Source organism: Anastrepha obliqua, chromosome 2 (assembly GCF_027943255.1).
Source record: "Anastrepha obliqua isolate idAnaObli1 chromosome 2, idAnaObli1_1.0, whole genome shotgun sequence".
NCBI classification, from domain to species: domain Eukaryota; kingdom Metazoa; phylum Arthropoda; class Insecta; order Diptera; family Tephritidae; genus Anastrepha; species Anastrepha obliqua.
In genome coordinates, this window is record NC_072893.1 from 125,388,938 (window position 1) to 125,533,116 (window position 144,179).

The window sequence follows — 144,179 nt, forward strand, 5'->3', positions numbered from 1 at the left end:
AAAAAATCGCGTTTGAAGAAGTCAAAAATCAAGTCGATGCTCATTTGTTTTTACGATTCCAAGGGAATTGTGCCAACTGGCCAAACCGACAATGCAATTTTCTATCTTGGCGGTTTGAAGCGTTTGTTGCATCGCATTCGTCAAATTCGCCCTAAATACCGCGAAGCAGGTAGCTAGCGCTTATTGCACCCTCTCATTGATCCGTTTTGTGATTGATTATTGACTAGAAATCGCAATTTAACCGTCAACCACTCATTGTATTCGCCTGATATGGCTTCCTGAGACTTTTTTGTGATTGCATTTGGCTATGAAAGGAAAACGTTTTACGTCCGTAAAGGTCATCCCAAAGGCTTGTACCGACATCCTGAAAATATTTCGATCAATGACCTGAAACACTCTTTCCAAAAGCTTTTAGATCGCGCAAAATAGTGTATCGAGGCCAGAGGAGCCTATTTTGATTAAATAAACTCGATGTTATCAGAGCAAAGCTTCTGTCGTTTCTATTTTAACTGAGTCTTGTTTATTTCAGACTTCACCTTGTATAGGATAATCAAAACTATATAAAATTCACTGTCGAAATGAAGCGAACAAATTTTCAGAACTTTTTACTTCATCTAATATTAAAATAGCCAACATTGTTTGTCGCCAGTCAAATAACTTTTTACAAATCAACGAGTTCTGCTATTTTCGAAAAAACGTTCATGCTCTATTGGGTGAAAACACCCTCTAAACACCAAACTACGCTCAGGTATGTGATGGCAACACACGATAACCACTCTTAACGCGAGTTCACAGTTCAAAAGCACACTGAGGCGTAAAGCTACAAATCTATCGGCGGCCAACCATCAGCCACATGGGTGGGAAAGGAAGTAAGGTGGAGTGCCCAAAAGAGTATTTCTCATGTCTACTCAACACTTCAGCGCAGCTAAACACAAAGTGAGTCAATTATGTGCCCACCAATTTGCATACAAAAGACATTAAAAAAAAGCAAAAATAAAAAAAAGAACCTAGTCATTTGTAGTTAGTTGGCGAAAAAATGCCAATCGATCGACGGCGATCGCGTTCGAGCAATCGATTTTGTGTGAAATGTGCGATCAACTGTATACAATATCCGGAGTTTGGAAAAAACAACGCCACACAAACACCACCAGCCTGTCAGGCGATCGGGCGCTGCCAGCATAGGTGTGACAATAACAAGAGTTGTGAAAAAATAAAGCATGAAATTAATGGAGGTGAGCGTTGCTAGACCGAAACCGCTAACTTATGATTCGATTTGTATTAGATTCGAGCGAAGACGAGGTAAGCTCGCAAGCACCTAACTATTTCGGTTATTAGATGATTTTAGTAGACAGTCAGGCAGTCTAGAATCTTTACAATTGAGTAAGTGTGCGTATGGGCAGTCCAGTTGATCGGTAGTACTCTTCGTTACCTCAAAACCTTTACTACCTAATTTTTTATTTATTTTTGTGCTTAGGCACCTCCTCTTACCCAGTCAACCGTTTGATCTGCTTGTTAGCGTAAACCACTGCAGTAAACAATGGCAATTAATTTAAATAAATTGGTCGCATATACAGCAGTCGCTGCCAAATTCAAAAGTGATCAGCGGTGGACTCAAGCAAGCGCTTGCATTCCAAAGTCAAGGCAGCAGAACATAAATGCCAGTGAACAATTGACCGACACAATGGGTTGGACTGCCAGCGAAAGGGCTGTGGAGCGTACGAGTAGACGTGTCGCTGTGATCAAAGTGCGCTGGCGATCTTATTGGGGTGTCGATTGGAATTTTAAACGGTAATCTTTTTTTTTTTTGTTTTTGCGCAGTTTTCGTGGTTTATTTATGGTTTGTATGTACGCAATGCGGCTGAGAATGAACGAAAAATTGAGATTTCACTTTTGGGGTTTTATTAAGCTGATTTTGATTTTTTTCTTAGTTCTTTAAAACAACAGAGATTTCAAGATGAATGAGAGCTTAAGATGAGGACGATCTATTCTACGTTATCGGAACGAACCCGGTTTATATACGGCCAAGAGCTGACACTCCAGCAGCATTTTTTGTATATATAAGAAAAATTTTTAGTACTACAAAAACAACAACAATGGGACATCGTTCAGTTAAAACATGAAATATCAAAGGCAGAGAATCCGGCTTGGAAATCCCCAGTATCTAAGTGGCTGAGATAAGGCGCGCATGGTTTTTCCCTCCCTCCCTGTAAACGACCTTTTTTAAGGTGTTGGAACTTCATACGCAAATAATACTGCTGCTGCTGTTTCTTTTTTGTTGTTGTTATAATAGCATAAAGCAATGAGAGCTCGTCTCGTCTCCCTCTTTCGTCTTGATCTTCATAGAAGGCGCACGGCATCAGCGACTGTTGAGAAACTTTGACCTCGAACTGTAGTAGCTCTTCACTTAAATTCACAATAAAGAGGCGTTTAAATTCAAGTGTAAAGAGGCCTTATAGCTTTTCTTAATCAAATCGGCTCAGATATTCATTTAATGGAGCCCAAGAGCATCTGTTTGATCCAGAGCCGTTTTGCGGCACACCCAATGGGAATATGAAAACATTAATAAGAAAAGGCTACCCCCTAATTCTACGTCTTCATCTCCTGATACCAATTGCTGTTCCCAAAGAGGGCGTTACAGATACAACAACCTGAAATAAGCAGCTACATTTTAGTTGTAAAGAAAATAAAGTTTTCCCATCAAAGAGCTCAAGAGCTTGGGATTATTTCCCATACTAAGGCTCACTACCTTAAATTGGGATGTGCTCGAACTAAAGTTGCTGTGACTTACTCTTCTTCAGAAAGGAACGCTCTCTGATTTGCTTAAGTGGCCACCTCGTTGCAGGAATGCGGGGATGGCGAGCAATCCGAGTAAGATCTATCGGGAGCTGCTTTCTGTGGTTATTCAAAAGAGCTCTCTCTGCCTTACTTTACCAGCCTCTATTTGGTTGTGAATCACAGCAGCCGCAAATTTGAGGCTCATTACCAGAAATTGAGATGTGGTCGTCCTGAAGCTGTGGTGGTGTTTTTAGCCGAGCTCCTTCTCCTATTTGTGGTGTGCGTATCGATGTGATTAATGCAAGGACCTACAGTTTTAAGCAGGGTCCAAACGGTAGATGGTTTTTATGAGGAGCTTTTTCATGGCAGAAATACACTCGGAGGTTTGTCATTGCCTGCCGAGGAGCATAACTTTTTCTATCATTTGGTGTTTCATGAACGGATACTCGAAACTACGCACTTCCGAATGATAGTCACGCACCAACCCATTCGGCTAGAGCTTCCGAACGTCTTACAATTCTTCAAAAAGCGGCAGCATTCAGTAATAGCAAACACTTTTGTCAGGAAAACACACGCAAAATCAGGCAAAAGAATATATCTTCTTAGCATCAGTTAGAAGGCTGAGAAAACGTCAACCTCAACCACCCCACCTATCTTGAAGTCATCGATGTGGAAGTGTTGGTTGCGGGAAAGATATCTGTACGAGCCTGATCTCGATGGAAGCAGATCTCGAAGGGGTTCGCAGATTTTTGGGTTATACAAAATACTTGTATACTCAGTATCCAGCCTGATAATGGCATGTAAAAGAGCAAGAAATCAAATCAAAAATAGTGGACAACGAAACCCAACTGTTCCGATTTGCATTCGATTCCAACTAGTTTTTAGTTGTATAGTACGAAACCAATTTTTCGTAGACCGTGCAATTTTTATTTTTTATTTTTTTTTTTTTGTAATGAGGTTTCTCAAATTACAATTACTTCTTCATGTATGCTTACCCACAGGCAAACTTATAGGCACGCATAGCCAACTGCATTTGAGTGTGTTTTACATGCCCCCAGAACTAAGTAGTCATTGCCATTAATCGCCTCCAAATACTAAAATTAACTCCAATTTTGCATTTTGCTTTTTTTTGTTCTGATTTTGGTTACCATATTGGTAGAAATTGTTGTTCTTGTTGTTGCTTTTGTTACTGCAAATAAAAATTATTTGTGTCGCCTAGATAATTTGCATTACCTTCACTTCATTGCTATTTTCGCCAACTGCAGATATTTGCATTTTGCCCGTCCACGTCTGCTTCTTTTTATTGTTGTCGAAATAAATAATTCAATTTTCAATTGCAATCACAATTTCAACGTCGAATGACAAAATTGTTAAATGAAATTGAGAAACGAGAATTGTAAATGCAGGATTGCCTAACAGAAGCGCGCGCAAGCAGGCTCTGGTTAATAAACACACACACACACACATGTTCATATGTATGTACATATGCACATATACGCATACAAGTTCACCATGCGCCACAAAGTTGACCGATCATCAATTTGGCGACATTTTAATGTCACCGTTTATGATAATCGCCACAAAATGTTGCAACTTGCAATTGCCACCAAAACCTATGGAATTACTTTGGATGGGTGACTGACTGACTGAGTTGGCGAGCGACAGCCGGTCTGTCATGTGTCCGATATGTGAAATGTGTTGGAATGACTGCACTTGAATTGTTCAATTGCAAATAGTTGACAGTCAGCACTGAGACAACAACTAAGTGCAGGGACGCGGAGTCGTTGAGGGGCGAGCGCGATATAAATGGAAAGGTGGCTGAAGAAAAAATAAAATAATTGTGCGTAAACGGGTGCTTAAGGATAATTTGACAATTGCGCAAGTAAGACCAACGCAGACCATTTGAAAATTCAAAACAATAACAAATACAACGAAAATGAGGAAAATTGTTGAGTAATTCAAGGAAATCGATAAAAGCAGACATTGGCTGGCGAGAGAAAATGCAGGAGTTTAGGAAAGCACGGGTTTGAGTGTGTAAAGGCAAATGCCGCTAAATACGGCAGGTCGATTATACCAAATAAGAAATGCATGAGTTGGTATTTCAGCGTCTATCGCCGACAGATTAGTCCTGCATGGCTATTTTCTCAGTTAATCAGGGAGCTATTCTCACACTGGCGTCTTTTGCAACCAAATCCAGGCTAGTTAACCAATACTGAACTCGGGTAATTTTTTTTTTGTTTTTTGTTTTTTTTTACCCCCATTTATTTTATACATCTGTCCTTTGACATTAAGTATGTTGTTTAACAATTTGGTCAGGATTTATATACATTGCTTAATGGCCAGTGTCAAAAGCGATAAAATTAAAATAAACGAAATAATATATTATACAATTAAATAATATACAATAATACAATACAAGTTTCACTTTACATGATTACATTTTACAACTATTTTTAATTATTTTTTTTACGTATTTATGGTTTTTTAGCATTTATCATACTAGGTTGCTCGGTCGGGTTCTCTTTAAACGCCTTTTCCCATTTCTTTCCCTTTCAAGAAGTTTGTTGATTTCTGCATTACTGTGTGTGTGTATTTTTTCAAAGTGCCTTGCTGTTATCTTTTTGATTTCTTCGTCTACTCTTGCTATATTAAAACTCCTGTGGATGTCATCATTTTTCGTGTACCTGTCAGACATGGTCAAAATTCGAAGAATCTTAGATTGCTGACGTTGGATTTTTTCTATATGAGTTTTTTTAGGCGTTCCCCACACCTGTAATCCATATAGCCAGATTGGTTTAATCATAGTTTTGTACACTAACAGCTTGTTCTGTATAGTGAGTCTGGATTTGGAACAGACTAACCAATGAAGTTGTCGAAGTTTTTCTTTTATTTGTTTGACCTTTTGCTTTATGTGGTGATTCCAATTTAGTTTGGAGTCCAAGTGAATTCCCAGATATTTAGTAGTTGATTCTATTGTAATTGCTTTATCATTTATTTTAATTGGAACTGCGGTAAATTTTGTTTTGTTAGTAAATATAACCTGTACGGTTTTGTCTTCATTTATTTTTAGGCACCAGTTATCAAACCATTCCTTAACTGCGTTGGGGTATCGCTGCAGTGTTTTAGTAGCGATAATTAAGCTTTTGTCTGATGCTAATAGTATTGTATCGCCTGCGAACGTAGCAATTGAAGAATTAGTTTCGTCAGGAGGTGGTATATCCGCGGTGAATAAAACATATAGTAGAGGGCCAACAACGCTTCCTTGCGGAACTCCAGCAGTTATTTGATGAATACCTGAACATTGATTGTCATATTTAATATAGAAGCTTCGGTCGCTTAGATAGCTTTTTATGATGAGATAGTAGTCAAAAGGTAGCATTCTTTTTATTCTGTGGAGTAAGCCTTCATGCCACACTTTGTCAAACGCTTTAGCTACGTCCAAAAAAATACTGCGGCACAGTATCGATTGTTTTCAAGGTCTGATTGGATTTTATTTGTAATTCTATGCATCTGTTGAATAGTCGAATGCTTTTTTTCTAAATCCAAATTGATGATCCGGTATTATACGTTTTTGGTCTAGAAGTTGGCTTATCCGATCATGCAGTAATTTTTCAGCAATTTTAGATATTGTCGGTAATAAGCTTATTGGTCTATATGATGACACGGTAGTTGGATCTTTACCCGGTTTTGGCAATGCAATAATCTCTGCCTCTTTCCAGAGCTTCGGAAAGTATTGTAAGCGAAACATTGCATTAAAAACGTTTCGCAAGTATATATAGGGTTTTTTAATAGGTGCGCTTCAACTTTTTGCCGATAGGGAGGGCGAACGACGCAATATTTTTTATTTTTCGCTTGTCATTTGTAAACTTCATTAGTATACATTTCATCATGGAACGCTACACACTTGAGCAACGATTGCAAATCGTGCAAATTTTTTATGAAAATAATTGTTCGAAATTGCTGGAAGTTCGTCCGATTTATGCAAAAGAGTGGTCGAAAATTGGGTTCAAGGATTGGACTTCGTAAAACGTGCACGCGGTGGTCATGCAAAAGAAATCGAATTTCATACTTAAATGTATATATTCAAACTCGATAATAAAAAAAAATTAGTTAAAAAAGTCAAACCGTTTGTGTTTTATTCAAAAAAGTTCAAAAGTTGAAGCGCTCTTACTGAAAAACCCTATATATGCCTTGGTTAGTAGCTCCGCTAATGCTTTTCCTGTTATCATGTCCTATTCGGGAGCTTTTTTATGTTTTATTCCTTTTTTGATGCAAGCTATTATTTCGTGTGTATTCGTCCTTTTTATTTTTGTAAAATCATAGTGGAAGTTGTTTTGGTTGTTGATTTTCTTTTCTTCGCCATTTGATAGAACGTTTTCGAAGTAATTTGCCAATGTTTTCGCTTTTTCCTCTTTTGTAACAGCCCATGAATTGTCATCTTTTTTTAGTGGTGGTTGATGTTTTATTTGAGTTTTTAATTTTTTAGTACAATTCCATAAAAGTAGTTTGTATATTGATAGGGAATCAGATTCTTCAAATAGTTTTCGATTTCTTTGTTATTTCTCTTATTTAAGGTATCCTTAAGAATTTTTGTAGCTAAGTTTAGTTTTCTCTTGTCGTCAGGTGATCTAGTTTTTTGCCATCTTTTTCTTAACTTTCTTTTTTCTATAATTTGCTTTTTAATAGTAATGTCAGTTGTTGGTGCCGATCTGATCCCTGCTTCTAGTACTACGTCATTAAAATGGATAATGGCATGTTCAATATCAAGTTGCGTTTTTAATATCACATTTGGTATAAGTTGATCGTCAATATGGTGGCGAAATTTTTCCCAATTGGTTCTGTCATTAAGTAATTAATGTCCATAATGTCGAGAGGTCCCAGTTTATTTAATTTGTGTAACTGCGCTTCAAAATATTTAAGGAATTGAAATTATGAAATTACTAGATTTAACCCGTGGCCCCGGTCGCATAGGAGTAGTTTTGAGGGATTTAGGATATGTATATAAAAGAATTACAAACAATAATTTCATAGAAAATAATTTTTTATTAATAACCATAATATTACAATACCCGGCATCCGTTGCTATGCCTCGTTGAACAAAATCAAAACAACCAATCAGAAAAATATCAAGCAAATTATTTTTATTAATTTTCTATCTCAACCCGTTTTTGAACTTTGCATTTGGGTCATAGTTGAACAGCTTATGTGGATTATGAAGTCTAGAGTGTGCTATAAATAGTGGGAAATAGGAAAAACTAAGATTTTTTAAATTAAATTTAAGCAAATATTCGATTATTAGTGACGAATGAGAGTGGTGACGTGGCCTGTGGGCTGTGGGCTGTGGGAAGGGAGTTCCATCATAAAAACAAGCCTATAACCTTCATTGGGTGAAAATATGAATGTGTTATATAAAAATTTGGACGTCATTTGGTGTTGTCGTTTCGTAGTGATGCGCGGACAAAGTACAGACATTCACCTTTATAGTATAGATTTATGAGTTAGGCAGTTAGGGTTCTTTCATAATTCCATGTGAGGAGCGGGTCACGCTTCGAAGAGGAAGTATGTATATCTGAGCGATCATTCTAGCACTGCTGATTTTTGCAACCAAGTCGAAATTGATTAAACTCTAATGACTAACAGCTGCAATAGAGTGGTTCGAAAAAAATGCGAAAAATCGCTACTGAAAAGCAAATGTTGGGTCACCAAACAAACAAAAAAAATTAGATAAGAAATTTTAGTTTTTTTTCCTAGTTCCCTAAGGCCTATTTTGCCTTAGCGGTAATAGAGTGGTTGGAAATTCACATATTTTATTGAAAAGCACACGTAGAAAGTATTAAAAAACAAACACACAATAGAAACAAAATTATTAAAACATAATCATTTTTTTAAATCCACCAAAACGGTTTTTTTTAAATGAAGGGTAATAGAGCGGTTCGCAAAATATAATAATAAAACTGTGTGAAAGGCAAATATTGAGAGTATATAAAAAAACCGAATATTAGCAAACAACAATATTAAAAGAAAAATTTATTGAAATCCTATAATGAAATTTTTATCTTATGGTAATAGAGTGGTTCGAAAATCCGCGAAAAATCCTGTTCCAAAGCAAAGTAGAGTATCTCAAAAAAAATATTATAAATACTAATTTTTTTTTTTAAATCTCCTAATGAATTTTTCGTCTTAAGGGTAATAGAGTGGTTCGAAAAAAAGAAGAAAAAACCCCGTATGAAAATCAAATGTTGAGGTTATCTAAACAAAAAAGAAAACTAGAAAAAGAATGTATTACAAACACTTTTTTAAGCCCCCTGATGAATATTTTGTTAGGTTAATAGAAAAGCAAATGTAGAGAGTATTTAAAAAAAAACAAAAAAAAGGAAAAATATTACTAAAACAACTTTTTTTTGAAATACGCCAAATGGAATTTTTATCTTAAAGGTAAGGAAAGGTAAGAAAAGGAAAAAAGTGTAATAAGCAAATATAGACACTACCTCAAAAAAAACTAATATACATTTGAAAAACATGTTTGAAAAAATGCGAAAACCCCTTAGTAGAGAATATCTAAAAAGCAGAAAATAGAAAAAAATATTAAACTAAAATAAATTTATTATAAAAAAATATATTAAACATTTTTTTTCTCAAATCGGCTAAAATTATTTTTATGTCTTAAGGAGCAGGACCTCTTTTACGTCATGAAAATTAGACCGATATAAAAACAATGTGTTCGTAAATTTTTTTTTTTTTTTGCATTTGAGCTTGAAAACACATATAGGTGTATTATAAAAGAAGTAAATGGCTGCGCATGAAGCTGGAAAAGTTAGTATCCAGAATTTACAAAAAACTTGTAAATTAACCAATCGAAAAAGTTCAAAGTGTAGAATGCATTTGTACCGCGGTGCTTAAATTTTTACGTCAATCAGTTGAAAACTTTTTGCGATGTCATGATCAATGTTTTGAAAAAAAAACACGTGGTATTGAAAAATCGCAAAAGTATATAACAACAGAAGGTTTTCTGCGTTCTCCTCCAGTGTTGTCTTAAAATAACATAATCATATAAATATAGAGATATTTTTATCGGAAATATCTTAAAATATTTCTAAAACTTTAATTTAAGTTAGAACTAAGTGTAAACACCAACAAATTTTTTTAAATTTTTTTAATTTTTTTTTATTTTTTTTAAATTTTTTTTTTATTTAAAATTTTTTTTTTTTAATAATCAAAAAACTTTCACCACTACACGATTACTTTCGACATTCACGAAAGAATGCCCTGCTAACTCACTATCGGTTAATTACGTCATTATGGGTTACAATCAGGTGTGAAGGTTAGGTTAGTTTATTGTGGTATTCGGTCTGTACGACAAACTCTCTTAGACCCTACAGATCCGTTGTGATACCACTTTGCGACAGGGGAACCTCATTTATTTTTCTGCGTGTAACCATTTGCGGCTCTTCTGAAACGCAGGATTGAATCCATTCCCATGCCAGACAGTTCCGTAAAAGAATTTAGAAAATATTCACCTAGAAAACCTGCTCTGACTTAAGTTAAAGCTGGACAATAGCAAAGGAAGTGAACTGTTTCTTCCTCTTCCTCATCTCTGCAACTTCTACAATATTCATGGGAGATAACTGTTAGTTTCAAGGAATACCCGCCAAATAGCTAATGATCGTTTTTTCAAGCCACGGCCTTCAAGATATCCGCTCTTGAAAATCTAATCTAATTTGCGGCCGGTTACTATGGCTGTAGCTGTTACGCATGTTATTCTTAATTTGCTCAGGGCCATAGGTATCCGAATGGTACTTCTATCACTAAGCTGTTGAAGAGTTGGACCTTTCCTGGCTAGCTCATCGGCTTTACAATTTCCTCAATATCTTTGTGCCTAGGAACCCAAATAAGGCTGACCTTGCAGACGGTGCTAATATCATTTAGAGCTGTCCGGCATTCCTGTGCAACCTTTGATCTTTGTATAGCCGCATTCATTGATTTAATAGCCGCCTGGCTATCCGAGAATATATTTACGGTAATGGCAGTAGTAATAGGGGTGAAACGAACAAATGATTTCATTACCGTTACGAGTACAAACAATTTTTCCCAAAAGTTCGGTAGTTTTCCTCCAAAACCCGCTCTACCCTACCTTGGATGCGCTGTAGGTATAAGGGAGTGGTGCCTCTTCTTTGTATTGTTGTGCTATAGTAGCCTGATTCGGCCAGCAGTCTGCTTCTTCAACTTCATAATTGGAACCTACGCAAAAGTGCTAACCAAGCGATGTATTTAACACACATTTTTGGGTTTAATTTTAATTAGATTTCACTTAAAAAAAAAAATGGATTGCATTGCTATGTATATATTTATATATACATATGTACATATGTATGTGTGTCCATATATACTATTTAGTACGAATTTATTCTTATTCTTAAACACATAGCGCTTTACTGAAAATAAAATTCTACCGAACTCATTTACATTTATGATTTGTATTTGGAATAAACAAAAAAATGTTTGTCGCATTATTATGCTGCTGGCGTTGCCATATCTTTGTGTCAAACAACCATTTACAATTATTACTTCCGTTCGCAGTTGAGGTGAGGCAAAGCAGGCATTATCATAATAATAAAGATAATAGGTTACGCAGGCAAAAGAGATATCCTAGATAAGGTGGTACGTGCCACAAATACTCGAAAAGCAGTAGGCAAAGGAAAAAAACTATACCCACGCAGCTGTAAATGGAGCTACACTGCCACTACCATCCTAAAGCATACAATAAAAAAACACTCTCACGTGCTTCTTTAAACCTTCTGATTGTATCTGAGATGTGGTTTACTATTGTTCTGCTCACTATTTTTTTATTGCATGCAGTTTGGCGCTTAAAATTTTGAAATTTTATTTACCTTACACACTGCATTTTTTATTTTGATTTTTCTTCAGTTTAATTTTTTGATGTCATTGTGCTACTTCTACGAACCCACACAATTGTCAAGTCGTGTCAATTACACCACTTATTCTTCACCTTTTTCTCAATGACTTGACTTGACTCAGGTAGTTTTATTATAGCAGTAATTTAGAGATCGACCTTTTGCCATAAGAAACGGCGCATGCGCCACTTGTTGTAATAAAAGTACTTCTGTCAATTTGTTTTTTGTTCCTACAAAATGTTTTGTTCTAATTTCATTCATGGCTACAGCATTAATTTAAGAGTGAAGTGGTCACGTGTGTGTTACCTTTCATAGCTCAAATAAATGTTGACAAAGTAAAAGTTGGATCGCAACCCATTAAAGGAGCCAAGGAACTGTTGGGAATTGAAGCCAGAAAAGGCCAAGATGGATGTGAGCGCCCAAAAGGGTCATGGCGACAGTTTCTTAGGATGTGTGCGGTGCCATTGGCATCGATCAAAAAGGTAGTTTCGCAGTTTTTTTCTCACATTTTTTTGATATTTAAAAAAAAAAAACATGATTAAAAGTTTTCATTTCCCTCGTACTTTCCTTCGTTTTCCCATATTTCAGAGGAAAACTGTTATAGAACTTCGACTGAAGGAACTTAGCCAGGCAGGTTGGCACTACTGTGGGTGAGGCTTTACGCTCATTTAACTTTTTTTTTTTGCAACTGACTTTTGTGCTTTTCACATCTTTAAAAAGGTTAACGCTTCCGTAATTTTGTGTAAAAGTCGGAAACCTCCGAGTGTATTTCTACCATGAAAACGCTCCTCATAAAAATCCATCCTCTGTTCGAAGATGGCGTAAAACCTTACATCAACGTACGAGAACACCTAAAGAGATTTTTGAGAACAAAAAAAAAGTAGTTTCAGCGCAACTTTGACCGTTGAGGACGCATATTGTTGGAAAAGCAGCAATAAAGCTTTGACGAGGAAAGATGGTTAGAGGGATACGAAAGTCCTTTGAAAAACCCGTGCAAAGTCAGAGAGATGGGCTACTTGCGCGTGTCGAGTCTATGTTTAGTTAGTAGCATCTCTTGGAAGAACACACACCAAGTTTCAGAAAGACAGGTTTGGCATTCGTTTGAATCGAGAAAATCGAGTGATTCTCCTTTTCCATCTCGACAACGCACCAGCTCACGCCTCAGCCGTTGTGGTCGCAAAATTAATGCAAATAGGGCTCCGTCCGTTTCACATCGCCCCTATTCTACAGACTTGGATCCTTCGCATCCTTCGCATCCCTCGGACTGCCATTTGTACCCCAATTTGAAGAAATGGCTGTCGGGGAAAAAAATTTTATTCAAACGAAGAGGTGATTGCAGAAACGAATGACTATTTTTCAGACTTGGACAAATCCTATCACTCGGAAGGGATCAACGAACTTCCGAAAGGGTTTTCACACAAAGTGTATAAGCCTAAAGGGAGACTATGTCGAATATATAAATAAGGAAAGCTTATCCCAAACACTTAAGTAGTTTTTATTTTTGCACGGAACTTTCAAACGACCCTCGTAAAAAATTGTATGCACTAAAAAATAGATGTTAGATTTCATCGTATCGTATATGGGCTTAGTCCCCAAATAGAACGGATGATTTGAGTATGTCTCTGTAGTACGTTTTGTGGCAAGCCCAAACAGGAAACTGTCGAACTTTCTTCTAAAATTTGGTGGAAAAGGCGTTCGGTTGATGGTCGGTATTATTACAGGACACAACCCATGGGGTCAGCATATGAACACCATTGGAATAATTGAGGACCCGATGTACCTGTCTTGCTTGGAGGAGGTTGATAGCACTGAGTAATTTCGCTGTGAGTGTCCTGATTTTGCAGACCAAGGCTACGAATTTTGGGTTCCCATGTGACGAGAACGAGTGATATTAGTATTTTCAGATTTGCCAAAGCACCTGGAAAACTCTCACAAGACTAGCTATGTCTATCTGTGCCTCTATCTCTATTCTATCCTATCTCTTTCTTTCTGGTCTCTATCTCTGTCTCCTATTCTCCTTGACTATCTACTTTTACTGACCAAAGCTTTGAATACAATGAGCTGTTTAGCCTGAGTGTTTTAGGAGTTTCCAATATCTTGGTGCTCCTTGGCTCGAGTTTTTTTTTCAAATAAAAAATAATAATAAAAAAATGTCTCTTTAGACAATTTCAACCAGTTAGACAATCAGTGAGGAAACTTATGTCAATCCTATCCAGCGATAAGAATTTACGATTAATAGTAGATATGGAAGAAGACCAGCAAAACTCACTGAATGGTTCGAGCTCCATACAACCTTTTGCAGCTTCTCCATTTAGATTAAGATCTAGATTAAAGATCTACTCATTACAGTACCTCAATCAGGCCTAGTTACCATACTAAATTTCAGATAGCGCTGGGTTGGACTGAGCATACATATGTGCCTTTCTGAAAATGACTGAGATGTCCCAATTTTTCCCGCGCTATAACGCTGCATTCAAGAAGAAGGTGTATTGGAGTCTCCGGGGATTGGTCGCAGAAAGGGCAAGAGTCAGTGAACCCCATCCCAATCCAAAGCAGATAACTGCGCAGTCCGCAGTCTCAATTTATCCTTGGGAAGAGTTTTGAGATATGAAAATCCTCCACTCGCCAACTCTTCAGCGACCTTATTTCCATACATAACGCAGTGGCCAGATACCCTATGTAACGTAATTGATATTTTCAGCCCGACGAGAGGGTAATTCCGAATTATAAGAAGTAGACATAATTGGAAAGGGCCCGCATTTGCAATTTTCCCCCGGGGCCCGGATATGCTCTCTACGGCCCTGGATATTTTGTATCCAAGTTCTTCTCTCGACGAAGAAAACTAACACTTAATGAGGCTCTCATCATGCCCATCCTAACGTATGGCGCAGAAGCGTGGACGATGAGAACATCCGATGAGGCGTCACTTGGAGTGTTTGAGAAAAAGATTCTGCGAAAGATTTTTGGACCTTGCAGGTGGTGATGGCGAGTATCGCAGATGATGAAACAATATGTTGTATGAACTTTACAATGATGCAGGGAATACCCCAGCTAGCAAATCGATATCAAGCAACGATATTGCAACTCTCCGATGCGCCATTGGCCTCAATTCCAGGATGGAATCAACCGAGAGGGAGGAATGTTATAGTGTTAGTGATTGCATGCCACAGATCCCACTGGAGTGGCAGTACCTTTGATGATGTTCCTGACATTTTCGATTTGAATTTCCTATGAAAAAAAAACACTAAAGATATTCTTCGAGTTTCGATATTTTTCCCCCCTTCATGACCGAAAATGATTTCATCTGTAGTTGGTGATGCAAGATGGCGAACTCTCGAGAGACGAACTTCGGCAAGGGGGTGGGCTTTCATGTCTCCTCTTTAATATTGCCCTTGAAAAAGTTATGAGGGACTCTGCCGTAAACACAATTCGGTTCAATTGCTGGCTTCCGCGGACGACATATACATAATCGCATCCTCGCTGCCGCGTTTGAAATACGCCTTCACCAACCGGTGCTATTTTTCGCTGGGTCAACACCTAGAGAGTCGTATCCAGACAAAAAAACAAAAATTCCACTATATTGCTGAATTATAATTTCCATCTTGCTATACGATAGTGAAACGTGGACACTCAGAGATGCAGAAAAACAGAAGCTGCTGATTTTCGAGAGAAGAGTTCTGCGAAAAAATTTTGGCGCGATATGCGATTAAGACGAATGGCGAAAACGCTACAATCATGAACTCGGAAAACTATATACACACCCATCTGTGATAGCCACAATAATGGAACAACAGATTGAGATGGGCAGGTCATATATTGCGGGCTAGCACGGATTACCCACCTCAACAAATACTCTTCAGTAAATGCCACAGACAGAGAAGAAGGGGCCGCCCGCCACTTAGATGGATTGATGATGCAGAAGAAGACGCAGGCGTATTGGGATTTCGGGCATGGAAAACACAGGCCCGAAACCGAGACAATTGGAGGTATATGCTACAGCAGGCGAAGGCCCGACTAGGGTTGTCCAGCCAACAATGATGATGATAGTCAGTCATTGAACACCCGTAAGTTCAATCACCTGTAATTTAAACGCTGCGCTCACAAGCCGAGAAGGCGATTTACTGACCGTGACAATAAATGTACACTCTTTTATGCCATGATTTCCACACAAAATATGACAAAATTTGCTAGTGAAATGGGAAATTCTTTCCTTTTTTTTAAATTATTAAAAATATAGTCCGAAATTTTCACACACAAATCAAGCATACATAGCTGCATAAGTAGCAAGCTGATGTGTTGCAGATAAACATAAGCATGTGTGTATGTGTATGTGTGTGTATAAATATTCTATATATTCACATATTTTTATCTCTCCTTATTTATTACAGTTATAGTCTATGTCAAAGGACACTTACATTCTGTGTGCCTGTGTGTGTGTGAGTGCGTACAAGTATAAGATATGCATGGCTATGCTTACAAAGCTGCACTACAACTCACACACACACGTTGCAAGCAAATAGTGGCACATCCTACGCAACAAGCTTCTCAATAGATGCGCACTAAACCAGAATATTATTATCATTATGCAAACGTACTTGTGTGGAAATCTACATACGCAAATGTACATAATGTAATGTTATTAGTATTAGTGGTGGTACGAGTAGTAGCCGGCCAGTGCGCCCAAAGGCAAGCTAATATACAAACACACAGGTTGGCACAGCTCCGCACTCGTCCTGCCAATATTTTGCATAATAATAATGACTGTGCATGCAGTCAAGTCCAGTCGAGTCAGAATTTAATGGACTGGAAAACTGTCCAGTGCGAAGGAGCAAAGATTTAACATTACAACAATACCAGCAGCCAGAAATTACAACAACTACAATAGCCGAGGAGCAACAATACAAACGTGCAATAATAATTCCAACACAGCAGCAGTCAAATTTTTTACGGTACATTCGTGTGTTTCCTAGTGTGTGTGGGATGTCCAAGCAAGGCACATAAAGTTTATTGTAGCATGAAGCGTGGGCATCAAGCTGGTTTACATGTATGTGTGTTTATGCTCTGTGGTAGTGGTACGAGTCTATGACGCAGGCATGCATACAAATTACTCGATGATCGCATCGAGCCACACCAAGCAACTCTGTGTAGCTAATGGAGCCAAAATTTTGTCCACAAACATTGTGAGTGGCCTGTGGACGTTAAATCACGCACCCACACATATAGGGCAGCATAAATATGTGCAAATGTGCATACAAATACATGCATACCACAGATGAGTATATTTTCCTAGGTCTATGATTTATTATAGGAAGATGTGCGTACGTAAATGTTTTGCTCTAACTGCACGAAACTGTTGTGGATATGAGCAGGTGTGCGCAACCCAGCAGCGCTGCGTAAGATTGCAAGCAGTTGGGAATTAAAGTCATTCAGCAGCCATTAGTTTGAGCGTGCCTGTTCAAAATATCCATTCAGCATTTATTCATCATCATTGTTGGCGTGATGGTCCGTGTTGAACCTTGGCCTCCCTCAAAATCTTCGACCGAGAATCTCGATCGCGATCCAGATATTCTCCAGTTTTTCAGTTCAAAGATCTTTGCGTCGTCATTAACTGCATCAATGCAGGTTTTCCTTGAGAGACCTATTTTATAAGGTACCTACAACTTAGCATTATAGATCCTTTTTGCAATATCGTTAGGATCCATCCCCAAAACATATCCAGCCCACTTAGGATGCTGAAGCTTGATGTAGTCGGCGATTTAGAAGTCATTTAGCTCAGCTAGGCAATCATCGTTGTAACGTAGGCGATAATTGATGTGATTTATTCGCGCCAGCACAAGAATTCGGCGTACAATTTTTCGCTCAAATGTGTTAAGATTTTCTTCATCCATCTTAGGCGTCTCCCTGGTTTCAGATACTTAAGTAACACAAGGCCTAAATACTATTTTATAGAGTGTCAGCTTCGTTCGCTTAGAAAGAAACGAAGAATCTAGAGCCGTGTACAGCGAAAAGAAGACCACGCCTGGAACCTCGCAATCACTTCTTGTTTGGCGTCCGTAGAGATGAAAGATCCAAGATATTTGAACATTGTCAGCTCCTCAAAAGTGTAACTGTCGTTCAATATCGCAGATTACATTCATTTGGAACTTTCCCAGTGCACAAAAATTTAATTTTGATACTTTTATGCAAATGCCTGCGCTCTCAAGTTTTAGAAATCCGTTTTCAAAGCTGCTGTACTCCAGCATGTTGATGTCATCCGAATTTGCGAGGATTTTACCATAAAAGTGCCCTTCAGGCATATACGAGGCATCCGCGTATCTTCTCCAGAGCAAACACAGAAGGAGAAGAATAGAAACCAGACAGATGGAAAAGAGGAATAAGGGGCTTTGGATTAGAGGTAGTAGCTATTTGCGTCCGTATTAACCGCTTCAAGGTACTAATGAGATATCACCAGATGTGTGATATTTAAACTCGCAGTATCCGCAGGTGTAACGAAAAAAAGGAGAGCCCAGATGTCTAAATCTTGGAACCGCCTGCACACCTAATACTAAAGATACCTATCAAACTCGAAAGCTGCGGCTTTATTAGCCTTGGTAGTTCTCTCGAGCGAAACCGATCTATCCGTGCTCCGCAGGATCTCGTGACTTTGCACGTTTTCGCACTAGGCCAGCGCCCGCGGGCCACAGGTTCCCAAAGAAGCCCCAATACTCGCATTTTGTGATGAAACCGTCTCTAGGGTACCCTGGGTTGCAAGCTGATCAGCCTAGCAGTTTTCCTCTATGCCGCTAAGACCGGGAGCCCAAATGCGCCTAATATCGAAGCACTCGGCTGAAATCGAGAGAGAAATCAAACATTCCCTGACTAATTTCGAACGCACACACAACGATCCCAAGGCCCCAATTACCGCTTGTCTGTCGGAGTAGATGTTTACATCCTTTACAGTAATTGCAGAAGTAAGCAACCAATCCACTGCTTCCTTAATTGAGGCCACCTAAGCTTGGAAAACACTACAGTGGTCCGGAAACTTAAATTTGGTTTTGATGGTGGAATTCCTCGCAGAATACTCCCACACCAACTCTTCGAGTCCTCCGTAAACATATTTGCCATGCCCTGCCTCTAAATGTTGCACACCGCTCACTCCTCCCTTGAGGGAATATGAATGGAAAAAGTTCCGCTCGGACTTAGCCAGGGTGTACAACTATCCAGCAAAATGGGGATGAACTTAAAGTTTTTAATAATAATACTGTATCCGCAGCTTAAGTCTAGCTGATGGCCTGAACATCCCCGGCAGTTTTTCCTGCAAGGTCCACGGGTGCCACATTCAGCATAGCGTTGAGCGCTAGAATAGGAGTCTGCCAAGGCGCTCACTAATTCCAATGAGGGCAGACCTTCGGGCCCACTCTAGCTTCTTAACTGATGTTATCCTTTCCCGCGAAGTCACCCAGACAAGGACTCCGTACACCAAATTGGTTTTATAACACAATTAATATAAAGCCAAGACATAACTTTAGGCGAGAGGTTCCATCTTTTGCCGGTAGTGGATCTATAACCATACAAGGTGACTGTTGCCTTCCTAATTCTCTCCTCAATGTTAGGTTTCCATGTTAGCTCTCTGTCAAGGATAAGTCCCACGTATTTCATCCTGCCAGAGAGCAGCAACGGAGCGCCCGCTATTGAGAGGAGAAAGACTCCAAGTATTTTATATTTCCTCATAAATAAGACGAGCTCCATCTTCAGAGAATTTATCGAGGGACCGCAATTTGCGATGAGTGTATTTCTGTATTAAAAACCTCCTTATCAAAAAACCACCTGTCTTGGAGCCGAATTTTTATTACAATTTCGAACTTATTAATCAGAATTTTTAGGGAAATTACGAGGATGCAGTTTTGTAGTCCATTGAACTTTGTTAAAATAGAATGCAAGTTTCAAGTTACTCAAAAATTCCTTTGATTTTTGGCATTTTTTTCTGCTGGCGGTATTGGCTGGGGGCAACCTATTCATAAAAAACAAATTTCGAGCATTTGTTGCGCGAGACTACAAAACTGCATACTCGAAATGTGTCCAGAAATTCTGATTAAAAAGTTTGAAGCTCTGACGAAAACTCGCCGATTTTTCATAAATTTTGTAGAAAGTTTCAAACTTTGCGTTATATGGTTTTTGTTGTAGTATAAAACATAGCTTTATAAAAAACATAGTTTTATAAAAACATAGTTTTCATCTCGTTTCAGATTTCCAATAGTCACTTCGATTTTCTTAGGTTTTCTTAGATTTAATCGCATAAAGCTGATCTTAGATAGTATATTTTAGACAGATTAAGTTCCTTAAGCCTTAAAACATATGAGCTTCAAACTCAATTGGACAAAACACATCTCTAATGGGTAGCAGCACTCGCCAAACCTTTACACATCGCCGAGCAACCGCATAGCTTTGGTTAATTTTGAGTTGCTTGTATTGGTTGTGAGAATGACCATCAGCCGGCAGGAATAGCAAATGACTGGGAAGGCTATGCGGGATGAAAACAAGCACATGCCTCATTACACATACACACATACATACATACATATATAAATATAGACCAACATGAAGTCGAGCTTTCGTTGCGGGCGAGAAAATTAAATTGGCCAAAAACTGTATCCATAACTTTTGGCTATAACCATTGGACGTGTGGTGTCCCACGGAATATCGTATGTGTATAAATGGGGGGAGACAAGAGCGCATAATACAAGGAGGGCGGGGTAAGTATGTGGCAGTGCATAAGCCAGAGCGCAGTGAATGAAGCGTACGCAGAGGCATGAATAAGCGGCGAAACAATAGCTTTCGGGGACGTTGTGAATGTGGGCACTATCAGGTTGTAAAAGGCTCTAGCACCAGCAGGCCACTTAAATAAGGCGCACAATATATTCATATACATACATACGCACACATGCACCGCATACACATGAATTTTAATATGCGTTTGTATATACAGTTACGGAGTTGGGCATGCATACCGCTTGGTTTGGCAGCTACAAGGGCCAACACAAAATTTCATGCCACGCAAACAGCTAAAACACATTGTCGAGTCGAGTTTATAGTGGAATCAAAAAGCAACGGCATAGGTACACGCCTGTTACTTGGAAGCTGCAGTTGCGATTTTAAATGTGTTGTTGTTGTGTGTATGGCTGTAAACACAGAATGCTGTGGGTGTATATGTAGATAGTCGCTATTATCCTGCCGCACTGGTGCAGGTATGTGCGGCACCAAATGTGGCCAATATTGGTTGGCTTATTTCACTATTTTACACAAACGCACACGGCAAGTGGGGAAAAAGCTTAGATAGCAGCTTTGTGCTTGCACTAAATGTTATTTCTGTGCGCCCTGTTGTTGTTGCTGTTGTGATATTTGCTCGAAAATCAACTACCTTAGGGCATATTGGTCTATTGCTTGTTACCGCCAACTACTTCCTCTCTTATGATCCACTTAGAAATAAAAATCAAGTTGCCGCCTATTGTCGCTCTTTGTTTCCGTTGCTCGGTGAACTACACGAACACCAATGCAATCACCTTCAAATGCTATTAATTTGCTGCTGAAAACATTTTTTTGTTAGTTTCACGTATTCACTCCAACATCAGAGGCATCATCTTTGTAAGGAGATCACTAAGTTCAGTGCCGTGCTAAGCCTTTCAATAGGAATATCAGATGACAATCGAGTTGTTGGCATATGCAAGTAGTTTTTCCTTTGAGTGGGTGAGGTAGGATTCAAAATGCCTTCGCACTTACAGCGACCTTCGTCTACTGCGTTGAGTGGTGTGACCCTCCTCTCTTTCTGGGGAGGCATCATTCGAGGGACTAGTTTCTGCATTACTTCGGGAGGGCCCAGAACGGCATCCATAACGGACCAGTTCTATTCATTTACGTCTCAGTCCACAATAGCCAGCTTCAAGTCATAGGCTCGTCTTCTTGTGACTCTGTCAGTGAGGTTTTGCTTCGTTTCACTGTGTCGAGGCCTAGCTTTTTTCCATAGTACGTCTTCGAAGCCTGGCAGCCGAGAATGGCAAGCCGTCCTGAATCGCTTAACGCCAGAGCATCGGCTCCAAATTGTGTAAATATACTTCAGTTCATGGAGCACTGACAGCATCATTGAGCCTTATTTGTTTCGAAATGAAGAACGAGCTGGGGTTACGCTGAATGGCGAGCGCTATCGATCCATACTGACTGCACTGAATTTTTGTTTCCCAAAATTAATCAGCTAAACATCGAGTCAACATGTGGTTCCTACAAAATAGCGCAAATTGCCATACAGCTCACTTAGCAATCGATTTATTGCAATTTTCAAGAACAGACCACAATTGAACAGACTCGCGGCGTCTAGAGCCGTGGTGGCCATATGCCGGATATCTTATTCACAAAACAAATGTCATGAAATTATCTGCCAGAATATTTCTATTTTGTGTTATCACTTTAAGTTCTCAAGCTTTCAAAAAACGCCCGATAATTGGAAAGGAGCTGCTAATGTGTGAATTTCGCCGGTTAGTGCCATAGTTCAGACAGTTCAGACAATAAAAAATACATACAGAATTCAAATCGTTAGCCGGCTTTCAGCGGATTGAAGGCTGGATGACGTAAGCGGGTTCATGGCAGAGGTTCGTTTACCGAAAAAATGAGATTGTGTTGGTGATATAAGAAAAAAGACAACGCAGCCTTCACTCATATTACTACGTTGCCGTTTGATCAACGAATGATTGGTCGACGTGTGTCAAGTGAGTGGGAATAATTCTGTTGCAGAAACCCCGGTAACAAGACAGCCGATGTTACTCTCACAATTTTTGCTTCGAATGGCCAAACGTGGTTATTATTATCCTTTGTCAGAAAAGTGAAATGTTTAATCGTCGATATCAATACTCCTCAACCATTTTCTGAAAATATGAAACGGAAAAGAAATCAGCTATTCAAGAGGGCAAATTCTCAATATACGTGGTGTTGCTATTAAATAGTGACACTTTTAAAATTGCACACCCGTGTCAAACGCCAGCGACCGTCAGCTGTTTAACGCGTTCCTCCTATTTCGAATGCAGCATTTCTCTAAGTATTCAAATAAGTAAAGCGGAAGCCTTTTTCGCTAGGTTGATTTGCCGTAAAAATGTTACGAGCCACGACTTGTATGGAAATTTTACGTGTAACTTGATAAAAGGACAACTAGAATCACATACACTGGACAAACTATACTAACCGAATAAATAAATATATGGGACACTGAAGAAAAGATTCTTTTTGAAGTGAAACTTCTTAGGCGTCGATGGACGACGGAGAATGGAGAGTGAAATTTCAAGGCCATACAACGTTTTGGGCATTTTCGTTCTGCGAGAGAGAAAAAATATATACGTAGAGGAAAAGGGGAGAGAGAGCTATACCTTATATACATATATCTTAGATACACACGCGTGCCTGTATGAAGACATTCTCTGGCACATAGCTCTAAGGCGTGGACCTCCGCCTGAAAAATGAAAGTCGTTTTCCCCATTGCAATTGCCTTCTTGAAATGTAGTCGGACAATTCCAAGGACGGCACTGACGTCTTCCCTTTTTGGGATATTTCATTATTTTTCCACGCTGAACTACCACTGGGGATCACCTTGAAATTCTTGGAGCAGTCTAGTTTTCTTTCTATCTTGTCATAGACCGTCAGGCACGGAGAGTTCAGGATTGAATTCTTGCAGACCCTATAAGATTACCTTCTTTAAGGCGCTCGCCTCATTTGGAATGGTATTTTTTGGGTGTTTATTTAAAAACGTGTAAAACGGAAATGAAAAAAATTTTATTTTTGTTTTCAGTATTTTATTTTTTTGGGGGTGAAGTGTGCGTTGCTTCTTGGGGGAATGCACACAGAGTGCCCCTGCTTTTTAACCAAAAATGGCGGATCTAGAGAGGCATAACTCGAAAAAACCCGTAATCCTAGGTGTAATTCGAACCGTGCCTATAGGATGAATGGCACTACGTAAGTGTGTCTTATAACGGTGACCTCCAGATATCGGGCGCCCTCTGGTTGTAATTAGCCTTACCGCGGCACCGGGGCACTGTCGTGGCTCGACCATCCTTTCCCCTTCACTCGTGGGACCATATGGCAGAGTTAAATAGTTCTTTAATAAAGGCAGGAGTGCCCAATATAAACCAGGTCGATAACGACCTTTCGGTAAATAGTGCCGAACTACCTTCAACATCGCAGGCAGCTAAGGGCAAACAATGCCCTCCAACTGTCAGCGAAATCACCGATATGGAAGTTGACGACGTGGCCCTGGGGCCAGATGGCAAAGCTACTATATCACCAGAGGAAGAGGAGAAACTATTATCTTCTCCCACTTGTGACACAGGAAGAAAGGACGAAGACAAGGTGCGGCTTTGCGGTGCCGCCAGAAAACGCCTGAAGTACTTCCTGAGAAAAGGTCACAGCATCGACGAGGCAAGAGAGCTGGCTCAAAAACCAGCTGATCTGAAGCGACAACGCTCCAGCAGCACCACGCCAAAGCAAAGCTCCCCTAAGCGTGCCAATTTACAGGGGAGCTCTAGCGTTGGAAAAAAGGCAGTAGAGACTACCGAAACGGAAGGACCAAAGGCAGCAGTGCCTAATCCAGAAGTCAAGGTAGACTCAACAAAAATGTCTTACAAAGACGCGGCGTGCAGCACGAAGTTGGGAATAGTTCCTCACGATTATCCAACTACGATATGGTCGACGGAGAGACTAACGGCCATACAACATGCTATCCTGAAGGCGATAAGGAAAAAGCAGACTGGGGCTGCAAAGCCCAAATTTAATAGCTGCACCTTTCGCCCAGGATATATAGTTATATCATGTGGCTGCGATGAAACGGCTAGTTGGCTAAAGGAAGCAGTTCCTAAGCTGAAGCCGTGGAAAGATGCACAGCTGAAGATTGTGCAGGAAGCGGATATACCGCGCCCACAAATCTTCGTTGGTCACTTTCCAGAATTGGACAGCACCACAACTGAGGATATTATTAGCCTCCTCGACGGCCAAAACGAGGGCCTCAACACAAATGACTGGCGGGTGCTCAACAGAGTGCGCAAGGGTACTGTGGTAGAAATTACCATTGCTATCGACCCTATCTCCGCAGAAGTCATAAAGACTTTCAACAACTGGCTGAACTACGGGTTCGGTAAAACCCAACTTCGGCCAAAATCTAAAGGCCCGATTGATCCGCCTAAGGTTACCGAAAAGGACTCTGAACCCTCGGCGAAACAAAGCTCTGAGGAAGCAGGAACTTTGACTCCAACGGCTTCAATAGCCCAGGACGAAAAGGCCAGCTGCTCCAGACAAGAGGCAGGAAAGCCAACAACATCCGGCACATGGTGCCATAACGTGGCCGAGGGTATTCGCATGCGACCCCCGCTGCAGGCTGATAAAAAAGCCCACAGCCACAGCCACAACAAGGATCGAAGAGGGGATCAGATGTCCGCTGAGGAAGCAGTCCTGCTGAAAAGCAACCGAGGCAAAAAAAAGGCAGCCATTGCCAAACGAAGGTTCACTAGATGACCTGGCCTAAGCGTAATTCTTACAACACCAGAAGGCAACTCGGATGCCTTCAAATAAATCTCCATCACGCAAAAGCAGCCTCGGACGTGCTTACGAAGAGATTTAACCAAGAACTCTTGGATGTAGCTTTCATTCAAGAACCATGGGTACGTAAAGGAGTCGTTCTGGGACTCCAGAGCGTAAACGGTAAGTTGATATATGCTGCCAACAAAGACCGTCCCAGAGCGGCGCTGATAATAAATAATCAACTAACCTTTATCCCAATATCACAGTTCATTACAGAAGACCTGGTGGCGATTTGGGTAAAAGTGCCAACGAGCAAAGGTGAGCATGAGGTAGTACTTGCCTCCGCCTACCTTCCAGGAGATGAGGTCACTGCTCCAACAAGGGAGGTTATAGCCCTGGTGGAATATTGCCAGCAAAAACGTCTCCGGTGGATCCTCTGCTGTGATGCAAATGCGCACCACACAGCGTGGGGAAGCACAAACATCAATCCAAGAGGTGAGTACCTTATTGAATTTCTACTTAGGTATAATATATCAATCCTAAACCGAGGCAACGAACCTACATTCATTAATGCAATCAGAGGTGAAGTCCTTGACATCACTCTCTCTAGCCATAATGTTTTGTCCGAAATCTCAAATTGGCATGTGTCAGAGGAAACATCTATGTCGGATCACAGACATATTAGATTCGATATAGGTGCAACCAAACCACAAACGACAATTTACAGAAACCCCAGAAAAACTAACTGGGACTACTTTCACTTCTATCTAGAACAAAGTGTTAACTGCTCTAAGCGTCACATTCAGCTTATATCTGAGCTTGAGTTCGAATCGAACGAACTACATTCAAACCTAATATCTGCGTTTCAGGAAAGTTGCCCAGTAAAAGTGAAAAAGCCACAAAGAAATGTTCCTTGGTGGAACAGTACACTTTCCAACCTCCGTAAAGAAACAAGAACCCTATGGAATAGAGCTAAAGCAATGGGGGACTGGTCCTCCTACTCAACAGCCCTAACCAACTACAATAAAGAATTGAGGAAATCTAAAAGGGCTACTTGGAGGAATCACTGTGAAAAGATTTGTAGTCTTCCGGATGCTATTCGAATCCAAAAAGCCCTACTAAAAGATCACTCAAACGGCATTAGTACCCTGAAAAAGCCAGATGGAAGCTACACAAGGAATCCAGAGGAAACCAGTCAACTTCTGCTGGACACTCACTTCCCTGGATCACTTGTGCTAGACGAGATCTCTGTACCGGCAGAAACTACTACATCTGCGGGTGCTGAGAACTTAAAACTAGCAAACAAGCTATTCCATGAAAAGCGGGTACAATGGGCGATATCAACATTCAGTCCATACAAATCTCCTGGTCCTGATGGGATATTCCCCTGTCTCTTACAGCAGGGTGCACACCATATTATCCCTAATTTGACCAGGCTATACAAAGCAAGCTTACTGCTAGGATATTTGCCTACAAAATGGGCTGAGGTTAAGGTCGTATTTATTCCAAAGGTAGGGAAAAAACCCGAACAATTGCCTAAATCATACAGGCCAATTAGTCTCAGCTCATTTTTCCTCAAAACAATGGAAAAGATAGTCGATCAGTATATTAGGGAATACAATCTAGCTAAATTCCCACTGCATCGACTTCAATTTGCCTATCAACAGGGAAAATCCACTGAGACTGCAATACACAGCCTGGTAACAGTTATAGAAAAGGCTATTGAGTCCAAACAGATAGCTCTATGTGCATTTATTGACATATCAGGAGCTTTTGATAACACCTCCTATGAGGCAATCTATAATGCCCTATATCTAAAGGAGGTACCTGAACCCATCACTAGATGGATAATATTCATGCTGAAATCTAGGACGATCAGCACTGAACTAGGAGGAACATTCAAATCGATTAAAGCCACAAGAGGTTGCCCTCAAGGTGGCGTACTCTCACCTCTTCTGTGGACTCTAGTCATAGATGAACTTCTCCACAAACTGAATAACCTAGGATTTCACACTCAGGGTTACGCTGATGACCTAGTAGTTTATGTATTAGGCTGGCATGAGGAAACCATTTCGGATCGCATGCAGCAAGCCCTTACAATAATAAACAAATGGTGCACGGAAAAAGGGCTCTCCATCAACCCATCCAAAACAACTCTTGTACCGTTTACTAGGAGAAGGAACATAAATCTCAAATGTCCGACCCTTAATAGAACAACACTTGAACTCTCGACAGAAGCGAACTATCTTGGCGTTAGTCTTGACAAAACGCTTACGTGGAACTCCCATATTGAGAGAGTTACTTCAAAAGCCACAAGGGCATTCTTTGCCTGTACAAGGCTTTTCGGCAAGACATGGGGACTAAGCCCTAGAATGACCTTCTGGACATTCACCACAGTTGTAAAACCCATAGTCACCTATGCATCTTTAGCATGGTGGCCCAAGGTCAAGCAAAGAAAGGCGGCAAACGAATTAAGCAAACTGCATCGCCTGGTATGTGTTGGCATTACAGGGGCTATGAAAACGTGTCCCACGGATGCATTGGGTGTGCTCCTGAACATACCACCGCTTCCAATTCTAATTGAAAGGGAAGCTCGCTCGAGTGCCTTAAGACTAAAAGGTATATCTGAACTTAAAAGTGGGAATATGAAAGGACATTTAAAGATCTTAGAAGACTTCCTACACAGTCCCATTCTTCATAGGGATGATATACTATCACCCAAACCAATACTCTTCAGGAACTTCCAAGTTATAATCAATGAACGAACAGACTGGAGAACTAACTCTATCACTTTCAGACCTGGCTCCCAGCTATGGTTTACTGATGGGTCCAAATTGGAAAATGGTAGAACAGGGGCAGGAATCAATGGGCCCAAATTCAGAAAATCGATTCCGATGGGATCCTACCCAACTATATTCCAGGCAGAAATACATGCCATCGAAATATGTGTGAGAGAATGCCTTAGAAGGAAAATGAGAGGTACTCACATCTACATACTTTCAGATAGCCAAGCGGCTCTAAAAGCCCTTCTATCAACAACTATCACCTCTAAATTGGTAAATGATTGCCTAAACCTTCTAAATACGTTAGGAAACCTCAACACAGTAACACTATGTTGGATTCCGGGACATGAAGGACATGTGGGAAATGAAATGGCTGATGACCTTGCAAAACAAGGAGCAAATATGCAACTTACTGGTCCTGAGCCTTTCTGTGGACTAACAAAAGGCCACATAAATGAATTCCTTAGGAAATGGGAAGAAAGGAAACTTGCCGCACACTGGCTAAACTGTGCCGGTCAGCGTCAAGCTAAACTATTCATAAGCCCCAACAAAGGAATATCTGACAAACTTCTCTCACTAAACAGAGTAGATCTGCGTCTTTTAACTGGATACCTTACAGGTCACTGCAGCCTGAGGTACCATCTAAATAAGATTGGTCTATCCGAGACCAATGTCTGCCGCTTTTGCGAAATGGACATAGAAAGCTCAGAACATGTGCTTTGTGAATGTCCTGCGTTGGGCAGACAAAGACTTCACCACCTTGGTGGTACCGTAGTATCTCGATGCAATCTTTGGAACAACAAACCCAAAACTGTGCTAAAATTTCTAAAAAGCCTAAAACTCTAGGGTTACAAAATAGGCCTTCACAATAGATCAACTCTGGTCGCAGTGCGTAATGGCCTTCTAATAATAATAATAATAATTTTATTTTTTGATTCATTGCTAAACAATAAGACAAAAACAATAACAGATATGTCGCTGCCGACACGGATTCCGGCAACGCATAGCTGTCTGAAATCATAAGGATAAAAAGGTTCTTGTTCAGTATGAATGTCGTTAGCGTGTGAACTACGATTTAAAAAAATTGACGAAATGCGGACGTTCAAAGATGAAAACCGGTTTTCTTACCTCTTTTTTCACATTAAAGCTCTGAAAAAATTGCTAAAATTTTTTTTTCCAAATGATCGTAGCTCGTACGATAACGACATCAATCTTGCGTCATTTAAATTTTATTTCATCAAAATCGGTTTAGTAGAACCGGATATGTCTGTGTTCATTGTCCATGTAAAGACTATTTTTAAAGGCTGACAACTTTTTGAACGAACCTCGTATGGCCATACAAAATTTCTATTTTTTAACAATGGATCAAAAAATGAAATACGAAAAACAAAAATAAAAAATCTTTTTTCGTTTCCATTTTACACGTTTTTAAAGAAACACCCAAAAAACACCATTTCAAATGAGGATGAAATAGATTAGAAATCCTTAGGACTGCACTGGTTGCCTACTGTTTGGCTGCAAGGTGGAGTGGAATGAGTCCAGCGACCATTACTAAAGCCGTTGTGGGCGCAAGTTCGCATTGCTCCCATTACGCCCAGACAGGCTATTCTGTATACTGGTTAAGTGTCATCTGAGTCTTAATTTGGTCTACTTTTGGCCACTATGCCAACGAAGCGTAGGTGATCAGTGGAACTATTATTGTCTTATTTTTTATATTGGTTTGTACCCTATAGCTATTTCGCTTAGTGTAGTTGCTAAAGTGAAAGGATTCTGTAAACGCAAAATTGAAAAATATTGTGCCGGCCATACAATCATAGCTTCAGCTCTACCCGAATTTCGTCTACTCTATACTCGACCGCTCTAACTTCTATCGTTTATTTATTAAACTCACTCCATCTCTTTCTTACCTTCTTGCACTCGAATTTTCCTTTAAAGTGCACTTTGGGCCCCACAAAAAAAGCTGGCCGGCAAAACTTCAAAGCCTTTATAAATTGTCTTAAGATTTTGAGTGGCATTTCTGCATAAGTGAAGCTACACAAACACTTATTTATATACGCCTATTTATACATACACACACATAAATGCCTAGGTAAATATATACATGCCTATATCTGCGGCTTGTCTCTCATGGCAGCTCCTTAAGTGTTGCTTAATTGTGTTGTTAAGCTGCTTGTTGCACATTTTAGCGCTGTTGTGGTATATTAAATAAATAAGGGCACTCAAGGATATGTGAGCAGTAAGTTATAAGTTCATGCATATCCACACACACACACGCCAACAAAAGCAAATACTCTGCACACAGTTGTATAGGAACAAGAGTACATCTGTGTGTGTGTGTGCATTTGCTTACTAGCCACAAAAAGGATATGCAGCAAATGCCATCTTCCTTGCACCAAAGCTGCCATATGCTAGCGCCAGTGTTGTCAGTGTTGGCGGCTTTCTTTTGAAAATCCTTTTTTGGTGTGAATGAAGTGGCACTCGAGCAGTGGAAATAGAAGCAAAGGCGAAATGCAAGTACACCAGATTATCACCAAATAGCTAAGCGTGGAAAAGTGCAAAAGTACTGAAGCTCTAAACTTCCGCATATATGTACATACATATACACCCTCCCCCACACGCACACACATACGTTTTGGAATGATTTTCCTTGCAACGCCTTCAAGGCGGCGAATGGTAGCTCATCAAAGCGCATAATTTCAAGTAACCTCTCACTTCAAAGGTACTCACTTATGAGTATATCTGTGTGGGTGTGTAGTTCAAGTTGCAGTTATGCATACAGTGTCCGTGTGTACTTAGCGTGCTTTTAAGTATGCCATGTGTTGTTGGGGTCTTCCAAGCTGTATTCGTTGCGTGGGGTATAAGACACTTGGAGTGAAATTTAAAGGAGGAAAATTTAAAAGCAGCGAAGAGTAGCGAAAAAAAAATTGGTAAGAAAGAAATTTAGGTTTATAGTCAATGGCATTAATATTTAAATCAAGGAAGTGCAAAATATCCAAAGATTTATAGGCACAAAGTGTGTGTGCGAGAACTCAGCCTTGCGGGTATGCAACGCCGAAAGGATAATAAAAATTGTTGCTACGGGTTGCAGGCATTGAAAGACGACCAAGCATATTTCTTGTCGTAACTCACTAACTATGACTTATGCAAAATCGCATGTATAAAAAAATACAGAAAAATATTGGAAAACACAACATTAAAATATTCTTTCTCAAATCTATATATATAAAAATGAAATGATGTTCGTTTGTCCGCATTTTTTTGGGCCGATACGAGGCCAATTTTATTCGTTCTTTTTTCATATTATAGGGATCCACTAGGGGAAGGTTTTTAGCAAAAAAAAATTTCTTTTAAATATTTTCTTCATATAAAAAAAAAGAAAAAATCAAAATATTGTCCAAAACAAAACTTGCTGGATTGTTAGATTAAAGTAAGTTTCGAATCGACATTCATTTTATGTGTAATTTTATGTGTACAACTTTTTTTGAATTTTTTGTATTTGTATTGTGATACAGAAATGTATTGTATACAGAAATTTCAAATGATTCGAATGAAAATTTTTTTTTTTTTTTTATTTCTTCCATAAAATATTACACCTGTCGTTAGACAATAAGTAATTTGATTTACAAAAAGATGGAATGAGAATGATATTGAAGGGCCAATGCCCCCAAGCTCATTTAGAAGAAATATATACATATTATTTAAAAACAAGTGGTTAACAAACAATGATATATACGATTAGTTGACAATTGATTACAAGAATTTTGCAAGATCTGTTGGTGTTTGACGGTTAAGCCGACTTTGGGTAGATTTTTCTTTATTTGGTAGTCTTCTCATCATAGGATTTGTATGCGTTAATAGTATATTTATGTATCTTCTGCTAGCGCTTTGTATTGTTTCATCAATAGTATCGATGTCAAGGTCGCGATGAATATCTGCGTTAGGTATGTACCAAGGTGCATTAGTTAAGGTCCTAAGTATTTATGAAAATAATGTTTCAATTCAATTGAGCAATGCTTTCTTTGACCAATTCTATATGGAAATGAATGCGTTCGCAAACGATGTTTTCGGCTATGAACAAATGTTGGAATCGAATGAAAAAGGAAAGAAACGCGAAATGATAAAAAAAATTCTTGAAAAATTTAAAATGAATGGTGCTTCATTCGAAAAATTCAAAGGTAATAAGAACATACACAAGATAAAGTTAGAATTCGAATTTTTAGATTTATTTTGTTTATTTCTCAATTTTTCAGAAGTACACCACACAACAACTAATTCCAACTCTGATTTTGAAATCCTGTTGGTGATCGATAATTTTGTCACTATAATGGTCAATGGAAATTTGTGTGTATCAGACCCTGCATATTATTTACCATATCAACTTTTTATGGAACATATGGACCAAATGAACACAAAAAAATAATTTAGTTTTGTTTTGATTTTTTGCAACATTTTGGTTTTCAGTTAATACAATAAAAAAATACTGTTTTTTCGTGAACACAAAATTCTAAATTTATTACGTTGTTTGTTTAGAATTTTTTTAGAAAAAAAGTAAATTTTTTGGTTTTGAGGAAATTTGTTTATTGTTGCTATTTGTGAAAGCGTAGATATTTGTAAGTATTTGACTATAATCCTAAAAGTTAATGGAATACCACTATGACACATAGAAAACATTTTTTCAAAGGGGTGTTTTTCGAAAATTATAAAAAAAATTGTTTTTAAAAATTTTGAAGAAATAAAGTAAAATAAAAAAATTTCGAAAGCATGAAATTTTTTCAAAACCAAATTTTCCTCAAAAAGATAAAAGAAATTTCTTCGAAGAGGTGTTTTTCTAAAATTACAAAAAAAAAACATTTCAAAAATTTTAAACAAATAAAATAAAATAAAACTTTTTCAAGGGTATGAAATTTTTTCAAAACAAAATTTTCTGAAAACCAAACAAAATTTAAAAAAAAAAGGTGTTTTCAAAGCATTTCATATTCCACTATTAATAGAGAATACATTTTTTCGAGGGGGTGTTTTTCAAAGCGGAAAAAAATCTTTTTTAACAAATCAATTTAAACTTTTACAAAAGTATGAAATTTTTTCAAGAACAAAATTTTCTCAAAAACGTTAAATTAAAAAAAAAATAGTTTTTTCAAAATATTTATTTTTCAGCAATTAACTGAGAAGAAATTTGTTAGAGCGAAGTGTTTTTCAAAACTTCAAAAAACACTTTTTAACCAAAAAAAATAAACCTTTTTTCAAAAACAACAGGAATGATAACATTGCCTAACAATTTCTGCACTTTGTACAGTCTAAAGAGGCATTGATACAGAGTGTATTTCCAAACATAGTTCAACATTACAAAAACCATGATTGACTCAGCGAAAGAGCAATTTTAGCTGGGAAAAATAAGGACGTCAATGATATAAATTCAGCTATTTTAGATCAAATACCTGGTGACAAAGTTGCGTATAAGTCAATGGACACTATTACTGATCAAGATGAGGTCGTAAATTATCCAACTGAATTCTTAAACTCACCACCTCATAATTTACGATTAAAAATTGGAGCACCGATTATTATGCTGCGCAATAGTAATGTGCCCCGACTTTGCAACGGTACTAGACTCGCTGTGAAGAAGCTAATGGGTAACGTTATCGAAGCAACAATTTTGAAAGGGAAGTACAAAGGAGAAGACATTTTGATACCCTGAATTCCACTGATTCCGGCGGATTTACCATTCGATTTCAAACGTTTGGAGTTCCCTATTCGCCTTGCCTTCGCTATGAGAATTAATAAGGCGCAAGGACAGTCTCTACAAATGTGCGGTATTAATTTAGAATACCCAATTTTTTCTCATGGACAATTGTATGTAGCTTGCTCACGAGTTGGCAAACCATCGTCATTATTCACGCGAAAGATGAAAAAACCAAAACGTTGTCTACCAAAAAGTGTTACAATAAAGTTCGAATGAAATTGTATCAAAGAATTTGCTTTGTTTCGTATTAATTTTATTCTCTTTCAGCAAATCATTGAATTTATCGTCTAGCGAAGCGGGCGAGGGTACGCTAGTATAGGTATAAAACTACATTCAGAAATTTTTTGTTCAAAAATGTAAAAAATTATAAAAAAGCGTGTTTGCCAATTTCTTTTAAATATTTCTTAATTTATACTTTGAAATAGTGCTCTTAACAAATTTTTTTTATTGCTTTATTATTCTACTTAAGACCATAGGGCTTCAACGAAGCATTTAAATCTTATTCTGTTAACCGCTGTTCTCTTTACGACATCCCACGTTTGGTAAACTGTTTCTAGTTCATACAGGTTAGAACGCCTTCAAGTAGTTCGAGGACGACCGGGTCGTCAGTTCTGCTAATGCTTTCCCAGTCCATTCCATCGCCATTTGCATATATTAATTATATTAAAATTTGTTAAAATTTTAATTAATATGTTAAAATTTTATTTAATATTCTTTTTTAATTTTTGTTATTTTTTTTCATTTCAATGTTAAAATATATATTGACGTAAAATTTTAATTAATATTTTTTGTTTTAATTTTTTTATTATTATTTGTTTTTTTTTTAATTAAAAATTGGAAAAGTAATGAATTACAATCACAATGAATTAAAAAAGCATTAGCGGCTAGGCCATCAGCTTTTTTATTATTATTATTTTTTCATTAAAATTAAAATACTTATTGATGGAATAAAAAGTCAGTACTAATAAGTTTTTTATCCTACCCCACATTTGTTAATACTTAAAATAACTATGGACGGTAAGTAACTAATATGATTTATGCAAAAATATACAACTTTATGTTTTTTAATAACAGTTTTTTTTAATTTTTTTTTAAACTAAATGAATTTTCTAATTTTTATTGAAAGTTTGTAAAACTTTATTGAGAAATATATTAATATTAGTTATTTAAGCATAAATTTCATTAAAATGCATTATAAATTTTTTAATTCAATTTTTTCTGAGTAATATTTTAAACTTTTTTCAAACTTATTGCCCAATTTTCCATTAAAATGTTAAATAAATTCTTTAATGAAATTTTTTAAATTTAAATTAAATTTTTTTTTCTATAAATTCATTTCCATTTAATGTTCAATTTCGCCACAAAATAAAATATAGATTTTTAGATACATTTTTTTATTAAATTTTCCATATTTTTGGAAATTTATTTCAATTCTACATTTAAATGTAACATAAATTTTTTTAATTAAAGTTCTTTAAATATTTTTTTTTAACTAACTTCCATTTAGAGCTGAAACTTGCATTAAAATGTAATATTAATTTTTTAATTAAAAATTTTTGTATTGTAATATTTTTTAATTTTTCAATTTTGCATTAAAATGCAACATAAATTTTATAATTAAATTTATTTAAATATTTTTTTTTAATTAATTTCCATTTAGTGCTCAATTTTTTTTTTTTAAATGCAACATAAATTTTTTAATTAAACTCATTTAAATTTTTGTTTTGTAAATTAATTTCCATTTTGTGCTCAATTTCGCCCCAAAATGTAATATAGATTTTTCGATTACTTTTTTTATCAAATTTTAATAGATTTTTGAAAATTTATTGCCATTTAGTGCGCAATTTTGCATTAAAATGTAATATAAATTCTTTAACTACATTTTTTTTTAATATTTTAAGTTTATTTGCATTTAGTGCTACATTTTTTTCTTAAATTTATTTCCATTTAGTGTTTTTTCTCAATTTTGCCAATCCCCTTTTCTTCAATAAATACTCTCATATGCAAGCATTCACATATATACGTATGGTTGGAAGTAAATATGTATGTAATTCCCATCACTTTCTTACCAACTCCTTCAATGCAGTCGCCTAACGGCAGCCCAGGGCGCCCTCTATGCTCAATCCGCAGCATTATTTGTTAACTTTGCACTTCTACACCGTCTTAGCAGCTGTAGCCCCATCTAGCGTCGAAATTTGATAAAGAAAGCAACAGACGCGTAGATGTGTATGTCGTCGAGTTGAGTAGTGAAGTGGTGGAGAAGTGAGTGAGAAAGAAAAGCACCAAGCAGCGACCTACAAAAGAAGCAGTGGGGAAGAAGCAGCATAGCTGAAATATTAATTCTCTGGTATTATTTTGAGTCACCTAACCGTTCACCAAGGAACTTCACTCCTATTGAAAGCGCATTTTGAGTGAGTGAGTGAAGTGAATGGGTGCCGTAGTATGAGCCGGTGGGTACTGGTTTCGCTGATGCAATGTACGTATATATGCATATAAGTACATTGCGGTCTTGACATTTGGAGAAGCGCGAGAAATTGGTAAGAAATAAATTTACACACACGCTTTAGAAATATAAAATTCTTACAGCAATTAAAACAAATTATATTAAGAAAGAAATTGCATAAAAAATTATAAAAAATAAAAAAAATATTTTCGAAAGTTAAACATTTTTTTTTTTTTGTTAATTTTCAAAGCTTAAAAATTTTTTTAAAATATTAAATTCGAAAACAAAAATTAAAAAAAAATTACCCATATCACAAAACTTACGGATGCGTACAGTATTAGATGGCATGCATGTTTGTGGCTATAACTTCTTAAAACCAATATCTTTCTTTTTGCTCTTTTTCTGAAGGACTACAACTTAACTCATGAAATGAAAAGACGTTGAAAGGCAGTTATCATGCCTCAAATCACAACGATCTACAAATCTCTAACTCTCTTAAGTGCCCCCGTTCATTCGTTCGTTCGTCAGGCGTCGATGCAGAATCTGTTGCAAAATGCAAAAAACACGAGAAGCGTTCTGAGACTGCCCGATCTGCAGAATTTTTTCAACAAGTGCAAGCGATCATTGACGAGGTTCCTTCAAAATCAATGAAGACCCTTGCGAGGGAGCTTAATGCTTCTGAAGATCCTATTCATCGAGTTGTTTATAAAGATCTGCGGTATAAATCCTACGTTATTTTGCAGAAGCCAGTTTATATCGAAGCTAAGATGAGAACAGCGAGTTCTCCCATCTAAACGCCTTCTGATCAAGAGATGTTATGGTTTTTATGACGAAACAAATTTAGACCAAGAATTAAAAAAAAACCAACCACAGAAATGACCGGATTGATAGATGGCTATGTTCCAATCCTACAGAGGTTCCAGTTATCATGCACATGAAGTTTCCAGCCACTGCTGTGGTTTTAGGTATTGTGAGCAACAAAGGACCACCATACTTCTATACTTAAGGATTTCGAGTGAATTCTGCTGCATATAACGAGGTTCTAGAGACAGTAGTGAAACCCTAGATTGATAGTATACGCAGTGGCAGCCCATACATTTTTCAGTAAGACTCTGCTCCTTCACACAAGGCGATGGCCATACAGGTTTGGATGGCTGAAAATTTCCATGACCGCATAACACCGAACTTATGGCTGCCCAACTCGCCAGACCTTAGGTTCGGCGTGAAACCAATAAGCATTCTCATAACACCATTTTTTCTCTGAAGGCTGAAATTATTACTGTTATGGTCAATATGGATAAAAAGCATTTGATTGGGCACGCAAACGTTTTCGGACCCAGATTGCGGAGGTTCTTGCAGGTAATGGAAATCTCATAAATAAAAACTAAATAATTGGCGCGTGCACTTCTGTTAGGTGTTCGGGAAAGCTTATCCTCTTATTTGTGGCGTGCGTCTTGTTGTTGTTCTACCAATGGAGGGACCTAAAGTTTCAAGCCAACTCCACAGGGCAGTTAATTTTTATGAGGATGTTTTTCATGGCAGAAATACACTCGGAGGTTTGGCATTGCCTGTCGAAGGCAAAAATGTCAAAATGCGCTCTAAGATATTTTACAAATTTCTAATCGAATGCCGAAATTACTAAGGTCACATTTGACCTTAGGCTGAGAGAATACAGAAAGTCAGACATAACGCGTTACCATTACTCGGTTTTCAGGCAATTTGACAGCAATAGTTAAAGAGCTATCGGGGGGGTTTATTTGCATTTTCAGAAATAACTATTTTCGTTTTAGTCCCATTCAAATCCACCTACCACCCATTTATCTTACAATTATCTTACTTACACAATTTATCTTACTAATTTAATTCAATTTCACTTCAATCCGCGAATTTTGTATTCTATCCATTTTAACCTCCAGTGATAGAAAGGAAGTGGGAAGGTTCCACCTAAATGGCTACAGAAATAAGCTGAAATACCTCAGGAGCCATAGGACAATACATTGAGCTGATTTATTTTTGACGTGATAACGTCTTATAATTCGATTTAGCCGGCTGCACGCACGAAAAAATGTGTCGTTACCTTGCTCATTAGTGTTACCTTGCTTATTTATCGTTACCTTGCTCATTGCTGTTACCTTGAATGAACTGCAAGCGAATGCGCGGAACGAACGACAAAGCAAACGAACGGCAACGTTCGACATCTTGCTCTCTCCTACTTAAGTGAGCGTATATATGTATGTATATGCGCATATTTACATATATAAATTCACGTATTTGTATTTGCATATGCCTTCTTATTGATTATTATTAATTTGATTTACTTGAAGAATTTAAAATAAAACCAAGTTTGTAATTTGTATACCTGTTGTTTTAATGTTATTATTATTAATTTTTTTATTATATATGAAGGAAAAAATGTATGGTAATATTTACCATATACCTTATAAGATATGTTGTATACTAATATATGTACATATACAATTTCGCGCAATTTTCAAAAAGAACAAATCTATATATAAAGATGCATACATATCAAATATACGAATCTATTCCGTACGCAAGCAAATGTAAGCTAATGTGCTTGAACTGCAAGCGAGAGCGCCGAACGAACGACAAAGAGCACAATCGGCCCCCGCGTTCGGCAACGTTTGACATCTGGCTCTGTCCTACTTGAGTGAGCATATATATGTATGTATATGTATGTATATGCGCATTTGTATATAAATTCACATACTTGTGTTCTCATATGCCTTCTTGCTGTGTGCATGGTAATGAACCATTTCTCTGTTGAGAATAGGACGATGGTAGAAAAAGTAGGAAATGAAAGGGAGTGTTTCGAGTGTAAAGTGTCTTGAAAAAGGTAAATCGATGATGGTGCCTCTTAGTGTTGTTGACTTATTAACGTCTGATGCACAATCGAAATTGAAGATATCTTTCATGAATTTGATAAATGTTTCGTCATTTTTCACGTTTGTGTAAATGTAACTTGACCTATTCCATTGCAATTCCATTTACCTCCTCCTCTATATCCATACAAAATATCTATCAAACAAATAAAATTAAAATTTTGTTTTGAAAATTGCAACCATTCCATCAATATTTTCGTATGACGTTGTCACGTTAAACTATCGTCAGTAAACCGACTTTACAGACAACATCTTTTTTAATTATTTTTTAAATTTTATTCAGGGTTAAACTTGAAAGAGTTGCGAGTAATTTTCGAAAATTGCACAGAGACAAAGAGACACACAAACCAAATTTTTGTTTACGTACTTCCGCTCAGTTGGTTGGGGTCGCGTGATTTTAAAGACTCGATAAATCTGCGCTACGACCTCACGGTGATTTCCCGTGGCACTAATACTTATTTATGTATGCGTACTTTGATTATTGCGCCTCTTATAAAATCATGAATTTTGAAGCAAAATGTTCGAGTTTTAAAATATTTATAGACCAGCAGGCCAATAAACAATAATTTCGTATTAAAAAAAACAGCCGCTAAACGGTTATCTACATTTGACTAAGTGTTGAACACAATTTAATTGTTACATACGGAGCTATAAATACAGGGTGGCTAACGAACAGTATAACAAAAATAAAATTTAATAACTTTTTTCTAAGAGGATAGGTTTAAAAAATTTTAATATAATATTTAAGAAAAAAATGAGATTTAAGAAAATGGCAGTGATTTTGGCAGTTCACCAATAACTCATACCGTCGTCGGTATTTATTTGTTCAGAGGAAGTTTCGACGCGCTTTTACCTTCACGCCTCCGAGCAGATGAACTTCGTTTAATGAGGTGGGTAAATTCTCGTTGCTCGGGAATCGGGCCACCTAAATCGCACCGCTGTACTTCATAATAGTAATAGTAATAATTTAGTATCTGTAGTGAGCTCAATGACAGACACTTCGACTCAAAAGGTCTTCTTTGCACTTCTATATGTGTTAGAAGCAGTTAATACTAGTACTATTGAGAGGTCCTACTATCATTGAATGCATTACATCATTGGGGGAGCCCAACGTGCAAGGAGGATGCTTCTATCTACTGTGATAAACCCTATCCTCCTATAGGGCGCTCCCATTTGGTCCCAAGCCCAAGAAACACACCTACGAGAGGCCAGGTAGGTTTATAGGGTAAGTGCTTTGTGAGTAGCCTGTGCTTACCGGATAGTATCCGATGATGCAATTTGTGTGGTTGCGGGAAAAATTCCACTGGATATCCGAGCATTTGAGCCAAACCGTCTCTATCCAAGGTAAGGTGCCGACCCCACAAGGGACCAAGAGTTGAAACAGCGAATTGCCGCTGGACATACAAACTCATCCCTAGCCTTGCCTGCATTATGACATTACCGCACATTTTCGAAGTTCCATCTACTTCATAACGAAAGAATGTATAATCTATATAATTATATAATCTCCATACGTCATAGGTAGAGAGCCCGGACGTAGGTTTCTTTGTCGTTGATATCCACAATTACGGCTCCACCTTCGATATAGTGCAAATGCCCAAATCCCGGCTGGAAGTCAGCTGAATAAGGGAGGTCTGTTTTAGTGGGAGCATACCCCACATATCATTGGCGAGACGGATTCACCCGAATGTTTCTGACATTTTTACCCTCCTCTTATCAAAAAAACAAAAAATTACATCAAGTTCTATTTAACCTAGATGTTCCCGACCGCAGGCTAGAAAATATGTGAAAATATGTTAAAAAACCAAAATTGTGTAATCTCTCAAATGAAATTTAAAGCAAAATTATTATTAATTGCTATCGCGCCGACTTTGGGCGTATAGTGGAAATGCCCGAGTTCAATTCCATTTTATTTTATTTGATTCGGTTCCAGTAACAGATAAATTTAGGAGCAATAGGTTGGGGCCCCACGACGTCATCTTAGATTTTGCTGATGGGATCAGCATTGCGTTTTTCAGGCGCTTGCTACAAGACCGACGCTCTTTTGTGTTAAGTGCTTATTTAATGGCGCCACTTCCTCGCCTTGTCGGTTATGGTTTTGACCTTTAAGCTTTTTCTAAGATTGTACAAAGCCCACTATTCACCCTACGTCTGTATCTACCATCCGCTACTTGTCCGGGACTGCTTATTTGTTAAGAACAACTTAACCGCAGCTTATTTCCATATCTGAAGGCAGTTCACTATCCGCAACCTGTGACCCGTCCGATAGTCTGCAGCTTGGCAACGGAGTAAAATAATCAACTTAAAAAAATTTGCATTTTTTAATGTCGCAAACATCATGAGCCCCCTGTATGCAGGGCGACCAAGCGGAATTCGCTTATCGAATTTGCCAAAACACCAATACATACATGACGTAATCAAATGACAGTACTTTACTCTTTTATGAGCATTTCCGACTAATAATAAAAATATCAGTTTGACACATCGTGAAGAATCATACATACATATGCACTTGGAACTAGACCCTTAACAGGTTTGGGCCCACTTTTGGTAATTTAAGATGTCTCTTGGAGCTTTCATATAAACAGAAGATTTTAAAGTCTGCTTTTTGATAGCAAAAACATGGTGAGCGTACGGAAGGTGCTGTCCAATAAAGACCGCTCATAGGCGTAGCCTTTTATTTGCAATATTTGCTCCGCAGATAATCCAAAGTACCCGCACTACTAAAATAAGACTTTCACTATAACCTTGGAAACGAACCCTATATCTGCCTCTTAACAGCTGTTAAGCCACGTACAAGCACACTCAGCTGCTATTGTGAATTCTTGTTGACACCTTTATCAATTTAGCGCGCCCTCCAGACATACGCACATATCTGTATGTTCATGCATACATACGCACTCATTTAGAAGCGTTTGATATTTTACTAATTCATTTAACTACCAGTACGAGCTCTTATCTGGAGTACTAAGACTTATCGCGGTGAGTACAAAAAAACCACCTAAGCTTCACCTGCATTGTGTTGATGCGTTGGACAATCAGTGCAATAATAGGTGCGAAAGGTGCAGTGTGAATGGAAGAAAATATTTCAAGTTTAATTTTATTAAGAAAAAATTTGACTAAAACGCGAAAAATATCTCACAGATTCTGTCATTCATTTAAATAAAAAAACTCGTTTGAATATAACTTCCACTCTGATACTCAAGTACATAATGGGCAGTTCTTGCTCACGCAATAAGGAAATCCCAACTGTGAATGAAAGTTCCGGTAACGGCAATGTTAAGCACACATACAACGACAGTAACAGCTGTTTATTGGCAGTGCAATTCGATAATGAGGTATTTATAGATACTAGACATTATTTGACTCCCAATAATACCTTGTAGAACCTTGATTGAAACCATCGCCTCTGTGATAAAGAAACTGCAAAGGAGAAGTAGTACAAGGCAAAACTTTAGCTGTTACTCTCAAAGCTATATTGAACCTACTGGGCTTTAGAATTAAGGATCCTCATAACAATGAAGTGAGGCAACCAAGAATCATTTAGCCTTCTTTAGGCCGTCTGAATATGACTTGGGTACGGGGGTTTTTTTTTTTGCGTATCAGGGGGTTTAGAACGCCTAATACGCCATGAAATCCGCCGTCGCAGCAATGGTACACATAGTAGAAAAAGTCTGCGTTCACCTATGGAAATATTCCTTCCATTAGAAAAAGTTCAAAACAATAAATATTTCAGAAATTTTTTTTAATGAGTTTTATTTAGTTCACTTAAACGTAACTATCACACATATTTCGCTACCAATAACAAAATCACATTTAAAATGAGAACACATAAAATTAAAAAGGCCATTCAAACTAAACGGAAAAAGTTTGCGTTCACTTCAATAATAATAAAATAAAAGGCTTAAGATCATAGAAATGTTTTAAAATTAATAGCTAGTTGGATATCCACGCCTTTTTATGACTTCTAGAAGGCGTCTTTTCATTGATCCAACTAGTTTGGCTGTTATTTCTGGACTTATGGCTTCCCATTCCTCTTTAAGCGCGTTCTTAAGCATTTCCTTGCTAGTTATTGTACGCTCTCGTATTTTTTTCTAGAACGTCCCATAAGTGCTCAATCGGGTTAAGGTCAAGTGATTGTGGGGTGTGCGAAGTTGCTTTGGAACATTATACAACAACCACAACCTAACAATCTCTGCCGTGTGTTTCGGGTCTTTGTCTTGTTGGAAAACAAATCTTTCACCGAGTCCCAGTTTGATTGCACTTTCTCTCAAATTCGTTTTTAAAATATCGAGATTATCGACTCAATAAACTGTATATTTCCAACGCCCGAACTAGCCATACACTCCCATATCATGGCACCTCCTCCCCCATGCTTTACCGTAGGTACCTGATTTTGCTTTCCAAGTGCCGTTCCGTTTTTCCTCCAAATAATTTTACGACCTTTTATCCCGAAAATGCAAAACTTGCTCTCATCTGAAAAAATCACACTATTCCAAAACTCAGGTCGCTTGTTTACGTATTCCTTGGCGAAAGCCATCCGCTTAAGTCGATTTACTCGCGATATGAAGGGTTTTCTTTTTAGAATTTTTCTTACTGTATCTGGATGTACTTTCTTTTGGTATTTTACTTCTATGTCTTTTGAAATTTAGCTTGCTGTTAGTCGTGGATTAGATTTCACAAGAATAGTTATGTTGCGTTCTTCTCTTTCCGTCAGTTTTTTTGGACGCCTAGAACGAGGCTTAGACTCCAAACAATTCGTTTGCTTGAAGTTGTTTATCACTCTTTGGACCGATGAGTATTGCCTCCCAACAATTTTCGCGATTTCCCGATAGCTCTTACTATTTTGCCACAAACTTACAATGATTTTCCTTTCACCAATATCTATTTATTTTCGCCTTTGGTCCATAGTAACAAAAAATGTATTTCTAATATCAATTTTTCCCTCTTTAGATTTGTTCTTAACCGCATCAACTACATGAATGATTTAAAATTAAATTTAACTTAATTGCCATGCAAATAATCGTCACTATTCGAAATGAACGCACACTTTTTCTGCTCAGTCTATTTAAGTAACTGTACTACAATCCCGTTATCTGAACACGACGCAGCTCAAACTCCAAAAAATTTTGTTCATATTCTACGAATAATTTTCTTTGAAATAAGTGAAAAGAAATAACTGAGAGTTTTAAGATAAACACGTTAAATTATTTTAATACTTTATAACAGTGGGTGAACGCAGACTTTTTCTACCATGTATGTCCGGAGACTATAAACCTCCCCCTCGTTTGGTACCGTCGTCCACCCTGGAACCGCATTCCATCGCATTACTTCAGAGTGGCGTTCCATCTTCCTCATTATAGGGTTTATACCTATGTGCCTGCATCCAGGTCCCGCTTTTTTATCGGGAGAATTTTTTCCGCGAAACCTCTGATGATCTACCACGTTTCCTCGCTGCTTAGCATCTTGTCGACGACATTTTCAGTAGTAACGTAATCGACTGCATTATGCAGCGTTGCCTGCTAGGTCATCTACGGCAGCATCCCGTATATGCCTATACCCCACACGCGTTTCCTTATTTTGAACAGGTAACTGTTACTAACTATAGATCACCGCATATTTTTAAACCAAATACAGTTAGCCTGTCTATAAAAAAAATTCATAATTACAGAAAAACTGCTAGTTGACAGCTAGCGAAAACTTTCAGATCCTTCTATGCTTTCTTTAGTCAGGCTTAGTAAGGCGGAATGGATAGTAATGAAAGAAGGTGTAGTAGATATTGAAAACTATGGCACTATAGTACCTTACCAGCTGACTAATTGGGAGCAAGAGCACCGGAATCTGCTACGAGTCCAAGCTTGATGGAAATATTCAGTTAAGTCCAGGATATTCTGAAAGAAATTCAAGTGGAATGGTGCTACAATTCAGACAACTGCTAAAAATACTAGAAGAGAGAAGTAGAAGAAGCGAGGAGCAAATAAAAAGCAAAGAGCTGCGATCCTTGTAGAACTGACCGAAAGATCACAATTTCAATTCGAGTGCACATAAAACCATCCCAGTGCACCCAATGGAAAAAGAGTGAAAGAAAAGTATGAATCTCGAAGGCAGCAACCGAAATGCAAATAACGACGATCCTAGGTGGGACTCATTTCAAGTGCACAATCCGTAGGCCGAGAGCACTAAATAAGACCAACCTAGGTATGATGGTTGGTGGTACTTATAAGTATAATATCTCACCTGGAGAAAATTGACAATGCAGAACACTTTCTCGGCGCATGCGATGGCTATTCCTCTAATTCAAATGTCGGCTTCAGGGAGCAGACATAAAGCGGAGGTAGCAGTTACGATTCATACGCTTCTGGTAGATGTTTGGCCGGGCTCCGCCTCCTATTTGTCGCGGGTCTCTTAATGTTGTTCCACAGATGGAGGGACCTACAGCTTTAAGCCGACTTCAAACGGAAAATTGTTTTTATGAGGAGCTTCCTCATGGCTCAAATACACTCGAAGGTTTGACATTACCTATCGAGGCACGACCGCTATTAGGAAAAACGTTTTCTCGTTTGTTAATTCATGCACGGATATTCGAACCTACGCACTCCCGAATGGTAGTCACGCACCAACTAGTTCGGCTATGAGGCGTGAGATTACTTATACAGATATCAGCAACAGTCTACCATGTTTCCCGTGCCGAGAAGTTAAGTCGATCTCTGCAGAAAATGTATGCCAGGTTTTGGGGCGTGGAGGTAAACTGCACGAAGGGTGAAAAATAGAAGCCGAAAATTGCTATTTAAAGATTTTATCTTTAGGCGAGCTAGCGAAGGATGGAACTAAAACACGACTTGCCAGAATTAAAGAAAAACATGGTCGAAATATGAACGGGCACGTACGTGAAATATGTACTACCAGAAGGTGGCAGGTACATTCACTACGACTGGAGTTTTTGCAGGGCACTTCTCAATAGGGAAACAGGCAGGGATGCAGGGTATGACTTTTCGTGCTACAGAAGCTGCGTGAACGATGAGGAAGAAGAAACAGTTTCTGATCTTGTCTGTTACTGCCTTGCACTGTGTAGAAACAGGCTGTGATATTTGGCAGCAGCTTTCTCAAATGCAGGTGGCAGATAGCAGATAATGTTGCGTGGGGTCTGATACAAATTTTCAGAAATATCGGTTGGTGCTATAAGAAGAAGCAGTAGTTCAAACCAAAGTAGTAGTTCGTAGCACCCAATTCGGACTACATATTTCACCCAAGTGTGCCGTTGTCTATGGCGGAAGTCACTGCTATTTAATCTAACCTAAGTGCTTTGGAAGCCGAACTCATTTACTGACTTATCACAAATTGAATTCATACCAAACTTTAGCACTTTAAAAACTTTTCACGCTTTGAGAGAAAGCAAAACTTGTCCTTCACATTAGTTTTTGAAAATTCGTTCAAAGTAACAAAAAACTGAAGGTCCAATCAACTTGTGCTTTTTTGAATTCATTCCATCCTAAGTGAGTAAAAAATTCACAGTCACTTGAACTCCAATTTAAGAAGTTGAGTGATAAGAATGAAGGATGGACCCTCCATGTATGAGGATTGAGCTGCACTACACTAACTGTGGCTCGGCTCAAATAAATGGACACTCGAATGCTTTATTTTTACCTCCTGAGCGAACTGTTTATCAACCAAACTCTCACCCCTCTGCTCTTTACAGAACTCCATAAGGGTCTTGAAATACAATAGCACCAAAGAAGATTGGACGATTTGTCACGAAATTCCCGTGAAGGGCCTGTATCGTACATCAATTGTGAAACAATATTTGCTCTTCCACGATTGGCATGATGGCCTACGGATATGCTGCTACGATACAACAACACGTGCCATACGCACATTGAAGCCGCTTAAAATAGAGCAGCCTCAGTGGCGTTGTTATTGCGCTGTCGAATTTCAGGAACGTCTGTACTTAATCGGGGCGGATAGTGATGACAATCGTAAAGTATATATGTAAGTTTGAATGCAACTTCGATTATCCTAAGCCGAAACAAGATTTAACTGTTCGCTCCTCACTTTTTAGCTGGGATCCGGAGAACGACCATTTGAGCGCTGCACCCAAACTGATAGTTGGACGCACAAGAGCCACGGCACTGAAGCATGAAGGCTATTTGTACTTGGCAGGCGGTATGGTCACCAATCTGGGCTATGATCACGATTCGAATGCTGTCGAGCGTTACAATCCACGTCGGCGTTGTTGGGAGCAATGCGCTTCGCTGCAGCAGGCGCGCGGCGTGCCGGGGGTAAGCCTTTTTGTAGTTTAAGCAAAAATGATTGCGCTACGAAGAATTGCAATCGTGGCAAAAGATTCAAAAATTTTAACAGCTAGCTAGCAGGCGAAAATCAAAAAAGTTAAAGCATGCAGTTGAGAGAGTAGATGGTAATTTTTGGCACGAGAGCGAATTTTTCTGCAATGCGTTCATTTCATTGAAAACACATGAAGGAAGAGTTACTATTTTTTTAGTCTTTTCACATCTTAAAATTTTTATTTATATTTTCCTCACAGATGGCCTCCGCTGGCGTTTATATTTACGCCATTGGTGGTGATTGCAATGATATACCTACAAATATGGTGGAGCGATACGACACGCGCATCAACAAGTGGACGCAGGTTGGTTAGAAATTTAGAAATTATAATATCTTTTTGTATTAAATTTAAAATAACATTTTCTCGCTTTATGAATTTGGTGTTTTCAAAGACAAAAAAAAAATATTTAGCTTTGCAAATTTATGATATTCTTTCTCATAATTTTTTTTGGTTGCAAATTCGTTTATTTGTTGGTTTTTTTTTTTGTTATTTGAAAAAATTTCGATTTCGACACTAATGCACTATGGGCTGGCATCAAGAAAGGTGGCCAAAAGTCGGTTTTGGAACTGGGACCAATGGAGTATATTTTTGATATCTATACACTTTAGAGCAGCTATGAGCAAAATTTCAGAGAATTTCGTTTAGTAGTTTTGCCATTAAAGGGCGATAACCATTCATACTTCGGCTTTTTTTGCACTTGGTCATATAGTTAAAAACAGTGCGAAATTCGAATATCGCTCAAAATATTTTTGGTAAATTTTACGTTTTTGTATTCAGTTAGAATATTCCAACACAGATTATACTGAAAAAGCTTTGAAATAAAGGAACTTGACGAAAAAAAATTAATTTTATTCTTAAAATGTTGTTTTTTACCAAAAAGTTTTAGCCGTCGAATGCTGGCAACTTTTGGCACTCCATGATATTAACAAAATTTCAATATGAAAATATTCTTTGAAGTATCTATTATTACCTATTAATGCGCAAATGTGCGCTTTTTAGTATTTTCAGAGATAACGGTAAAAACGTATGTGCGCTCTGAACAGCTTTTGTACTGTGTCTATGTTCAAATGCCCATAACGTTTTACTGAATTGACAGATTTGAGTCATTTTTGATATATTAAAAATATTTTTAAAAAATCGTTACACAGCCAATAGAAATGTTTTTTTGTTTACATTACAAAAGTAACAAAGTAGCCATGATAAATTAAAAAAATCGTTGGGAGAACGTAATTCTGATTGGGGGAAGGTTTTTTTAAATGTCTAGAATTTTGCTTCTAACAACATAGTAGGCATTAAATCAAAAATAAATTTCAGAAAATTCGAAACTTAGTTGGTCGGCTCATTGTTAAATGCAATTTAATCAAAGCTGTTTCATTATAATGGCGACATTCACGAAGAAGGAAATTTTAGATGCCAATGATGCTGAAAAAGGAAGCGGTGTAAAATATATTTTAAATAAATTACTAATTGAAGAAAATAAGGTACATTCTGAGGATCTTAAGCGTTTAGTTAAGATGGTTGCGTCTCTTATTTCTAAAAGAAAGGTTAAATACAAAAAAACCAAAAAAAAAATAATAAATCATTTACAGAGAAAAATGTCGAATGGATTAATTCACAGTTTCTCATTCCAGAATTAAGAATAAAGTCTAGTTCCGATTCTTCTTCCTTGAAACGTGGTCGCCCATGTGTTGAATTTGAAAAAATGTCAGATCGATCGAAGCGGCGGGCAATTGCAAAAATAAGCCAGCAATGTGAAAACGATCCTCTAAAAATATTATTGGCGGCACGACAAGCTGCAATAAAGTCTCAGGAGTGCGAATTAAGTTCGGTTTTGAAGAAAATCATAGAAAACCCAGAGTATTGCGTGAAAATAAAGCAATCCAGTAAAGCCACGCTTTCACTTATTGTGAAATCTCCTGAAGAAGCTCTGGCTTTTTTGATCGATAATGGGCTTTCAAAATCAGTTTATACAAATATAAGGTTAGCAACAAAATTAAGCGGAGCTGATGTTTGGCCTCCTTACGATCGATTAAAGGAAGCTAAAGAGCAATGTAGACCTCTAAAAGAATTCATTCAAATAAATGAGAATGAAGCTAAGTGCGATCTTCAAGCGCTTTTAAATCATACTGCCAGAAGAATTGCCGAGTTGCAGCAAGAAGTAGTACTTTTATATGCACAGAAGTCTAATTTTTGCGACATTGAAGCTGTTTTTATTTTTTCTTGGGGGTTTGATGGAACCAGTGGATTTCCATCATTCAAACAACCTTATTCTGAATCAAGTGTAGAAAAAGTTGATACAAATTTACTTGCTTGTACATGCATTCCTTTAAGATTAGTAACGTCAAATGGGACCATTTTGTGGAACAACGCTATTTCTCAATCTGAAAAATTTTGTCGCCCAATTTCACTTAAATGGATAAAAGAAACTACTGAAATTATTAAATCACAAAAGCAAATAATGGACGAACAAATTAATAAGCTCGAGTGCTTGGAAATTGAGGTACAACATTTTCGTATACGTTTACATTTTTCTTTGCATATGACTCTAATAGATGGTAAAGTTTTAAATGCACTTACTGACACAACATCATCACAGTCATGTCCAATTTGCCACGCGACACCAAAACAATTCAATGATCTTTCCAATATTGCGACAGATGTTTTCTTACCAATTACTGGCTCCCTGCAGCATGGCATAAGTCCATTGCACGCTTGGATTAAAATTTTGGAATGCTGTTTAAATATTTCATACAGGAAAAATATAAGAAAGTGGAGAGTCTCAAACGAAGTTGATAAAAAAGAATATTCGCGCAGAAAAGCAGAAATACAAGATATTTTGTGGAAGAAATTGGGATTGAAAGTGGACATGCCCAAGGATAGAGGTTGCGGAAACAGTAATGATGGCAATTCAGCTCGTCGGGCTTTTCAAAATTCAGAAGTCTTTGCAAATTGTTTAGAGTTGAATACAGAATTAGTAACCAACTTTTCAATAATATTAATGGCTTTATCCTGCCATCTGCCGATAGATCCTAATAAATTCAATATACTGTGCCATCAGACTGCAAGAATTTATGTTGCGAACTACAATTGGTATTTTATGCCTGCGACGGTTCATAAAATATTAATTCACGGCTCTGCGATTATAGAAAATAGTATTTTACCTGTAGGAATGTTTGCAGAAGAAGCTTCTGAAGCCCGCAATAAAAATTATAAGTGTTACCGTGAGCGGCACAGTCGGAAATGTAGTCGAGAAGCTACAATGCAAGATATGTTCTTGCGTTCTATGGATTCCTCAGATCCACTAATAGCGTCTCATAGCTTGAGTTCACGACTACAAAAACGAAAAAAATTGACTCTTCCATCAGCAGTAATTGCATTACTCGCATTACCAGAGGTTCCGCAAAGTGAAGAGTAACGGCCACTCCTCAAAAGAGATAAAAAAAAGTAAATCATAAAAAAAATATAAAAATATAAAAAAATTAAAAAAAAAAAATCTTAAAAAAGGAAAAAAAATATTTTCAGTTGAAATCAATTTTATTTTCCTAAAATATCTTTAATTTTCAAATTAAGAAAAATATAAAATAAAAAAATCTTAAAAAAAAATCGTTTTAATAAAAAAAAACCAAAAAACCGTAAAAAAAAATTTAAAAAATAAAGAAAAAAAAAAAAAAATAAAAAAAAAATTAAAAAAAATAAAAAAAAAATAAAAGTGGAGTCTTCTAAACCTGTAACCTCCTCGTTGTAGGCTCTGGAAACTGCAAATGTTCACCAAACTTTGCAGGCTAATAACAGGCTTATGAAAGTGCTGGAATTTTCAACTTAGGCGCTTGGTATAAAGATTTTTCAAATTCTGAGTCCAGATTCGAAATCAGCGACCTCGAAAACCCCTTTATGCAAATATTTGTATAAAAAATTGATTTTTTTTAATTTCGGCCGCCATATTAGATCCGCCATATTGAATTTTTAAATTCTGAGTCCAGATTCGAAATCAGCGACCTCGAAAACCCCTGTATGCAAATATTTGTATAAAAAAATTGATTTTTTAAAATTTCGGTCGCCATATTGGATCCGCCATATTGAATTTTTAAATCCTGAGTCCAGATTCGAAATCAGCGACCTCGAAAACCCATGTATGCAAATATTTGTATAAAAATATGGATTTTTTAAATTTTCGGTTGCCATATTGGATCCGCCATATTGAATTTCTAAAATCTGATTTCAGATTCGACATCAGCGACCCCAAAAACATTTATATACCAAGTTTCACGAAAAAATGTTTTGATTTCGATTTATGGCCGCTTTTCCTTGATGCCAGCCCATAGTGGAATGTTTGCCTTAAGCTGGTCAATAGTCTGCGTCTTGTTGGCGTAAACCTTACTTTTTAGATAACCCCACAAAAAGAAAAGAAGTCCGGGGTGGTTAAGTCAGGTGATCTGGGGGGCCAGTCGATGTCGCCTCTTTTTGACACTAGACGTCCTGGGAATTTTGCAGAAATTCAATTGTTGCATTCGCAGTGTGGCATGGCGCACCATCTTGTTGAAACCAGTAACCGTCTAAACCTTTCTCACGCATTTGCAGGCAGACATAATGAGCGAACATCGGTAAAAATGTGGCCCAATGATGATTTTGGCGCAAATGCCGGCCCAAACAGTTACTTTCCGGTCATGCAATGACGTTTCATGGATCTCGTGAGGATTCTCAGTTCCCCAAATGCGGCAGTTTTGTTTATTCACGCTGCCAGAGAAGTTAAAATGTGCCCCGTCAGTCAATGCAATTTTCTTCCAAAAACCGGGTTCAATGTCAACCATTCGAGCGACTGTTTGGCCGTATTCCAAGCGACGTGAAAGGTCTGTCGGCAATATTATTTGTGTCAATTACACTTTATACGGAAACAAATTTAAATCATCTTTTAAAATGCGGCGCATTGAGGTTTCACTGACGACAAAATGTTGAGCGCGACGACAACACGACACTGTTGGCTCCTGGACAACGCTCTCCCTCACTGCTTCAACAAGTTCATTGGAACGTCTTGGTCTTTGATGAACGGCATGTTGACGATCTCCTACTGCCTCGTGCTCAAAAAAATTCGACATCAAGTGACGATAAGTATTGTTGTTCCACAAATGGAGGGACCTACAGTTTCAAGCCGACTCCGAATGGCAGATATTTTTATGAGGAGCTTTTTCATGGCAGAAATACATTCGGAGGTTTGCCATTGCCAGCTGAGGGGCGATCGCTATTAGAAAAACGTTTTCTTCATTTTGGTGTTTCAACGAGATTCGAACCTACGTTCTCCCTGAATTTCGAATGGTAGTCACGCACCAACCCGTTCGGCTACGGCGGCCGCAATGTTATGATTAAAATTCTTGTATTTTATTTTGTTGTATATTCTTTAATTTTATTCATTTAATTTTGTCTTCTTTTTAATATTTTTTTCGGTAATTTCATTCTCTATAATACTTTTTTTATTTTAATTATTTTTATTTATTTTTCTTTAGCTTTTTATAAGTTTTTATATACATAATTTTTTTCGTTAATTTCATATGCGTGCATATTATTTTTAAATTTTTCTATAGATATAATTTTTTTCGTTAATTTCCTGTTTGTATTATTATATAATTTATTTTATTTTATTTTTTATTAATTTTTCTATATATAAATTTTTTCGTTAATTTTATGTTTTTATTATATTTTATTTTTTTTTTCGTTAATTTCATATACGATCTTAATATTTAAAATTTTTTTTTTATTGTATGATTTTTTCTTATTAATTTTTTTTTAATATAAAATTGTTAGTTAACTCTATTACCTGTGATATTATTATTTATTTTTTTTTTATTATATATATTTTTTTTATTTATCTCTGTTTTGTTATAAATTTTTTGTGCATAAATTCTTCGTTAATTTCTTCTCTGTTTTATTTTTTTATTTCATTTTTTCCATTAATTGTTTTTTATATAAATAAATTTTTTCACTAATTGCATTCACAAGAAATACTCATATTTTTTTCAACTTCTTTGCTTTGCCTCCAAAGATAATCGCCATGCAAGTGCCCAAAGTTTTCGCTGCCTGTGTTTACTACAATAATCGTCTCTTGGTCTGCGGCAATACGACAAATAAGCAGAATTGCTCATACGTCGAAGAATTTGATGAGGCGACCAAAAAATGGTGCCGAAAAAATGATATGCCCTTGGAAGGACCATTCTCGTATGTATTGGCGACGCCAGCGTGGACCATGCAGTTGGAATCGCTCAATTGAGAAAACGAAAAATAATAAAAAAATTAAGTTAGGAATGGAGGTGAGCAATTTTAGGGCACCGCTTAACAAATTTAATAGGCCACAAATTATGTGCCTAATCAAAAATAGTAACACTGGTGCAATATTTTAAGTGAAAATAAATGATAGTGAGTAAAGCAGAAAAAATATATAATTTTTCATATTATTGTTTAATTTTTTCTAAAAAAATATTTTCGAAAATTAACTAAAAAAACTGTAATGGCCTGTGTGATGATGCAAAAAGATTTTACGATTCCAGTTAATAATAGAAAAGTATTTGAAACAAAATTGAATTGATGTTAAAGCAATGTGAATATTTATTTAAAAAATTTCAAAACGCAAGGATCAGATCAAGGTGATAAAAATGTATATGAAACATAAAATATAAAAAAGGTATACCAAAACTATTTAGAAAATAAGTAATCAAATTAGTATTATTTACGATACATATATATATTTTTTTTATTAAAAATATGTAAAAAAATATGTAAAAACTGTATGTATAAAATAAATTTTATTTTACAATATTTCAATATTAATCAATGCGTTTTACTGAAAAAAGCTAAAATAAAACACTTTTTTTAATAAAAATAAATTATAACCCACTAAAATTTAATCTCGCGCTACTTGGATTTTAAGCTACAAAAATGCCACGTTGCACAATTTGTTTTTCTTGTTGTTGTTATTATTATTATTCGGTGCTATTATTCACCACATCGCTTGAATTTTTGCAAATTTTCGATTTCAAAATATTCCATAAAAAATTAAATCAGCTCAATGAACGCATGAACACTTCCAATGGCCAGCGATAACAATAATAAAAATAAAAATAACAACAAAATAAAGAAGTAAAGAAATAAAAGCTGCATTTGAAGCGCCAAAATGCCACAATGCAAAGCAGCATAGTGAATACGTACAATAACAACAATGCAGGCACACATTCATGAATTTTTGAAAGGGCACACGAAAGCGCAGCTAGTGGCCGAATATTTTAAATTAATAAAAAAGAAACTTATGAAAGACGGCAACAACAACAACCGAAGAGTTTACGGGCAAATTTAAATAAAGCTACCAAATAAATATATAGAAAAAATCTAGTTGTTGGAAACAAAAATTTGTTATTTTTTTATCAGAAATACTTTTCTAAAATTATCTTCCTTAAATTTATCTATTTATTTCGCTTGAATTTAATTTTCATCGAATTTAAAATAAATTTTTTTTTGCACTTTTTTATCTTTTATAACAAAATTTTCTAAATTTTATTTTCATCGAATTTCGAATTAATATTTTTTAGTTTCAATTTTTTTATCTTTTATACCAAAATTTTCCCACTTTTAATTTGGAAAATTTGTATTACAAAAAGTACTAGGTGAACGCAGCTACTGGAAATCGAAAGAATTGCATTTGGAGAGATTTTGGTGCCTAAGGGTAAGAGGCATTTTCTAATGAAAACATTTTAATGAAACGCAGCCGCTATTTTTTACCAGGAAATTTGTTTTTAGCACCTGCACTATTTTCTCTTTATCTTTCTCTAAATCTTTGCATACTTTGTCTAAGTTTACATACTCGTGACTCTCAGTCTCTTTCAAAATTAGTACGCAAACTAGTTACAAAACCCTTTCTTTATATGTGATACTGCGCTGAAATAAATTGAGTGTTAATTAAAAATTATTAAAACTATTTTTATTTTTTGAGCTCAATGTCGGTTTGACATTAAAACTACAAATTAAGGGGTTACATACTTCTAGAATTTTCAAAAAATCGATTTTTTTTTTACAAATTATTATTCTTTAAAGTTTTAGGCGTCTTCCTGTGGATTTTCACGTGATTTTTTTATATTAATTTTTTGAAGAAACATTAAAATATATATTTTATAAAGTTTAAGTGCTAATAAACAATGTATACATTTTTTTATATTCATTTTTATTGTTATCCCGTATGAACGTATGTAACCCTTTAAGTCATTAATGAAGGCTCCATCAAAAGAAGCGCCTCGATGTTGTTTTAAAACAAAATATGCACAAATTTTAATTATTTCAGGTCTCGCTGTTTTAATTTAAAACACAGCTCTTAAAAATTATACGAGTATATGAAAAATAAAATCCCTTAAATGTCCACCATGGGCACATCGTGAAATCCACCAAACAGTCGATTCATGAATGCTGAGAATTGCCTCATTATTAAGAGCGTCGATATATCGATGTTGAAGTCTGCTCAGACACACTTTGCGCTACAGCGGCAATATTCTCAAGCAAACGTCCAGTTTTTGGTCTGCTAGTCCTCTGCCAGTTTTCTATCCTCGACAGCATAATTTTTAAATTTGAAAGTTTTTCACCAACCTATGAATTGCCGACTCATTCGGATGATTATTTCCAACAAAAAAATCACGAATCTTGCGATATGTTGATTTTTTCAGGTTTGTTTATTTTTTATGCTGAAATAAAAGGGTGACCACCGCCCCAAAATGGGTTAGTGATAGAAAAAATGTTTACTAATAGCAATCCTCCCTGGCTCCTTGGCAGGCATAGGCAAACCTCCGGAGCATTTTTGCCATGGAAAAGCTTCTCATTAAAAACCATCAGCCGTTCAGAGACACTCGTGGAAAACAACAAGAAGCACTCCACAAATAAGAGGTCGAAATAAGATCGATCTCCTTGACCATGCACCTAAAAAAAAGTGTAAGTGACAATTATTTTTTTATTTTTATATATATAAGGGTCTTCACAGTAATGGATAGTTAATAGCTCGTTCCGACGACAGTCGGTTCTACGTACGGCACGTATTTATAAATATTTAGACATTCAACGTATATGCATGGGGAATTTTTATGCTGCTACAACAGCAATAAATGCAAAATCTACATAATTTATAACTCACTAAAAACAGAATTGAACGTTATTTATTGTCTTGTAATATTTTATATTTTTAAATTTAAAAGCTATTGAAAATGAAAAAAGGGCACAAATTTAAATTTTTCTCTACTTATTTTTCTCTTAGTGTTTCTTGCACGCAGTGCATTTAATGTTTTCGTATTTTTTTATATTTTTTTTTAATCTTCAGGTCTGCTATAGCCAGAGCAAATTATTAAAAAATAGCGACGGCAAAAAACTCACTTGGATTTCAGGTCATACAGCCATAAAAGGAAACAATCTAGTGGACGAACGGGATAAACTCGTTGCAAAAGAACTTTTGACTATATTTCGATCAAAGGCTTATACAAATTTATATCTCACAGACACTAAAATGCACAAATGGTCGCTTGGAGATCCCTTTCGTTTAAAATATCTTGAGATGAAAAGTGTGAGAACTTCGTAAAGTTCTCGCCGGAATAAGAAAGTGAATATGTCCAATGTGACCTTGAATTAAATTAAACAAAAAGGAAAGCCATAAAATCTACCTTCTGCACTCGAGCAATTTTAATCCAATTAATAACAAGCGGGACCTTAAAAATGGAATTGAGACAGAAACTTTTAAAAATTTCAGGGCATATTTAAGAAACATTTTTTGTGCCCGTTCTATTCTTGTGATGGCAAATTGTTGATCGAACAACCTAGATCAAACAAAGGCGGTAAGCAGTAATTTCTTCGTGTAGGGGTCTGAGAAGTCTGAACTGCTATGCCTAACAAAGCCCAAGATCGAGTATGATTTTGAGGCAATATAATTGATATGACTTGAGAATGAAAAATTAGAACAAAAAATTACTCCAAGGTCTTTGATATAATCCATAGATTGGAGGACATTATGAGAGATATAATTGTAGAATATCACGAGATTTAGAGTAAGAGACTTGAAACGAGTTCATTAAGGTCAGACTGAAACCTAAGGCCATCTTCCAATAGGGTGACTAATTTTGCGCCACCTTGTATATGTACCCAAATACTCAGAATGATAAGAAAAATGCATTTTCATGTTTATTCGGTTTGTCGCAGGATGATTTAAACAAATATTAATATATTTCACGGAAACTTGGTTCGAATGTGTATTGTTTTTTTTTTCAGTTTGGTGTTGAAACCGGGTTCGAACCAAATTTAACACTTTTTAATTTGTATAATTTTGAAAATATATGCGACGTAATTGTTTTGTGGAAAATTTTGTGAAAGTAGTATTCTTTTCAATACTTTTGCATTTTGGGAAATATTTTTAATAATTTTTTTTTTTTTAATCTTGTTTTATAAACATTTTTTCGTTTTTGTATTTAATTTTTTTCTTTTTGCTTTTGTATTCAATTTTTTTGTTTTTCTATTTAATTTGTTTTTTTGCTTTTATTAATTCCATTAAAAATATTTTCTTAAATAATAACTTTTCACTGTTGATGAAAAATATTTTTTTTCGATATTTTGTTCTTTGTGTTTAATTTCTATTTTGTTTTTTTTTTTTGCTTTTGTATTCAATTTTTTTCTATTTAATTTGCTTTTTTTTTTTGCTTTTTTTAATTTCATTAAAAATATGTTTTCAATTAATTTCACTACTTTTCACTGTTGATGAAATTTTTCTTCCTCCGACTTATTTTTTAATAAACCGACCCAAACATGTTTGGAAATTTTTTCCAGCTATCAAAATTTTTTTTTTAGTTTTTCAGTGCCACAAAAATGAATGTTACAAATATTTTGGAATTTTTACTTATTCAGCAAAATATTCACTCAAAATTTGTCTTTAAAAAACTTCTCAACCTCAATAATTAATTATTTGTATGAGTTCATAGAACCTCCTAATTTCTTGAATAAAGCAAATAAATGAAATGTAAATAAAATGAAAAAAAATGGTTTTAAATTGTCGGTTACTTTCCTAAAATTTAATTTGCCAACACTGCGAAGCGCAGCTTCAATTCCATTCCAAATTTCTATATATTAATTTAAATTTTTCTTTACAAACAATTTACTGTTACTTTTTATTTTTATTTTCCTCGCATTTTTTTAATTTTACATTTCCTTTCAACTCCACGAATTTTTGAGTAACCGAAAACTCGCAGCACCACCGCATTTGCCATAAGCTCGTACACCTTTAACTACAGCCCACATGTACACATGCCATCACACAAACACTCACACACACACATGAAATATGTATGTGTTTTACGATATTTTCAAACGGTGCTTTTGTTTTGTTGCCGCGTTGCCCGAAATAAAAACTTATAATATAAAAGGTTTGCGAAAAAAGCGTGGCGATCAGAAACAAAGCATCCGCTTACATACGCACACACACATACACAAACACACCTGCCCATAGTTGTGCATGCAAAATTGTTTTTGACCGATTAAAACGCTTCCAGGCAATTTGGCATTGAACAAAACCAATCGCTGGCAACATGAAAATGAAATATGAACAAAAATATTGTGGCGCAAGTAACGGTTTGGAGCGCTGGTTATGGTGGGCCTAAGTTTTGGTGGCAGTGTTGCCAGGGCGGAGAAGGAAACGAGTGCCGACACAAACTCTAAACAGGAAAAGAATACAACTTTCAAATCATTAGAGCTGCATTTTATGAAAAGATAAAAATTTGAATGGAGTGGATAGCTGAGTGAAGTACCCGAAAGAGCTGCGCTTAATGGAGACTAATCAACCTTCAAACTGCCTACTTTCAACGAGACGTTTTGCCTTTAAAGGTGAAGCCAAGTCCTCCGTTTTGAACCAAAAGAGTTACTGAAATGCTTAGATTTAGTCAAACGGAGTGTTTTGGAAAGAGGTCTTCCGGGTCTGCCGAGAAAGTATTACGCCTCACTCGCAATCATTATTCAGCTTCTCGTACCTGAGCCATGTTGATATTTTAACGAATTCAGTCAACTCTTCCAGCAGTGCATTAATACCCAGGTGCATTAATACCCAGCGCATAATCCCCAAGAGGATCTTCCAAATTTGTAGCAACTTACTCATCATGCTGGGTACTCGAACAAAAATTGTTTAAAGAGCTTCCGTACTTCACAAATTATCAAATAGAAGAAGTGCAGTACAGATGGGAGAAGAAGAACCACATACATCCTCGAATGTCTCCTCCTATTTTTAGTATGCGTCTTGGTGTTAAATGAAGGGACCTACGATTTTACGCCCCTTCCAAACGACAGATGGATTTTCATGAGGAGCTTTTTCATGGCAGAAATACTCGGAATTTGGCATTGCCTGCCAAGGGACGATTGCTATTAGAAAAAATTTTCTCAACCACTTATTATTTCTTGTCCGGAGCTTGGACACTACCGAGTGCTAGTCACGCACCGACCCATTCGGCTACGGCAGCCACAGCTGAAGGATAATAGAATCAATACTTTTCGAATTCCTGTTGTTTTGCGGTGATCTCTTTACCCGCGCAAGCACGTGCGCTCTAGCATTGAAGCTTAGAGCCGACATAGATGTCTAACCCGGAACTATCTGCAAAGATCACAAACATATCTGATCTGACAAATCAAAGCGCTGGACACAGTTATTTATGAAAATCTTTGGTTACTAAACCTAAACATTTTCCAAAGGACCCATAGGTCTACTTTGGTAAAAAAGAAAACTGCGAAACAATGTGGCATTAAAGCATAAGGTTCCAAAGGTTCACCTAAGGATACCAAGAGGGCTGGGAAATCAGATCTGCTTTTCCCTCTATCAAAATTCGATCATCTGAGATATTTTTTTGTGTGCGAGAAATTTTCACAGAAAACCCCTGATATCAAAGTTATAAATAGAAACTCGGCTGCCCATAGATCATGCAGTATCACTTTCAAGATGAGTACTGAGGCATTATCAGAACGTTTGAGAAGAGCCGCCATCTGGACAAAAGTATAAATACTCGTAGGGGCTCAGTTGGTAGTAAATTCTTTAGGCAAGTATTTAAAGGGGATTTTTTTTCCTTGTCCACTCCGCTGGTGGGCTGTTGCTTTTGTACCATTCCGTGTGATGTCGGTATCTACAAGGCCACGGAACATCGGCCTTCTCCAAGTATTCTTTGGCCTACCACGATCTCTGCTTCCTTGCGGGTTCCAGTCCAGTGCCTTTCTCGTCATTCTATCGTGCTGGCTATCTGATGGTTTTCTGAGCGTGTGTCCTACCCATCGCCACTTTCTGCGCTTTATTTGCCATAGAATGGGCTCCTCATTCGTTGATCTCCATGGCGCCTCCTTGCTGCTGGTGTTCGGCTAGAATATTCTACACATGGTGCGAAGGAATTTGCTAACGGAAATTGTAGCCTCTAAGTGATGGTGTTAAAGACCGAAATGTATATCTTGTGAAAAATTCATGTCGCAATACTCACCTTCAAATTCGATTCATTTATGAACAGGATCAGTGGCTCATAAATTCAGAGGTTCATAGGGTTCATGGGAATATAAAGAAAAGCTTTTACTTATTTTAAGATAATAAGAAAAAAAAACATGATTTTACTGTTTTTTAATAAAGAGAGAAGTTTGAGGCGCTAGGAGGTCATGACTTTCTTTAAATAAAGAAGAGAGCTTAGTAAAATGCCCAAATAACTAAAAGGCCTCACTCATTTTGAATGAAAAAGGTACTCACTCAGAAGCTCGAATAACGACGAGCTTTCACCTTCCCAAAAAATAAGCGAACTCACTTAGGTGCTTAAATTAAAAAAAATGCAATTTCATTATCTTTAATTATCTTTAAAAAAATACGGAGCTCAAGAGGAGCTTTCACATGATTTAAATAGAAATAGAAACTCACTTAGGTACTCAAATAACAAGCATGAAGCTTTCACTCTCATTAGATAAAGAAAGGAGCTGAAAAGTATAACAAGCTTTCATCCTCCTTAAACCAAGAAAGAATTTAACTCAGGTATTTGAATTGCTTTCATTTAATATAAAAAAGAAATAAAAAACATCGAGCTTTAATTTTTTTTAATTAAAAAGTAGCTCAAGAAAATTAAAAGCTATCACATGATTCAAAATGAGGAAAGAAACTTAATTAGGTACTCAAATCACAAGCATGGAGATTTCACTCTCTTTAGAAAAAGAAAAGGAGTAGAAGACTATAACAAGCTTTCATCCTGCTTAAGCTTATTCAGGTACTCGAATTCAATTCACATTCCCTCAAAACTAAAAAAAAAAAGCCGAAACAGTGAGCATCTATTCTCTTTAGGGAAAACAAGGAGCTCACGAAACTAAAAGGAAAAACCTGAACACACTAATGAGCTTTCAATTTCCTTAAATCAAGAAGCACTAAGGTGTTGAAATCCCTTAAATCGGCTTAAGAACCACTACTTCTCTTCACCTTGAGAAAAATTAATTAAAAAAATGTTGGACAATAATATTTCATCACATAAAAACGTAAAAGTCTGGCAACTCTACACAAGTGATGTACTTTTTTTTTAATTTTTTTCTATGCTCAACTTGTTTGCATTGGAACGTATGCGTTTTACTATGCAATTGTTTTCAGATTTATCTACAGAATATTAGAAAATCTGTATTTTAGAAATTTCACGGCATTTCTATACAATACATCTGCGTATTTTCGTTTCTTTTTTTCATAACTCCTTTACGAGCTATTTTGAGTGTATTTTTAATGCCTGCGCGCACGTCTTTTTTGCACGAATTCAATGCACGAATTTTGAATTCATGCACATCAACTGTAATAACCGTAACGTGTTGCATATTTTAGTTGGAGAAAGAATCGTTTAAAACAACCACGCATACAAATATACATACATACATGCATGTAACAACAACAACAACAACGACAACAAAATGGCGAAAAATATTCAATTTGAATTTCAAATGCAATTTGAAAGCGTGTTGAAGTGCAACAAATCCATTCACGGGGCATTTAGAAGTTATTTTAAGCGCCTACAAATATGCAAAGGTGTATGCGAAGCAATGAAGCTTGGCGAGCATTTATTACCGATTTATTGAAAAAGCAAACCTTTATTAGATGGATTAGAAATAGCTGGGCATTAAGAGTGTTAAAGTTTTTAAGCGGAAAAGCAAAATTTTGGGTAATTATTAAAGTTCATCTATATATATATATAATATATAAATGTGAAAATCTGTCCCTATGTTCGCTTATAACTCGAGAACGGCTGAACGGATTTATCTTATCTTGGTCTTGAATTATTCGTGGAGGTCTAGGGAAGGTTTAGAAGGTGAGAAAAATTCGAATAATTGCCGGGAAAATGGTCAAAACGTGGACCCGGGTAACCTTCGGATGTGTATATACAATATGGGTATCAAATGAAAGCTGTTGGTGAATGCTTTAGTTCAGAGTATTTTTCATGCCGCTCCGTGACTAGGGTCTCGAGATAGAGACCAAAACGTGGACCCTAGAATGTGTTTGTACAATATGAATATCAAATTGAAGCTGTTGGTGAATGCTTTAGTACAGAGTATTTTTCATGCCGCTCCGAGACTGGGGTCTCGAGATATAGGTCAAAACGTGGGCCCGGGTAACCTTCGGATGTGTATATACAATATGGGTATCAAATGGAAGCTGTTGCTGAATGCTTTAGTTCAGAGTATTTTTCATGCCGCTCCGTGACTAGGGTCCCGAGATAGAGACCAACACGTGGACCCTAGAATGTGTTTGTACAATATGGATATCAATTGGAAGCTGTTGGTGAATGCTTTAGTACAGAGTATTTCTCATGCCGCTCCGTGACTGGGGTCTCGAGATATAGGTCAAAATGTGGGCCCGGGTAACCTTCGGATGTGTATATACAATATGGGTACCAAATGAAAGCTGTTGGTGAATGCTTTAGTTCAGAGTATTTTTCATGCGGCTCCGTGACTAGGGTCCCGAGATAGAGACCAACACGTGGACCCTAGAATGTGTTTGTACAATATGGGTATCAAATGGAAGCTGTTGGTGAATGCTTTAGTTCAGAGTATTTTTCATGCCGCTCCGTGACTAGGGTCCCGAGATAGAGACCAACACGTGGACCCTAGAATGTGTTTGTACAATATGGATATCAATTGAAAGCTGTTGGTGAATGCTTTAGTACAGAGTATTTCTCATGCCGCTCCGTGACTGGGGTCTCGAGATATAGGTCAAAACGTGGGCCCGGGTAACCTTTGGTTGTGGATGTGCAATATGGGCATCAAATGAAAGCTGTCGATAAGTGCTTTAATGTGGGGTAATTTTCATACCTATTGATGACTAGGGTCTCGAAATATATGCCAAAACGTGGACCCACCATGTCTTTGCCCAACGAAGCGGGCCGGGTTTGCTAGTTGTACATATTTTTTAATAATTTTTGAGCTGCGTGTGTGCTTGGGAGCAAGTAATTAGTTGAACGAAGAAATTTATATACGAAAAGGTAGACGTGGATATTTTGCTGTTGTTGTAATATAATGTTAGTTTAGCAAGGTTGCTTGTCCAACACAAGACCCTCGGTGATCTTAAAGCCCATTGCGATACCTGCATTTGATTTCCATCCCCTAACCACCACTTGATCAAAAAGTTCCCGGAATATATTCGAAAACGTCAAAATAAAAGTCTATAAAAGTGATATTATCGTCTTCAATGTGACGCACTTATGCCGGCCTTTGATCCAGCTATCGAAACATTTTTGGAACTACTTATATTTTCGGTATAGCCATTAGACCCGTATTCGATTTTTCTATTACTTTCTTGCGGCTAGTAAAACACAACTCGATGGCTGTTGGATGGGATTCGTTTCGTTCTCTACAAAAATCGGAATCCATAAAATTCGTGAGCAGCGCTTTCTTTTTTGACTAAAACGACGTTTTTTTTTAGTCTTTGTTTATTCGGAACTCTCTACTCACTTGTCTGAGGGCTGGATTGCGTATCGTACTCATAAGCCTACGTCTTGTCTCCAGTGATGATGCGTTTGATGAATGTTGGGTTGGATTCAGCCTTAGAAATCATGTCTTTAGCGATATCAACGCCGTCCCTTTTTTGTATTAAATTCAGGTCCTTCGGGACCAACTTTGCAGCAACACAGCGCAAACCGAATATTTAATGCAATGTCCTGAACTGATCCGTAAGCAGTGTTCAAGTCCTCTGTCAGATCTCTGATGGTTAATTTGCGGTTATTGCTCAACTTTTCTTTCACCTTATAGATGTCTTCATCAAATGTCGTTGTCGACGGCTTGCCACTACGCAGGATGTTCCTCATCCTCGATAGACTCACGATCTTTTCTGGAGTGTTCATGCTAACTCGTTGTGGTAAATTCAAATCTATTTTTAAAGGCAAAACAGAACTCAAATCAGTTGACTTAGAGCAGAACCCTGCCGTTGTTCCCGAAACTTTTTGATCAATGTGGTACCTAAACTACGCAAGTAATTATAACCAGTAGTCAACACGACGATTGGGGAAAATTTCGAAGAAAGTTCTTAGCAAATGGGTTGAAAATTAACTGAAATTTAAAACGTGAAATCTGCTTTCAGGATTAGGTTAATTTTCACATGACTAAAAAACATGTAAATTATCAAAATACCACATTTGGAGCAAAAATAATGGTCAGATGACCTTAGTAATTCGGTGTTTAATCTATAATTCGAGCCCAGAAAATTCGCAACATGCGGCGCAAGCAACGATTAACGAACGTTTGGGGATCATTGCGCCTTGTGATCATTGCGGTGACCTTCCACGTTGTAGAGCCGGATAGAAGGACGGATTTGACGCATGTGTTGTAAATTCACACATGGGTGTGCGTAGTTATGTTACGATTTTGCCAGAGCGATGGAAGAGTGCAGGGCTTTGATAATTCTGCTTTCAACGTCAGTCTGACTTTCTCCATCTGAGGCGGTCAAACATTAAAAGTAGCAAAAATTAGTCACGCTTTTTTCAAAACTCATCGACATTTTCAAAAACCTACGCACCCACTTGTTGAACAAGTCTGATTACTAACACTCGTTAGGTACTTTTAAACAAATCTCCAATTTTTCCAATGTATGTTTATTTATGCCAGTTTCTTCATTTAACCGACACCCGCTAACGCATGGCGAATCGAAGATGGCTACTTTATGAAACAATTGCAAGTAATATCTAATATAATAATACATATATTGGGTATGGGAATAAGTTTGCGCCCTCGAAGAAGAGGTGTCGCTGCTGATAATATTTCTGTGCTCGCTCTAGTAATATACTGCTGATTTGAAGGTGTATATGTGATGTCTCGATCGCAGTAGTTGACATTCGTTTCAAGCGTAAAGGTCCTTTTTTATCTGATGTCAAAAATGTCTACGTTCGTCCCGAAAAAACAGCATTTGCGGGAAGTCATACTTCATTATTACCTTTTGAAGAAAAGGAGAGGGGTGTCGACGCTTCCAAAGTGCCGATTTCGTCGTGAGTGATAACGATTGCGAAGGGGCACAGAAAAAAATTGAAGATATTCAACTACAACAATTAATGGATGAAGGCGCATGTCAAACCCTTGATGATATGCCTAAAGAATTTGATTTTGACCGATCAACCGTCAGTAAACGTTTGCTCTCGGTGGGAATAGTCCAGAAAGCAGGTGACATTTGGTGACGTGTGAGATGCTTCTTGAATGGCAGAAATAAAAAGTTTTCTGCTTCGCATCGTCACTCACGATGAAAAATGGATGTATTATGATAACCCTAAGCTTCGGAAATGTTGGAGCCTGCCAGGTGAACCAGGTACGTCGACAGCGAAGAAAAATATTCATGCTTCAAAGGTTAAGTTGTGCATCTGATGGGATCGGAAGGGTCTCATCTATTATGGACTCCTTAAAACATCCGAAACCATCACTGGCGATCGTTACCGACTGCAGCTAATGCGTTTGAATCGAGCTCTCCAAGAAGAGCCGCCGCAGTATGACGGTAGACATGACAAACTAGTTTCGCTGCAGTCAACGCCAAGCCACATGTTGCTAAATCGGTCCACCCGCCGTATACCACAGACATTACACCTTCGGATTATCATCTGTTCCGATCAGTGCAGTCAGCCCTTATTGGAGATGCTTCTTACGAGATCATCGCAAACTGGCTCAATAAATGGATCACGTCAAAAGAACTCGAATTTCGCGTCAGAGAAACCCGTATGCTGCCTGAAAGATGGAGTAAAGTTGTAGCTTCTAATGTCACGTACTTCACATAATATTCCTGCATTATTAATTTGTTTAAGTAATTCGTAACTTTGGCTAAGCAAGGGCGGAAACTTCTTCCCATATCCAAAACATATCCACATTTTAATTTACGAGATGCGGCTACCAGTGGTATATGTACCAAATTCTGACTTAGATAATGGTTTTCAGATTTTTGTCTACCCTCAGTACCATCATTTTTGCACAGCCAGTAAATTCAAGTCGCAAGAAAACTGCCTCTTACTAAACAACCCAAACAACAGACAGGAATTGCAAATTCAGCCATATACAAGTATGTATGTATGTATGTATATATGTATGTGTGCAAGATTATATACTCACGCAACTTTCCCTTGCACAATAGCAGCGTTTGTGTATGTGTGTTTGCAACTAACCTTCTCGGCCTTTGTTGCGTCATTCTCAAATGTGTTTTCATTATTTTTCCGCTTGGCTCACTTGGCTTGTCTGTTTGATTTCCGTTAGTGCAGAGATGTGTGCGATAAGGTACATAAAAAGATGCGCATTTACACACACAAATACATATACATATATGTACAGTATATATACTTCTATGTGTATGTATGTACAGGCTGTCCTATAAGGGCGGAAAAGACCCTTTTCAAACATTTCAAAAACGTAAACGACTTTGGCAACCATTATTGTGTACAGTTAAATATTTGAGTCGCCCTAATCCGTAATAGACACCGTTAGGGCAGCGCTTGTTAGGCTATCGTTTACGCCTGCGACTGCCGCCAATAGCGCTGATGTTAAGCGGCGCTTCAGCAAATCCTTTGCAATTCATGCGTCGATTTGAATTGATTTTCGCAGGCATTTCTGAATAATTATTTAAATGCATACATACATACGAATATATATAAAGGTGTGTATGTGTATATGTGTGCATACCTATTAATTTTATTTATAGACATACGTGGGCATTAAGAGCTTAGCACCCCAAGTGCTATTCGAAACGCAAAATAAAGACATGGAAGGAAAACATGGCCGGCTTGTCAGTCTGCCACTCAGAATGCATGCAACCCTTCCTGCAGCGTTTTTTGCGTCTTCGTTAAGTCAGCACTATTTCTTGCTTTAATTCAGAATTCTATACTGCAAAATTCCGTCGGCATTGCAGGAGCTCATAATTGGATAAATTTTCTGTTTTTAATCTTTTCATTTTTAAACTACTCCTTGGAGATTTCTTTGAGCATTAAGCGAGCGAATTAAAATTGTACTGAACAATTAAAAATAGGCTGATTGCAGCAGTTCAGAGTTCCGAGCAGTCTAAATTACTGCCACTTCAAAATAGAGCTCAACTTCGAGTGTATAATCTCAGGATAATTGTTGTTATTGTTGTAAAGGCATAAAACATCGGCCTATATATTGTGGGAAATGCTGCTACAGTGACACTTCATGGCCGGATATAAATCCGAGTTGTTCTCTTAAGGCCCTCGCCTCATTTGAAATGGTTCTCTTTGGGTGTTTCTTTAAAATCGTCTAAAAGAAAAACGAAAAAAGATTTTTTATTTTTGTTTTGAGTATTTTATTTCTTGATCTATTGTTAAAAAATACATTTTTTTTTTGCCATACAAAGTTCGTTCAAAAAGTTGTCGCCTTCAAAAATAGTCTTCCGAAAACAAGTATGTTGCTGGCTTCTCGAGTTTCGAAAATTTTCAAAAAGTTTAATTTACTATGAGCCAATTTACACTTTTCACACTGGGTTTTTTGCACATTCTCTTGTAAAGAAGTCTCCGAAAATCTTCATGCATTTACAAGATGACCTTTTTGCTGGCTTTCCTTGCGTGTTTTTACCCACCCAGGGTGAAAGGTCATAGTGTAAATTGGCTCTAACTCTCATAACAATTTTTTTTATTTCTTCATTATTTTAACGCTCAATTTGATACACAGGCGGCTGCGCTAGTGGACTAAGCGTGGTGCGTAATTACTGTTCGAACTCGCCAAGGTTCAAATTACAGAAAGAGTTTTTTCTTATAGCGGTAGCACCTCAATTGTGACCACACAATGCCTTCCGCATAAAGAGGATTTCAACCTTTGTAAGAAAGCAGAGTGAAACTGAAAACGAAGATAATTTGTATCCTAAAATATTGTACGAGAGACTGCCGAAAGCTTTGGAAAAATCCGTGTAAATGCAGTTAACTTGCTGGCCTGCTACCCTGCTGAGAAGGCTCTAATTTCATATTCACTAAAAAATGGCGATGTAAGACACTTTGGACCGTTCAATGACGAATCCTGGTGACTGACCCAAATTAGGCTTTTAGTGACAAAGGACAACTTTTCCTTGACAATGGTTTGAAAAAATGTAGAAAATGACGAGAACTTTGAAATGGGTCGATAATTACTTACTTCACTCTTATTGTTCCATTTTTTCGTCAAACTGCGATCAAAGCTCTAACCCTGCAATATTGCTGATCCAAAGGAGACCAAATCTCTTGGGTGTGCAGGTAATATTTCTCTGATCTGGGCTCCAGGCCATAGCAATATAGAGGGAAATGAGATTTCTGATGAGCTTGCCAGGAAATGGTCGATTGAATTGGTCTCAGATACCTCCTACCCGGTCATCAGCAGCCCCTGACTCTTACTAAGGGGGAATTGCACAACTTATTTCTCAGAAAAGTCCAGCACAGATGGAGCTCCATTTCTTCGTGTGCTATTTTGAAAACCCTTTGGCCCCAATACAAAGATGAAAGGCGAAGAAAGCTCTTGGGACTGCACGCCATTCAATTTCCAAACTCTTAGCTGTGTTTACCGATCATTGGGCGATTGACGCACCCGCAGAAAAGCTGGGTTTTCCATTTAATCCCTCTTACAGAAGCTGTGCGGACCTTTCAGGGAAGGAGACTGTTGAGCATTTTCTTGTTAAATATCCTGGCTTCGCAGCTAGATGATTAAGGTCAATGGGAGCTCCTTTCTTTGACTACGACCTGCATCAATACTCCAATCTAAATCCCATCAATCTTCTCCACTACATCAACAGCTCTGGTTGGCTGTGTGCTTGTTGGAGGTCTCAAAATGGTATCAAAATGGCGCTTTAGTGCTACTTAGGGAGTGCCAGAGTTTTACTTCAACGTGCCTATGTATTGCCGCTTTTAAAAATTGGGAATATATTTGCTAGTTTCCAAGTCATAGAAGGAAATTCCAGAAGACTTTTTTAAAATTATTTTTAGAGGTGAAATAACTGTCGAGCATTTCTTTAGAAAGATTACAGAAAGCTCATCGATATCAGTCCCGGAGGAGGGTTTTAAGCTTAACATTCTAGGTTCGACAACATCATCTGAAAGATTAAAAAAAATAAATAAAATAGAAAGAATTAGGTGTTCAAAATTCAGAGTTAAAGGCTGATTTAAAGACCGATCTAAAATCAATCTGAATCGCTTCCGAACTTCAGATTCACTGCCAAAACAAATAGCAGATGGAACACTACTACAAGATTTCTTAGATTTATTGTTGTGCCAAAAAGTCTTTGAACTTTGGACTCTTCAATACCTAAAATGTAATTATTGCAAAGAGATTCTATCATCTAAAATTTAATAACATCGTTAAGCGCCTAAGCTTTAAATTACTATTTCTTTAATATAACTACATATATTATATTTGGCAAAAAGTTCTATGCATACAAACACTCATACATTTGCCATGGTATATACATACACAATAATATATGTATATACAACATTAAATTTCGAACCATTTCCTCCAGAATCAATATAAATATCGCTTCTCTCATTCTACTCGCCTAATCACATATCAAGCATGGCGGCGACATTTTTTTCCACACTGTTGACAAAGTGCATACGTACATTGGCATACACACACACATATGTATGTATTTGCACGCGTTTCTCAATGTGTTTTGAGGGTTGCTTAGGTTGACTAATCTGCTAGACTTCCTGGCTGCCGGCTTGTCACGCTAGCCTCAATGTTGGTTGGTGGTCGAAGTGTCTTGTTTGTCGATTGGTTGGTTGACAATGGGCGATATGGCGACACAAGGCGGCTTGTACTAGCGTGACACTGTGTGGCAAAAAATTGAAAAAGTGGAACAAAAAAAAAACCTGAAAAATTTAACAAAAAAAAACACAAAATTGAAAAGTAAGGCAAATTAAGTTATTGGAGAAAATTTGAAGAGTTGCAAGAATCCATCTAGGGAAAGCTCCATAAAAAAATTTCGTGATAAAATTTAAGATACTAGAAGATAATTTTAAGGCAATTTTATTTCATGTTGGCATATTTTTAAATGCGTTCGAATGGCCTAGCGCTTACTAAAGGGATCAGTAAGTCAAAGCTCTCAATTTTATGTATTTCTTGAGCAGGAGATCATGAGCGTGCAGCCAGATATACCTCGAACAGAATCAGAAAATTCAGTACAAGATGGGAGAGCTTGTGCACCTGCAGGAATGCTAAGACGAACAGGACGATTACAGTCGAGCTCGATTTGTGCATGCGAACTGTGATAGGCATGCGACGAGACATAGCCCAGTTGCAGCGTATGCTCATAAGGTAGGAATCTCGGGCAGCGGGGAATGTAGGAAATGTAGGGAGCAGCGCTCAAGGGAAGCTGTAGAGCATCTCCCCTGCGGATGTCCTGCGTTATTCAAAACACGCTTAAAATATCTGGGGGGGGGGTACCACAGTTTGATGGATTGGAGGATTGGATCTCAGCAGTGGGTTGGAAATGTCTCCTGAAATTCGCAATAGAAACAGGCGTCAAGCGGGTGGACTAATTCAAAACACATAACTAATGAAGTCTATCTGGTATCACCATGGACCGAACCGGTCTATGCTTGGCTGCAAGTCAACCCGTTCAACCTAACCCAACCTTTGTATTCTCGATAAGTTTTTTTTTTATTTTGGTGTGCACTTCCAGCGACCGTCGTCTACTGCGTCGTCTACGCTAAAACATTCGCTCCTCCTCTTGTGGAGAAACTTCCTTCCCGGAACTATTCTCTGCATTACTTCAGGAGGGCCCAGAACAACGTCCATGAAATATATTATACTAGTTATATAAGCCAGCTTCATGCCATGTTCTTCTTGTGTCTCTTATGTCTCTGTCTGTGAGGCTTCAATTTTTTGTACTACATCGAGGCCCATCTTTGTTCTCTATAATATGCCTTCAACGTATCTTTTAACCACATTCCAGTTATCCTGCCGTTCAGGCATTTTGCCCATCACATTGGTCGGCGTGATGTTAGCCAATCTGCTCCCTGTTTAAGGGCATCTTTTTCCCCGAACCATCTGTCGCAATTAAAGAATGTGTTTTCGGCGTCATCACTCGGTACTTCATAGTACGAGTATATGCCCCTAGAGTCACTTACCTTACTCATGCGGTTTAGGTATTTCCGGAAGTATCCGTGGTCCGAGAGGAACTTTTTCATGAAATAGCCCGGCAAACACTGTGAGCGCATTTTCGCGGATGGCTTCAGGATCAAGCTCGGCTCCGGCTCTGGCATCTACGTGGAACGCAGCGGAACTTTGTTGTGGAAAACAGATGGAGAGGCAGATCTGTATATATCTGCAGTGACAAAAAAAGCTGCGCTCATGGCCTTAGACAGCCCTCCAATTACTTCAAGTGTAGTTGAGTTCTGTAAATCCAGCCTAAATTATGTCGGTAGACATAATATCCTGATGCTAACATGGGTACCGGGACACGTGGATATCACGGATAACGAGACCTCTAACTCTTTAGCTAGGATGGGCTCTGAGACCAACTTTTTTGGCACGGAGCCCGTTCTGCCACTCCTTTCTGCAAGCATCAAAGTCACGGTTAGCAAATGGGTTACTCTAACTCACGCGACAGACTGAGAACGGCTACAGATGCACAAAACTGATGTTACCCCTCATGTCCGACCGAATGTCGCAGATCCTCCTGTCACTAAGCACAAGAGACTATATTCAGCTGGTTGGACTGATGCCTGGTCACTTTCTATGGGCGAAGCACATGGAAAAGGTAGGCATCTCAGACAGTGCACTCTGCCCAGTATGTGAAGAGAATGATGAGACGGCGGACCACTTTGTGCGCATCTGCCCGGCCTTCGCTCAAATCAGGCTTGAATCTTTGGCACTGATGTGTTAAGAGGCGACCTCCTTGGCACCACAAAATCTACTCAGATTTCATTGGAGGTCGGGTAGATTTAAAGAAAATTAAAAAGGCGACCCGCGAGCAGTACAATGGACTTAATGTTGTCTGAGTGCTATACTTGCTAGTTTGCCCCGACAAAAAAATTAAAATTTGCCGGAAAGCCTTTCTCTCGAACACTCCCAGGCTGGCCTCATTTGGTGTTCTCTGTGCCTGAAATGCTCATGAAATTATGCTTGCATTGTTGACGCCCAAAGTTCCAAGTCAACAAATCTTCACAAAACGGTTTCCTCGAACAAAAACCAATAGTGCCTCATTGTGTTGATTCTATCCGTATCAGGTTTTAGTGTAACGGAAGAATATTCTTGAATATCGAAGGTCCGAATGTCTCTGCTGCTACCATTTCTAGCTTCGTTCTCTGAGTCAGGGTATTCCATTTTTGTAGTCCCCTCTAGCTGGTTTTGTCCTTTTACTTAACGCGTTGAGTGCCATGTATGCCGTCGGCTATCAAACTTGATTTACTTTTATTAGGGTACCGTCCATCTATACTACCGACGCTCACATGTATTGGTTGGTTTGTTAGATATGATAATGATAGTGCCTCCGCACCATTTTCTTGCCACATCCTCGCTTCCAACAAGTTGTATGTTTATTCCTCCTCGACTATATCCGGTCTGTGCGATTGAGAAACCTTATACGGTTTTATATGTCTATACCGACCAGCTCTTTGAGGTTTTCATAAAGCGTTTTGCTAAGATTTAACATCCTCGCCTTCCAAAGAGCAGGACATTCACAGAGGAAGTAGAAGATAGTTTCCTTTTCCTCCAGTTAATTTATTTTTGTTTTTGTCGGGACAATTAGCAGCACTCAGACAACATGAAGTCCATTGTACTGCACTCGGATTGCCTTTTTAATTTTCTTTAAATCTACTCGACCTCCGAAGAAATCTGAGTAGATTCTGTAGTGCCAAGGAGGTCGCTTCTTAACACATCAGTGCCAAAACCCGCAAGCCTGATACGAGCGAAGGCCGGGCAGACGCTCAGAAAGTGGTCCGCCGTCTCATTCTTCTCTCCATATGCTGCGCAGAGTGCACTCTCTGAGATTTTTGGTTGTAGGTGGGCCACAACGTTCTGCTAACTGAATGTTCCAATAGCTCGAATAAAATTTTTTACTTTATTAAAATTAAGTACCTTAAAAAGTTGGAGGTTTTACGAGTAATTAATTTAATTTCAATACAATACTCAACTTTTATATCGCGGCTAACTACAACAATTTCACCCGTTTAATGCAAAAATATATATGTAGGTAGTGGCACTCAACGTGTTAATAGCTCTGATTTCCCTTTTACGTCCTCTGTTCACGCTGTCACTCATTAAATAAATTGAAATTCATGTCACCGCGTAAGCGCCAAAAGTCACTGAATTTTCTTCACAAATTTGCCCCAACTCAGGCATTCAAACCTGCGCTGTCGTCAGCTACTCGGCCGCATTGCCGTTCAAGTAAAGTGCCAATTCAACTTTCTCAGCAAGCTTGCGGCTTCATATTTACCTATTCTAATTTGCATGCAGGTTTTTGAAGATTTTTTTTTTTTTTGCATTTTACTCATTTTCTATTTCTATATTATTGTGCTGCCCATAGAAATGCGCTTTCATTTGATGTTTTGCTGAAAAATTTGTTTTTTTTCTTTTTACTTCTTTCATTTCCTTTCAATTCTTTCCATGCCACAGCTCTTCAATGCGCCAATGACGGCTTCGGCTCCGGCTCCGGTTCCGACACCAGGCATGCTCCTAGTGTCAGTCAGTCGTCTGTATGTATGTATGTAAGTGTGTTAGTATGTAGCTGAAGCGAAGAAGGCGCAGCACTGTAAAAATAATGAAAAACTGAAAAAAAATGTATGAGAAGAAATAAAAAGAAAGCACACCTGAATGTGGGGAGAGCAAATGCGAAGCGGAAAAAATGTCAACAGCTCCAATTAATTTGAAAAATTGACACAAAAGGCGCGCCCAATGCGCTACCAGTGACGGTGCGGCGGTGATGTTCCCGGTGTCACCAGATCTTGGGTATTGGTGGCTTGGCGCGCTGTATAACTGTGGTTGTGACTGTGATTGTGATTGTGACTGTGGCTGTGCACCTGGGCGGAAATGAAGTGATTTTGAATAGTTAGCGGCAACCAGCAAGCGCTGCGCCCCAAACAGGCGCGAGAAGGGGTGGCCAGTCGCAGCAGCAGCAGCCGCAGTGCGGGGACTCAAGTATTTTCCATTTTATTTATTTTCTATGCTATACAACCGCATACTATTCAAATCGAAGCTTTTCTACTTCTACTCATTTTTTCTTCATGTACTTTTTCTTATTCTTGTGTTTTTATTTTGCCCACTCAACAGCGCGCACTAATTTGGTCGTCGCTTTTTCGTGTTGCACAAAAGTTGAAGTGGCCGTAATGGCAATGCCTGGTAATTGCTAACTCCTCACGTTGAGTATTTAATTTCAATAATTATTTCGTATGCAATACGAAACGTAATTATGCTAACAATTCTAAGCAATGGAAGGACACCAGTGGTTGTGGACGGGGCAGCACAGCTGGTCAAAATGGCGTAACCAGTAAGGAGCTCAACGAATGTCACTTGAGTGCGCAGCGCATGAATGCAATTCGGGTCCGATTGATTGGTTGAACTTTGATTGGAAAAGTATGAGAGCACACAAAAAGGAAAAGTTAAAGAAACAAACCAAAGGCTGTCGTCGATGCTGCTGAGTGGTGGGCGGAGAAAGTAATGATGTATACTTCAGTTGAAAAATACTCATAATTAAGTATTTTTTATTCTTATTTTTTGTGGAATATTAAGTGCGCACTTGAACTCTCCGTTGGATCGTCAATTAATGTGCTTGAAGTGCTTCTTAGCGCGTTACTAATGAATTGGCGGATGTCGGATGTTGATCAACGAGGTATTGAATGGCATGGGAATCTGGAATAAAACGTAAGTGAAGCTAATTATCTTAGAAACCACAAAAAGTCATAAAAACAATCACAAACGCAAGTCCAAAAATCAAGCACCTTTTTTAAAAATAAATCAAAATAAATAGAGGAGAGTTTAATATACCCAAGCTTTACGATGTAGGGCAACTAAGTTCCAGTAATTCAGTTATAACCGGAACTTTCAATATTCCGTCATTCTTCGACCTTAGCGGGAGCATTCCCTTAGCGCCAGTCGAAGTTGGAAGTCGATGGCACCCTTAGTTGGTGTTTCATGAGTGTTTTTCGTAAGTAAATTCCCTAGTGACGACATGAAAATGAGTGAAAAATAAGCGAAAATCGAACTGAGTGGATTTCTTAATGCGCTCTCAAAGCTCCACGAGCGGAAGATTGGAGTATTCGAGTAGTCACTGGAGATGAGATCTGAATATTCGAGTCGAACCCCCAAGAGTAGTCCACAAGGTCTGATGTGGATTGAAAAGAGCGAGGAGCGATCAAACAAAGCACCGCTATCCAAATAGATTAGGTTAGGACAAATCGCTGTCCTTGACAGGAACTCACTTGGGCAAATATTCAAAATTCGTACGTTGGGATACCATACAGGGTAAGGGGAGAGAAAGCAGAAAGAAAGAAACCAAGCAGGTAGAAAAAACAGAAGAAGGAGATGGATTAAAGAATGACGATGAACAGGCCGCTTCAAGCGACTACTGAATTTCACCAGATGTGTGTGTGGTTTAAGCCCGCAAAATCCGCAGGTGTAGCGAAAAGTGAGAGCTCAGTTGTCTAAATCTTTGCCCGACGAGAGCAGAGCAGCTGAGAAAAAGTTAACTCCATCTCATCTCCCAAACAGTTTTTATAGAAAGGACTTGAAGCAGTCCCAAGTCTCGCCGCATAGACATCTAACGGATAATGTGTGGTAAAGATACCTACCAAGGAAAAAAGCTGTGCCTTTGGTAGCCTTAGAGATTCCCTCGAGCGCCCCCGATCTACCCGTAGCCACAAGGATCTTGCGACTTTGCATATTTGCGCACTAGTCCAGCGCTCGCTCGGTTGATGCGAGGCCCATCTTTCCAGCAGCAGACCACAGATTCCCAAGAGAGTCTCAATCCTCTCACTTTGCGATGAAGCAGTTTCTAGAGTCTCCTGGCTAGACAGCCCAGCAGTTTCCGTCTATGCCGCTGCGACCGGGGTTATCCAAGTAACTACTGAAGGCAATATTTATTTTGTTTTCGTTCAACTTTTGCAGCATCCTTCATTGAGAATTTCATCTTGCCGGTGAGACTATGACTCGAAAGTTCTATATTGGCGTCCTAGAGCGACTTCAGGCACGTAGTTTCCGTGTGCAGTCCGAGCTCGCCAAGAGCAGCTGGAGAAGGGATCTGGATATTCGAGTAGAACACCCGAAGCCAGTAAATAAAATCTGATAAGGATAAGAGAGGGCGAGAAGCGATCAAGAAAAGCTAGACTATCCAAGTCGCGTCTGAGGTCAATCTTTGTTTTTTTTTTCGTTTGGCTTCCGCAGCATTCTTCATCGTGAACTCAATCTTGCCGGCGAGGCAATGACTGAAAAATTCTCCATTGGTATTCTAGAGTGGCTTCGGGCACACAGTTTTCGTGAGCGGCCCGAACTTGGTAAGAACAGATGGAGATGAGGTCTGGATATTCGAGTAAAGCCCCCCAGGCCAGTAAACTAAATCTATATTTTCTTGATCAACTAAGTAAATACGTAGTTGTTGAATTGTCGTCGCTGGACCGAATCAGTTTTGGGATCGTACTGATCTCTATCAAGTTTTATATTGCTTCAGCCGTCAAAAAAGGCTACGACTATGAAAAATTCGTTAACCCTCTAGTTACAATATTGCGTGATATCTATGCACTAACTAGTCCGGATTTTGTCATCAGAGATAATAATGATAGGAGCGTTGCCTGCCTATTAGAAAATATAGGCCTTTTCAAAATTACTGTTTGTACTATACAAAGCTTCACAGCTAAGTTCTAGTCAGTCAACTTGAAAGCTGCCAGACGAGTTTGTTAATTGTAGTGAGAGAAAGAGACATTGAGTGCTTCGGACAACTGCTTTAACCACGTGACACACTCGTTCTTGGCTCCGAAAAGGGGAGGACGCAGAGATGGCACCTCCATCATTCGTTTCATTCTTCTTCGTCGTTAGTAGCAATTTTCAGCACAATAGAAAAAATTTTTTTTTTTTTGAAAAATTTACTTATCTGCATAAAAAATACTTTTGACCATTCACTTTAAAACATTTATTCCATGTATTCAGCCATGTTTGACGTACTTAGAAAAATTGTAAACTGAAAAATTTCACAAGCTAATGCATAAGTGATCAAGCATATGCTTAAGTGCTTAAGTTGTTCACTTATTCATCACTTCAAAGCTATTAAAATTTATCTGTCTGTTTTAGAGCGCTTAAATGAATGTTTTTTTCATAACTTAATTTTAAATATCTCTGACGTTTAGGGAAACACTCAGCTAAGTGATTGCTTAAGTGCGTAAGTATGTTACCTACACACGCGTAAATCATTTTATACTTAATAAAATATTCCACTAGCATATGTTTGTCAAGTAACCAAGTCAACCGAGGTGCATTAAGAACCAATGCACTTAAGCAAGCTACTTAAGCAACTCTTTTGAAATCATAAAAAAGTACCAAAAATGTTTCAAAAGCTTGCAGTGTACGGAAAAGCTGCATACACTTCTTTTTTTCGACAAAAAATATTAATACTACTCACTTAATATACTTAAGCACATACTTAAGCAACTATAGGCCGTCTAATTGGCACCACGCCCTCACATATGCCAACTGCCTGCACCACTTGAACTTTGACCCTTCAAGCGTGCCATGCTAGCACAAAGCTCAAGTCAAAGCGCCAAGAAATTAAAAAATGAAAATATAAAAAGTAAAAAATAAAAAATGCAACGAAATCTCAGCTCGAAACTCTTACAAATTATTCGCTCAAAATGTATGCAAATCCAGCAGGTCGCATTAGTGCAGCATCGTCAGTTCTACTTTTTGTTCTGCGTATGCATTTGAAAAAAAATTCCTTTCATTTTGGTCGTTGTTGTTTTTGTAATTTGCTTACATTTATGTACACTCGAGCAGATGTTGCTCGGATAAGCGAAAGAAAAAAATTGTGTAATTAGAAAATGACATGTAATGCATTCGAGTGTAAGTACTCATGCATTTACCTCAGTATATAAGTGCATATGTATGTGTGTGTGCGGAATGAGAAGCTGACATTTTTTATTAACACACACACAGAGCAATAGGAAGTACCAAGCACTCCTGGGTGTTAGGCGGTGCGCCTCTATATTTGTATGTCTGTATGTGTAAGTACTTACCCACATGCATATGCACTCCCCTTTCGCCACGACACAGGCATATTTTTCCTCCAGTCGCCTTTGTTGCTTTCCTTCGATTGTGCGCCAGTGAGTTGAGCTGGGCAGGGCTGTGCTTATTGAGTCCTAACGTTTGTCCTAATGATGTTGTTGTCATTACACTCGAGCCTGTCAAGCATGTCTATGGAAGCCTATGACAATTGAAAGCACTCGCTTGGCTTAAGCCGAACGCCCAAGGGGCTGGCAGAGGGCCTAGGATGAAAAATAATATTTTTTTTGCTGCAAAAAACAGAAAAAGTTAGAGCAAAAATTGTATTTAAAAAATATTTCATTTTTGCCTCGTCGCTTATGTTTTGAAAAACTCCAAAATCCGATTAACAGTAATATTACCTGGTGACATGGTGGTTTTATATAAACTAGAAGTGAAGTACAGCTTCTTAGGCGAGCCGCGCTATTTATTTTATTATTCCATTCGCCTCACAGAACGGGCTGCTGAAAAAAATTATACGCATGCCATATACAAGGTGGCGCAAAGTTAATCACTCTATAGGAAGATTTATAACTTTTGCAAATAGCGTTGAACATCAATCACATTAGACGCTTGTAAGTGAGACAGCTGACAAACAGACAAGCAGTGGAGCGGGTAAAAGTCATAATAAAGACTTTCATCACACCAAATCTTTTTTTCCCACTGATTAGAAGAGTTATTCAAAAATAAACTTAGGTGATTAATTTTGCTCCCCAACAGCAATAGGAAGGCTCCTCTCAACAGTAGCAAGAGATCGCCCACTAAATAAAGTTTTAGCTCTAGAAAATAAAATAGTAGACGAGTAGTCATTCCGAAGCTCATATTAACTCCCGGTCTTTCTGTTGCTCCACTTCCAGAGCAGTTACCTTACCATTCAATTTGTGCCGAAAAATCCAGGTTAAACTAAAAACTGTTCACAATAATAGAACCATCATCATCATCCATCATGGTAATATTTAATATTTAATAAGAGTACGCTTGGCTGATTACTGGATAACTAAATGAAGCGGTGTCAGCTCGAGCATCACCTCCATCGCAGCTGTGAGGCCAGTCCGTAACGCTCCCATGATGCGCACACATGCTAAGCTCTGGAGCTTAGTTAGCGCTGCCCGCACTGCCGAAAGAGCGGCTCTCGATGCCCATGCAACCGCTCCATATGTTGTCATTGGCCTTATTATCGGAACGTGGATCCATCTTAGGATTCCTCGGATACAACACCAACGTCCTGCTAGACGTTTGCAGATCATAAGAGCTTTTCTTGATTTGGACAAGGTTAGGTAGGTAGGTAGGTAGGTCGGGTGGCTGTCGTAACAACACACTTAGACCTTTCGCAGGTCCATTGTGATACCACTGGAGCTTATCGTTACCCTACGGGTTCCTTTTCAAACCATCTGGTAGCTTTAATAAACGAGCAAAGCTTCGATAGTTTTAGATGCGCTATGTCCGCTACATCGGTTAAAAATGCCGTATCAAGAGTGCGCAGCCTCCTCATAGCTAAGCTTTCACACTCACATAAAAGGTGTCTGACTGTTTCCTCTTCTTCTGTATTAAGACAGCTTCTGCAGAAATCGAAGTACGGGAGTCGTAACCTTCTAGCGTGGATGTGTATTAAACAATGACCAGTTAATACCCCTATCATTTTTCTTATAGCTTCTCTTCTAAATCTTTACAAGATTTTCGATCGACCGCTTGGACAAGGTTAATTCGGTATGAATGATATTAGTAGATTCGCAATGAGGGAGGTATACGCTCTGGAATTTTGTTTAATTTCTATATTTTAAAACTGCCTCAAACACCATAGGTCCTTTCTCGAATCTGATATACTGATAATTGTGCTCTAACGACATTGGCTCAAAGTATTGGTGAATTTTGCTTGAAATAGAATAATCATCGTTCCGAATGGTTTTACTTTTTCACGTCAAGCCACACTGTTCCCACCCCTTCAAGTTTGTATATAAGTGGCGCTATAGGTACTGTCCCTACAGGCAAGACATCCAGCTGGGCATGTTCATGTTAACTCATACATTGATAAAAAAATATGTATGTCTCATACTTTTGTACATATTGTATGAGCATGTAATCATTGCTTTCAATATTTTTGCGCACTCCTAAGCTGGCTATGGCTGAAAAAGCAAAGAAAGAACAGTAGAATTGTACCTAAAAGCAAAATATACTCGTACAATAGTATTAACAGTTGAATACTCCAGATGACAGAAACTCCAACGTGTATTCGTATGATGGCAAAGTTATAGGCTAGATGAAAACACAGACAAGTATAAGTGACATCTATGATACATATACATATATACATATATATATATATATATATGGTATATGTATGTATAAGTATTTATATGTAGGAATGTGGGATGCTATTTTAGAAAAGAGTGCCGTAAGCCAAATCAACTATCAAGAAAACTATTAGGGGCACAACTAAGTTTTCGCTGTGTTTTTGATGAAAATACAACTTTATTCTGAAAAAATGGTTACCAGTGAACCATCAAAGTATTGCCCATCGCTGGCTACTACTTTCCCTCATCTTATTGGTAGAACTCGTATACCGTCGCGGTAAAACTGTTCATCTTTTGAGGCTATCCACGGATCAAGCCATTTTTTGATGTATTCACAATGAATTGAACTGCTGGTCAGCTAGACCGTGTACCATCGATCGGAACAGGTGATAATCGGACGGGGCAATATCTGGAGAATATGGCGGGTGGGATATGATTTCCCATTTCAGTGTTTCCAGCTAGGTTTTAACGGGTTCGGCAACGTGAGGCCGAGCGTGCCTTTTTTGCCGCTGGAGCAATTGTTCACAGGCGAAAAAACGACGTTCAACATCCCTTGGTTTTAAGTCACTGACCTGTTTCTGAATCATTCCCAAAGCATGCAATCACTTGGAAATGACTTGGCGGGTAACTCCTAATACTGAAGCAAGCTCTTCTTGCGTTTGACAAGAATCCTCATTGAGCAATTCCTCCAATTCAGCGTCATCGAAGGTTTTTGACCTTCCTTCACGCGGACGGTCGTCAACATTGAATTCGCCATCTTTGAAGCGACAGAACCAATCTCGGCACGTTATTTCACTTAAAGCAGCATCTCCATCAACTTTTTGTAGCTCTCGATGCACTTCAGCCGCCGTTTTTTTTTCGAATGAAAGAGGAAAGTCGACACTTCCCGCAAATGACGATTATTCGGCACAAAACCAGACATTTTTAAAAAACCAAAAGTATATGATAACAAAACAAAATCACTAATGTGTCGAAGCAGTTTGTTTACCAAATGTCTAAGCTTGGTTTATGACGTTTAGGTTATGTGAGAATCGACTAGCACACACTGCTGGCGGTATCTATTGACAAACAGCGGGAACTTAGTTGCGCACCTAATACAAAAATATTTACATACCTTCTACTCAAATATGAACGAGACGTTATCAATAAAACGGTCCGCGGATGACATATGGCAAAAATAAATTTTTTGTTTTTTGGTAGGACTGTTATAAGCTTACATGGCAAATTTCAGCGTGGTATGTCACATAGTTTCTTTTCTGTGCTACTGTAAACAAGTCAAGCTCGAGTGTGTTCTTCGAATTTAACGATGGAAATTCAAGTTGAACAAAGAATTTGTTTGAAATTTTATTATTTCAACAAAATTTCGGCTTCAGACGCCTTAAAAATGTTGCAGACAACCTATGGGGACTCTGCTCTATCGCGTGCACGTGTTTTCCAGTGGTACAAATCGTTGAAACAGGGCCGTACATCAACCCAAAAAACCACGCCAAAATCGCTCAAAAATTAAGGTTATGCTGACTGTTTTTTTCGATTACGAAGGTGTGGTGCACTCGGAGTCCCTTCCGCAAGGCCGATCGGTTAACGCTGAATATTATTTAGACGTTTTAAAGCGTTTGCGTGAGAACATTCGTCTTAAAAGGAAGGAATTGTGGGACAACAAGTCATGTTTCTTGCATCACGATGATGCACCAGCTCACACATCACGTCTTGTTCGCGATTATTTGAGCAAAAATAATGTTAATATCGTTCCGCAAGCAAAGTATTCGCCGGATATGGCTCCATGTGACTTTTTCCTGTTTCCCAAGCTCAAGTTGCCGCTCCGTGGAAAACATTTTGAGACAATTGAAGTCATAAAAGAGATTTCGAAAAACACACTCGAGCTTGACTTGTTTACAGTAGCACAGAAAACAAACCATGTGACATATCACGCTGAAATTTGAGATGTAAGCTTATAACAGTCCTACCAAAAAACAAAAAATGTATTTTTGCCATATGTCATCCGCGGACCGTTTTATTGATAACGTCTCGTTCATATTTGAGCAGAAGCTATAGCAGAAAAGCTCGAACCATAACTCTAGCTTGAGCCGAATTAGTATAGTGTAAATTTATGATTTTTTAATTCAAATGTTATCTGCTATAATAAAATACAAATGCAAATATATTTTGAAAACACATAAAATTATGATTACTGCAGTCGCAAGCAAGGTTAGGTTAGTTAGTGCTGGCTGATTTGTAAAAAGATTTCACTTAGACCTCCAGGCTCCATTGTGTGGCCAGTGCTAGGTATACTAAGAGTGATCACTTAGAGGTATCAGATTTTAAATTAAAATAAAATAGCGAAACTTCAAATTGATTGGGCAATGTTTATTATTGTTGTGTGGAATTAAAGATAATCCCTTTGAAATGTTGTCCGGAACTGCGCCATAATTCGGCTATCCGTAGGCACCAATTTTTAATGACTCGACGGAGGACTTCGGTCGGTATCCCATGAATACCTTTAGTAATGTTTGCTTTCAATGCCTTACTCGAAGCCTATTTATCTTCAAACCGTTTAGACTTTACATATCCCATATCACGATCTTGCTGGGCATCCACAGGTCAGAGACAAGAGATACATTTCGCACCAAAATGACGACGCAGTAAATCCATTGTTTCATGAGCTGCAAGGCTAGTAGCACCGTCTTATTGGAATGTTGTGGAGATCACGGGCTTCAAATTCCGGCATCAAAAAGTCGTTTATCAAGGTGGGATGGCGTTCGTCATTCACTGTTACATTGGGACCAGCCTCATCTTTGAAGAAATATGCGCCGATGATTCCTCCAGTCCATAGGCCGCACCAAACGTTTGTTTTTAATGGATGTAATGGCTGTTCTGGAGGATGGTTCCATGTGTAGAAGTCCACGCAAGTGGGGAAAGTTACTGATCGCCATTCACTTGGGAGTGGCCAGGACGATTCTTCTACATATGGTTCAAGCAGCTCACAACGTCCGGAATTAGCCCACGTATCCTCTGGTTAGCTTCCGAACACCCGTTCGGGAGTGAGCTAAAGTGAGAAGGCGAAGCATCCCAGCATAGCTGGTTGTGCGCTGGGTTTGGGACCCGCCACTTAAAAAGCCCCCCCAATGAAAACAGCAACAAAGCCTCGGATGAGAACTTCCAACACTGATGACGACCCCTGCAAACGAAATAAGGAATACGATTTGAGGGCATGCACCTGGAATGTCCGGTCCCTTAATGGGGAAGGTGCCTCTGCCCGGCTGGTTGATGTCCTCGTGAGAGTAAAGGCTGACATCACTGCCATCCAAGAGATGCGATGGACGGGGCAAGGTAAGAAAAACATAGGACCTTGCGACGTCTACTACAGCTGCCATGTAAAGGAGCGCAAATTCGGTGTCGGATTTGTTGTGGGAGAGAGACTTCGTCGCCAAGTACTGTCGTTCACTCCGGTGGACGAGCGTCTCGCAACAATCCGCATCAAAGCCCGTTTTTTTAAAAACATATCGCTAATTTGCGCCCACGCCCCGACGGAAGAGAAGGACGATGCGACCAAGGATTCTTTCTATGAGCGCTTGGAACGTTCCTATGAGCGCTGCCCCCGCCACGACATAAAAATCGTGCTTGGCGACTTCAACGCCAGGGTGGGCAAGGAGGGAATTTTTGGTCCCACAGTCGGAAAATTCAGCCTGCACAACGAAACATCCGGTAACGGACAGAGGCTGATCGACTTCGCCGGGGCCCGAAACATGGTAGTCTGCAGCACCAGATTCCAGCATAAGAAAATCCACCAAGCTACCTGGCTGTCTCCTGATCGAAAAACGCGAAACCAGATCGATCATGTTGTGATAGATGGAAGACACGCTTCTAGTGTATTAGATGTACGTACGATCCGAGGACCCAACATCGACTCGGATCATTACCTTGTTGCAGCCAAACTGCGCACCCGCCTCTGTGCAGCAAAAAACGTGCATCTACCTACGCAAAGAATGTTCGACATCGAAAAGCTGCAATCACAACAGACAGCCAGAAGATTCGCCACTCGACTCTCACTCCTGCTCTCGGAGAGCACTGCCCAACACACCGGCATGCGCGAGCAATGGAGCAACATTTCTCGTTCCCTACGTACCGCCGCCGAAGAAGAAATCGGATTCCGGCGAGCCCGAAAAAACAATTGGTACGACGAGGAATGTCATGCTGCCGCCGAAAGAAAAGATGCTGCCTATAGAGCCACGCTGCGATCGGGCGCAACGCGAGCCATGTGGGATCGCTACAGAGAGCTAAAAAAGGAAGAGAGACGTATTATCCGACAGAAGAAACGAGAGGCCGAAATACGTGAGTGCGAGGAGCTTGAGATGCTGGCCAATAGGAACAACGCCCGAAAATTTTACCAGAAAGTTCGGCGGCTTACAGAAGGTTTTAAGACCGGGGCGTTGTCCTGTAAGAACAAAGACGGCGATCTGGTGACTGACGTACAGAGCAGTCTTAAATTATGGAGGGAACACTTCTCGAACCTGTTAAACGGTGACAGCTGCGCATGTCAAAGAGAATGTGAAGATCCCGATACCCCAATCGTTGACGACGGAATTGTCGTTCCGTTACCCGACCATGACGAGGTGAGAATAGCAATATCACGGCTAAAGAACAACAAAGCCGCGGGCGCCGACGGACTGCCGGCTGAGCTATTCAAACATGGCGGCGAGGAGCTGGTAAGGTGCATGCATCAGCTCCTATGCAGAATATGGTCGGATGAAAGCATGCCTGCCGATTGGAATTTAAGTGTGCTCTGCCCAATCCATAAGAAGGGCGATCCTGCAATTTGTGCCAATTACCGCGGGATTAGTCTTCTAAATATCGCCTATAAGGTTCTAGCGAGCGTATTGTGTGAAAGGCTGAAGCCCACCGTCAACCAACTGATTGGACCTTATCAGTGTGGCTTCAGACCTGGAAAGTCTACCATCGACCAACTATTCACAATACGTCAAATCTTGGAAAAGACCCATGAAAGGAGAATCGACACACACCATCTTTTCGTCGACTTCAAAGCTGCATTCGACAGTACGGAAAGGAGTTACCTGTATGCCGCGATGTCTGAATTTGGTATCCCCGCAAAACTAATACGGCTATGTAAGATGACGTTGCTCAACACCAGCAGCGCCGTTAGAATTGGGAAGGACCTCTCCGAGCCGTTTGATACCAAACGAGGTTTCAGACAGGGTGACTCGCTGTCGTGTGACTTCTTTAACCTGATGTTGGAGAGCATCGTACGAGCCGCAGAACTTAATCGCTCAGGCACAATTTTTTATAAGAGCGTACAATTGCTGGCGTATGCCGATGATATTGACATCATCGGCCTTAACAACCGCGCTGTGAGTTCTGCCTTCTCCAAACTGGATAAAGAGGCAAAGCGAATGGGTTTGGTGGTGAACGAGGACAAAACGAAGTACCTCCTGTCTTCAAACAAACAGTCGGCGCACTCGCGTATCGGCACCCACGTCACTGTTGACAGTTATAATTTTGAGGTTGTAAAAGACTTCGTGTATTTGGGAACCAGCATTAACACCGATAACAATGTCAGCCTTGAAATCCAACGTAGAATCTCTCTTGCCAACAAGTGCTACTTTGGACTAAGTAGGCAATTGAGCAGTAAAGTCCTCTCTCGACGAACAAAATTAACACTCTACAAGACTCTCATCATGCCCGTCCTAACGTATGGCGCAGAAGCTTGGACGATGACAACATCCGATGAAGCGACGCTTGGAGTGTTCGAGAGAAAGATTCTGCGTAAGATTTTTGGACCTTTGCACGTTGGCAACGGCGAATATCGCAGACGATGGAACGATGAGCTGTATGAGCTTTACGACGACATAGGCATAGCGCAGCGAATAAAGATCCAGCGGCTTCGTTGGCTGGGTCATGTCGTCCGAATGGATACAAACGCTCCGGCTTTGAAAGTATTCGATACGGTACCAGCTGGTGGTAGTAGAGGAAGAGGATGGCCTCCTCTGCGTTGGAAAGATCAGGTGGAGAAGGACTTGGCTTCACTTGGTGTGTCCAATTGGCGCCGGTTAGCACGAGAAAGAAACGACTGGCGCGCTTTGTTAATCTCGGCCAAAATCGCGTAAGCGGTTATCGCGCCAATTAAGAAGAAGAATGGCTGTTCTTGAATAACCACGGGTTGCTCTTCAGCTCAAATATGGCAGTTTTGATTATTTACGTGACCCAAAGCCAATAATGGGACTCATCGCGGAATATCGCTAAGTTGGCCTGAGCGCGCGATGAACACCTTAATAAAATTTTACGATTTGTAAACGTTGTTGAGTCGTCTTTCCATGATGAAATGTCAATGAATACTGAAAAAAATTATGTATTACGTTTTACAGTAGTCACTTGTGATCTGTCAAAAAACCCTACTGGAAAAAGTACCTCCAATCTGATCAGACTTGCATTACATTTTTTGTTATTCTTCATGCACGTCTTCGCCATTTGGCAAGCTTTGACAAGTCGTTCACCCTTTTGCCAGCAAAATCCTTCAAGGATGATAAATATGTTGATCTCAGGCATATTTGTCGGGTCCTACAAAAAACAGGGCAGTGTGCAAAATAGGTGTTCCAAAGTACCTCTAACATTCGCTTCGTTGCATGTATTACACGCATCGCTCTGGTCTAATCCCATTTTTTCTGCGTGATGTGGGATGAGAGTACTCCAACCCAAAATATTGGTATTTTCTAGAGAGTGATAAAATAAAGTTTATAGCTTTCGTATTCCAAGTCCTTAGCATGATTTTGGCAGATTTGTACGAGGTTGAGTGTTCCCATGTCGACTGCGTTTCCAGAGCTAGTTCCTTATTTAGTACCGTTTTCAGAAAGGAAAGTGATGTCTGACGTGCTCAATCTCGGCCAGCGAATACCTGCCTTAGCGAGCTCAACGACTCTCTCATTGTCTTTTGTTCCTTTGTGTGTTGATATCCAATAAATAGTGAACTGCGCATTTGAGTAGAGTTCATCCATTTTGGATCTGCATTGTTGAACACATTCCGAGTTAGTCCAAGGAGCCATAATTGCTTTAATCAATGAAAATGTTCGTCCGAGTATTAAGAGGGTTTAATTCGAGAGCCAATTCAGCGGCAGTAATTTCAGCTTGAAATAAACGACATTAATTAGGGAGTCTCAGCAGGCAATGGCAAACCTCCCAGTGTATTTCTGTCATGAAAAAGCTCCTCATAAAAAAATATCTGCCGTTCGGAGTCGGCTTGAGTGTGTAGACGCACATCACAAATAGGAGGAGAAGGTGGGTCAAATACCCCAAAAGGGTGTACGCACCAATTATATATATTTATAAATATAATTAGGGAGTCTGAAAGAGTTTTGAAGACCAAATTGCGGGCAAACGACAGCAGCTCTAACTACTTCCGCCATTTTGAACCCATCTGTGAGGAAATTGTATCAATGGTATGTGGCTTCTAGACCTTTCTGTCATCCCTTTGACGCTATCCATTGACGCTAGGCCTTTTGCCAAGTTTAACTTGTGGAATTACGTAGTCCGACCTTCCGTTTTTATTTAAAACGTTGGTGTGGCCAAAAAGCCTCTGTGAGGCTTTGTCCTGACATCTTCAGTCTTAGAGCAGATCTTTTGACTAAGTTTCTTACCACTAAATTTAATTGGATGCCAGGTGAGAATTCTTTCTATTGCCGCTGTTGGAGTTGGGCTCATAGTGCCGATTGCACATATTCGAGTTGCAAGCAAAATTTTACTGAGATTTCTTCAAATCTGCATATTGCAGCAAATTTTTCAAGACAGCTTTCAGAATTCCACTACCATTTTAAACTCCACAAGCTTCATTTTAGCCAATAGCAGAAAATATTTGCAATAGCGCTTAAGCTGAGCGAATTATGCGCACTTTTAATGTACTTGCGCCTGCAGATAGGCTTTAAGGTTTTCCATCATTTTGTTATATGGCCGCTCTAACACACAAAAGCTCACTTGGTTATCAATTTAATGTCTTAATACATGCTTAGCCATTTAAATAGACATATGTACAAGTGTATGTGTGTGTGTCACACATATGTACTACAAATATATGAAGGTATGTGTAAGCATACTTGTTGGTAATCTTCTTCATTTCCCCCACATCAACTTGCTTTCATTACTTATTCTCCACTTTATGTACTTACGCCAATGACAATTGTAACAAATAGTTGTCAGCTTTTTGTTATCAGTATTTCATTTTGCAGTTTTCCCCCATTGTCTGCATTCGCTCGTATTTTTTGCCATTTCTTCAACAAATTTTCTTCACCAATTTCTCATCTTTAGTTTTCCACAACTTTTTTTTTTTTTGCTATGTTTTCGGCTTGATTCTTTTGGGCCTACTGATACAATGAAAGCACAAAACCAAGCATAAAGAAGAAGAACAGAAAAAAATTGCGAAAAAACTTTGAGAAAAGAAAAAGTTATTAAAAGTGGGCAGCGAATTGGGATGAAATGAAATACATTCGCAAATCGTAGTTTGAGATTTTTTATGTCTATAGAAAATGACGAACATGGCCTTTTACATAAGGGTCTACTTACATATGTGTGTACCAGGATATATGTATGTGCATGCTTTTGTAGTAGTGCACTACAGCATTATTTTCTTTTTTTTTTTGTTTTTCGTATTTTTTCCGAAGTAAGTCATCCAACTGTGCGACCTGAGTTGATGTCACTCAAATATCAAGGCAAGTCTTGTGGACAAAAGAAGCGAAGCTGCTTTAAAGGACGTGGGTGCGGTCGAGATTTATGGACAAAAAAAAACTTTGGTAATATAATTATGTGTGTGTGTACATAAAATACTTACATACATACATAGATAAGCACTCGTCTTATGCTTAGCGTATTGCGCATTTCCAAGGTGCGCCTAATAAGAAAATATGATGTTAGGCGGAAATTCATCAGAAGAGGCAAATGTTTTTCTTTGATGAAAAAATTACCGATTTCTAAGTTCTTAACTGTACATGCATACATTAACATATAAATGAGAAAAAAATTGCTAACCTATTTTTTCGCTACTGTATTAGGGTGATATAACACTTTTTGGGGTCATTGTGATAATTAATTGCTCTGTTTCGTTAAAATTTCGATGCCCAATGGAGAATTGAGCTCAAAGGCCTATAGAAAAAAATTTGTGTATAAAAAACAAAATATGATAATAAATAAAAATGCCGGACCTAATTTTTTTCACTCATAAATTAAGGTGTCATCACACTTGTTGACCTTTGAAACCCAAAAAAAAAGAATTTTGTGTGAAAAATAAGGAAGAAATATTAACAAAAAAACCACGAACATAATTTTTCACAAACATATAAATATATTAAGGTGTCTTCACACTCATTAAATAAAAAAATGCCGAACCTAATTTTTCCCACATATGAATTAAGGTGTTACCACACTTGTTGAGTTCGTTATGATATGATTTGATATGAGTTCAAATATTTAAAGATATTTCAGTGCCAAATAAAGTCTTGAGTTCGAGGTCCAAGAGAAAATATGTTTGTATAAAAAATAGGGATCCAATTACCAATATACTTCTTCCCATATATATATACTAAGATGTCTTTCACACCCATTGAATAGAAAAAATGCCGAACCTGTTTTTTTTCTTACATATGAATTAAGGTGGCATCACACTTTTTGAGCTCTGTATGATAATTAATTTACTCTGAGTTCTAATATTTCATATTAGTGATCAAATACTAATTGAGTATGAAAGCCATTAAAAAAATATCGAACGTATTTTTTTTTTACATATGAATTAAGGTGACATCAGACTTGTTCCCTTCAAAGCTTTCTGCAAAAATCAAACTTCTGAAAAGCCAAAAAAAGTGTACATATTAGCTTGGGGAAAGAAAAATCCATTATTTTCTCGGTAGATGGCTGTAGTGATCGATATCTCGTAAAGTATTGATCAAGCAATTAAAAAAGTATGCTCGTATCAAGGTGACATTTCACACTAAAAAAGTTCATGTGCTGCTTCTTGTTTGTTCCATTCAGTTGAGTTCATCCTTACTGATACTGTAACAGCAAATTACGTGCAATTTTGGTATCGTCGATTCCGTTCAGGCATTTTTGATGTTAAAGATGCACCTTGCACAGGCAAACTCGTCGTCGAAAATGTCGATAAAATCACAAAAATAATCGAAGTTGACCCGCATGTTAGTAGTTGTAACATCGTCCGGGAGCTAAAAACCGACCATAAACCAGCTTTAAGCGATTTGCGCAAAAATTTTTACGCAGAAATATTGGATTTCTTTTTACCCCAAACTACTTCGTCTTGCGAGAGCTACAGAGATATGAATGTTGGATTCTCTGGCATTTCATTTTCCACCACGCGAAAACGGCAGTCACTTATTCCTGAAATGATATCGAATACTACAATGTCCATTGAGTATCCATTGAGAGTTCCCAAGGCCTGTCAATCCAGGTTTTTTTCAGTCTAATTGATCTTTTTCTAAAAGGAAACCTAAGCTGTTTTGCCTGCATCTATCCTAGACTCTCCATCACCTGTCCTATGAATTCTATGTCTTCCCAGTCCCAACTTCAATTTCTAACTTTTCAAGGCCATTTGAGCACTAATTTCAATAAATTTGTGTTTTCTTTCATCTTTCATCATCTGGACATCCAAACTTGCACCACATTCAAACGTTCATTTCGAGAGCCAAGTTAGGTTTGATTTTCAACAGAAAGAAAAATTCAAAAAAATAAAAATAAAACTCGGCTCACGGGCTCTCTTGGACTAGTAGTAGCATGCTGAAGAGTAAGTACAAATAAACTTGTATTTAAGGACTACAATTTGAGAGCTCTTTTATGAATATCGGGATACTACAGGTTGTGAAAAGTTCAGCTTTGTTGGATACCTTTATAATCTCGAAACGTTTTTAGACAAAGAAGATTGAAATCAGATCCATATTCAATCAATGCTTAGAACATGACAGAGACTTTTTTCTTTTTTTGGTTGTTTTGGTAAGCAGGTTGAAATCAAAATGTCAGAAATATTATCAAAGAGGCCGTCACACCAATGCTATGTTATGTTATGTCTTCCCCCACTAACACTATAACATCCCTTCCCATCGACTGATTGCCACCTTGGAACCGCGTAAGCATTTCTTCAAAGTGGAGCCGTGTATACTAACACAGCAGGCTCCTGCGGGCGTATGGAGACTTTACGCCATCGATAGTACCCACTACTCTCACTGCGTTTATAAGCGGTTGTAGAGGAAATAATACACCGGAAAATGCGCAATAATCCGATACTTACAAACTATTGTCTTGCCTTCTGTTTGATGCTATACTGAGTGATTGACTTGTCATCAGAATAAACAGTTCCTATCCGAGGCTTTGTTTTGTGTCAAACCCAACCAAACTCAATATCCTGTGTTGATTCGCCTTCTCACATTAGCCCGCTCTCAAACGATTGTTCGGGAGCTATCCAGAGAATACTTACGCGAATCTCAGAAATTGGGAGCTGCTTGGACGCAGAAGTATGGTCCAAGCCCCTCCCAAGTGAATGGCAATCAGATACTTTTACCACTTGCGTGGACTTTTACACACGGAACCTCCCTCCGGAACCAACCAACGTCAGCGAATAAAGATACACCGCCTCTGAAACCCGGGTAATAGTAAGCAGAGGCAGAGGTGGTAGCAGAGGCAGAGGAAGACCTTCTCTGCTTTGGAAAGATCAGGAGGAGAAGGACTTGGCTTCACTTGTTGCGTCCACCTGACTTAGCACGAGAAAGAAACGACTGGCACGCTCTGTTAAACTCGCCTAAAATCGCGTAAGCGGTTATTACGCCAATCAAGAAGAAGAAGAGTGATTGACTCAAGCATCTGTACCTTTCGTCGGTCTGTTTAAAATAGTTCATCTCCACTGCCAAACTGCTTCTACTGCAGCTGTCGTTGCTGTTGCCGCTAAAGATTCAGCTCCTCCCCCAGTTAATGTGATTGAGCCTCGTCACGCCTGTAGTCACGAACAATTTTACAAATCCTGTGTGGGACGGGGGATATTCGAATGCCAAGTATGACAGAGGCATGGTTAGTTATGAGAGACATGGTCAATATAAGGTACTCACTTTTCCTCCAAACGGTCCGACTTTGTTTTACTATTGGCAAAGCCTCTCTGCAGAGGCACAGTGTCTACTCTGGTTAGAAAATTATGAAGCATCTAAGTAAGCAATAAATACGGAAATCAATGTGCGAATGTGTGTGTATATATTATACAAAATATTTATGCTACTTAGTGCTGATCCTCTGAAAAAGGATCCTTTTTCACCGCCAAACGGCTTATTAACTCTTTAAACTGTTTGTTTGTTCTTTATCTGCAATACTTTTGGGAAATTCAATTGTCGCAATTGCATCGAATTGTCGTGCTTTAGTGAAATGTATCCTTTCTTTTCCTTTCATATTTTTGCAAACAATACCAAAATCCTGCGCTATTCCAATGAGACAGCATTCCAAACCATTAAGCAACTGACGATTAGCAAGATAAAGTGCTTCGTATCGCTAGAAAGAAATATGGGAACAGAAAACAGAAGTGCATAGTTTCACAGGCACATATACATATATACACACATACATATACGCGGACATACATGCTTATACATATATTACTACACAGCAGTGTAGGTGAGATCAAACGTAGGCAATCCTCACCTGCCTGAGGCGCCTGAGCGCAGTTCGCAGCGATCATTAAAGACAATCCTAGCATTTTTTTGTTTGTGTTGTTGTAACAATTATTGCAGTTATTTTTGTAGCCGTATCATTTGATCAGCCTCACTGGGTATTTGTGTATTTTGCATTTGCTCGCAATCTCAATGCGTCGATCAAAGGTTCATGGCTGAGGCTGAGGCAGAGTGCAGTGGCAGGGATGGGTAAAGATCAGCTGATATCAGAACTCTATTAGAAATGCAGTATAAAGAAAGTATAAATAAGAGTATAAACAAGGTAAAGAAAGATGGGTTTTTGTGATTTCGTAAACGAATAGGAATTTCTGTGATTGCTGCATTAATTGTTATCGGTTTGGTTGTGGATAAGAGAGAAAAAGAAACACTGCTTTGCCAGGGGAAATGTTTTCGAATTTTTATTTGAAGCAAAGAATAATCGAGTAATTTTTAAAGGCACTGATATGCAAGATTTGTAAAGTAAACCAGAGAGCCCATTTAAAGTGGTTCCACAGCTTCTATGATTCATTTGTCCTAAAAAAATTGTACCTAAACTGTGCGGGATAAAAATTCAATAAGGAAATTTTCTGTTGTCACTTTGAATTTTTAAAATCCCAAATATCCACCGCCTTATAACTTGATTTTCGTATGGATAGATCCCAATTCGATGTATTATTCACATATCTGAAATATTTGTAAATTTTCTCATTATCTTACAATATTACAGGAGGTGCGTTACACTGGAATCCTCACGGAAGACGTAGGCGCGAGAGGCCAGCCAATACTTCGAAACAGCAGGTAGAAACAATAGTGCAGAAATCAGGTCATTCCTGAAGACAAATTAAATTTCCATCTTTAAGCAAATCAAATCATAATATATTTATTAAAGCCGTATGTTCCAATATTAGTTTGGGGAAAAACAAATCAATTATTTTCTCGGTAGATGGCTGTAGTGATCGATATCTCGCAAAGTATCGACCAAGCAATTTAAAGCTTTTGCTCGTTGTCAAGGCGACATTTCACACAAAACAAATTCATGTGCTGTTTTTTGTTTGTTCTATTCAGTTGTGAGTTACAGGGTGTTCACCTATACTAATACAGTAGCAGCAAATTACGGGCAATCTTGGTTTCGTCGATTCCGTGAAGGGATTTTTGGTATTAAAGATGCAGGCCTGTCGTCGAAAATGTCGATAAAATCACAGCATGTTAGCAGTCGTAGCATCGCCCAGGAGCTAAGGATCGACCATTAAACCCAAAGGCTTACTGTTCTATTCGCGCAAATATGGCAGGGGCAAAAGAAAAACTACTGCACATTGGGAAAGCTGCTCATCCAAGAGAGTTCGCGTCAGTTGATATTGAAAAACTTTCTATACATTGGTAGTAAAATAAGAAGGCATGGATGACACGTGAAGTGATGGTCTAAAATGTCATCACGGTTTGCAACTCCAAATTCAATCGAAAAATTGAGTTTCAAAACAGAAAAATGCTATTATTTCTGAACAATGCAGCATCTCACTCTCGTGTTTAAAGAATAGCAAAATAATTTTTCTTCCTGTTAATATGATTTCAGTTTTCCAGCCTTAAGAGGAAGAAGTGATTCGAAGTTTTCAAATTCATTAAGGGTTTGGCTAATTCGAGTTTCAGTTTATGAACTAAAACTAGAAAATTTTCAGATTTAAAAAAAAAGTGTTTGAATTGCTTTCAGATTTTAAGGCTGCATTTTGCTAGAAAAATAATATAATATGTTATTTGGGCCTGAAATTTTAAAAAATTACATAAAGTGAGGTTAGGTTAAAATTTTTTACCAGCATTGCTTGAAACTTTTTTCAAAGAAAACCATAACGATTTTAAATCGCATTCGGTATAAAAAGCTATAATCTATAAATTGCATTACATTAGTGCAAAATTTTGAGAAGCTATGAGTATTTAATTGGTAACGGCGCCTGCGGCTAGACTTTAGTTTATTAATTTTTTCCTCAGAAGTTAATTTTTGCGGTGACAGCGCAAATGTGTTTGAAAGGTTAAACACAGAAAAGTGTGTTTTTGTAGAGAAATTATTGTTATTTCGATAGGCATAGAAAGATTTTTCTTAGTATAATTTTTCTTAATAATTTATAATAATATTATATAATAATTAAATAAATGTATAATAATACAATATAATAATTTCTATATTCAAATTTAAATTTAAATAATTAATTTGTTATTATTTATTTAAATAATTAATTTAAATAAATTTATAAATTATTATAAAATTATGATAATTTATATTTTTGTAGGCACAGCTGACGCAAAACAATGCATAACTTCAACTTTCTGTGCAGATGCGGGATTATAACGCAGGCTCTTCAGTGAGAAAATAGTACAGATTAGAATGTCTAACCAGCAGTGAATCCGTACAATAGTTTTCGGTTATTTTATTTGCGCTTATCTGTGATTTTCCTTAACAACACACACGCATATGTGTATATACATATGTGTGTGTAGCAGCATAGGTGCAGATATACCCAAAGATATTGACGATGCCTGCATATTATTTCAAGCCGTGATTCATTTCATTTCATTGGTTGTGCTGCTGCTTCTTCTTCTTCTTCTTATACTCCGCTACTTTCAGTTTTCGTTCCACATAATATTCAATTTTTTTATGCTTTGTTTTGATTGCGCAAATACGTATGCACATGGACGGACATGCTTGAGGCACAGCACCCTTGTGCCTCGGTTCGATTGCTGCATCCTGCCTATTGTTTGTGGCATTGGAGCGCAACAACAAAAATAATGCTACAAAAACAAGAAGATAAAAATTACATTTAGAACTAAATAGTTCGCGGCACCCAAACGCAATCCAACCATCGACAATCGACAATCGAAAGCGCAGTCGAGCACAAAGCAAAACAAAGACAATGGGAGCACACGGTTGAAGATAAGCAAAAACAACAAAATAAAAATAATAAAAATAAAGTAAAAAGGTGCTCGCGGCTTGAATAAATACTACAACATGCGGCAAGGAAATAAGCAGAAATACAATAAAAAAAAAGATTATATAAGAGTTAAAAAAAGTGGTTCGCAACTGAGTGGATTTTGCTTTTGGAGTTCACAGCGACCAAAGGATGTGTGGCAAGCGTAAGCAGGATGCGCGAACATGAATTGGAACACTCACACTTAGAAACGTATGCACATTAAATGTATATTTGCATACATATATACAAATACACATGACAATTTGTTTCTTTTCTCGAAGCGCAAAAAATGCAATGCCTTCGGAAAAGAATTTTTAGTATTTTCTTAAAGTTTAGAAGCAAAAGCAAATGAAGCATTTCAAATATTTTTTTTTACTTATACATATATGTAAATTCAAGAATTCAGTTGTTATTATTGTATTTTCATATATGTAATTATGCTTCTGCCTATAAAGGCAAAGATTTTAAATTCACTCAAAAATATTCAATATTCAGGACCTAATTTGGTGAAAAAGCAAATAATAAATGCAATAAAAATATTTCATGCCTTGAATTGGCAGCAAAAACCATATTATAGAGGGTGGTCTATCTGATGTTTGGCATAATTCTTCGGAGTAAAATTCATAGATTTACCCTCTAAATCTATGGAAACTGTCTACAAATCTAAAGAATGAGATAGTAGATAATATAGCGAAAAGCGGACTCACTCCATCCTCGGATTTTGTCAATGAAATACCAAAGTCGATAAGAATATTTTATAACGAACCACATGAAAACCTGATCAGCAAGGTTAAGGCAAGATTGGGGAGTTTGTCCACTAACAGGAATACAAAGATGTAAGATAAGAATTTCGTACAGCAAGGAATGCAGGAAAAATAGGGAGCAGAGCTCAAGGAAAACTATAGAGCATCTCCACGGATGTCCTGCGTTATTCAAAAGACGCTTACAATATTTACCTGGGGACACCACAGTTTGATGGATTGGAAGTTATCCCTGTAATAGGCTGGAAATTTCTCTTTAAATTAGCAATAGAAACAGGCACCATGCGGGTGGACTACTTCACAATGCATAACTTTTGAACTCCATCTCGTCTCACTATGGACCTAACTGGTATATGCGTGACTCCAAGTCAACCAGTTCAACCTAAACTAACCTATGGAAACTGGGTCTTAAAATATTTAATAGTATTCGGATATAATGAATATCTGTGCGAGAGACCTCATTTTTATTAGACGCATATTGGCGCAAAAAGTGTTGCCTTCCTCAAGTCTTCAAAGACAATAAAATTTGTTCATCACCCACGAACTAAGAGAAAGGGAGAGAGATCTACCCAGGAGCGCAAATCACCTCGATGTCCTCGAATAAGTCACGGTCACTTGAGAACCGCCAAGCTTTAAAGTGTAGTGACGCTCGGTTGTATCTTCAAAGAATTTCGTTCCAAGATTTGACGATATTTCTGTACAAAATTTGAAACGAGTTCCTCATGCTGAAACTGGATAACTAGGAGTCGGAGACTCTGTGTTTCCAGAGCCCTGATACATCACGCAAAATTATAGAAATTTTGGGAAGCACTTTTCCAGACCATTTGATTTCTTGATTATGAAATTTTGGTTGGTCAGCGAAGTCGCCGAGATATTAAGGCCCCAAACTAATTTCTGGAGTGTTTCTTAACGGCACTGGCCTAGGCTAGCAAGCAACAGATCCTCGAAACCCCCAAGAACAATATTTGTCAATAAAACAATAATCAAATGCCCGAAATCGTGGTTAATGTATCTAAAAATTTGCAGTAAAAGCCGAAATTTCCATAAACTCTGGTGGCGGTCACGTTTCAGTTGTCATTTTGGGAAACATGAAACAATAATGAGATTCATTGCTCTAGGTTAACATCTTTTCTATGCAAATCTGGATAATTTTCTGAAACAGTCGCCAGTCGCTTGAGTTCAAAATCGCAGGATCACTTGGTGTTCAAGCCAGTTAGAAGAAAACCGCAGGATTCTCCGATAAGAGACGCTGTGGGGGAGATATCTCCATAAATCGTATTTTTGGTACAATTTAGCTCAAATTTGAAAGATGTATGCATATCTTGGTTACAGGAAGGGAAATATTTTTACAACAACAACAAAGTTGAATTAAATTATATGTTTTCTTAACGAAGTTATGTACCGACAAGGCTGTTTTTATTTACTTTTCCGTTCAATTCATATCAAATGGAGCCGCAGCGAAGCGTGGCCGGGCTTGCTAGTATATTAAAAAATAAATAAATTTTTTTAACTAGATACTTTTAGAACTACAGCAAAATAAAATCGGAGAATACTTTATGCGTCACCCTATACGACGAAGGTAGGTACCACAACTCAGTGTAATCCATATCCGAGTGTCAGCCGAACCATGCCGAGGGCATAATTAGCATTTTTGTTGTAATTTAATATAGATCCATCTAAAGAAGTAATTATGAGTCCTAAATGTAGATTCTTGACATCTTCCTATCCACGCCTCTCTAGGACCCGACGAATGCTTGAGTTTAATTAGAGATAGTTAGAGGGAAATTCACTATTTAAGCAGTCGTTTAGCCTGGAACCATCTGCAGAACGAGCCGTGAACTCTTTATCCAGAGCAAAAACTCATTTTTTCATTTATTTCTCTCTGTTTGGTAGAGGGAGGAGTATCTGCACCTTTTGGATCAGAACCATCCATAAAAATAACTATGAACCGTGAATGTAGATTCCTGAGGTCTTTCTACCCATGCCTCTCTGTGAGCTGATAAGCCCATGGGCTAATAAAAGATCGTTTGAGGGTGCTCCCCTATTTAGCAGTCGTTGACATAGATTCCTGACATCTTCCTATCCACGTCTCTCAGTGAGTAAGCGAATGCTTGGATGTAATAGAGATTGTTGGAGGGAATCTCATTCATTATTTACGCAGTCCTTTACACGTGAACCAAATGTAAAAGGAGCCGTGAACTCTATATCAAGAGCTTAAGCAAGTTTTCGCTCTTTGAATCCTGAGTGCAGATTCCTAACGGCATGGGTAAGAAGTCTCTCTCTAAGTTGATAAATTCATGGTTTAATAAAAGATCGTTGGAGTGGACTCCTTATTAGCAGTTGTTAAGCCTAAAACCATTTTGGGAGTGAATCCCACTAACTGTCCTATTTAGCCAAAGACCAACTATAAAATTCCTAGGAGCCCTGAGTGCAGATTCCTAACGCCATAGAAAGGAAGCCTTTCTGTGAGTTAATGAATGCATGGTTTAATAAGCGATCGTGGGAGTGGATTCCCCTATTTAGTAGTCATTAAGCCCGAAGCCATCCGTAAAACGAGCCGCGGACTCTGTATCCAGAACCGAGACGCCTTCCCATTTATTCCTCTCTGTTGGTAGGGACATGTTTTGTGTTTGATAGGGAGTACTGGAGTGAATCCCACATTTTGTGCGGCTTAGACCGAGACCATCTATAGAAATAGTTCTATGCCCTGATTTCAGCTCGGCGACGGCTTCATATTCAAACTTCTCTAGAATTTATATCTCCATTTTTATTTATCAACATGAAATACTAAAGTAGAGCAGTTTAAGAATTTCTATTTTTCCGAAATAGCATTTTTGGATTTTTGCGTATCTACATACACCTAAAATCTGCAAGGCTGAATTGCATTCAATCTGGCTGCAACCCAGCTTCTCTGAAGTTTTCCACGACCCTTACGGCATACCAAATATGGAATTAGAAATCAGGGGAAATGCGCAAATTTGTTAAAATCAAAGACCAATTTACTTTTTCAATACAAAAAAAGTAACTTAAAAGACAACTCGCGAGCTCTACGCACACATCAAATGTTAAATTATTCAAAATGGGCGCTGCTGCGACTGGCATCACTTTCGGCTTTAACAGATTAATTTCTATGGCACATAGCCATGCCAGCACCCTTCGGTCTACGCTGTGCTGTGCCCAAGCTATCATCACCATTTGCAATTACTTATGCACTTTGTTAGCTTCCCATTGCCTCAGTGCCAAAGCAACACCGCACACACACCCGCACACACACGCAAAGGGAAAGGAAATGCAGCTAAATTAAAAGCGACAAATGCGGCGTTCGAGCGGAATTGTGAAAAGTGAAAAGTGATAGGCGAAGCGCGTCTACGTACGCACTTTTAACGCTTCCCGTTTTTCTATTAAAATAAAGCAACAACAACCGCAATGGTAGCGAGAGATTACAAAGAAACGCAAAATCATGATTTGATGGCTGTTGGATTTTGGAAGAAAATAAAGGCAGACTTTTGTGGCAAAATGCAGAGCTGAGTAAATGAATTGATTTGCGCAAAGGCAGGGCATATTGCACGTGTAATGGGTGAGGTAGCAGTTACGAAAATTACAAAAAACACAACAACAAATTTTGCTAACATTTTTTTCATTTATCAAATATACGAAACTCATTTCGGTAAAAACAACAACAAATTGTGCGCAAAGTGCGCAGCAGATTCAGATATCACTGTACGACAACATCAAACGCCTCAGCAGCAACAACAACAATAACAGCTACATACATACAACCACTGTCCGCACTTCATTACGCCCTCATGTTCAATGGCATGGTACGCAGCCCAAATGAATTGCACACATACACAAACACATTCACATCTACGCTGCTATATGGAAATGTGTAAATAGGAACACACAGGCTTATACATATATCTGCCTATCTATTTTACTTATATGTACAAACAGATGCATATATGCGCGGCCATCAGCAACACCCATTCGTCGTCGGTGGTTGAAATTTCAACAAAACTGTCCAGCTGTTGGCACAGCCACTCACTGAATGCTGGTGGTGGTGGTGTTGATGGTGGTGTTGGTGATGCTGTTGCTGATGCTATTTATTGTTGTTGCTGCTTTTTGTTGTCACGTTGACAACCAACGCCACTCACACTTGGTATTTGTATACACAAAACACTCGCACACGCACACACACTCCGCACTCACGTACATTTAATATTATCTATCGCATATACACAAATATGTACTTTGTTGATGCTAGTCCTAGTCTACTTTTAGGGGTGACAAGCTTTTCACTTTCATTCTTTTAATTTGCGTTTATCTGCCCTGAGGGTACTTCAACAACAGCAATAAAAACAAAAACAACAACGTGTTTATATAGTTTCGACGCACATACATACGCAAACTCGAGCTTGACTCCTCTTCCTCTCTTCCTTCCTCCACATACACTTCATTCCCCTGCTGCCAGCACTTGAAAGTTGACTGCTATCGCTGATTGTGCCGCCTTGATAAATCGAAATTGCTAGTTGAAGAGCCAGAGAATGATGAGAGAAGGGCGCGTAACGTAGCCACCCTATATTAAGTAGCTATACAAATAAGCCGTTAGGCGCTCACACACAAACACATAATCATCATACATAACAAATATGCGCTTCAATGTCCATTTTCGTCGTCGTCGTGCTTGGAATCTGCCATTTGCGTTCCATTGGGTTTTGCGTCGCGTTGCTATTTGCACATATTTCCGGGGGAGGTTGTTTGCTTTCAGCTTTGACTGTCATCGAGAGTGTACATTAGCAACAGCAGCGTGTGGACATTAGCAAAAGAAAAAACGCGTAGATAGCAGTATGAAGTAGCTTCTTCTTACTTCCCCAGCCCATTGCCTACAGGCGAAACGAAACCATCCGCTTAACGCTCTCGAAATCCCAAATGTGTTATATCGAGGTACTCAAAAAAAGAAAAAGAAAAAAAGAAGTATAATAAATTGTAAGTAGCGGCAGCCAAAAAAGTAAGTGGCATCAAAATTAAACGGAAAATGCCATTTAAATTAAATTTGTGCCACATATCATCATTTCGTCAAGTAAGCCATGCGCATCCAAGGGTGACTAGAGTCATTGGCAATGGAAGTATGAGAGTCGGTATGCATGTATGGGCCCGCATATAAACATATATATGAAAATATATGAAAATATGACAAATGGAAAATATTACAAATATATGGAAGTATTACAAAATACAACAAATAAATGGTACCAAAAACGGGCCTAGTTTTATCTGATACGATTGGTTATCTGGTAACAGACGGAGAGAGACATTTGAGATATGGAGGAAACCTTGAATATGTTTTAATGCTCATTCATTCCATAACCCAAGACTTTGCAGAAAATCGAATTACGGCTAACCAACAATCTTCTTTGACCGTCGAAGCTGAGTGGATGTTGGCAAGATTACCTAGGACATGAAATATCAAACTAAAGAAATGACAGAAAAAAGAATTTCGCCCTTCAGTAGGAAATGGCAAATCTCGAAGTGGTGTACCTCAAGAGGTGTACCACGAGTTGGAGCAGAAGCGCGGCCACCCATCCAATAAAAAATATTCTCATCCATTATACCCTACAATCTGAAAGTACCGGAATGTTGAAATAAAATAAAACAGAATTAAATTTCAGCCAAATTTATTTTATCTCCTTCAAAATATGACCCGTCTGAAGCAACACACATATGCCAACGTTTAACCCAGTCCTCCATGCACCCCTAGTAGGCCGACGAAGGGATGGTCTTCAGCTCCTTCGTCGCATTCTCTTTGATCTCCTCTATCGGCTGGAATCTCCTTCCACGAAGTGGTAATTTCAACTTGGGAAACAAAAAGAAGTCGCACGAGGCCATTTCAGGTGAATACGGAGCTGGCACGATGGTATTTACTTGGTGTTTGGTCAAATAATCCAGCACAATTTGGGTGCGATGGCGCGTTATCATCATGCAAAATCTAAGAACTGTTTACCCACATTTTCGGCCGGTTGCGACGTACAGACAGACACTAATGATCCGATGCCACTAAAAAGTGACAGATATGTGTCTTACAGTCCTACCAACATAAGACAAAAAATGGACCGGTTCCCAATACTTTCTGATCATAGGGTACATAAAATACATATAACGATCTTCTTTGGCAGAAACTTTAAGACTGGGTTTTCATCCAAGAAGAGCGCAGAAGAAAAGAAGTATATTCTTTTACTAAATCCTTCAAAAATAAAAACTATAAAATATATATGATAATTCTTCGATGAAAACTTTAAGACCAGCTTTCCCACCCGAGAGGAGCGCAGGAGAAAAGAAGAATATCATATTCCATTTACCAAAACCTTTAAAAATCTGTATCCACGGATGGTTCCCGAGACTGATATACCATCTTTTTGAACGACAAACTACACTGAAAGCTCTTAGTTGTATTTCCCATTGTAAAATCGTCTTACTACGCCATTAGCCTAATTTTTTTAGCGTAAAATTCATGGCTTGACCTTAGATATCCTTGTAGCAGAGAAGAAGAAGAGTGCGGCTCTGAGTTACATTAGCTATTTGATATCTTCACAAAGCTCCTTACAAAAAAAATAATTGGCACTTTATAGTTGTATTTGAGTCCGCAAACCGGCACATCCAAATGTTCTGATATTTTCCCTTGGAGACCTTTCTCAAGAGCCTGAGCTGCGAGTACTCAATGCTGACTAAGCTCTTTACGGCTGCTCTGGTAACTCTGTTAAAACTACCACAGCTTAGTACTGAATCCATCTCATCGCACATCCTAAGAGAGGTATTACAATGCTAAATCCTAAATAGAATCTCTTCCGGAATCTCATTGGAGAAGGTTTGCAATTGACTGCAAAACTATAGCGTGAAGTTTTATTACGGAATATTTTTAAGCAGGAGCCGGCACGAGCTTCCAGTAACTCTTCATACTGAGTAGATGCGAAAAACTACAGGAATCTCAAAATATTCCTAATGGTTTGTAGCGTTTCGTCAAGAGCTACCTCTGAATACGCACTGTATCAACTTTAAGATCAGCGCTTTCTTTGCGAATGTCTCTCACATCACAGAACGCGCCACGGATTTCTAAAAACCCACTTCTTCGAAGTTTGGGAACAGACTCGCTATGGGAACTAATTATGGATAGAAAATGCGCTACAGCTTTCTGAGAAACCACTCCTTCGAGGATCTAAACAGTTTAGGAACAGACTCGCTGTGGGGGCTGATTGGATCTGCCGAAAGAAAAGGAATATGCTAAAGATTTCTATGAAACCACTTCTTCGAGGATCTTAACAGTTTAAACACAGACTCTCTGTGGGAATATGATTGGATCTGCCGAAAGATCGGGATAGTTCAAGAACATGAGAAGTAAAATACTCTCTAAAGCAGCCCCTCTAACTTAGCCCAATCTATACGAAAATCTATTATAAAGTTCTCAAAAATGTGTTTTGTACTTGAACTACTACGCAAAAATGGATTTTTTATATGAAAATATAAACAGCTCCACATTTCTGCCCAAGTTTTCGTCATCGACAAGAATGTACAGGCAAAAATCACCGTTTTTTCGCAATACTCCTTGCATATTTGTATTCCGGCTTTTAGCATGTCAACGTCAACAAGCAAAAACCTACAACAACTACAATAACGACAAACATACTACATCCAGTCAGCGAGATAATTGAATAAAGTCCCCCAGCACTTGAACACTTACACGAACTTTTTTCTGAGAGCCGCAGAGGCGCACGCTGACATGTGATTTGTACGAAGTTATTTACTCATACAAGCACATCCATACATATGTATATATGTATGTGTATATAACACTCTTATGTGCATTGCATACGGCCATGTGTTGGCTGTACATACATATACATATATGCGCATATAAGGGAATGAGGAAACATTCATGGCGTCGAAGGCAAACGGGCGTGAGACACCACGCGGCAAATAAAGTCTCAACGCGCCATTTTTCAGTCTGGTTTGGCATGTACCGTTGTTTTCTCAGTGTGTTCTACTTTTTTCCTGTTTTTTTTTTCGTATACCTCCTTTTTGATTGCTGTCATCCCAGCAATAGATGCTTCAACAGCATTTGGCCTTCTAAAACTACACAAGCAGCTCCACAATTCACGCGACTGACGGGCATTTAGTGTAAGCTTTGGTTCTATTTTTGTTGTTGTAAGTAATTAAACTTTTGCCATATACTTCTATTTACGCCTTTGCACAAATTCGTTCTAACTCCGTCACTTTCCATGGCGTCGTCGTTAAGCATTATTTATTTTTATTCTTTTATATTCTGTTATTTACCTTTTGGAGCTTCTTCTGTACCTATACCTGTCTCACTGGACTAACGAACCTGTAGGGAAAACTCAACTGTGAATGGTGACAGATGAATTGTAGATTGAGTTGATTTAAACGTATCGAACTTTTATGCCTTGGAAAAGTTCTTCTCTAGCCTTTTTGTCCATTCCGGTGCTTTTTCTTGGCTAACGTCAACTGCATTCTATATCTGGACAACAAGTGGGCTGGGAGGCGTATCCTTCCTGCGGAGGATGGCATCCCCTTTACCAACTATCTTTAACTGCATCCGATGCTTTGTTTACATTCATTCCATTAACGAGTCACCTTGAACTACAGCAGTCAAATCACACTCCTTATTTTCCTTCAGTTGGGCTGCAATCAGAACTTCTCGGGCAGTGGGTAGTAATTAGAATCCCCAACTTCTAGTTCTAAAAGATTTTAATTGAATTCAGAAAAGCCCAGCTGTACTCATGAGAGTTTCCTCCTCAAGGCTACATCGCGAAACAAAGAAAACCAAAAAAACGTATAAGAAACTTCAAGCAAATGAGACGAACTTACACGAAAATACTTGATAATGACATATCTGACAAGGATTTTCTTGACCCACAACCAGTTATAGCAGACCCTCACTTGGCCATCGAAAACCCCTCCGAAAAATGTGTGAAAATTTCTCTCAGAGACGACTGAGGAGCTTAGCTCATCTGCAGCCTTCGGTGCTCCAATCTCAGAGGATTTATCTAGGCGCTTATTTGACATATCTGGCCAGGTTTTTCTTGACCCACAACCACTTATAGCAGTCCCTTCCAGAGCTATCGAAAGAATCTTCGGATAATGTGTGAAAAGATCACTCAGAGATGACTGAGGAGCTTAGCTCATCTTCGGCTTCAGTGCTTACTTTCACTAAGCCATACTCGTGGACATTTATCGACCATCAATTATGGCGTAAACACTGAATTTCGTAGCCATTTATCTCTGACATGGCAACCATTAGGTTATGGTCTCAGAGCGCCCAGTTCGATGTCTGCTTTCACTGCATGGACTTAGATAGTTCAAACACTTGAATATGAGCCGTATTCGGTTCTAGCAAACATCGAGAATCGGCAAGTGGGCCAGGTCACAGACGCTGTCAGTCTCTACTGTTTCCACTGAATGGCCTTATGAAATTCAAATATTTGGATATGAGCCGTGTTCTAGTCAGATTGGGTTCTGAGTGGTATCGAGGATACGCAAGTGGGTTAGGTCTCAGGAGCACTTTCAATGATTGGACAGTCTTGGGCAGCATTAGGTCGCATAACATCTTCTGGGCAAATGCTATCATGAAAAAAATAGGTTACATCAGCTTAGATTAGTTGGTTGCCACCGAATGAGAAGCGATCATGCAGACGGCGACTTTTTTCCGTCCATTGTGGCACCATTAAACAGAAAAAGGAAAATGATTTATTGAGAGGCAAACACCAGAGCGATTTAACCCCTAACAGCCTATCTCTATTCTTAATCTACCCGAATTCATTCATTGAAGATAAAAAGGTAGTTACGCCAAGAAGAAGAAAATTGGGAAATACGTTGAGATATAAAGAAAACTAAACCAAAAATTGCCTCTTCTTGAGAAAAGAGCAACCAAATCTAGGAATAGTCTGACGAAAAGAAAAAAATTAAACAGACTGCAGAAAATACAAGGTATATTTGCATGGAGCCTGTGGGCAAATAAAGCTTAAAAACAGCCTGGAGTAAAATGGAGCTCCATGGGTACCTCTTAATAATAACTTGAGCAAAGCATCGCTTTGGTCAAATGCATTTTTTTAGGCGTTTTGGAGAAAACATACGTCCGAGGCTGAAGGCGGTAAGAGAAAATAATTCTGGAGCGATTTCTATAAGTTATATATATATATAGCATGATGGAAAGAATAATGAGGTGGCGCCTATCGTGGTCGCGCTCAGCGAATTTGACAACTAGTTACGTGATTTTAGCTCCAGTATGGCCAGATTACCATTTTCGTAACTTGATTTAGCATTTTTTTTTTTGTTATTTTTATTATTTTTTGTCTCGGAGTTTTAGTTCTTTCTTCATGACATTTTTCTAGCTGTTCTAATTAAAATGTCATGTTTATAATTATGTAAAATATACATTTTTTTTAATAATTATTTGAATAATTCACTCAGTTTTATTTAGCTTTACTTTTTTTTGACATCTGGTGGCATTGCCCGCGATTGCCGGTGTTGTTGGTGTTCTTCTGCTTTCGGCAATCAAATCTCTCTCTCGCTACTGCAGAGTTGCCTAGCTTTGGATACAAAAACGCACTAAATGCCCATTTAAAAAAAATAAAACACGAAATTTTTATTGTGTTACTTAAAGAACTTTGTATCCGTGACAAATTGTCTGTAGAATGTGCGTTTCCTTAAATAAATGTGTTATGCTTATGTATAATTTAATTAATGAGTTTTTTTTTTTTTAAGCGAGACTCTTTTGTTAAGGGAACGACTTTTTTGCTATATTTGAAGTTATGTAACTAGATAAGGTACTCTTTTTGTAAAAATGTCAGTGTGGTTTCTTTAGTATTTTCTGGTATTTTGTTGTTTATTTTTACAATGAATATAACTCTTAATGTCCTATGTCTCACTAAGGATTGATGACCGGAAAAAACGATTACACCTCTATGGTTTTAATTCGCATTCAATAAATTCAAAGGCTTTTTAAAATGTGTAAAAAGGTTTTCAATCTTAAGAAGAGTTGAGAGAGGGGCATTTAATATTTTCGCATAATCTTAAATGGAGCCAAAAATTAAATTCACACTTTCAAAATATCAAATTTTATAAAAACCAACTAATTTTCATTAGCACTAAAATCTTCTCAGAGTGACCTTTTTTAACCTTTTTTTGTTTAATAATATAGTTTGTTTTTTAACCTAAAGTTTCGGTAGCTTTAAATTAAAAAAAAGAAACAAACACGAAACTTCAAAATTTTCGCATTTTCGGTATAAAAAAGCACTAAATTTATTGCGAAGTGCAAATGGTTAGCAATACTGCACAACTCAGCAAACGTGACGTCACGTACGCTCTGATGGGCGCAATCTTCTTTCTATCATTCTTGTATATATAGTATATATATAATTGGCGTGTACACCCTTTTTGGGTGTTTGGCCGAGCTCCTCCTCCTATTTGCGGCGTGCGTCACAATTTCGAGCCGACTCCGAACGGCAAATATTTTTATGAGGAGCTTTTTCATGGTAGAAATACACTCAGAGGCTTGCCATTGCCTGCCGAGGGGAGACCGCTATTAGAAAAATGTTTTTCTTAATTTCCATAAGTTAACCTCAGTCATTTCAGCATTTCTCACGGGCACAAAATCGATACTAGGCACCAGCTTAGCTGAAACATGACTAAATACCAAAAAAACAAAGTAGAATGGACTAAAATGAAGTAAAAAGGAAAAATCAACGAGATAGACAAAAAATAAAAGGCTCCAAAAAAAGCACAGTAATACATAGCAATTCATAAAAAAAAATTGCAGAAGTGCAAATACAAATACATAACCAGTATATAAGGGGATGAAGAGCAAGGCAGGATATTGCAAGACAAAAAAACAAAACCAAACACCCGCATAAGAGCAAACAATTTTATCTTCGTACAAACCAAGCCAGCAACGCTCCGATGGCAGCTGTTGCTGTGCATTTGCCACCGCTGCCTACATTTCGGCTTGGCATTGACGCTTACTTCACTGTCCTTTGGCTTCGCTGTCGTTTTAACTTGGGCGTTTGGCATTGGCGCGTTGTCATAGCAACACCATCACACGCCGAGTGGTGTCGATGTCGGCGCTTCGAAGTGATTTTGTCGGTGGTCCACCGGTGTTGACTATGTTGACTATGCCGCCATGTTTGCGCTTCTGCTTTACACCAACGAATACCCGTCACGCGCCCTCTTGCCCGTTCGTGCCCACACTACTGCTCGCTGTATAGACAGTCAACTTTTTAACCATGTCTTCCTAAGCTGGAGTGACAACAAAGCACTCATGGGTATGTATGATTGTGTGGGTATGTCTATGTGTTTGGTGGACTCCATTTTTGGTGTGCAGATGTTTGTGTGCCTGTCTATTAGTACGCGAGTGCCTGTGAAATTTCGTACGCACGGCCTTTTAAGTGCTGCTTGTTTTTGGTGTTGGCGTTTCGCTTATTTACCTATTTATGAGAATTTATGGCGAAGATGTTGCAGCAATTTTGGTTAATACTCTTTCATTAAAAAAAAGTATATTTAGTTCAGAATGCTTTAGAGGCTCTGCATACGGCTACATGAGCTTGAAGATGTGTGGGTCCCATCACAACCGGGTATACGTTACATAAACGACACGGATTTAAATACGGCAAGGGACCGTCACTTTAAAAGAATGTTTTATGCTGCTACAATACGTATTCTTCTTCTTGATTGGTGCGATAACGTCTTACGGGATCTTGACCGCGCAAATAATTTCTTTCTCGTGCTAACCGGCTGTACACACCAAGTGAAGCCAAGTAATTCTCCACCTGATTTTTCCAGTACAGAGGAGGTAACCTCGTCCTCTGCTACCACCAGCTGGTACCGCATCCAATTCTTTCAGAGCCGAAGAGTTTGTATCTATTCGGACGGCATGACCCAGCCAACAAAGCTGCTGGATCTTTATTCGCTGCTCTCTGTCTATGTCGTCGTAAAGCTCATACAGCTCGTTTTTCCATCGCCTTTGATACTCGCTCACCAACATGCAAAGGTAAAAAAATCTTCCCCAGAATCTTTCCATTGTCATCGTCCAAGCTTCTGCCCTATACGCTACAACACTAACAATATGGATACTCGACCTATGTGGGTCTCCGAAAATTTCAAACTTTTCAAGATTATTTTTAGAAAGTGTTCAACGGTACTCTGGGAAACGTACGTCTCGGTTGAGCCACAGAAAATCGTCCTTAGGCTTGTGTGAGTGTCGCAACTGCCACGTTTGAGCTTTCTTGGATGTAACTACCATTTGCTTGAGCCCGTGGCCGATGCCTCCTCAAGTGATTGATTTTTTTTCCAATAGTGGTCTCAGGCCACTGGTCCAGTCTGGCATTCCCCAAGTAGCACTAAAGCGCCGCTTTTATATCATTATGAGACTTCCAACAAACAGATATCTACAGCTGCTGATGCAATGGAGAAGATTGATGGTATTTAGGTTGCAGCACTGCTTCAGGCTGTCGATGAAAGCAGCACCCAGTGACCTTAATCGTGTAGTTGCCAAACCCGGATATTTACAAAGAAAGTGCTGAACTGTCTCCTTCTCTGAAAGATCGCCACAGCTTCTGCAATGAGGGTAAAATAACTTTTCCGTGTGTGTGCCGATCGTCCAATAGCCGGATAATACAACGACGAGTTTGGAAATTGAATGGCGTGGAGCCCTCAGAACTTTCAGAGCACTGCGTCTATTGTATCCATCGTCTGCGGAATGAGAAATAAGCAGTGCAATTCCTACCCGGCTTGTCTCGCGGCTTTGGCGTATCTCCTGGAGCCACCCACCCTTTTATTTGCTTCATTTCTCATCTCCCGTGACGATTCGGCACAAAAAGTGCTGTTTATGACCGCGTGTCGTCCGATGGCGGGCGAGATGCGGAGAAACAATTTGAAGGCGACTTTCTTTGTTTTTTTCGTTGAGCTCCCAATTGTTCGGTAAATCCCATGGCATGAATGTGATTGAAAACCGTTTTAAGATCGCAGTTCATTTCTTCCGCCAATTCACGACTGCTTTGGTCACCGTTATCACTCAAAAATGTTTTGAGGTGTTCTTCATCGATTTCAGAAGGCCTTCCACTGCGGGACGTGAAATCGACTTCAAAGTCGCCATTTTTGAGCTTTGCAAGCCATTTCCGTGCTGCAGACTCGTCTATGGCCCCTCCTCCATACACTTCGCGAATGTCCCGGGCTGCTTCGGTAGCCTTTTCACCTCGTTGAAAAGCAAAGAAGAGCAGATGTCGAAAACGTTGAATTTTGCGTCCTGGGTATTCCATTTCTAAGCCTCAAAACTGGAAAATTAAATAACTGAAAAATACAACTAAACTGTTTTGTAGAGCAGAAAGAGTTTTGTCGAATAAATACTTAGCCTTTCCCCAGCCCAATACTTCTATATCCACTCAAGACGTACGTCTAAATGTACTTACCTACCAACTTTTTTTTCGTTCTTTAATACTATTTATCTTTTTTATACGTTTGTGAGTACTCGAGTGAATTCTCACTTCAATTAACACTCAATCAAAGCCTAAGATGACATTTTTCCTTATTGAGTATTTCCTCCTTCGAAGTGGAACTTCTCGCTACGCTTTTTTTCTGACATCCCTTTACAGCAACAGCATTTTTATTTGGTTACGCTAGACTTCCGCTAAATTCAGATGCGCATTGCTGAAATTTTAATATACATTAATAAATTGGCCAACAAATCACCCTGAGGCCAGAGTGCAGGCGTCCCAGACACGAGTACCAGCGGCTTTCTTCCCTCAATCGCAGCGGATATGAGTTAATAAATTGAAGACTTACGTTGAGTGCGGTATTGGTATATGAAAAGCAAAACAAAGACGCTATAAATATGATGCAAACAAAAACATTACAAAAACAACAAACTGCGAGTAACCATCAACGAAATCAACATTTTCCATCACTAATTAGAACGCCTTCGCTACGAGTTGCGCTTATGTATGCATGTATGTGTGCATACTCGTACATTTTTACAACTGTAAATATGTACGCATATATGTATGTACATCTGCTTGTATGTATTTTCAATGGCTGACTTCAGCACCCTCAAAAACACATACCGCGCGCACCCCTACGATAACTTAGTCTCTACTTCTAACAGTGACTTACGTGTATATGCAACCCATGTCCGTCTGGCTTCCTCTCGCTTTATATTTCCTTATACTGAATTTTGTTTTTTTTATTATTTTGCTTTGTCAATTCCCCACTACCTCTTCTGCATTCGCTCAACCATATTCAAACACCCTCTTTGACAGCTTGCCGGCTTCATCAATCCGGTTGGTTGCCTGCTGGCTTTTAGTTTTGTTGCTGTAGTAATATCGAAATTGGGCCGACGCAGTGTGGTGACTGGCATCTGACGACCCATAGGCTGTTGTTGTTGTTTGGTGAATGGTCTGTTGAGCAATGAACGTCGTTCGAACGTTCGTCGCCATCGTCGTCGTCGATAGGCATGAAAAGTAAAGCTTTCAAGTGCCGTCAACAAAGGCAACCAACACTGCCATGCGAAAACAGTGCTAGCCACCAGCAACAACAACAACAACCACAATGTTTTCAGTCACTCTTATCCTATGCAAACACACACCCATATACTCAGCCACTAACTTACATACAGTCGATTTTATTCGACTTATGTACACCCACAATCTAACTCTCACCTCCACTCAAGCCTCGCCTTCTCTGCCCTCTACTGCACTCGCGACTCAGTCAATTGACACAAACAATGGCGACATTTTCCGTTGGCGTTGCATATTTCCCAGTTTACTTCCTTTTTGAATTGTGCTCGAATAGAGAAATGTGTGCGGGAACTCGGTGTGCTAAGCCAAACCAAACCAAACCCAAGTCAGCCTGCTATGCAACCAGCAACCCTCTTTGGTGACTACTCATTCCCGTCCAATGCATACACGCCCATTTCAGTTGGTCCATTTGAAAGATTTTTTCCGGTCTGCATGGCTTTTGAGTTTGCATGGCAGCATCTCAATGACAATTCCGTGCGAGAAATCACAAAAAATGTTCGAAAGATTGGATTGACGCTCGAGAACGACCACGAGCACGAGGGCGAGGTTGAGCTATGATGGCGGGGTGTGCGAAAATGCCACACATCGAATTCTTTGAATTGGTCCATATATTAGTCAGTGCGCTCTTATTGCAATAAATATATTTTATGTGAGCCTGGATGTGTGGTATGTAAGTTTGTATGCAGCCCGAAGTGGACACGTGTGCACCAATAAAGGCGTAAATCCGCTTTTGATTGCATTTGATTCAATCCGGAAAAGCATTTAAGCAAAAAAAAATTAAATCTCAACTGAAATCAAAATGGCTTCAAGTGCGTTATGGAGAAGCAGAAGAGCGGGTTGTGCACAGATTTCTGCGAGTAACTAAATGAGTAGGTCTATAGCTCAGTCATAAGCTCCCGCGTACAGAATTTCTCAAGACAAGTAATATTTGACTAGCATTCATCTAACTTCCTGATGAAATGGAAAATAGAGAGGTTTTCTGATTGTCGTTAAATTTAAAAGCTTAATTGCCCAACTTCCAAGTCAAATCTTGATTTCACTTTATCTTCGGTCTCCTTTCAAAAGTAGCCTAAAATAGATTGGGCTTAATGAGAGACTAATAGACTGTGGGATTTATTGGTGGAAAGAGAAATATTTTCTCAGTCATCTATATCCCATCATCCATACCTCTTCTAGTCTCTAAAAGTGTTTCCTCATAAGGAGATAAAGATTGACTAAGATATATACTCCAACATCGAGATCTATTTTTTCCAGTTCTTCTACATTCTGATGAAATTCGTGGATGGGCACAAGGTCCTTTTTCAAAACCGATTTATTTTACCAGAGATATCAATTGCTCCTCCTCCTAGGCTGGTAAGTGAAATGGTTAAAGTACCAGTCTGGCACTCCCCAAGTAGCACTAAAGCTCCGTATTGATATCATTTGCCAATGGGAAAATGGGCAACAGCCAACCAGAGCTGTTGATGTAGTGGAGAAGATTGATAGGATTTTGATTGGAGTGCTGCCGCAAGCAGTCGAAGAAAGGAGCACCCAGTGGCCTTATTCATCTAGCTGTCAAAACCGGATATTTACAGAGGGAATGGTCAACAGTCTCCTTCTCTAAATGGCCCCCACAGCTTCTGCAATGAAGATTAAATGGTGAACCCAGCTTCTCTGCGCGTGTGCCGATCGTCCAATGACCGGTAAACACAGCTACGAGTTTAGAAATTGAATGGCGTGCAGTCCTTAGAACTCGAAATAGTACACGAAGAAATGGAGCTTAATCTGTTCTGCGTTTTTCTGAGAAATAAGTTGTGCAATTTCCCTTTAACAACAGTCAGGGGGAGGGCAATAACCGGATACGAGACCTCTGACCTGGACCTTCCTGGCCAGACCATCAACAATTTCATTTCCCTCTATGTTCCTATATCCTGAAACCCAGATCAAAGGAATGTTACCTGCACACCGGAGAGATTTGATCTCCTTCTTACAGGAGTTGGCCAAATTGGTTCTGCGCCATGACGTCGTGAGTGCCGTGATCGCAGCTTGACTATCGGAAAAAATCGGAAATCGGACTAAGAAGATGGTCTCGCGTTCAATAAAAATGCAGGATTGCCAAGACTTCTGCCTGAAAACCCCTTTGCAGTATTCGGCAGTTTTAAGAAAATAGATAAGTTGGCTGATTTAGAGAAAACCCCTGCTCCGACTCCTGTTTCCCTCTTAGGACCGTCAGTGAATACAGAGGTACCAGCATCGGTACAGATTTTTCCCTCATTCCAGTTCTGCCTGCTTGGAAAGAATGCCCTGATATGACTATCAAACTCCAAGTAGAGTTCAGAGAAATGCAGTTTTAACTGCTTAAAAATGCTGTCGTGTCCACTTTTAGTGCCCACATTTGAAAATCTGAGCAGATCCCGGGCTTTACTATTCACTCATTTAAAGAAACTGTATGGCCGATGAACTGACAAAACAGGACACCGTTGAGACGGATTCTGCATCACAACAAGAGCAGTAGTGGATGATAAGTCCGCAGGCTAAATTTAGTAAACTATTCATGGATGGTTGTAGGAAATGGATAATGGAGGGGTATTCTCTGAGGAAATGCTTATAAGACTTAATTTTTTAAATTTAAGACGAAATAGGATAAGGACTGCTTAACTTGCATTTCAATCTTAACTAAATATCAGCTAACTGAATCCTCACCAAGCCGATATGGGTTCGTAGACATAGGAACAAATCATGAAATTTTACATATAAAGAAACAGCCTAAAGTGTACCTCCAAAACATTAAACCTGAAATATGGAAGTCCCTTCATGCCCCTGCGTTCTACTCGTGACCAGGTAAACCTCACTCCAGAAGTGTGCTCTAAGGCTCTGAGCATTTAGCTTAGCTATAGCACACTTCTTTTACTTTTGTATCTCACCACTCCAGTTGTTCGTGGACCTCTTAACGCTGTGCAATTCATTATATTTCAGCTTTCCATTGCGGTAGCGGTTTACAGGGTAGCTAATGTCAGTAAAAACTTTGACATGCAATGATCCAACTATTTGCTGTGCGAGCTTCTGAGATTAACTCATCCACAACTCTCGGTATTGATGGGGATCTTAACCGGATCATGCCTCATAGAGGTCCATAATAATTTCAGCTAAAAATAGCTACATTGGCAGCTTTTTAGAGGCTAGCAAAATGGATTTTTCTCAGCAGCACCATCTTAGTTGCCTAACTTTCGTGAGAGCGAGATTCAGACGACTCACTTCTAAAAGTGGATATTAGCAGACTATGGAACTTCTAAATTTCTAAACTTCTAAAAATTCTAAATTCGACTTGTCAAAATATAATATACCTCGTAGGGGTGTCAGCACAACTTAATCATGGATTCTTTGATGTTCATCGAAGGCCACAAGCAGGAAGGCCTTTCACAGAGCTGCGACGCTCACTTAACCTTAGTTAAAATCCTCTGTTAGGCCAACTAACTATTCACAAAGGGCATCATTTCTTGACATAAGCGACCAATAAAGTCTGTCTCAGCATTCCTAGCGTTCATGCACAAGAGATTATTTGAGTAGACTCACAGTACAGATTTTTTTGCGCCTCAATTAAGTTGTAGAGAAATTGACATTCAGCCGCAGGCGAGGACGCTGCTAAAGCAGTACGCATTTTAGTCAGTTAGGAAGACCTACAAGCCCACACGTATGAGAAAAAATATGGGAAGCAGAGTCGAGGAAAGACAGTTGACAGAGGGCAGCAGGCAAACACAACTGCAAATATACAAACATACAAATATTGCGATACGTGTGCCGATGTGCATACATAAATATATGAAATAATAGCATTGCTTTGCTGCCTTTGCCTTTGTCTTTGCCTTTGGCTATATCTCTGCTGTAGTTACATAGCTGCCAAACACGCATATGTTATGCCATAAAATTCAAGGATATGCCAGGCTTCTCTACACAATAGCAGACCTAATAGCTGTTGTAGGTCAAAAGCATTGCTGTACCGCAAATGTTGGAATGGCTAGTGGATGCCTAGTTTTATTTGAGGACCTTGGCTGTGATAAATGAATGCTTAGCATACATTTTAGGGTCATATTCTGATAGTATGCAGATGAAAATCACTTCCAACAGGACATACTTTTTTTCTTATCAAAAGTTTTAGCAAAATTCTTCCTTTCTCTCTTAAAGAAAGTCTTAATAAATTATAAGCGTTTTTTTCATTCAACCACTTCAGATTTCTTTTTTCGAAAATTCATAAATTTCTTTTTAAAAACTTATTACCGTACAGTTTTTTTTTTATAAAAAAAATATTTATTGTATATTTTTGTCATTTGTAGTAACTATTTTGCGATTTTTAATTAAATTTTAGCCAAAAACTTTGATTTTGTTTCAAAAAATCTTAGCTTTTTATTAAAAAATTAGTTTTTATGTATATTTTTATTAAAAAATTATTTGCTCTTTTTTTCTAATTTTTTAATAAGGAATAGAATTTTATTTTTGTTCACAATCCTTTTTTTTTAGGTAAAACTTATTTACTATTTAGTAATTAATAGCGATTTTTAATTGTTTCGTTCAACCAAATTGGATTTTATTCGAAATCATTAACTTTTTTTACTAAAACCACATTTATACTATTTTTTTTCAAAAATTTTTAGAAATTTTTTAATGGGAATTCAGCTTTATTTTTTTGAAGTCGTTGAATTCTGTTTTTTTTTTTTTTGGTAAAAATTTTTTACTCTATATAAATTAATAGCGATTTTTAATTGTTTCGTTTAACCAAATTGGATTTTATTCGAAATCATTAACTTTTTTTACTAAAACCACATTTATACTATTTTTTTTTCAAAAATTTTTAGAAATTTTTTAATGGGAATTCAGCTTTATTTTTTTGAAGTCGTTGAATTCTGTTTTTTTTTTTGGTAAAAATTATTTACTCTATATAATTTAATAGCGTTTTTTTAATTGTTTCGTTCAACCAAATTGGAATTTAATTCGAACTCTTTAACATTTTTTATTAAAACCATATTTATTCTATTTATGTTTTTATTTCGTATGGTTTTAATAAAGAAATACTTTCCTCATTTTTTGTTAATTTGTAATAGTTCTTTATCGATTTTTAACCAAATTTCATTAAAAAAAATTTATTTTGTTACAAAATTGTTTTCTTTTTTTAAAAAAGTATGTTTTTTTAATTGAATTTCATTAAAAAAATTTTAGTTTGTTACAAAATTCTTAACTTTTTATTAAAAGCTTGGCGCTTTTTAAATTTTTATTAAGAAATTATTTGTTAATTTTTTTATTTTTTTTTTTTAATTTTTATATAATATAATTATTTTCAAAATTCGTTTTTTTTCTTAAAAAATTACTTACTTTATTTTTGTAATATAGTAATTTTTTAACTAAATTTCTTCCAACCAAAATGGATTTTGCTCAAAACTTTTTTATTAAAAATTTAAAAATATGGAAGTCTAGAAAAGTAAGTCTTAGAAAAGTAAGTCTAACAGAAAATGCAAATATATTTTTTTCCAAAAATGTTAAGAAATTTTTCAAAAATTTCAACAATTTATAAATTTTGATTGCGTACTTTTTTAATAAATATTATTTAATGTTTATTTCCGTAATCTTATAATAACTCTTCAGCGTTTTTTTATTAAATTTCATTCAACAAAATGGGATTTCGCTCCAAATCTTTAACTTTTTTATTAAAAACTTATTTGCTTTTTATTTACTAATATTTTCCAAACCTTTTTTTATAAAATTTTTTAAATTAAAGTGTGGGTACACTTCGTATTTTTATAATTATTTAAATTATTTAAATGTTTCGACGGCCACCGTAGCCGAATGGGTTGGTGCGCGACTACCATTCGGAATTCACAGAGAAAACCTTGGTTCGAATCTCGGTGAAAACACAAAAATTAAGAAAAACATTTTTCTAATAGCGGTCGCTCCTCGGCAGGCAATGGCAAACCTCCGAGTGTATTTCTGTCATGAAAAAGCTCCTCATAAAAATATCTGCCGTTCGGAGTCGGCTTGAAACTGTAGGTCCCTCTATTTATGGAACAACATCAAGACGCACACCACAAATACGAGGAGGAGCTCGGTCAAACACCCAAAAAGGATGTACGCGCCAACTATATATATATAATTATTATTTTTTTTAATAAAAAATTATTAACTGTATTTTGTGTAAATTTGTAATAATTCGCGAGTTTTTATTGAATTTGATCCAGAAAATTTGATTTTTTTTTTAATTCTTTGCTTATTAGTAAAAAATGTGTTCTTGTATATATTTTTATTAAGAAATTATTCGTTTATTTTTAATAAATTTATATATTATATTTTTTTTTCAAACTTTCCTTTTTTTGTTAAAAAATGACCTTCCGTGTTTTTGTAGCAATTTTTTAATTGATTTTCATCCAACAAAATTTCATTTTATTCCAAATCCTTAACGTTTAGTATGAAAACCTTATTCACTCTATATTTGTATAATTTTTTTCCAACTTTTTTTTGCAAGTTTTTATGAAATTTCTACCACCCGAACTTTATTTAAAAATAAACATTTAAAATAAATTTTTCGATAAATTTTTTTTTGTCGTTTTAAATAAAATTTATTTACGGTTTTTTTTAATAATTCTTTAGCGATTTTCAATTGAATTTCCACTAAAAAATTAAATTATGTTACAAAACTCTTATCTTTTTATTACAAAAATGTTCTTATGTATATTTTTATTAAGAAATTATTTGCTCTTTTTTCGAATTCTTTAATAAATTTCTATATCTATATTATAAAAAATGTCATTCAAAATTCGTTTGTATTTATTAAAAAATTACTTAACGTATTTTTGTAGTAATTTTTGAAACAATTTTCATCCAACCCAATTGGATTTTGTTCCGAATTCCTAACTTTTTGTAAATTTTAGGATTTTTTTCAATATCAACAGCCAACACTTAATTTCTTTATAATTATTTATTATATTATTTACCGTACTTTTTGTTTTTAAAAATTTAATAATTCCTTAGCACTTTTTAATCGAATTTCCGCCAAAAAATTTGATGTTCTAAAATTCTGAACTTTTTAATTAGAAACTTATTTATTCAATTTTTTCTAATTTTTTCCAAAAATGTTTGGAAATTTTTTATTAGAATTTCAATCACCCGAATTTTATTTTCTTCATTATCTTTAAATGTTTCTATAAAAAAACTTTTTATTTCACATTTATTTAATAAAAATTATTTCCTGTGTTTTGGTTTTTTTTGTTATAAATACGTATTAATTCTTTAGTGAGTTTTAATTGAATTTCAGCCCAAAAATTAGCGTTTGACCGAAAATTCTTAATCTTTTCTTAGGAAATTAAATTTGTATATAATTTTATTGCAACATTATTTACTTCTTTCCTAATTTTTTAATAAATTCATTCATAATATAATTTTTTTTTTCGAAATTCCTAACTTTTTATAAAAAAATTATTTATTATGAATTTTTTCTAAATTTGTCACACATTTTTAGTTATTTTTTAATCGAATTCTACCCACCCAAATCTTATTCCATTTCAAAACTGTTAATTTTTTTATTAAAAATTTTGTTACTGTTTATGTTTCCATCAAAAATTTATTTACTACTAGCTTCAACCCGTGGCCCCGCTCGCGTAGGAGTAGTTTTGAGAGATTTAGGATATGTATATAAAAGAATTACAAATAGTAATATAATTTCTAGAAAATAATTTTTTATTAATAACCATAATATTACAATACCCGGCATCCGTTGCTATGCCTCGTTGAATAAAATCAAAACAACCAATCAGAAAAATATGAAGCAAAATTATTTTGATTAATTTTCTATCTCAACCCATTTTTTAACTTTGCATTTGGGTCGTTGAACAGCTTATGTGGATTATGAAGTCTAGAGTGTGCTATAAATAGTGGGAAATAGGAAAAACTAAGATTTTTTGAATTAAATTTAAGCAAATATTCGATTATTAGTGACGAATGAGAGTGGTGACGCGGCCTGGGGGCTGTGGGAAGGGATTTCCATCATAAAAACATGCCTATAACCTTCATTGGGTGAAAATATGAATGTATAAAAATGTTTACGTCATTTGGTGTTGTCGTTTCGTAGTGATGCGCGGACAACGTACAGACATTCACCTATATAGTATAGATATACTTTTCTAATATTTTATAAATTTTTAAGGACCTTTTAAGCAGACTTCACTTACCCAAAATTGATTTTCCAAGAAATTTTCTATTAAAAAATTCGTTCATCTGTATTTTTTTTATTGGAAAATTATTTACTATATTTTTTTAATTAGTTTTTAATGATTCTTTCACTGAATTTTCCCATCCAAATGTTTTCAAAATTTTATTCGTATTAATATTTTATTCATATAATAATATTTCAAAAGTCTTAAATTTTTTAATGAAAACCTTATTTTCTATTTTTATCTCGGATTTCTAATAAATTTTTAGCAATTTTTGAATTGCCTTCCACCAACCCAAAGCATTGCAGCTTTTACTCATCCATTCATGTAGCTCTAATAAATAAATAAATACGTCTCTTATGTTGTTGTTTTTCGTCTTCCTTCATTATTGTTGTTGTTGGCATAGCGCAATTATATCGAAACCCCGCTGCGACAAAGCGCGCTAAGGTCGTCGCCATGGATTGGTGTGGCTTACATTAAATCGAAAAGAGGGTTGGGCAAACATGCCAAATGATGCCATGCCGAAGAACCATTTGTGCGCTGCCAAGTGCCCGACTAAGGGTTTGTAAATAAATATGTAGCTGTACTTTGTGCTTGTCGTGCATATTTATGTGTATAAACGCATACACACACACAGCCGCATTGGTATGAGTATGACAGTGTGCTTAAATGCATTCTTTACTTGCCTTTACATTTCTGGTTGTTGTTGTTACTGCTGTTGCATGCAAAAGTGCTGACAGCGACAGCTTTGAGCTAACGCTACATTTTTTCCCTGCTGCCATTTATTTATTTTCTGTTTTTCCCCGGTTTTTTTTTTGCTTTTTCAATTGACAAATCAAATCATCATCATCATCAGCAACAGCCAGCATTTTCTGCATTCTGCAATTACAGTTAGACGCACAAAAGATGTGAGTACACATCTCGACGCACAAAGCTGCTTGAACTCAACTCGTCAGCATACCCGCCCGACTGCCTAGAAGTAGACCTCCTTGTGCTCGAGTGCCAACTGTTAATCCGCGCAGCATATCCTTGTGGCGTTCATCCAGGCACAGCTTTTGTGCAAATAAATGCGCTTTGTTACGACTGTCGTAACTGTTGTTGTTGCTATTGCTGTTGCTTACATTGTTGTCTTCCATTTTTCATTACACCGTACAATCTGTATTTTTTTCGCGCCACGCAAAAATCTTGCCATCATATTTGCGAAAGCCATTCAATAAAAATGTGTATGTATGTGTATGTGTGTGCGAAAATTGCACAACTGGCAAAATTGAAGTAATTGAAATGTGCCCGAGATGTTGGCACAGTGGGCCGAATTGGTGAAGTGGGAGGTAAAAAAAAGAATTTTATAAACAACAAAAAATTTGCAAATAGTAAAATTTTATTATTTTCAATTTCAATGATAAATCAGATGAGTCGAGCTTAAAAATATATGAATGCGTGTTTAATAATTTAATTATTGTTTTTAAACCAATTAAGTATCTTTAGTTTTACTGTGTTCTTACTTACTTACTTCTTTTTTTTTCTTTTCCTCTTTTTTTATTTATTATTATTATTTTTTTTTTTATTGTATATTCGGAGACACTTACAAAACTTGGCGGCAGCTTAACTGCAAGTCATATGTTTACACTGTTTTAACTATCGTACTCTAAAATAAAATAGAACTAATAGGTGCAGGTGTGAATATTGTTTATTTTATTTTTTTATTTTATTTTATGTTATTTTATTTTATTTTATTTTTATTTTATTTGAGCTTAATCCATCTCGGCTATTGCCGGAGATTACACATCCCGGATAAAATTTTCAAGGGATTGTGCTCTGGTGGAGCGTAGTCCAAGTTCTACGCCCATGCGATTGCTATTGCTTAAATATTTAAAAATCTACGAACTATTGCACATGTGTCCAGTATGGTCGACTTCTGCATGTCTTCTAAGAGGTGTTGGCAGTCATACTTTTTCAAGTTTTTTGTTAAATGCTTAGGCACTAATCCAGTGGAAGATATTATTATTGGTACTATATTAACTTTCCTCGCTTTGTACATCCGTTTAAGTTCTATGGCCAAAGCTGCATACTTCGATACTTTGTTGGAGTATGTGCTTTGGATGTTGCGATTAAGGGGCACCGCTATATCGATTACTTCGATCGTTTTATTTGTCTTGTCGAACAAGATAATGTCAGGTTTGTTGGCAGCTGCTGTTTGATCTGTGGATATAAATCTATCCCAGTACAGTTTAAAACTCGCATTTTCCAATATTGCCTTTGGTTCATATTTAAAATACAAGACTTCTGCTTGTAAGAGACCGTGTTTGATCGCAAGTTGTTGGTGGAGGATCTTTGCTATATTGTTATGTCTCATGACATATTCACGGGGGGCAAGTACGCTACATCCAGCAATTACATGGTCGATTGTTTCGCCGTAAATGCCGCACCTTCGACATCTATCTTCTATTGCCTCGCCATGTATCGATCTTCGGAAATTCCTTGTTGGAATAACTCGGTCTTGGATAGCGATTGCGAAACCTTCTGTTTCAGAAAATAGCTTTCCTTTTTTCAACCATAAATTGGATGATTGTGCGTCTATCCATTCCATATCGAGATCATGCGGATGGGCACCGTGTATTGTTTATTTTATTTTATTTTATTTTATTTTATTTTATTTTATTTTATTTTATTTTATTTTTTTTTTTTTTTTTTTTTTTTTTTTTTTTTTTTTTTAATGCATCCCAAAGAAGGAGTGTTTTACATTAATTGGCGACAGCTTTGCTGCAAGCCAATAATTTATACAATAACAGGTACAAAATATTACAATTAAATATATATATAAATATTATACAAAATAGTTAACAAATTTACTAACAAGAAAAACGTTTACTGTAAAAAGTTTCGGACTGTATGGCAAGAATTGAGTAAAGCTGCTTTCTGCATGTCGAAAATTAAATATTCTGGGAGTTGGAGAGTTTTCACGTTGTCTGCTAAGTTTTTATGCACTAGTCCGTGGGCTGAGATGATAATTGGTAGTATGTGCACCTTCCTTAGCTTCCACTGGCGTTTGACATCAATGCCTAAGTCAGAATATTTGGATATTTTTTCTGCATATGTTTTTTGCATGTTTCTGTTTAGAGGAACAGCAATATCAACTATATAACCACTTGAGATTTATCAATAAGGAAAATATCTGGTCTATTGTGGTCTCTTGTGGCATTTGTTAAAATTGTTCGGTCGTAATATAGAAGGTAGTTGGAGTCTTCTTGAACAGGTTCTGGGGTGTATCTGAAGTACGGTATTTTGCTTGGATTGAAGTTGTACATCTGCGTCAGTTTTAGATGGATTATTTTCGCGATGTCATTATGTCGCTTCAGGTACATAGAGTTTGCCAGTGTGGTGCATCCCGCTAGCACGTGGTCTAATGTCTCACTTCGACTATTGCATCTTCGGCATCTGTCTGCAGCGGCATTTGGATCTCGCATTACGTATTTAATGTAATTTCTCGTTGGAATCACACCATCTTGTATGGCGAAAATGGTACCCTCCGTTTCGGCAAATATCGACCTGTTGGTAAGCCATAAGTGCGACAATTTTTGGTCGACATGTGGGCTCAGCAAGTCTTTTCGATATACGCCGTGGATAGCCATTTCAGACCATCTTTGGATTTTTTCATCTATTGTGGTTGTGTTCTTGATTTCGTAGGGTTGATTCATCCGAAGTGGGGTATAATTATTTTATTTTATTTTATTTTATTTTATTTTATTTTATTTTATTTTATTTTATTTTATTTTATTTTATTTTATTTTATTTTATTTTATTTCATTTTATTTTATTTTATTTTATTTTATTTTATTTTATTTTATTTTATTTTATTTTATTTATTTATTTATTTTTTGTTTTTTCACACATTTATTGTATTCATTTTAAAAACTAAGTTTCAAATTTAATCACCCCCGATGCATAGCAGCGCACAAGAGAGATTGCCGTTGCCCTGTGGCGGCCAGGTAGAATCTTAATTTAGAGTAGGGTTGTATGATATTTAGAGTGGTGAGTAGTGAATGCTTAATCGCCGTTTACATCAATCAAGTTTCGACTCATGTTCTCAACAGTGCGTTACTCAAAAAAATTTCAAAATTATATTTGATTCTAAAACATCTTCTGCAATGAGAAAAAATATTTTCATTTAAATAAAAAAAAAAAAAATTTGAAATATATCTTTTAATGTTTTCAGACGTATTGGGTTGGCAACTAAGTAATTGCGGATTTCACTTATAGATGGCTTCAGATGGCTTCAGATGACTTCAGTTGAATTTTTAGGTTTGCAGACGTAGTACAAATGTAAAACACATTTTGCTATTTGATAGTTGGCAATTCAGCTGTCAATCAGTAAAAAATGTTTTTTTTGATCGGTTGCGTAGTTTTCATTTGGCGTTCGTTTAAAAGTGAAAAATCAAAAGGAACATTTTCGTCATATTTTGCTTTTTTATAAAAAGTTATGTGTTATGCGGCAGTGTCAAAATTGGTTTGCCAAATTTCGTTCTGGTGATTTTTCGCTCAACGATGAAAAACGCTCTGGTCGTCCAGTTGAAGTTGATGACGCCCTAATCGAAGGCATAATCGATTCGGATCGTCACAGTACAACACGTGAGATTGCAGAGAAACTTCATCCATCACATACATACATTGAAAATCAAGATGTTTTGGCTATGTTCAAAAACTCGATACATGGGTGGTTCCTCACGAACTGAAAGAAACGCATTTAATGCAACGAGTTAACAGATGCGATTTGCTAAAGAAACGTAATAAAAATGATCCATGTTTAAAACGACTGATAACTGGCGATGGAAAGTGGGTTGTTTACAACAATACGAAGCGGAAAAGATCATGGAGCAGGCCAGGTGAACCAACTCAGAGAACATCAAAAGCTAATATTCATCAGAAGAAGGTTTCGTTATCAGTTTGGTGGGATTACAAAGAAATTGTCTACTTCGAACTCTTACCACATAACCGAACGATCAATTCTGATGTCTACTTTGAACAACTAACGATATTAAAAAATGCAGTTGAAGAAAAGCATCAACTCGAAAAAGTATTGTATTCCATCATGACAATGCAAGGCCACACACATCTTTGGCGCCTCGGTAAAAGTTATTGGAGCTTGGTTGGGATGTTTTGCTACACCCACCATATAGTCCTGACCTTGCACCATCTGATTACTTTTTGTTTCGATCTTTACAAAATCCCTTCAATGGCGAAAATTTCAATAATGATGATGATGTCAAATCGTACCTGGTTCCGTTTTTTGCTAATAAAAACCAGACGTTTTATGAACATGGGATTATGATGCTGCCTGAAAGATGATCAAAATGAAAATGGGCAATACATTACAGAATAAAGTTATTTAGTTCCATGAAAAAATTGTCTTCGATTTTCCAAAAAAAATTCTTAGTTCTTACTTAATTGACACCCAATATTTTCTGCTATTCATAAGCTTTGTTCAACAAATTTTAGAACTTTTTGTTAAAAGTTCAATTTGAGTTGAGTAAACTTTTTGATAACAGAAAATATTGTTAAAAATTCAGCTTTTGCTTTTCCAAAAACGTTATTTTTAAGCCTTCAGTTTTTAGAACCCATATATATAATTAAATATTTATTAGCAGGCATTTTATTAATTGAAAAATTATAGTTTCGAAAAAAGTTTTGAAACCGATAAATTTTACTTTTAAATTAAATTTAATAAAATCATTTTGTAAAAAATTATAGAGTCGAATTTTTGTGGATACACAAATTGTAGGAATTAATATAAAACTTTTTGAAATTAATCACCTCAAACCTGGGATAGGGATTGCTGACACGGACAAATGCAGGAAATGCAGAGAGGATGTTGAGGAAACTTTAGAACACCTTCTGTGCGTTTGTCCGGCATTATTAAAACGCGTTTAAAATGCCTGGGAGCCCCATTGTTTGAGGGTCTGGAGGACGTCTCAAAAGCGGATCTCCCAGCTCCTAGATTAGCCAAAAGCGCTGATATCCTACATGATGTCTACTTTAGGTATTCATAGAGGTCGGTCTCCATCTAATATCGCTAGGGACCAAAAGGTCTATGCGTGGCTTATTGCCAACCAGGCTAACCTAACCTAACCTACCTCAAACCTGTACTAAGGTGCGCTACAAGCAAACATTTTTAAATCGAAAAGAAAAATTTTAAATTTGTTTACTAAAATATTGGTTTTAATAAATTTCTCATAAATATTTCCATGTTAATAGGTAAGCTTCAGCTCTCCTCGATGGGAATGCGGAAAGAAAGGCTGAGGCGTCAAAAGCCGCATCACCTCACGCAGCAGCCAACTACTCTGCAAGGAGTCTGCAAAGCATCATAACTCTTTTGTATAACCCAAAACCCTAAACTAATTGTTCGTTAGTTGGTTATATTTTATTAATTAGTTATTTAAATTTCCATTTGTAGGAAGTGAATTTCGAGCAGATTTCGAAGACAATTCATTTTTCGATTGATTTTCAGTTTTTTCAGCTGATGCTAAAGATTTTGCAATAATTCTATAAAAACTAAAATTCTTATACAAAAACGAGTTTTGAATTAACAAAATTTTGGAGAAGTTTGCGTGTTAGTTACTTTTCAATAGATTTTATTTTCCCATTCAGATTTGGCAATTTTCAGTAAGTCTATTTAAGAGACTTTCATGGTTTCATGGTTCATGGAATTCTAATGATTTTCTTTATTACTCATTATTGAGGTGGTTTTAAAATGGAAAATATCAATTCAATTTCGATTTTTGTTGAATTTTGAATAGTTTCTTTTTTGTTGAATATTTGTTGGTATTTAAAGAAAACATTCACTTGTAATTGACCTCACGCCAATTAAAACGCCTGTAGCTCAAAAATTACAATATATTTTTATATAATTATAATTGGTTTGAAAAATTCAATATTTTTTCAAGTATTTCTAACATAGTATGTGGCTCAAGAAATTTTTTTTAATTCAATATTGATTTTTATTGAATTTTTAAAAGCTTATTTTTATTGAATATATCCTGGACCCCCTGACCTTGATCTACTTAAAAATTTTGTATCTCAGAAAAAAGTTACAATATTTTTTTATATTTAATTTTGATTTGAAAACTTTAATTTTGAAAATTTTCTTTTGTTTTGGAAAATCAAGAATTTCATTTACAAGCACTTGCAGAGTAGTATGCGGCTCAAAGTATACGAAAAAAAAATTTTTTTTGTTTAATACAATTTTAAAAATTGATTTTAGAATAAAAAATTGCCACTCTAATTTCGGTTTTCATCAAACTTCAAATAGCAGCTAGTTTTCTTAAAAAAAATTAATTTTGAAAATTTTCTTTTTTTTTGGAAAATCAAAAATTTCATTTACAAGCACTTGCAGATTAGTATGCGTCTCAAAGTATACGAAAAAAAAGAAAAAATTTTGCCAAATAAAATTTTAAAAAGAGATTTTAGAATAACAAATTGCTACTCTAATTTCGGTTTTTATCAAATTTTAAATAACAGCTTTCACTTTCAAACTTTCACTTTGAAGAACTTTAATGTCTACAATTGTTTAAATAGCGCTAAAATTTCAACTTCGGTTTAATACTATTTCTACAACATTTTAATACCATTCAATTTTAACATAAAAAGTCTAATCGATAATTAATTTATTTGTAAAATTTTCATCGATAATTAAAATAAAAAAATAATAAAATAAAGACTACGCACTCCCGTATGGTAGTCGCACTCCAACCCATTCGGCTACGGCGACCACGATAATTAATTTCTTTTTATTTAAGAATTTTAAGAAAATTCATTCGCATTTCATGATTCACACTTTATTTTCCGCATGACCCCACTGTACCGCATCCGCCATTTTTTATCTACCACATCCACACTTCCCACATTTTTTTCATGCCACAGCTTTTTATATTTTCCATTTTGATTTGGTCGCGTAATTGAGACTTCAAATGCAGCTTATCCAGCCGCATTGCGTCGTCGTCATCTTCGAATCAACCACAGCCAGCTCAGACAACAACACCAGCCCTACGACCGACCCCCCGCCAAGCAGTGTGCACTTGCACACGTTCCTTTGCCACCCAACACCACCTATGCTCAATCCCAACCAACCTGTCGCCTACCCACCACCTACCAATGTCAAAGCCTGTACTTGTATGTGTGCGAGTATTTGTTTTTTTTTTGTGCTTCGCCTGACATTTGCAAATGGCCGAAGTGCCTTCCAACGAATTTATAAACAAGCGAACGTACAAATACATGCATATATACGGCCACCCCCCACCTGTTCAGCTGTCAAGTGCCAGACTACCAGGTCCCAATCTCCATTGCACGTGCGCGCCATCCAATTTTCTTCGCCCAGCAGCATTAGAATGGAGACTTTATTTTTTCCCGTTATTCCCTTATATTCTCTTTTCCTCCGACTACCAACTGTTGGTATTTGCATTTGCATTTTAACAGGCAACAGGCGGATTAATTTGCGTCAGCCACATACCACTTGATGCTAACCCAATGTCCCCCTCACACTTGGCAGCCAGCGTCACTGGCACTCAAGCATATTCAGCGAGTCACTTAGAGTTATATGCTGCTAGGTATGTATGTGTGTGGGTGAATGTATCGTGTAGTTGTTGAAGTATTTTTGCAGTAATTAAAATGTGAAATCTCATCGCTTTCCATGTTGACTTCTACACGCTGCTTGAAAGACACTTAGCTGGGGAGGTTTCGAGTGACGCTGAAAAGGCGGTGGTAATGGCAAAGAGGTTTCGATAGGCGGCGAATTCACGCAGGTTACGTAGCGAAATTGAAAATTATAAGAAAAAGCGGTATTTTTTGTTTTTCTTTGGTAAATGGCAAAGAGAATTTCTAATTTTTTTTTTTTTTGAACAAAAATTTCATCAATGGAAGGTTGCGTTAGCAAAACTAACCAAAAAAGGTTGACAAATTTCTAAGCAAATTTTTGTATTCACTTCATATTCACTTCTTTATTCGGCTAATGAAAAAGCTCCACGTTTTTGGTTACGCTCTTTGAGACTGGCTCTGGATTTGTTAAAAAGCTTAAGAAGACCTTGCCACCTTGAAAGAGCTCAAATAATTTAGTTTTCTTTGCCGCTTTTCAATGAGCTATCGCAAAGCGGCAAAAAAATGTTTTCAGAAAAAAGCTTCACGGTATGGGCTTTCAGGAAAGACTTCGGAAAATGCATGAAGCTATGGGCCGTATGACTAAACTTAATTTATATGTATATGCAATTGGCGCGTACACCCTTTCTGGGTGTTTGGCCGAGCTCCTCCTCCTACAGTTTCAGAACGGCAGATATTTTTATGAGGAGCTTTTTCATGGCAGAAATACACTCGGAGGTTTGCCATTGCCTGCCGAGGAGCGACCACTATTAGAAAAATGTTTTTCTTGATTTTGGTGTTTCACCGAGATTCGAACCAAGGTTCTCTCTGTGAACTCCGAATGGTAATCACGCATCAACCCATTCGGCTATGGCGGCCGCCAAATTAATTTGCATGACTAAAATTAATGCCTTTCTTATAAAAAAAAACTGGATATTAGCTTTCAAATATGGAAAAGCTGAGAAGACTGAACATTACTCAGCAGATAAAATAAAAGAGTTTCGTTTAAAAATTAGAGTTGCATTGGCCTAATTAAAAACATCCATGTCTTTGGTTTCAGACTTTGCTGTTGCTCCTGTTTTATTAAAAAGCTTTAAAAAACTTTCCCTCTCTGAAAAACTTTAAAAAGCACCACTCTCTTAGCTTTTTAGCTCTTATCAATGAATTGATTGTAAATTTTTTAAGAAATGTGGGCATATGGCTTACCGTCTTGCATGAAAAAGCTACCAAAAATGCTTTTCAGGACTTGAATTTTCACTTCGCGTCGCCCAGTTAGGATGTCGGAAACGGTACCAGTATCAGTGGATCATACTTAATTTGTGTGAGTAAAATTAAAGACTGTTGTATGAAAAAAAAACTTACTAAAAGCTTTCATATGTACAAAAAGCTATCTCTGAAATAACTGAAAACTTCTTTGAAAGCTTATGGGTTGCAAAAAGGTTTTGAAATCATCTCTCGTCACTAACTTAATGCAGTGGGAACTTTTAACTGTAGAAAAAGTTTTCTCTTGAACAGCTAAAAGGTTTCCAAAAGTGTATGTCTTTAAAAAAGCTTCTCCGTCTTCTCCGTTAACTGCTCTTAACAAATATAGAGCATTTCAAAAAGCTTAGATTTCAGTTTATCTCTCGTCGCTTTCCCTTGAATAGCTGAAAGGTTCTCAAAAAGTTGAAGTCTTTCATTTCACAAATAAAAAGCACCAGAAAAATATTACGAACATAGTCTAAGATATTAATAAAAAAAAAGAAAAAATCTGCGGGGTGTATTTCTCAAAAATGACAAAAAGTATCTGCTCAGAAACTTTGTACAAAAAAAACAAATTATTAAAATTTTCAGCTACAGAAAAAATCCTCTCTAAAGTGACGCAAATCTTCTCAGAAAGTTGACAGATTTAAAAGCGCAATCCACTTTCACACTTTCATATCCTGAAAAATTCTGTAAAGTCTTCTTACTGTTAAAAAAAGCTTCTCATTTGACTATTCTTACTGTGAAGACTTTCATATTATACAAAAATTCAGAATATGCATGTAGGGACATAAATTTTTTTTTAAATTATCATAAAACCCTTTCAAAGGATATAACATCAGCATTTTTAATTGCGCTTTCATATTTTTGCCCTCATGGGACAATCAACGTTTGTGTGTAGTCCCTTTTATGATATGTCAAATTAGTATAAACACCGGGAGAGGCTGCTAATTTACGTGATATTTAAACATACGTCAAGCACAGCACAGCTGAATACGTAATATTTAATGGCGACTAGCTAATCAGCATAACAGGATATGACAGGATAATGTAAATTGAGATAAACGAGTATTTGGGAATGCAAATGTGCATGTGTGGATTGGGTGTATGTATGGGCGTACATACACATATACCTAGGAATGTAAATATGTAAGCACGGCATCCATTTGTATGTGTTTACTCCGTTTGATTTCCATGTATGCATATCCTTGCGGCTAGTACGATTTTATTCAATTTACCTGGATGACAATTTTCTAAAATCAAGCGATGATTTTCAAAGCATAAAGCGCTTTAGGATGGTCTCAACCAAGCTATGATGTGGATGGGTACAAAGATATTTAGCAGAAAGTCTGAATTACTTTTTAAATTCACATAAATTGAAGCAGGAAGCGCAGGAAGAGTTGAGGGCCCAAGTTGCTGGAGTTATTATTATATAAAAGCTGTTAGGCAACTTTTTTAAGCAAAAGGCGAATAAAATGGACTACTGCAAAAAAACATCATAGAAATAACATAAGCAATGAGCTTAAAGCTTTCAACATTTTATTAGCAAAGCGTAAATGCATCATTGGTCCTACAAAAGCGTTAAAGCTTCCTTAAAATACTCGAATCAAAAGCTCTGTGTGCTATTAAGGAGATCTGTGCAAATGAAAGCCAATTAAAAAAATTACTAAATGCTGCAAAAGGTATTTATTTAATGAAAATCTGACGAAAAAGCTTACACAAAGCTTCTAAAAGATTTTTACCTTAATTTAAATACTAAATAAAATTACTTAAATTTAAATATATGTACTATACATAATATATAAAAAAGCTTTCAGAAACTCTCATTGAGGAAAAAATTTTATAAAAGTACCCGAACATACTGAAAAAAGCGAATAAAAGCTATATATTTCATCAAAAGCTGTCGAAAACGCTAATTTTATATCAAAGCCACACGAAGCTTTTAAAAAATGTTTACTTAACATAAAAAACTACTTACATAATATATAAAATCGCTTTCAGAAACTTTCATTTGGTTAAGAGCTTTTATAAAAGCAGCCTAAAATACTGAAAATACTGAAGAAAAGGTATATATGTAATCAAAAGCTGTCGAAAGCGCTTACTTTGTATCAAATTCATACAAAGCTTTAAAACTGTTTAGTTTACAAAAAAACAAACTATGTAATATGCATATTATATAAAAAAGCTTTCAGAAATTTGGGAGAAAAGAAATCACCGAATAAAAGCTATATATTTAATGAAAAGCTGTGGAAAACGCTTATTTTATATCAAATCCATACAAAGCTTTTAAAAAATGTTCACTTTGCAGAAATAAAATGTGTTCTTAATATATAAAAACGCTTATAGAAATTTTTATTTGGTGAAGAGCTTCTATGAAAGCACCCGAAAATAATGAAAATGCCGAATAAAAAAGATGTATTTAATTAAAACCTATCGAAAAAGCTTACTTCATATCATCGCCAAAAAAAGCTCTTAAAACACTTATTACTTTACAAAAAAACTTTATGCATAAAATCACTCTCAGAATTTTTTGTTTTGGTTTGAAAACGACGAACAAAAAAGAAGCTGTCGAAAGCGCTTACATTATATCAAATCCATACAAAGCTTTCAAATCATTTGGCAAAAAAAAATGAGCATTCGGAAGCTCACATTGAGTGAGGCGCAGAAAGCTACTCAAACATTTCTAAAACATCAGAGATACTTTTAACAAATATCAAAGCTCTTCAAAAGCTTTTTTAGTTAAAATCTACATTCATAAAACTTGAAGTCCTCGAAACACTCAACGTTGCATTTAATGCTACCAAAAATCAAACGAAAGGTAAGGAAGGGGCTTTTTATGCGAAAATGCCTTTTATTAAAAATATTTCCAATACCCCAAATATTGCGTTTATAGAATTTTTGTGATTCTCAAAAACCAACAATTTCCTAAAAAAGATCTAGAAAACTAATAAAATCAGCTAAAAACAATTTAGCGGAAATTTCCAGAACTACCAACAGATATGAGGAATTCATGAGTGAAACCAACTCACTGCAGACCCCATATTTCAAACCTAAAAGTAGTATTAAAATTAATCAAATGGTAGACAAAACCTTTAAAGAAAATTTATAAAATTAAAAAGAGCACAGAAAGCTTTACATTTTACCAAAATCTCTGTGATTATAAAAATTAATATTTCATAAAAATAAAAGTACACAGTACAGCTTTTAGCTTCAGAGATATTCTACGGGGATGATGTTTTAATAGGAATCAAGTAGCTTCAACCAAAAAAAAAAAATTATAATATATAATAACAAAAAGCTTTAATAAGAAAGCTCAACTATAGTACCTCAAGTCGAGGGAATCTGCCTCATGGGAATTTTATATATTCCTACTCAATTTTAATTACTGCTTTAATCGAATATTAGCCCCCATTAGCATATTAAATATTGCAATACTCAGTATCAAGAATGTTTAACGCGCGTCATCAAACTAAATAATCGACCTAACGTCCCTTTGAAGGTCATTAGAGTAGAAGTGAATAAATGCGCATACATTTAAAAGTGAGCGTGTACATGTACACCTACGTCTTCATGTGAGAGCGCAAGTACCGCTACCTACTCATACACATGAATATAACCTCAATTGTGACCAGCTCACCCAGCGAGCGAGTATAGATTTCAATTGAATGCAAAGAAAGGCACAGTCAATTGCCTGCGTTGAAATTTGATATCCTTAAGCGCGAAAATCCCGACAATGCCAACTGCGCCTGAGTGACTGGACCAATGTGGACTATATGATTAGCCGCATACAAATATGTGTGTGTGCATATACCTCAGTAAGTATGTGTGTGTATGCAGCCTACACTTTTACAGAACAATGAAAAGTACAAATCGTCTCGGCAAGGATCAATGGCACCAGCAGGATCAGCAGTCGCACGAACACGGCGGTAAAAGGAAGCAGCAGGCTTTGCGGAAGCTGTGCACACGCCTTCAGTGGCATATGAATTTCGCCTTTTCTTATTTTTATTTGTGGTTTACAAGTTTTTTATGAATTTTTACTGTATTTGGCAGGATTATGACAAGCGTCCCCCTCTGTTTATGGTGAATTTATAAGCGGCTGACTTCAAAGCAGGTATACAGGCATAGATGGCAGAAGCTGAAAAACTTATAGTGAGAGCTTAGGGGAGACTTTTTGTTTGGCTTTATTATAAGCTTTAATTTTTAATTATTTTTAACTTATTCGCTAAAGTTCAAGTAAGAAGTAACTATAAAAAAATTGGAAAAAAATTAAAAATTTGAAAAAAATAATAAATATGGAAAAAAAAATTAATATGGAATATAGAATATAGAATATAGAATATAGAATATAGAATATAGAATATAGAATATAGAATATAGAATATAGAATATAGAATATAGAATATAGAATATAGAATATAGAATATAGAATATAGAATATAGAATATAGAATATAGAATATAGAATATAGAATATAGAATATAGAATATAGAATATAGAATATAGAATATAGAATATAGAATATAGAATATAGAATATAGAATATAGAATATAGAATATAGAATATAGAATATAGAATATAGAATATAGAATATAGAATATAGAATATAGAATATAGAATATAGAATATAGAATATAGAATATAGAATATAGAATATAGAATATAGAATATAGAATATAGAATATAGAATATAGAATATAGAATATAGAATATAGAATATAGAATATAGAATATAGAATATAGAATATAGAATAGAGAATATAGAATATAAAATATAGAATATAGAATATAAAATTTAAAAACCAAAATCTAAAAAATGTTTAATTTTTGAAAGGAATTAAATTTTAAATTTTAAAATATATTTTAAATTTTAAATCTTTGGAACACGCAGCAAGAGGAACGAAAGAGAAACAGGGTATAGAAGAGGAAAAGGTATTTTCTTTAACATTTTTTATTTTATGTTCCATATTTTATATTTTAAATTTTATATTTTAACTTTTGAAATATATTTAAATTTTTTATTTAATTATATTTTATTTAACATTTTTTATTTTATGTTTCATACTTTAAATTTTATATTTTAAATTTTAAATTAAAATTTTTATATTTTAAATTTTAAAATTTGTTTAAATTTTCAAATACAAATTTTAAAATATAAATTTAAAATATATACTTTAAAATATAAATTTTAAATATAAACTTTAAATATAAATTTAAAATATAAAATTTAAAATAAAAAATATCAAACATGAAACATGAAATAAAAAATGTAATTAAAATACCTTATCCTCTTTTACACCCTGTTTCCATTTCGTCGTTGCTTCGACTCCGTGTGCCACACCTACGCTCTTGCTCAAGCGAAGGCGCTTGCTTCGATATCTAATTCTGCGCCACTGAAGCACCCTTCGGCAGAATAAATACAAGGTGACGCATATCCTGTTAATATACTTTTTCATGGACATCCTGCCCATGGTGACACCTGCTCAACATTAGTTGTTGGTTGTGAACTATACTAAGGACAGGTTCGTCCTTCAACAAGGACCAAGTGTCAAGATAACGTTACTGACAGTCGTTTAGCTGTATTACAATCCACAAAATTGGCATTCCACGTACCACCTCAATTCCTTCCAATGCCAATGCGTTCAACCGAAAGCCAAATGTCAGATGAGTCAGATGAAATTTCACAGCGACCGCAAGTGCATTCATTCATTATTGTGGCCAGAGGAGACAGTAAAAATATTCGCGAAAGGACAATAGAATGAAGGAATAATTTGTGGTGAACAAAGCAACGAGCAGCTGTGCGATATTAAAAACGACTATAACAACAGTAGTCGAGCAAAGCATGCAATATTGGCTAGGGGAGCTATCCAAAGTAGGAGTAATCCACTGAAGGCGCCGACGACACAAATTGCAAGGCAAATCCCAGAGCTGCTTTAACTAAACAATTGTTGTTGTGAGATTGACTGACAGGCTGACTGGTGTTTGGCATCAGCAGAAAATACCAGAAGCAGCGTGAAAACAAAACGCACGCAGCTATCATCAGAAGTCAATAGCCAGCGTAGACAAAAAGTAACAAAAAAGTCCAAACAGCAACGGAGCAGCAGTAGGAACAGTAAAATTGTAGCATACATTCAGGTGCTGTCAAGCAGGAAGCTTTGCTAATTAATGCGAGAAAAGTGAAACTTGCCAAATTTGCGCAAGTAGTGAGAAATTATTTTAAATATTTTTTTTTTTTTGAATTTCCGCAAAAATAAAAAAAAATTGACTTCAAACTTATATAAAAACTGTTGTTGTGACAACGCTAGGCGGCATGTCATAAGCCAAAGAGCAACTGAAAGGCGTAACTGCAACAACAATAACAGCGGCAAGCGTTTGAAGCACAGCAGCTGCGTCAACAGCAACCACTGCAGCAACAAAAACAGCAAACAACTCGATTACATAAATATTAATTAGCATAAAAGGAGATATCAAGGCGTTCGAAGTCAACGCAAATGAGCGCACACAAACAAGCAAACACACACAAATTTACTGAAACGAGAAGTGATTCGCAGTGACCATGCGGACAAATTGATTGCACAACAACAAGAAAACTGGCAAATAAAAGTCAAATAAAATAAAATCATAATAAAAATAGAAGTTTAAAATAGCGATTGTGCGAAAAGAATATGAAAATTATTATTAAATAATAAAAAAACTATTTCAAAAAAATCTGCAATATTTTACAAAAATTTATTAAAATATTTATAAAAAATATCTAAAAAAAATATAAATTATTCAATAATAATTCAACTATATAATAACAACAATTTCGGCAATTCGTTAGCTTTTAAAAACACAAAACATAGCGGTATTTGAACAGAAAATATTACAACAACAGCAACAAAGCTAATCAGAAGCTTTCAGGTAAGTTAAGAATAATAAAAATCAGTAGATTAATATTATGCACAGAAAATGATTGGCTTAAACCAAAAAGCCATAGCAACCCCTAAAAGCACACTAGAAAAACTTCAAGAAATCTAGATTGGTAAAAGGAAGCATATTCAAAACACGTGCTGAGCTTAAAAAGGATAGCTAAATGAAATTACAAAAAATTCTGTAGAAAATTTTAAAAGTTGCAATAAAATTCAATTCAATTTCGAAACTTCCAAATACTGACACCCTATGATGCTCCACGAGGAGTTAAAGGAAAACATATTTAATCCTGTCATAAATTCTGTTACAAGTTCAGTTCGTTATATGAAATCATAGTACTTTTTTAATGAAGTTACTTTTATTTAATCATGTAAATATTTAAAAAAAAAATTGTAATTTTCATTTGAAATGGTCACCATTTGCTTTTACACAAACTTTCAAACCATTAGGCCATTCAGGATGGATATTGGTGTCACTGCTCGAACCAACGATTGTTTGAGACTCTCCAAATTTCTGTGAGGTTTTCGACAGGCCATTTTCTCTAATTCTGACCACAAACTGTGGTCCAATAGATTCAGATCTGGACTTCCAAATGGCCAATCTTCTGCGGTTATGAACCCAGGAATTTTGTTTTTTAGCTACTGCTGGGTGGTTTTTGCCGTATGGGCTGGAGCGGAATCTTGCTGAAGATCCAACGCTCTCCATTGAAGAGAGTACTGCTCAACTGCTTCACCACGCCTTCTAAGGCATCCTCCTGGTACACTTTTGCCCCGGTCTTAACCCCTTTTCGCAGTAATGAAGAGATGTAACGCCTTTACAAGATACTTCCCACCAAACTCTTACGGATGCTGGATGGTGGCCACGCTGAACCGTTGGAACAAAAAATTTTGAAGTCTTTAGAAGTTTTTGCATAGACTTTGTCGTTTTAATTACTTATTAAAGTCTTCTCCAACAGTGAACATTTTCTCACCTGTGAAAAGAATTTTTTCAAAGCCGTTGATCGCGTGCCATCGAAGAAGCTGCTTGCATCTGTCGAGTCTAATTTTCTTTAAGCGCATTGTGAAAAGTTTACCACTTGAGCGACGGAAGGCTTTCATGTGGAGGTCATCTCTAGTTAGTCTTGACATGGATCTGGTCGATATAAGTATTCATTTTCCTTGACATAATTTTCTGCATTCTAGGGGGATTTCTACGAATTCTTTCTCGAACCGCTTTTGTGGCTACACAGGCTCGAACCACACGAGGACCACCATTTATTCTTAATTTTGTTCAGCTGAGGATGCGGACTCATCATTATATTCATTATTTGCATTGCTTTCATCATTTAGGAGAGGGTAGAAGTAATTCCAATATGCCTTATATGAAGATTGGCCTGCTGGCCTTGTTAGTCTTACCAAAAATTCAACCAGTCTTCAACTCTGTTTGCAGCTGTACAACTTTTTGGAACAATTTTTAAAAGCATTTTGAGCTCATCATGTTGTTCTCCTCTTTTTTTTATAAACTGTCTTCTCTTTTCCACTTTCCCTCTTAATTAGGCTCCCTGAAATTCTACGCTTTCTTCACCGGTGGTACAAAGAGATAATCGGAATCAGCAGAATCTTTCTCTCAAATACTCTAAGATACTCCTCATCGGATATTGTCGTCCAAGCGTCTGCACCTTACGATAGGACGGGCATGGTGAGAGCCTTATAAAATATTAGTTTTGTTCGTCGCGAGAGGACTTCACTACACCATTTCCTATTTAGTCCGAAGTAGCACTTGTTGGCAGGAGACATTTTCCGTTGAATCTCAAGGTTAACATTTTTATCGATGTTAAATCAGGTTCCTAGGCAAACGAAGTCTCTTACAATTTCAAAGTCATAACAGTCAACAGTGACATGAGCGCTGATAGTCGAGTGTGCCGACTGTTTGATAATGTTCTTCTTGTCCTCGTTCACCGTCTTGCAATCTCTAACCCCCGGCAGCCAAAGAACCGGTATTAGAAAGACATTTCCAATGAATCGTGGAAAAATGAGGTGGAGATACTTGGCCGGATATAATAAATTGGGCTAATTCCGATACCGTAGAACCGACTGTCGTGGGACGATAATTAAGATTCATCAGTTTCAATGTAGCTTTGTGAGTCTTCAGAATTTGCCCTGCGTACTATAAGCGAGCTTCCGTAAGCAGGATAAACTCTGAAGTATCTGAAGTTACAGCAGAACTGATTATGCCTTTCCATGTGGTCTTACTCTGAGTGGTACATCATTACTTAAGGGTCTTGACGGCAACTAGCGTGGACTGTCTAGTAGAAAGACATTTTTTACTGAGTTTACCAAAGGCGCGGATACAAAGGCAGTGCATGCAGTTTATGAATGCTTTCTTGAGAGGATATGAAAACAATATTAAATTATGTTAAAAGAGCCTCCTTACGCCGTAAGAAGGTATACGCTGGCTCAAAGCACGGGAGCTTTCGCTGTCTTCTCCCTTTGTCAACAGAGACTCTCATACAATGGAAGGAAATTAAAATATTAAATTAAGTGAAAGAGGTTTACAGAGATTCTTTATTTATGCAGAGATGGCGTATGCCGACTCAAGACACACTCAAGCCTCCGCTATCACATCAGGAAACTGAGTCTCTCCCAGCCAAATGTCTAATACTTTCGGGCACTGCAAACCGAAATTTCGCATCCTTTTCTCTGTGAATCTTTCGCGCTTGTTGGACGAAAATTAACCCACCCACCTGGTGTTAACTTTAAACAAGCCAAATCCTAAATCATCAACTCATCTGGGTATTTTTTTTTTTTTTTGAGGAGAGGATAAAAATGTCAAACACATTCAATTCGTACCGTCGCACCAATGAATGGTGGGGCAGGCTCCCACTAAAACAAACGTTCAATCTACGGCTGACTTCCACCCGGGACTACATGTTTGCATTACATCGAGGTGGAGCCGTGATTGAGTCTACTGACCACAATAGGAACATGCTTACAGGCCCTCTGCCTGGGACAGGTATTAGGTGGTATTAAAAGGTAGGTGGTCATGGGTCACATCTCTGACTCTTTAGCCAGAATGGGCTCTGAGGCCAACTCCCTTGCACCGTAGCCCGTTCTGGCATTCCCTTCTGCAGCCATCAAAGCCACAGTTAGCAGACGGGTTACTCTAACCCACAAATGAGCTTGGCAGGCTGAGAAAAGCTGCAGATGGTCAAAACTGATGTTACCTGTTATGTCTGACCGACTGTCGCAGTCCCTCCTGTCACTAAGCAAAGGAGACTGTAGGCAGCTGGTTGGACTGTTGACCCACTTTCTAGGGTCACATAACATGGAAAAGGTTGTCATCTCAGACGATGCACTCTACCCGGCATGTGGAGAGGAGGATGAGACGGCGGACCACTTTCTGCGCTTCTGCCCGGCCTTCGCTCGATTCAGGCTTGAGGTCTTTGGCACTGATGTGTTAAGAAGCAACCATCTTGGCTTCTTGGCACCACAAGATCTACTCAGATTTCTTCGGAGGTCGAGTAGATTTAAAGAAGATTAAAATGGGAGTCGGACTGCAGTACAATGGACTTAATTGTGTCTGAGTGTTGTACTTGTTAGTCTGTCCCAACAAAAATAACCAAAAAAGTCCATAGGAATTTTCCCGGCAATAACACAGATTGCGTCTTCGGATACTGGGCTTATCTGGGTATTCTCTATCAAGCTCGTCTTATGCACTTATACATTAGGTGAGTTGGAACCACCGGCAGTAATATAACATAAAAGAACTCTCTCTCTCTCTCTCTTCTCATAGCAGAGCTGCAAGTGGGTACTCTTTGCTAGTCCGTCATCAGCACATCCAGCCAGCTCTCAGTGCGTGCTCTCTCTTCATAGCGGAAAATTATTGTGCGTACTTCCCCTCTGAGGTTTCTATGCCCATCCCTACACATCGTTACGGTTAACTAATACCGCAGGGTGCAAGGATATTAACCCCATAATTCTTTTTTAAATAAAATCACTTTTTATTTATATAAAAACTTTTTTAAGTATTTAAGTTTCTCTATGAAAATAAATGAAATTCACAAACTTTTTGGGTTTTATTTTAATTTTAATTAAAAGGCATTCAAAATTTCACATGACTAATTAAGGGGTTCTATCCTTTTTTGCTGAAATGTTTACATATGTCTGTTTGTATGTAAATGCAAAATATCTCAGCCTCACTTTAAAATGCTCCAGGGCAGAGTATTGCCAAGTAGCAGAAATTGTCATGGAGTGAGTGACAAAATATGGATAAAGTTTTAATGAAATAATGCGGCGTGAAGTGAAGGCGGTTAAAATAATCTGTCTAACATATGGTGAACTACTAAGCTGTTCTGGTAGCCCAGTAGGAAAAAGTGGCTGCATGTATGAAGGCAAATTTAGTAAGCTTCTAAAAAGGGTTTGTGTTGGAAGAGCTGCTATTGATAAATGACAATGTAAATAAATAAAAGAAAAATATAAATAGTTTTTCACTATTCTTCCTTCTGTTTCCTCTTTAGAATTTTCCCTCTAAGCTAATATTTCTCTCTCGCTAAGCTCTCACAAACAACCAACCGCGAATTTCACACCAGACCCACTTTAACTCATACAACATTTCTTTGCACTTCATGTAATTATTTGATTGCTGTTCTTTTTGGTTGTGTGTGTGTGTGTGTGAGTGCATATATGCACATCCTTAGCACAAACTACGGCTCGCCGTCACTTGAACGTCCGTTTGCGGGTCATGACCAATGCACAAACACAAAAGCCGTACACAGACAAGTGCTCATCACACACGCATACTTTTATACATTTGCGCACTCACACACACACATGAACTGAATCGCTTAGTCAGCAGCTCAAAGCAACGTTTACTCATTCTTCGAACTAAATTTGTCGTCTAAACATAAAATTAGTCCTTTGGGCGTGAATTTTTAAATGATTCCTTTGTTTTTGTTTTTGTTGATGTGGTTGCTGGTGTTGCGGTTGTTGTTGCTGCTTTTGTTTATTGGAAGTTTGTACAGAATTTGTTTTAAGCTGACTCTTGGGTGTAATTTTGGTCGGATTTTGAAAATTACGCATATTTTGTGGGATTTAGAAAAATACATTTTTTTGTATTAAAATTTTTTTGTTTTTAAGTAATATTTATTTCTCATATTTCGTATTTGCATATTACATTTTAATTTTACCTTTTTAATTTCACTTTTTTCATTAAATTACAAATTATTCATTTATTCATAAAAATAGGGAAAGAAAACAAATAAATGATAAACAAAAAAAGGAAAAAAAAACATTAATAAACATATATTTAATACTGATATTTTTCGAATATCAAAAAATTGTTTTTATTAATTTTTACTTTTATTAAAAAAATTTTTATTATTTTTTTTATTAAAAATATTTACATGTAACGTAAATACCAACCAACCAAAATCAAAAAAATTTCAACTCTACTTTATTTAAAGAAAATTCAGATGAAATATAAAATTTTTAAATCTTTTTGTATGTAATTTTATTAAAAATATATGTATGTAATTTAAAAATCAAAATTTCAAAATATTCCAACTATACTTTATTTAAAGGAAATTGAGATGATTAAAATTGTTAATATTTTTAAAGTTTCCCCCATCAAACTACATGCGAGTATATTGAACACTGTACTATTTTTGGTAAAAGAAAATTATAAAATTATTTTCATTAAAAAATTTATATAAAAATATTAAAAAATTATTTATATTTTAAAATTATTTTCTTAAAAAAAAATTATAAAATAATTTTCCTTACAAATTTTTTAAAATTACCATGGTTTCATTAAAAAAAAATTTTTTTTTATTAAAAATATTTTCATACAATTTACAATAACA

General features: G+C 37.3%; 1 protein-coding gene across 2 annotated transcripts; it reads left to right on the top strand.

Annotated features, from left to right (window-relative positions):
* The first annotated feature begins 641 nt into the window (after positions 1-641).
* Positions 642-54,050, top strand: LOC129238943 (kelch-like protein 20). Of its 2 annotated transcripts, none has more exons than XM_054874189.1 (5): positions 642-936; positions 46,780-47,069; positions 47,140-47,359; positions 47,623-47,727; positions 53,459-54,050. In XM_054874189.1, the coding sequence occupies exons 1-5, from the start codon at positions 901-903 to the stop codon at positions 53,681-53,683; spliced, it is 876 nt and encodes a 291-aa protein (XP_054730164.1). In that variant the 5' UTR covers positions 642-900; the 3' UTR covers positions 53,684-54,050. The 2 variants fall into 2 exon arrangements, with proteins under 2 accessions (XP_054730164.1, XP_054730162.1); XM_054874187.1 differs by lacking the exon at positions 642-936 and adding an exon at positions 42,143-42,421.
* The last annotated feature ends 90,129 nt before the right edge of the window (positions 54,051-144,179 follow it).

Coding starts and splice junctions, on each gene's coding strand:
- LOC129238943 (XM_054874187.1), top strand. CDS start 42,296: ATGGGCAGTTCTTGCTCACGCAATAAGGAAATCCCAACTGTGAATGAA. Junction 47,070..47,139: donor GACAATCGTAAAGTATATAT/GTAAGTTTGAAT, acceptor CTCACTTTTTAG/CTGGGATCCGGAGAACGACC. Junction 47,728..53,458: donor GCATCAACAAGTGGACGCAG/GTTGGTTAGAAA, acceptor TTGCCTCCAAAG/ATAATCGCCATGCAAGTGCC.